Consider the following 144179-nt stretch of genomic DNA (forward strand, 5'->3'; position numbering starts at 1 on the left):
AATATGTTCATTTGCTGAAAATCAACAAAACCACAAAAAGTTCTTGTATTTGAAGATAAAATCTTTTTGCTTTGAAGAAGAAAGATCTCGCTGACTGAAATAAGTTTATTGGATGAAAACCAACAAAAATTGACAAGAACCACAAAAAGTTCTTGTATTTTAAGATAAAATCTGACGCTATTAAAGAAAAAACGTCTCGCTCGCTGAAATATGTTCACTTGCTGAAAATCAACAAAACCACGAAAAGTTCTTGTATTTGAAGATAAAATCTTTTTGCTTTGAAGAAGAAAGATCTCGCTGACTGAAATAAGTTCATTGGATGAAAACCAACAAAAATTGACAAGAACCACGAAAAGTTATTGTATTTTAAGATAAAATCTGACGCTATTAAAGAAAAAACTTCTCCCTCGCTGAAATATGTTCATTTGCTGAAAATCAACAAAATCACGAAAAGTTCTTGCATTTGAAGATAAAATCTTTTTGCTTTGAAGAAGAAAGATCGAGCTGAATGAAATGAGTTCATCAGATGAAAACCAACAAAAATTGACAAGAACCACGAAAAGTTCTTGTATTTTAAGATAAAATCTGACGCGATTAAAGAAAAAACTTCTCCCTCGCTGAAATATGTTCATTTGCTAAAATCAACAAAACCACGAAAAGTTCTTGTATTTGAAGATAAAATCTTTTTGCTTCAAAGAAGAAAGATCTAGTTGACTGAAATAAGTTCATTTGATGAAAATCAACAAAAATTGACAAGAACCACGAAAAGTTCTTGTATTTTAAGAGAAAATCTGACGCGATTCAAGAAAAAACTTCTCGCTCGCTGAAATATGTTCATTTGCTGAAAATCAACAAAACCACGAAAAGTTCTTGGATTTGAAGATAAAATCTTTTTGCTTTGAAGAAGAAAGATCTAGCTGACTGAAATAAGTTCATAAGATGAAAACCAACAAAAATTGACAAGAACCATGAAAAGTTCTTGTATTTGAAGATAAAATCTTTTTGCTTTGAAGAAGAAAGATCGAGCTGACAGAAATCAGTTCATAAGATGAAAACTAACAAAAATTGACAAGAACCACGAAAAGTTCTTGTATTTTAAGATAAAATCTTTTTGCTTTGAAGAAGAAAGATCCAGCTGACTGAAATAAGTTCATTGGATGAAAACCAACAAAAATTGACAAGAACCACGAAAAGTTCTTGTATTTTAAGATAAAATCTGACGCGATTAAAGAAAAAACTTCTCGCTCGCTGAAATATGTTCATTTGCTGAAAATCAACAAAACCACGAAAAGTTCTTGTATTTGAAGATAAAATCATTTTGCTTTGAAGAAGAAAGATCTAGCTGACTGAAATAAGTTCATTGGATGAAAACCAACAAAAATTGACAAGAACCACGAAAAGTTCTTGTATTTGAAGATAAAATCTTTTTGCTTTGAAGAAGAAAGATCGAGCTGACAGAAATCAGTTCATAAGATGAAAACTAACAAAAATTGACAAGAACCACGAAAAGTTCTTGTATTTGAAGATAAAATCTTTTTGCTTTGAAGAAGAATAATCCAGCTGACTGAAATAAGTTCATTGGATGAAAACCAACAAAAATTGACAAGAACCACGAAAAGTTCTTGTATTTTAAGATAAAATCTGACGCGATTAAAGAAAAAACTTCTCGCTAGCTGAAATATGTTCATTTGCTGAAAATCAACAAAACCACGAAAAGTTCTTGTATTTGAAGATAAAATCTTTTTGCTTTGAAGAAGAAAGATCTAGCTGACTGAAATAAGTTCATTTGATGAAAATCAACAAAAATTGACAAGAACCACGAAAAGTTCTTGTATTTTAAGTTAAAATCTGACGCTATTAAAGAAAAAACTTCTCGCTCGCTGAAATATGTTCATTTGCTGAAAATCAACAAACTCACGAAAAGTTCTTGTATTTGAAGATAAAATCTTTTTGCTTTGAAGAAGAAAGATCTTGCTGACTGAAATAAGTTCATAAGATGAAAACCAACAAAAATTGACAAGAACCACGAAAAGTTTTTGTATTTCAAGATAAAATCTGACGCTATTCAAGAAAAAACTTCTCGCTCGCTGAAATATGTTCATTTGCTGAAAATCAACAAAACCACGAAAAGTTCTTGTGTTTGAAGATAAAATCTTTTTGCTTTGAAGAAGAAAGATCCAGCTGACTGAAATAAGTTAATTGGTTGAAAACCAACAAAAATTGACAAGAACCACGAAAAGTTCCTGTATTTTAAGATAAAATCTGACGCGATTAAAGAAAAAACTTCTCACTCGCTGAAATATGTTCATTTGCTGAAAATCAACAAAACCACGAAAAGTTCTTGCATTTGAAGATAAAATCTTTTTGCTTTGAAGAAGAAAGATCTCGCTGACTGAAATAAGTTCATTGGATGAAAACCAACAAAAATTGACAAGAACCACGAAAAGTTCTTGTATTTTAAGATAAAATCTGACGCGATTAAAGAAAAAACTTCTCGCTCGCTGAAATATGTTCATTTGCTGAAAATCAACAAAACCACGAAAAGTTCTTGTATTTCAAGATAAAATCTTTTTGCTTTAAAGAAGAAAGATCCAGCTGACTGAAATAAGTTCATTTGATGAAAATCAACAAAAATTGACAAGAACCACGAAAAGTTTTTGTATTTTAAGATAAAATCTGACGCTATTAAAGAAAAAACTTCTCGCTCGCTGAAATATGTTCATTTGCTGAAAATCAACAAAACCACGAAAAGTTCTTGTATTTCAAGATAAAATCTTTTTGCTGCAAAGAAGAAAGATCTAGCTGACTGAAATAAGTTCATTTGATGAAAATCAACAAAAATTGACAAGAACCACGAAAAGTTTTTGTATTTTAAGATAAAATCTGACGCTATTAAAGAAAAAACTTCTCGCTCGCTGAAATATGTTCATTTGCTGAAAATCAACAAAACCACGAAAAGTTCTTGTATTTGAAGATAAAATCTTTTTGCTTTGAAGAAGAAAGATCTCGCTGACTGAAATAAGTTTATTGGATGAAAACCAACAAAAATTGACAAGAACCACGAAAAGTTCTTGTATTTTAAGATAAAATCTGACGCTATTAAAGAAAAAACTTCTCCCTCGCTGAAATATGTTCATTTGCTGAAAATCAACAAAACCACGAAAAGTTCTTGTATTTGAAGATAAAATCTTTTTGCTTTGAAGAAGAAAGATCAAGCTGACTGAAATAAGTTCATTTGATGAAAATCAACAAAAATTGACAAGAACCACGAAAAGTTCTTGTATTTTAAGATAAAATCTGACGCGATTAAAGAAAAAACTTCTCCCTCGCTGAAATATGTTCATTTGCTGAAAATCAACAAAACCACGAAAAGTTCTTGTATGTGAAGATAAAATCTTTTTGCTTTAAAGAAGAAAGATCTAGCTGACTGAAATAAGTTCATAAGATGAAAATCAACAAAAATTGACAAGAACCACGAAAAGTTTTTGTATTTTAAGATAAAATCTGACGCTATTAAAGAAAAAACTTCGCCCTCGCTGAAATATGTTCATTTGCTGAAAATCAACAAAACCACGAAAAGTTCTTGTATTTGAAGATAAAATCTTTTTGCTTTGAAGAAGAAAGATCTTGCTGACTGAAATAAGTTCATTTGATGAAAATCAACAAAAATTGACAAGAACCACGAAAAGATTTTGTATTTTAAGTTAAAATCTGACGCTATTAAAGAAAAAACTTCTCGCTCGCTGAAATATGTTCATTTGCTGAAAATCAACAAACTCACGAAAAGTTCTTGTATTTGAAGATAAAATCTTTTTGCTTTGAAGAAGAAAGATCGAGCTGACTGAAATAAGTTCATAAGATGAAAACCAACAAAAATTGACAAGAACCACGAAAAGTTTTTGTATTTTAAGATAAAATCTGACGCTATTAAAGAAAAAACTTCTCGCTCGCTGAAATATGTTCATTTGCTGAAAATCAACAAAACCACGAAAAGTTCTTGTATTTCAAGATAAAATCTTTTTGCTTTGAAGAAGAAAGATCCAGCTGACTGAAATAAGTTAATTGGTTGAAAAGCAACAAAAATTGACAAGAACCACGAAAAGTTCCTGTATTTTAAGATAAAATCTGACGCGATTCAAGAAAAAACTTCTCACTCGCTGAAATATGTTCATTTGCTGAAAATCAACAAAACCACGAAAAGTTCTTGCATTTGAAGATAAAATCTTTTTGCTTTGAAGAAGAAAGATCTCGCTGACTGAAATAAGTTCATTGGATGAAAACCAACGAAAATTGACAAGAACCACGAAAAGTTCTTGTATTTTAAGATAAAATCTGACGCGATTAAAGAAAAAACTTCTCGCTCGCTGAAATATGTTCATTTGCTGAAAATCAACAAAACCACGAAAAGTTCTTGTATTTGAAGATAAAATCTTTTTGCTTTGAAGAAGAAAGATCTAGCTGACTGAAATAAGTTCATTTGATGAAAATCAACAAAAATTGACAAGAACCACGAAAAGTTCTTGTATTTTAAGTTAAAATCTGACGCTATTAAAGAAAAAACTTCTCGCTCGCTGAAATATGTTCATTTGCTGAAAATCAACAAACTCACGAAAAGTTCTTGTATTTGAAGGTAAAATCTTTTTGCTTTGAAGAAGAAAGATCTTGCTGACTGAAATAAGTTCATAAGATGAAAACCAACAAAAATTGACAAGAACCACGAAAAGATTTTGTATTTTAAGATAAAATCTGACGCTATTAAAGAAAAAACTTCTCGCTCGCTGAAATATGTTCATTTGCTGAAAATCAACAAAACCACGAAAAGTTCTTGTATTTGAAGATAAAATCTTTTTGCTTTGAAGAAGAAAGATCCAGCTGACTGAAATAAGTTAATTGGTTGAAAACCAACAAAAATTGACAAGAACCACGAAAAGTTCCTGTATTTTAAGATAAAATCTGACGCGATTAAAGAAAAAACTTCTCACTCGCTGAAATATGTTCATTTGCTGAAAATCAACAAAACCACGAAAAGTTCTTGCATTTGAAGATAAAATCTTTTTGCTTTGAAGAAGAAAGATCTCGCTGACTGAAATAAGTTCATTGGATGAAAACCAACAAAAATTGACAAGAACCACGAAAAGTTCTTGTATTTTAAGATAAAATCTGACGCGATTAAAGAAAAAACTTCTCGCTCGCTGAAATATGTTCATTTGCTGAAAATCAACAAAACCACGAAAAGTTCTTGTATTTCAAGATAAAATCTTTTTGCTTTAAAGAAGAAAGATCTAGCTGACTGAAATAAGTTCATTTGATGAAAATCAACAAAAATTGACAAGAACCACGAAAAGTTTTTGTATTTTAAGATAAAATCTGACGCTATTGAAGAAAAAACTTCTCGCTCGCTGAAATATGTTCATTTGCTGAAAATCAACAAAACCACGAAAAGTTCTTGTATTTCAAGATAAAATCTTTTTGCTATAAAGAAGAAAGATCTAGCTGACTGAAATAAGTTCATTTGATGAAAATCAACAAAAATTGACAAGAACCACGAAAAGTTTTTGTATTTTAAGATAAAATCTGACGCTATTAAAGAAAAAACTTCTCGCTCGCTGAAATATGTTCATTTGCTGAAAATCAACAAAACCACGAAAAGTTCTTGTATTTGAAGATAAAATCTTTTTGCTTTGAAGAAGAAAGATCTCGCTGACTGAAATAAGTTTATTGGATGAAAACCAACAAAAATTGACAAGAACCACGAAAAGTTCTTGTATTTTAAGATAAAATCTGACGCTATTAAAGAAAAAACTTCTCCCTCGCTGAAATATGTTCATTTGCTGAAAATCAACAAAACCACGAAAAGTTCTTGTATTTGAAGATAAAATCTTTTTGCTTTGAAGAAGAAAGATCAAGCTGACTGAAATAAGTTCATTTGATGAAAATCAACAAAAATTGACAAGAACCACGAAAAGTTCTTGTATTTTAAGATAAAATCTGACGCGATTAAAGAAAAAACTTCTCCCTCGCTGAAATATGTTCATTTGCTGAAAATCAACAAAACCACGAAAAGTTCTTGCATTTGAAGATAAAATCTTTTTGCTTTGAAGAAGAAAGATCTCGCTGACTGAAATAAGTTCATTGGATGAAAACCAACAAAAATTGACAAGAACCACGAAAAGTTCTTGTATTTTAAGATAAAATCTGACGCGATTAAAGAAAAAACTTCTCGCTCGCTGAAATATGTTCATTTGCTGAAAATCAACAAAACCACGAAAAGTTCTTGTATTTGAAGATAAAATCTTTTTGCTTTGAAGAAGAAAGATCTAGCTGACTGAAATAAGTTCATTTGATGAAAATCAACAAAAATTGACAAGAACCACGAAAAGTTCTTGTATTTTAAGTTAAAATCTGACGCTATTAAAGAAAAAACTTCTCGCTCGCTGAAATATGTTCATTTGCTGAAAATCAACAAACTCACGAAAAGTTCTTGTATTTGAAGGTAAAATCTTTTTGCTTTGAAGAAGAAAGATCTTGCTGACTGAAATAAGTTCATAAGATGAAAACCAACAAAAATTGACAAGAACCACGAAAAGTTTTTGTATTTTAAGATAAAATCTGACGCTATTAAAGAAAAAACTTCTCGCTCGCTGAAATATGTTCATTTGCTGAAAATCAACAAAACCACGAAAAGTTCTTGTATTTGAAGATAAAATCTTTTTGCTTTGAAGAAGAAAGATCCAGCTGACTGAAATAAGTTAATTGGTTGAAAACCAACGAAAATTGACAAGAACCACGAAAAGTTCCTGTATTTTATGATAAAATCTGACGCGATTCAAGAAAAAACTTCTCACTCGCTGAAATATGTTCATTTGCTGAAAATCAACAAAACCACGAAAAGTTCTTGCATTTGAAGATAAAATCTTTTTGCTTTGAAGAAGAAAGATCTCGCTGACTGAAATAAGTTCATTGGATGAAAACCAACAAAAATTGACAAGAACCACGAAAAGTTCTTGTATTTTAAGATAAAATCTGACGCGATTAAAGAAAAAACTTCTCGCTCGCTGAAATATGTTCATTTGCTGAAAATCAACAAAACCACGAAAAGTTCTTGTATTTCAAGATAAAATCTTTTTGCTTTAAAGAAGAAAGATCTAGCTGACTGAAATAAGTTCATTTGATGAAAATCAACAAAAATTGACAAGAACCACGAAAAGTTTTTGTATTTTAAGATAAAATCTGACGCTATTAAAGAAAAAACTTCTCGCTCGTTGAAATATGTTCATTTGCTGAAAATCAACAAAACCACGAAAAGTTCTTGTATTTGAAGATAAAATCTTTTTGCTTTGAAGAAGAAAGATCTCGCTGACTGAAATAAGTTTATTGGATGAAAACCAACAAAAATTGACAAGAACCACGAAAAGTTCTTGTATTTTAAGATAAAATCTGACGCTATTAAAGAAAAAACTTCTCCCTCGCTGAAATATGTTCATTTGCTGAAAATCAACAAAACCACGAAAAGTTCTTGTATTTGAAGATAAAATCTTTTTGCTTTGAAGAAGAAAGATCAAGCTGACTGAAATAAGTTCATTTGATGAAAATCAACAAAAATTGACAAGAACCACGAAAAGTTCTTGTATTTTAAGATAAAATCTGACGCGATTAAAGAAAAAACTTCTCCCTCGCTGAAATATGTTCATTTGCTGAAAATCAACAAAACCACGAAAAGTTCTTGTATGTGAAGATAAAATCTTTTTGCTTTAAAGAAGAAAGATCTAGCTGACTGAAATAAGTTCATAAGATGAAAATCAACAAAAATTGACAAGAACCACGAAAAGTTTTTGTATTTTAAGATAAAATCTGACGCTATTAAAGAAAAAACTTCGCCCTCGCTGAAATATGTTCATTTGCTGAAAATCAACAAAACCACGAAAAGTTCTTGTATTTGAAGATAAAATCTTTTTGCTTTGAAGAAGAAAGATCTTGCTGACTGAAATAAGTTCATTTGATGAAAATCAACAAAAATTGACAAGAACCACGAAAAGATTTTGTATTTTAAGTTAAAATCTGACGCTATTAAAGAAAAAACTTCTCGCTCGCTGAAATATGTTCATTTGCTGAAAATCAACAAACTCACGAAAAGTTCTTGTATTTGAAGATAAAATCTTTTTGCTTTGAAGAAGAAAGATCCAGCTGACTGAAATAAGTTCATAAGATGAAAACCAACAAAAATTGACAAGAACCACGAAAAGTTTTTGTATTTTAAGATAAAATCTGACGCTATTAAAGAAAAAACTTCTCGCTCGCTGAAATATGTTCATTTGCTGAAAATCAACAAAACCACGAAAAGTTCTTGTATTTGAAGATAAAATCTTTTTGCTTTGAAGAAGAAAGATCCAGCTGACTGAAATAAGTTAATTGGTTGAAAACCAACAAAAATTGACAAGAACCACGAAAAGTTCCTGTATTTTAAGATAAAATCTGACGCGATTCAAGAAAAAACTTCTCACTCGCTGAAATATGTTCATTTGCTGAAAATCAACAAAACCACGAAAAGTTCTTGCATTTGAAGATAAAATCTTTTTGCTTTGAAGAAGAAAGATCTCGCTGACTGAAATAAGTTCATTGGATGAAAACCAACGAAAATTGACAAGAACCACGAAAAGTTCTTGTATTTTAAGATAAAATCTGACGCGATTAAAGAAAAAACTTCTCGCTCGCTGAAATATGTTCATTTGCTGAAAATCAACAAAACCACGAAAAGTTCTTGTATTTCAAGATAAAATCTTTTTGCTTTGAAGAAGAAAGATCTCGCTGACTGAAATAAGTTTATTGGATGAAAACCAACAAAAATTGACAAGAACCACGAAAAGTTTTTGTGTTTTAAGATAAAATCTGACGCTATTAAAGAAAAAACGTCTCGCTCGCTGAAATATGTTCATTTGCTGAAAATCAACAAAACCACGAAAAGTTCTTGTATTTGAAGATAAAATCTTTTTGCTTTGAAGAAGAAAGATCTCGCTGACTGAAATAAGTTCATTGGATGAAAACCAACAAAAATTGACAAGAACCACGAAAAGTTCTTGTATTTTAAGATAAAATCTGACGCTATTAAAGAAAAAACTTCTCCCTCGCTGAAATATGTTCATTTGCTGAAAATCAACAAAATCACGAAAAGTTCTTGCATTTGAAGAGAAAATCTTTTTGCTTTGAAGAAGAAAGATCGAGCTGAATGAAATAAGTTCATCAGATGAAAACCAACAAAAATTGACAAGAACCACGAAAAGTTCTTGTATTTTAAGATAAAATCTGACGCGATTAAAGAAAAAACTTCTCCCTCGCTGAAATATGTTCATTTGCTAAAATCAACAAAACCACGAAAAGTTCTTGTATTTGAAGATAAAATCTTTTTGCTTTGAAGAAGAAAGATCCAGCTGACTGAAATAAGTTCATAAGATGAAAACCAACAAAAATTGACAAGAACCATGAAAAGTTCTTGTATTTGAAGATAAAATCTTTTTGCTTTGAAGAAGAAAGTTCGAGCTGACAGAAATCAGTTCATAAGATGAAAACTAACAAAAATTGACAAGAACCACGAAAAGTTCTTGTATTTTAAGATAAAATCTTTTTGCTTTGAAGAAGAAAGATCCAGCTGACTGAAATAAGTTCATTGGATGAAAACCAACAAAAATTGACAAGAACCACGAAAAGTTCTTGTATTTTAAGATAAAATCTGACGCGATTAAAGAAAAAACTTCTCGCTAGCTGAAATATGTTCATTTGCTGAAAATCAACAAAACCACGAAAAGTTCTTGTATTTGAAGATAAAATCATTTTGCTTTGAAGAAGAAAGATCCAGCTGACTGAAATAAGTTCATTGGATGAAAACCAACAAAAATTGACAAGAACCACGAAAAGTTCTTGTATTTGAAGATAAAATCTTTTTGCTTTGAAGAAGAAAGATCTCGCTGACTGAAATAAGTTTATTGGATGAAAACCAACAAAAATTGACAAGAACCACGAAAAGTTCTTGTATTTTAAGATAAAATCTGACGCTATTAAAGAAAAAACGTCTCGCTCGCTGAAATATGTTCATTTGCTGAAAATCAACAAAACCACGAAAAGTTCTTGTATTTGAAGATAAAATCATGTTGCTTTGAAGAAGAAAGATCCAGCTGACTGAAATAAGTTCATTGGATGAAAACCAACAAAAATTGACAAGAACCACGAAAAGTTCTTGTATTTGAAGATAAAATCTTTTTGCTTTGAAGAAGAAAGATCGAGCTGACAGAAATCAGTTCATAAGATGAAAACGAACAAAAATTGACAAGAACCACGAAAAGTTCTTGTATTTGAAGATAAAATCTTTTTGCTTTGAAGAAGAAAAATCCAGCTGACTGAAATTAGTTCATTGGATGAAAACCAACAAAAATTGACAAGAACCACGAAAAGTTCTTGTATTTTAAGATAAAATCTGACGCTATTAAAGAAAAAACTTCTCCCTCGCTGAAATATGTTCATTTGCTGAAAATCAACAAAACCACGAAAAGTTCTTGTATTTGAAGATAAAATCTTTTTGCTTTGAAGAAGAAAGATCTCGCTGACTGAAATAAGTTTATTGGATGAAAACGAACAAAAATTGACAAGAACCACGAAAAGTTCTTGTATTTTAAGATAAAATCTGACGCTATTAAAGAAAAAACTTCTCCCTCGCTGAAATATGTTCATTTGCTGAAAATCAACAAAACCACGAAAAGTTCTTGTATTTGAAGATAAAATCTTTTTGCTTTGAAGAAGAAAGATCTAGCTGACTGAAATAAGTTCATAAGATGAAAACCAACAAAAATTGACAAGAACCACGAAAAGTTTTTGTATTTTAAGATAAAATCTGACGCGATTAAAGAAAAAACTTCTCGCTCGCTGAAATATGTTCATTTGCTGAAAATCAACAAAACCACGAAAAGTTCTTGTATTTGAAGATAAAATCTTTTTCTTTGAAGAAGAAAGATCCAGCTGACTGAAATAAGTTAATTGGTTGAAAACCAACAAAAATTGACAAGAACCACGAAAAGTTCCTGTATTTTAAGATAAAATCTGACGCGATTAAAGAAAAAACTTCTCACTCGCTGAAATATGTTCATTTGCTGAAAATCAACAAAACCACGAAAAGTTCTTGCATTTGAAGATAAAATCTTTTTGCTTTGAAGAAGAAAGATCTCGCTGACTGAAATAAGTTCATTGGATGAAAACCAACAAAAATTGACAAGAACCACGAAAAGTTCTTGTATTTTAAGATAAAATCTGACGCGATTAAAGAAAAAACTTCTCGCTCGCTGAAATATGTTCATTTGCTGAAAATCAACAAAACCACGAAATATTCTTGTATTTCAAGATAAAATCTTTTTGCTTTGAAGAAGAAAGATCTGGCTGACTGAAATAAGTTCATTTGATGAAAATCAACAAAAATTGACAAGAACCACGAAAAGTTTTTGTATTTTAAGATAAAATCTGACGCTATTAAAGAAAAAACTTCTCGCTCGCTGAAATATGTTCATTTGCTGAAAATCAACAAAACCACGAAAAGTTCTTGTATTTCAAGATAAAATCTTTTTGCTTTAAAGAAGAAAGATCTAGCTGACTGAAATAAGTTCATTTGATGAAAATCAACAAAAATTGACAAGAACCACGAAAAGTTTTTGTATTTTAAGATAAAATCTGACGCTATTAAAGAAAAAACTTCTCGCTCGCTGAAATATGTTCATTTGCTGAAAATCAACAAAACCACGAAAAGTTCTTGTATTTGAAGAAAGAATCTTTTTGCTTTGAAGAAGAAAGATCTCGCTGACTGAAATAAGTTTATTGGATGAAAACCAACAAAAATTGACAAGAACCACGAAAAGTTCTTGTATTTTAAGATAAAATCTGACGCTATTAAAGAAAAAACTTCTTCCTCGCTGAAATATGTTCATTTGCTGAAAATCAACAAAACCACGAAAAGTTCTTGCATTTGAAGATAAAATCTTTTTGCTTTGAAGAAGAAAGATCCAGCTGACTGAAATAAGTTAATTGGTTGAAAACCAACAAAAATTGACAAGAACCACGAAAAGTTCTTGTATTTTAAGATAAAATCTGACGCGATTAAAGAAAAAACTTCTCGCTCGCTGAAATATGTTCATTTGCTGAAAATCAACAAAACCACGAAAAGTTCTTGTATTTGAAGATAAAATCTTTTTGCTTTGAAGAAGAAAGATCTAGCTGACTGAAATAAGTTCATAAGATGAAAACCAACAAAAATTGACAAGAACCACGAAAAGTTTTTGTATTTTAAGATAAAATCTGACGCTATTAAAGAAAAAACTTCTCGCTCGCTGAAATATGTTCATTTGCTGAAAATCAACAAAACCACGAAAAGTTCTTGTATTTGAAGATAAAATCTTTTTGCTTTGAAGAAGAAAGATCCAGCTGACTGAAATAAGTTAATTGGTTGAAAACCAACAAAAATTGACAAGAACCACGAAAAGTTCCTGTATTTTAAGATAAAATCTGACGCGATTCAAGAAAAAACTTCTCACTCGCTGAAATATGTTCATTTGCTGAAAATCAACAAAACCACGAAAAGTTCTTGCATTTGAAGATAAAATCTTTTTGCTTTGAAGAAGAAAGATCTCGCTGACTGAAATAAGTTCATTGGATGAAAACCAACAAAAATTGACAAGAACCACGAAAAGTTCTTGTATTTTAAGATAAAATCTGACGCGATTAAAGAAAAAACTTCTCGCTCGCTGAAATATGTTAATTTGCTGAAAATCAACAAAACCACGAAAAGTTCTTGTATTTCAAGATAAAATCTTTTTGCTTTGAAGAAGAAAGATCTAGCTGACTGAAATAAGTTCATTTGATGAAAATCAACAAAAATTGACAAGAACCACGAAAAGTTTTTGTATTTTAAGATAAAATCTGACGCTATTAAAGAAAAAACTTCTCGCTCGCTGAAATATGTTCATTTGCTGAAAATCAACAAAATCACGAAAAGTTCTTGTATTTGAAGATAAAATCTTTTTGCTTTGAAGAAGAAAGATCTCGCTGAATGAAATAAGTTCATGAGATGAAAACCAACAAAAATTGACAAGAACCACGAAAAGTTCTTGTATTTTAAGATAAAATCTGACGCTATTAAAGAAAAAACTTCCAGCTCGCTGAAATATGTTCATTTGCTGAAAATCAACTAAACCACGAAAAGTTCTTGTATTTGAAGATAAAATCTTTTTGCTTTGAAGAAGAAAGATCTCGCTGACTGAAATAAGTTCATTGGATGAAAAGCAACAAAAATTGACAAGAACCACGAAAAGTTCTTGTATTTTAAGATAAAATCTTTTTGCTTTGAAGAAGAAAGATCCAGCTGACTGAAATAAGTTCATCAGATGAAAACCAACAAAAATTGACAAGAACCACGAAATGTTTTTGTATTTTAAGATAAAATCTTTTTGCTTTGAAGAAGAAAGATCCAGCTGACTGAAATAAGTTCATTCGATGAAAACCAACAAAAATTGAAAGGAACCACGAAAAGTTCTTGTATTTTAAGATAAAATCTGACGCTATTAAAGAAAAAACGTCTCCCTCGCTGAAATATGTTCATTTGCTGAAAATCAACAAAACCACGAAAAGTTCTTGTATTTGAAGATAAAATCTTTTTGCTTTGAAGAAGAAAGATCTAGCTGACTGAAATAAGTTTATTGGATGAAAACCAACACAAATTGACAAGAACCACGAAAAGTTCTTGTATTTTAAGTTAAAATCTGACGCTATTAAAGAAAAAACTTCTCGCTCGCTGAAATATGTTCATTTGCTGAAAATCAACAAAATCGCGAAAAGTTCTTGTATTTGAAGATAAAATCTTTTTGCTTTGAAGAAGAAAGATCTCGCTGAATGAAATAAGTTCATCAGATGAAAACCAACAAAAATTGACAAGAACCACGAAAAGTTCTTGTATTTTAAGATAAAATCTTACGCTATTAAAGAAAAAACTTCTCGCTCGCTGAAATATGTTCATTTGCTGAAAATCAACAAACTCACGAAAAGTTCTTGTATTTCAAGATAAAATCTTTTTGCTTTGAAGAAGAAAGATCTAGCTGACTGAAATAAGTTCATTTGATGAAAACCAACAAAATTTGACAAGAACCACGAAAAGTTCTTGTATTTGAAGATAAAATCTTTTTGCTTTGAAGAAGAAAGATCGAGCTGACTGAAATAAGTTCATAAGATGAAAACCAACAAAAATTGACAAGAACCACGAAAAGTTCTTGTATTTTAAGATAAAATCTGACGCTATTGAAGAAAAAACTTCGAGCACGCTGAAATATGTTCATTTGCGGAAAATCAACAAAACCACGAAAAGTTCTTGTATTTGAAGATAAAATCTTTTTGCTTTGAAGAAGAAAGATCTCGCTGACTGAAATAAGTTCATAAGATGAAAACCAACAAAAATTGACAAGAACCACGAAAAGTTCTTGTATTTTAAGATAAAATCTGACGCGATTAAAGAAAAAACTTCTCGCTCGCTGAAATATGTTCATTTGCTGAAAATCAACAAAAACACGAAAAGTTCTTGTATTTGAAGATAAAATCTTTTTGCTTTGAAGAAGAAAGATCTGGCTGACTGAAATAAGTTCATTGGAATAAAACCAACAAAAATTGACAAGAACCACGAAAAGTTCTTGTATTTTAAGATAATATCTGACGCTATTAAAGAAAAAACTTCTCCTCGCTGAAATATGTTCATTTGCTGAAAATCAACAAAACCACGAAAAGTTCTTGTATTTGAAGATAAAATCTTTTTGCTTTGAAGAAGAAAGATCTGGCTGACTGAAATAAGTTCATTGGATGAAAACCAACAAAAATTGACAAGAACCACGAAAAGTTCTTGTATTTTAAGATAAAATCTGACGCTATTAAAGAAAAAACTTCTCCCTCGCTGAAATATGTTCATTTGCTGAAAATCAACAAAACCACGAAAAGTTCTTGTATTTGAAGATAAAATCTTTTTGCTTTGAAGAAGAAAGATCTAGCTGACTGAAATAAGTTCATAAGATGAAAACTAACAAAAATTGACAAGAACCACGAAAAGTTCTTGTATTTTAAGATAAAATCTTTTTGCTTTGAAGAAGAAAGATCCAGCTGACTGAAATAAGTTCATTGGATGAAAACCAACAAAAATTGACAAGAACCACGAAAAGTTCTTGTATTTTAAGATAAAATCTGACGCTATTGAAGAAAAAACTTCTCCCTCGCTGAAATATGTTCATTTGCTGAAAATCAACAAAACCACGAAAAGTTCTTGTATTTGAAGATAAAATCTTTTTGCTTTGAAGAAGAAAGATCTAGCTGACTGAAATAAGTTCATAAGATGAAAACTAACAAAAATTTACAAGGACCACGAAAAGTTCTTGTATTTGAAGATAAAATCATACGCTATTGAAGAAAAAACTTCTAGCTCGCTGAAATATGTTCATTTGCTGAAAATCAACAAAACCACGAAAAGTTCTTGTCTTTGAAGATAAAATCTTTTTGCTTTGAAGAAGAAAGATCTAGCTGACTGAAATAAGTTCATAAGATGAAAACTAACAAAAATTGACAAGAACCACGAAAAGTTCTTGTATTTTAAGATAAAATCTTACGCTATTGAAGAAAAAACTTCTCGCTCGCTGAAATATGTTCATTTGCGGAAAATCAACAAAACCACGAAAAGTTTTTGTATTTTAAGATAAAATCTGACGCTATTAAAGAAAAAACTTCTCCCTCGCTGAAATATGTTCATTTGCTGAAAATCAACAAAACCACAAAAAGTTCTTGTATTTGAAGATAAAATCTTTTTGCTTTGAAGAAGAAAGATCCAGCTGACTGAAATAAGTTTATTGGATGAAAACCAACACAAATTGACAAGAACCACGAAAAGTTCTTGTATTTTAAGATAAAATCTGACGCTATTAAAGAAAAAACTTCTCCCTCGCTGAAATATGTTCATTTGCTGAAAATCAACAAAACCACGAAAAGTTCTTGTATTTGAAGATGAAATCTTTTTGCTTTGAAGAAGAAAGATCTAGCTGACTGAAATAAGTTCATTTGATGAAAATCAACAAAAATTGACAAGAACCACGAAAAGTTTTTGTATTTTAAGTTAAAATCTGACGATATTAAAGAAAAAACTTCTCGCTCGCTGAAATATGTTCATTTGCTGAAAATCAACAAACTCACGAAAAGTTCTTGTATTTGAAGATAAAATCTTTTTGCTTTGAAGAAAGATCCAGCTGACTGAAATAAGTTCATAAGATGAAAACCAACAAAAATTGACAAGAACCACGAAAAGTTCTTGTATTTTAAGATAAAATCTTACGCTATTAAAGAAAAAACTTCCAGCTCGCTGAAATATGTTCATTTGCTGAAAATCAACAAAACCACGAAAAGTTCTTGTATTTGAAGATAAAATCTTTTTGCTTTCAAGAAGAAAGATCTAGCTGACTGAAATAAGTTCATTGGATGAAAACCAACAAAAATTGACAAGAACCACGAAAAGTTCTTGTATTTTAAGATAAAATCTGACGCTATTAAAGAAAAAACTTCTCGCTCGCTGAAATATGTTCATTTGCTGAAAATCAACTAAACCACGAAAAGTTCTTGTATTCGAAGATAAAATCTTTTTGCTTTGAAGAAGAAAGGTCGAGCTGACTGAAATAAGTTCATTGGATGAATACCAACAAAAATTGACAAGAACCACGAAAAGTTCTTGTATTTGAAGATAAAATCTTTTTGCTTTGAAGAAGAAACATCTAGCTGACTGAAATAAGTTCATCAGATGAAAACCAACAAAAATTGACAAGAACCACGAAATGTTTTTGTATTTTAAGATAAAATCTTTTTGCTTTGAAGAAGAAAGATCCAGCTGACTGAAATAAGTTCATTGGATGAAAATCAACAAAAATTGACAAGAACCACAAAAAGTTTTTGTATTTTAAGTTAAAATCTGACGCTATTAAAGAAAAAACTTCTCGCTTGCTGAAATATGTTCATTTGCTGAAAATCAACAAACTCACGAAAAGTTCTTGTATTTCAAGATAAAATCTTTTTGCTTTGAAGAAGAAAGATCCAGCTGACTGAAATAAGTTCATTGGATGAAAACCAACAAAAATTGACAAGAACCACGAAAAGTTCTTGTATTTGAAGATAAAATCTTTTTGCTTTGAAGAAGAAAAATCGAGCTGACTGAAATAAGTTCATAAGATGAAAACCAACAAAAATTGACAAGAACCACGAAAAGTTCTTGTATTTTAAGATAAAATCTGACGCTATTAAAGAAAAAACTTCTCCCTCGCTGAAATATGTTCATTTGCTGAAAATCAACAAAACCACGAAAAGTTCTTGTATTTGAAGATAAAATCTTTTTGCTTTGAAGAAGAAAGATCCGGCTGACTGAAATAAGTTCATAAGATGAAAACTAACAAAAATTTACAAGAACCACGAAAAGTTCTTGTATTTTAAGATAAAATCTTACGCTATTGAAGAAAAAACTTCTCGCTCGCTGAAATATGTTCATTTGCTGAAAATCAACAAAACCACGAAAAGTTCTTGTATTTAAAGATAAAATCTTTTTGCTTTGAAGAAGAAAGATCTAGCTGACTAGAATAAGTTCAGAAGATGAAAACTAACAAAAATTGACAAGAACCACGAAAAGTTCTTGTATTTTAAGATAAAATCTTACGCTATTGAAGAAAAAACTTCTCGCTCGCTGAAATATGTTCATTTGCTGAAAATCAACAAAACCACGAAAAGTTCTTGTCTTTAAAGATAAAATCTTTTTGCTTTGAAGAAGAAAGATCTAGCTGACTGGAATAAGTTCAGAAGATGAAAACTAACAAAAATTGACAAGAACCACGAAAAGTTCTTGTATTTTAAGATAAAATCTTACGCTATTGAAGAAAAAACTTCTAGCTCGCTGAAATATGTTCATTTGCGGAAAATCAACAAAACCACGAAAAGTTTTTGTATTTTAAGATAAAATCTGACGCTATTAAAGAAAAAACTTCTCACTCGCTGAAATATGTTCATTTGCTGAAAATCAACAAAACCACAAAAAGTTCTTGTATTTGAAGAGAAAATCTTTTTGCTTTGAAGAAGAAAGATCTAGCTGACTGAAATAAGTTTATTGGATGAAAACCAACACAAATTGACACGAACCAAGAAAAGTTCTTGTATTTTAAGATAAAATCTGACGCTATTAAAGAAAAAACTTCTCCCTCGCTGAAATATGTTCATTTGCTGAAAATCAACAAAACCACGAAAAGTTCTTGTATTTGAAGATAAAATCTTTTTGCTTTGAAGAAGAAAGATCCAGCTGACTGAAATAAGTTCATAAGATGAAAACCAACAAAAATTGACAAGAACCACGAAAAGTTCTTGTATTTTAAGCTAAAATCTGACGCTTTTAAAGAAAAAACTTCTCGCTCGCTGAAATATGTTCATTTGCTGAAAATCAACAAAACCACGAAAAGTTCTTGTATTTGAAGATAAAATCTTTTTGCTTTGAAGAAGAAAGATCCAGCTGACTGAAATAAGTTCATAAGATGAAAACCAACAAAAATTGACAAGAACCACGAAAAGTTCTTGTATTTGAAGATAAAATCTTTTTGCTTTGAAGAAGAAAGATCGAGCTGACTGAAATCAGTTCATAAGATGAAAACCAACAAAAATTGACAAGAACCACGAAAAGTTCTTGTATTTTAAGGTAAAATCTGACGCTATTAAAGAAAAAACTTCTCCCTCGCTGAAATATGTTCATTTGCTGAAAATCAACAAAACCACGAAAAGTTCTTGTATTTGAAGATAAAATCTTTTTGCTTTGAAGAAGAAAGATCTAGCTGACTGAAATAAGTTCATAAGATGAAAACCAACAAAAATTGACAAGAACCACGAAAAGTTCTTGTATTTGAAGATAAAATCTTTTTGCTTTGAAGAAGAAAGATCGAGCTGACTGAAATAAGTTCATAAGATGAAAACCAACAAAAATTGACAAGAACCACGAAAAGTTCTTGTATTTGAAGATAAAATCTTTTTGCTTTGAAGAAGAAAGATCGAGCTGACTGAAATAAGTTCATAAGATGAAAACCAACAAAAATTGACAAGAACCACGAAAAGTTCTTGTATTTTAAGATAAAATCTGACGCTATTAAAGAAAAAACGTCTCCCTCGCTGAAATATGTTCATTTCCTGAAAATCAACAAAACCACGAAAAGTTCTTGTATTTGAAGATAAAATCTTTTTGCTTTGAAGAAGAAAGATCCGGCTGACTGAAATAAGGTCATAAGATGAAAACTAACAAAAATTTACAAGAACCACGAAAAGTTCTTGTATTTTAAGATAAAATCTTACGCTATTGAAGAAAAAACTTCTCGCTCGCTGAAATATGTTCATTTGCTGAAAATCAACAAAACCACGAAAAGTTCTTGTATTCAAAGATAAAATCTTTTTGCTTTGAAGGAGAAAGATCGAGCTGACTGGAATAAGTTCAGAAGATGAAAACTAACAAAAATTGACAAGAACCACGAAAAGTTCTTGTATTTTAAGATAAAATCTTACGCTATTGAAGAAAAAACTTCTAGCTCGCTGAAATATGTTCATTTGCGGAAAATCAACAAAACCACGAAAAGTTTTTGTATTTTAAGATAAAATCTGACGCTATTAAAGAAAAAACTTCTCCCTCACTGAAATATGTTCATTTGCTGAAAATCAACAAAACCACAAAAAGTTCTTGTATTTGAAGAGAAAATCTTTTTGCTTTGAAGAAGAAAGATCGAGCTGACTGAAATAAGTTTATTGGATGAAAACCAACACAAATTGACAAGAACCACGAAAAGTTCTTGTATTTTAAGATAAAATCTGACGCTATTAAAGAAAAAACTTCTCCCTCGCTGAAATATGTTCATTTGCTGAAAATCAACAAAACCACGAAAAGTTCTTGTATTTGAAGATAAAATCTTTTTGCTTTCAAGAAGAAAGATCTAGCTGACTGAAATAAGTTCATTGGATGAAAACCAACAAAAATTGACAAGAACCACGAAAAGTTCTTGTATTTTAAGATAAAATCTGACGCTATTAAAGAAAAAACTTCTCGCTCGCTGAAATATGTTCATTTGCTGAAAATCAACTAAACCACGAAAAGTTCTTGTATTTGAAGATAAAATCTTTTTGCTTTGAAGAAGAAAGATCTAGCTGACTGAAATAAGTTCATTGGATGAATACCAACAAAAATTGACAAGAACCACGAAAAGTTCTTGTATTTGAAGATAAAATCTTTTTGCTTTGAAGAAGAAAGATCTAGCTGACTGAAATAAGTTCATCAGATGAAAACCAACAAAAATTGACAAGAACCACGAAATGTTTTTGCATTTGAAGATAAAATCTTTTTGCTTTGAAGAAGAAAGATCCAGCTGACTGAAATAAGTTCATTGGATGAAAATCAACAAAAATTGACAAGAACCACAAAAAGTTTTTGTATTTTAAGTTAAAATCTGACGCTATTAAAGAAAAAACTTCTCGCTCGCTGAAATATGTTCATTTGCTGAAAATCAACAAACTCACGAAAAGTTCTTGTATTTCAAGATAAAATCTTTTTGCTTTGAAGAAGAAAGATCCAGCTGACTGAAATAAGTTCATTGGATGAAAACCAACAAAAATTGACAAGAACAACGAAAAGTTCTTGTATTTTAAGCTAAAATCTTTTTGCTTTGAAGAAGAAAGATCGAGCTGACTGAAATAAGTTCATAAGATGAAAACCAACAAAAATTGACAAGAACCACGAAAAGTTCTTGTATTTGAAGATAAAATCTTTTTGCTTTAAAGAAGAAAGATCTAGCTGACTGAAATAAGTTCATTGTATATTAAGATAAAATCTGACGCTATTAAAGAAAAAACTTCTCCCTCGCTGAAATATGTTCATTTGCTGAAAATCAACAAAACCACAAAAAGTTCTTGTATTTGAAGATAAAATCTTTTTGCTTTGAAGAAGAAAATCGAGCTGACTGAAATAAGTTCATCAGATGAAAACCAACAAAAATTGACAAGAACCACGAAAAGTTTTTGTATTTCAAGATAAAATCTTTTTGCTTTGAAGAAGAAAGATCCAGCTGACTGAAATAAGTTCATTGGATGAAAACCAACAAAAATTGACAAGAACCACGAAAAGTTCTTGTATTTTAAGATAAAATCTGACGCTATTAAAGAAAAAACTTCTCCCTCGCTGAAATATGTTCATTTGCTGAAAATCAACAAAACCACGAAAAGTTCTTGTATTTGAAGATAAAATCTTTTTGCTTTGAAGAAGAAAGATCCGGCTGACTGAAATAAGTTCATAAGATGAAAACTAACAAAAATTTACAAGAACCACGAAAAGTTCTTGTATTTTAAGATAAAATCTTCCGCTATTGAAGAAAAAACTTCTCGCTCGCTGAAATATGTTCATTTGCTGAAAATCAACAAAACCACGAAAAGTTCTTGTATTTCAAGATAAAATCTTTTTGCTTTGAAGAAGAAAGATCTAGCTGACTGGAATAAGTTCAGAAGATGAAAACTAACAAAAATTGACAAGAACCACGAAAAGTTCTTGTATTTTCAGATAAAATCTTACGCTATTGAAGAAAAAACTTCTCGCTCGCTGAAATATGTTCATTTGCTGAAAATCAACAAAACCACGAAAAGTTCTTGTATTTAAAGATAAAATCTTTTTGCTTTGAAGAAGAAAGATCTAGCTGACTGGAATAAGTTCAGAAGATGAAAACTAACAAAAATTGACAAGAACCACGAAAAGTTCTTGTATTTTAAGATAAAATCTTACGCTATTGAAGAAAAAACTTCTAGCTCGCTGAAATATGTTCATTTGCGGAAAATCAACAAAACCACGAAAAGTTTTTGTATTTTAAGATAAAATCTGACGCTATTAAAGAAAAAACTTCTCCCTCGCTGAAATATGTTCATTTGCTGAAAATCAACAAAACCACAAAAAGTTCTTGTATTTGAAGAGAAAATCTTTTTGCTTTGAAGAAGAAAGATCTAGCTGACTGAAATAAGTTTATTGGATGAAAACCAACACAAATTGACAAGAACCAAGAAAAGTTCTTGTATTTTAAGATAAAATCTGACGCTATTAAAGAAAAAACTTCTCCCTCGCTGAAATATGTTCATTTGCTGAAAATCAACAAAACCACGAAAAGTTCTTGTATTTGAAGATAAAATCTTTTTGCTTTGAAGAAGAAAGATCCAGCTGACTGAAATAAGTTCATAAGATGAAAACCAACAAAAATTGACAAGAACCACGAAAAGTTCTTGTATTTGAAGATAAAATCTTTTTGCTTTGAAGAAGAAAGATCGAGCTGACTGAAATAAGTTCATAAGATGAAAACCAACAAAAATTGACAAGAACCACGAAAAGTTCTTGTATTTTAAGGTAAAATCTGACGCTATTAAAGAAAAAACTTCTCCCTCGCTGAAATATGTTCATTTGCTGAAAATCAACAAAACCACGAAAAGTTCTTGTATTTGAAGATAAAATCTTTTTGCTTTGAAGAAGAAAGATCGAGCTGACTGAAATAAGTTCATAAGATGAAAACCAACAAAAATTGACAAGAACCACGAAAAGTTCTTGTATTTGAAGATAAAATCTTTTTGCTTTGAAGAAGAAAGATCGAGCTGACTGAAATAAGTTCATAAGATGAAAACCAACAAAAATTGACAAGAACCACGAAAAGTTCTTGTATTTTAAGATAAAATCTGACGCTATTAAAGAAAAAACTTCTCCCTCGCTGAAATACATTCATTTGCTGAAAATCAACAAAACCACGAAAGGTTCTTGGATTTGAAGATAAAATCTTTTTGCTTTGAAGAAGAAAGATCTAGCTGACTGAAATAAGTTCATAAGATGAAAACCAACAAAAATTGACAAGAACCACGAAAAGTTCTTGTATTTGAAGATAAAATCTTTTTGCTTTGAAGAAGAAAGATCGAGCTGACTGAAATAAGTTCATAAGATGAAAACCAACAAAAATTGACAAGAACCACGAAAAGTTCTTGTATTTTAAGATAAAATCTGACGCTATTAAAGAAAAAACTTCTCCCTCGCTGAAATATGTTCATTTCCTGAAAATCAACAAAACCACGAAAAGTTCTTGTATTTGAAGATAAAATCTTTTTGCTTTGAAGAAGAAAGATCCGGCTGACTGAAATAAGGTCATAAGATGAAAACTAACAAAAATTTACAAGAACCACGAAAAGTTCTTGTATTTTAAGATAAAATCTTACGCTATTGAAGAAAAAACTTCTCGCTCGCTGAAATATGTTCATTTGCTGAAAATCAACAAAACCACGAAAAGTTCTTGTATTTAAAGATAAAATCTTTTTGCTTTGAAGGAGAAAGATCGAGCTGACTGGAATAAGTTCAGAAGATGAAAACTAACAAAAATTGACAAGAACCACGAAAAGTTCTTGTATTTTAAGATAAAATCTTACGCTATTGAAGAAAAAACTTCTAGCTCGCTGAAATATGTTCATTTGCTGAAAATCAACAAAACCACAAAAAGTTCTTGCATTTGAAGATAAAATCTTTTTGCTTTGAAGAAGAAAGATCTTGCTGACTGAAATAAGTTCATTGGATGAAAACCAACAAAAATTGACAAGAACCACGAAAAGTTCTTGTATTTTAAGCTAAAATCTGACACGATGAAAGAAAAAACTTCTCGCTCGCAGAAATATGTTCATTTGCTGAAAATCAACAAAACCACGAAAAGTTCTTGTATTTGAAGATAAAATCTTTTTGCTTTCAAGAAGAAAGATCTGGCTGACTGAAATAAGTTCATTGGATGAAAGCCAACAAAAATTGACAAGAACCACGAAAAGTTCTTGTATTTTAAGATAAAATCGGACGCGATTAAAGAAAAAACTTCTCCCTCGCTGAAATATGTTCATTTGCTGAAAATCAACAAAACCACGAAAAGTTCTTGTATTTGAAGATAAAATCTATTTGCTTTGAACAAGAAAGATCGAGCTGACTGAAATAAGTTCATAAGATGAAAACCAACAAAAATTGAGAAGAACCACGAAAAGTTCTTGTATTTTAAGATAAAATCTGACGCTATTAAAGAAAAAACTTCTCGCTCGCTGAAATATGTTCATTTGCTGAAAATCAACAAAACCACGAAAAGTTCTTGTATTTGAAGATAAAATTTTATTGCTTTGAAGAAGAAAGATCTAGCTGACTGAAATAAGTTCATCAGATGAAAACCAACAAAAATTGACAAGAACCACGAAAAGTTCTTGTATTTTATGCTAAAATCTGACGCTTTTAAAGAAAAAACTTCTCGCTCGCTGAAATATGTTCATTTGCTGAAAATCAACAAAACCACGAAAAGTTCTTGTATTTGAAGATAAAATCTTTTTGCTTTGAAGAAGAAAGATCTAGCTGACTGAAATAAGTTCATAAGATGAAAACCAACAAAAATTGACAAGAACCACGAAAAGTTCTTGTATTTGAAGATAAAATCTTTTTGCTTTGAAGAAGAAAGATCGAGCTGACTGAAATAAGTTCATAAGATGAAAACCAACAAAAATTGACAAGAACCACGAAAAGTTCTTGTATTTGAAGATAAAATCTTTTTGCTTTGAAGAAGAAAGATCGAGCTGACTGAAATAAGTTCATAAGATGAAAACCAACAAAAATTGACAAGAACCACGAAAAGTTCTTGTATTTTAAGATAAAATCTGACGCTATTAAAGAAAAAACGTCTCCCTCGCTGAAATATGTTCATTTCCTGAAAATCAACAAAACCACGAAAAGTTCTTGTATTTGAAGATAAAATCTTTTTGCTTTGAAGAAGAAAGATCCGGCTGACTGAAATAAGGTCATAAGATGAAAACTAACAAAAATTTACAAGAACCACGAAAAGTTCTTGTATTTTAAGATAAAATCTTACGCTATTGAAGAAAAAACTTCTCGCTCGCTGAAATATGTTCATTTGCTGAAAATCAACAAAACCACGAAAAGTTCTTGTATTCAAAGATAAAATCTTTTTGCTTTGAAGGAGAAAGATCGAGCTGACTGGAATAAGTTCAGAAGATGAAAACTAACAAAAATTGACAAGAACCACGAAAAGTTCTTGTATTTTAAGATAAAATCTTACGCTATTGAAGAAAAAACTTCTAGCTCGCTGAAATATGTTCATTTGCGGAAAATCAACAAAACCACGAAAAGTTTTTGTATTTTAAGATAAAATCTGACGCTATTAAAGAAAAAACTTCTCCCTCACTGAAATATGTTCATTTGCTGAAAATCAACAAAACCACAAAAAGTTCTTGTATTTGAAGAGAAAATCTTTTTGCTTTGAAGAAGAAAGATCGAGCTGACTGAAATAAGTTTATTGGATGAAAACCAACACAAATTGACAAGAACCACGAAAAGTTCTTGTATTTTAAGATAAAATCTGACGCTATTAAAGAAAAAACTTCTCCCTCGCTGAAATATGTTCATTTGCTGAAAATCAACAAAACCACGAAAAGTTCTTGTATTTGAAGATAAAATCTTTTTGCTTTCAAGAAGAAAGATCTAGCTGACTGAAATAAGTTCATTGGATGAAAACCAACAAAAATTGACAAGAACCACGAAAAGTTCTTGTATTTTAAGATAAAATCTGACGCTATTAAAGAAAAAACTTCTCGCTCGCTGAAATATGTTCATTTGCTGAAAATCAACTAAACCACGAAAAGTTCTTGTATTTGAAGATAAAATCTTTTTGCTTTGAAGAAGAAAGATCTAGCTGACTGAAATAAGTTCATTGGATGAATACCAACAAAAATTGACAAGAACCACGAAAAGTTCTTGTATTTGAAGATAAAATCTTTTTGCTTTGAAGAAGAAAGATCTAGCTGACTGAAATAAGTTCATCAGATGAAAACCAACAAAAATTGACAAGAACCACGAAATGTTTTTGCATTTGAAGATAAAATCTTTTTGCTTTGAAGAAGAAAGATCCAGCTGACTGAAATAAGTTCATTGGATGAAAATCAACAAAAATTGACAAGAACCACAAAAAGTTTTTGTATTTTAAGTTAAAATCTGACGCTATTAAAGAAAAAACTTCTCGCTCGCTGAAATATGTTCATTTGCTGAAAATCAACAAACTCACGAAAAGTTCTTGTATTTCAAGATAAAATCTTTTTGCTTTGAAGAAGAAAGATCCAGCTGACTGAAATAAGTTCATTGGATGAAAACCAACAAAAATTGACAAGAACAACGAAAAGTTCTTGTATTTTAAGCTAAAATCTTTTTGCTTTGAAGAAGAAAGATCGAGCTGACTGAAATAAGTTCATAAGATGAAAACCAACAAAAATTGACAAGAACCACGAAAAGTTCTTGTATTTGAAGATAAAATCTTTTTGCTTTAAAGAAGAAAGATCTAGCTGACTGAAATAAGTTCATTGTATATTAAGATAAAATCTGACGCTATTAAAGAAAAAACTTCTCCCTCGCTGAAATATGTTCATTTGCTGAAAATCAACAAAACCACAAAAAGTTCTTGTATTTGAAGATAAAATCTTTTTGCTTTGAAGAAGAAAATCGAGCTGACTGAAATAAGTTCATCAGATGAAAACCAACAAAAATTGACAAGAACCACGAAAAGTTTTTGTATTTCAAGATAAAATCTTTTTGCTTTGAAGAAGAAAGATCCAGCTGACTGAAATAAGTTCATTGGATGAAAACCAACAAAAATTGACAAGAACCACGAAAAGTTCTTGTATTTTAAGATAAAATCTGACGCTATTAAAGAAAAAACTTCTCCCTCGCTGAAATATGTTCATTTGCTGAAAATCAACAAAACCACGAAAAGTTCTTGTATTTGAAGATAAAATCTTTTTGCTTTGAAGAAGAAAGATCCGGCTGACTGAAATAAGTTCATAAGATGAAAACTAACAAAAATTTACAAGAACCACGAAAAGTTCTTGTATTTTAAGATAAAATCTTCCGCTATTGAAGAAAAAACTTCTCGCTCGCTGAAATATGTTCATTTGCTGAAAATCAACAAAACCACGAAAAGTTCTTGTATTTCAAGATAAAATCTTTTTGCTTTGAAGAAGAAAGATCTAGCTGACTGGAATAAGTTCAGAAGATGAAAACTAACAAAAATTGACAAGAACCACGAAAAGTTCTTGTATTTTCAGATAAAATCTTACGCTATTGAAGAAAAAACTTCTCGCTCGCTGAAATATGTTCATTTGCTGAAAATCAACAAAACCACGAAAAGTTCTTGTATTTAAAGATAAAATCTTTTTGCTTTGAAGAAGAAAGATCTAGCTGACTGGAATAAGTTCAGAAGATGAAAACTAACAAAAATTGACAAGAACCACGAAAAGTTCTTGTATTTTAAGATAAAATCTTACGCTATTGAAGAAAAAACTTCTAGCTCGCTGAAATATGTTCATTTGCGGAAAATCAACAAAACCACGAAAAGTTTTTGTATTTTAAGATAAAATCTGACGCTATTAAAGAAAAAACTTCTCCCTCGCTGAAATATGTTCATTTGCTGAAAATCAACAAAACCACAAAAAGTTCTTGTATTTGAAGAGAAAATCTTTTTGCTTTGAAGAAGAAAGATCTAGCTGACTGAAATAAGTTTATTGGATGAAAACCAACACAAATTGACAAGAACCAAGAAAAGTTCTTGTATTTTAAGATAAAATCTGACGCTATTAAAGAAAAAACTTCTCCCTCGCTGAAATATGTTCATTTGCTGAAAATCAACAAAACCACGAAAAGTTCTTGTATTTGAAGATAAAATCTTTTTGCTTTGAAGAAGAAAGATCCAGCTGACTGAAATAAGTTCATAAGATGAAAACCAACAAAAATTGACAAGAACCACGAAAAGTTCTTGTATTTGAAGATAAAATCTTTTTGCTTTGAAGAAGAAAGATCGAGCTGACTGAAATAAGTTCATAAGATGAAAACCAACAAAAATTGACAAGAACCACGAAAAGTTCTTGTATTTTAAGGTAAAATCTGACGCTATTAAAGAAAAAACTTCTCCCTCGCTGAAATATGTTCATTTGCTGAAAATCAACAAAACCACGAAAAGTTCTTGTATTTGAAGATAAAATCTTTTTGCTTTGAAGAAGAAAGATCGAGCTGACTGAAATAAGTTCATAAGATGAAAACCAACAAAAATTGACAAGAACCACGAAAAGTTCTTGTATTTGAAGATAAAATCTTTTTGCTTTGAAGAAGAAAGATCGAGCTGACTGAAATAAGTTCATAAGATGAAAACCAACAAAAATTGACAAGAACCACGAAAAGTTCTTGTATTTTAAGATAAAATCTGACGCTATTAAAGAAAAAACTTCTCCCTCGCTGAAATACATTCATTTGCTGAAAATCAACAAAACCACGAAAGGTTCTTGGATTTGAAGATAAAATCTTTTTGCTTTGAAGAAGAAAGATCTAGCTGACTGAAATAAGTTCATAAGATGAAAACCAACAAAAATTGACAAGAACCACGAAAAGTTCTTGTATTTGAAGATAAAATCTTTTTGCTTTGAAGAAGAAAGATCGAGCTGACTGAAATAAGTTCATAAGATGAAAACCAACAAAAATTGACAAGAACCACGAAAAGTTCTTGTATTTTAAGATAAAATCTGACGCTATTAAAGAAAAAACTTCTCCCTCGCTGAAATATGTTCATTTCCTGAAAATCAACAAAACCACGAAAAGTTCTTGTATTTGAAGATAAAATCTTTTTGCTTTGAAGAAGAAAGATCCGGCTGACTGAAATAAGGTCATAAGATGAAAACTAACAAAAATTTACAAGAACCACGAAAAGTTCTTGTATTTTAAGATAAAATCTTACGCTATTGAAGAAAAAACTTCTCGCTCGCTGAAATATGTTCATTTGCTGAAAATCAACAAAACCACGAAAAGTTCTTGTATTTAAAGATAAAATCTTTTTGCTTTGAAGGAGAAAGATCGAGCTGACTGGAATAAGTTCAGAAGATGAAAACTAACAAAAATTGACAAGAACCACGAAAAGTTCTTGTATTTTAAGATAAAATCTTACGCTATTGAAGAAAAAACTTCTAGCTCGCTGAAATATGTTCATTTGCTGAAAATCAACAAAACCACAAAAAGTTCTTGCATTTGAAGATAAAATCTTTTTGCTTTGAAGAAGAAAGATCTTGCTGACTGAAATAAGTTCATTGGATGAAAACCAACAAAAATTGACAAGAACCACGAAAAGTTCTTGTATTTTAAGCTAAAATCTGACGCGATGAAAGAAAAAACTTCTCGCTCGCAGAAATATGTTCATTTGCTGAAAATCAACAAAACCACGAAAAGTTCTTGTATTTGAAGATAAAATCTTTTTGCTTTCAAGAAGAAAGATCTGGCTGACTGAAATAAGTTCATTGGATGAAAGCCAACAAAAATTGACAAGAACCACGAAAAGTTCTTGTATTTTAAGATAAAATCGGACGCGATTAAAGAAAAAACTTCTCCCTCGCTGAAATATGTTCATTTGCTGAAAATCAACAAAACCACGAAAAGTTCTTGTATTTGAAGATAAAATCTATTTGCTTTGAACAAGAAAGATCGAGCTGACTGAAATAAGTTCATAAGATGAAAACCAACAAAAATTGAGAAGAACCACGAAAAGTTCTTGTATTTTAAGATAAAATCTGACGCTATTAAAGAAAAAACTTCTCGCTCGCTGAAATATGTTCATTTGCTGAAAATCAACAAAACCACGAAAAGTTCTTGTATTTGAAGATAAAATTTTATTGCTTTGAAGAAGAAAGATCTAGCTGACTGAAATAAGTTCATCAGATGAAAACCAACAAAAATTGACAAGAACCACGAAAAGTTCTTGTATTTTATGCTAAAATCTGACGCTTTTAAAGAAAAAACTTCTCGCTCGCTGAAATATGTTCATTTGCTGAAAATCAACAAAACCACGAAAAGTTCTTGTATTTGAAGATAAAATCTTTTTGCTTTGAACTAGAAAGATCTGGCTGACTGAAATAAGTTCATTGGATGAAAACCAACAAAAATTGACAAGAACCACGAAAAGTTCTTGTATTTTAAGATAAAATCTTACGCTTTTAAAGAAAAAACTTCTCGCTCGCTGAAATATGTTCATTTGCTGAAAATCAACAAAACCACGAAAAGTTCTTGTATTTGAAGATAAAATCTTTTTGCTTTGAAGTAGAAAGATCAAGCTGACTGAAATAAGTTCATTTGATGAAAACCATCAAAAATTGACAAGAACCACGAAAAGTTCTTGTATTTTAAGATAAAATCTGACGCTATTAAAGAAAAAACTTCTCCCTCGCTGAAATATGTTCATTTGCTGAAAATCAACAAAATCACGAAAAGTTCTTGTATTTGAAGTTAAAATCTTTTTGCTTTGAAGAAGAAAGATCTAGCTGAATGAAATAAGTTCATCAGATGAAAACCAACATAAATTGACAAGAACCACGAAAAGTTCTTGTATTTTAAGATAAAATCTTACGCTATTGAAGAAAAAACTTCCACCTCGCTGAAATATGTTCATTTGCTGAAAATCAACAAAACCACGAAAAGTTCTTGTATTTGAAGATAAAATCTTTTTGCTTTGAAGAAGAAAGATCTCGCTGACTGAAATAAGTTCATTGGATGAAAATTAACAAAAATTGACAAGAACCACGAAATGTTTTTCTATTTTAAGACAAAATCTGACGCTATTAAAGAAAAAACTTCTCCCTCGCTGAAATATGTTCATTTGCTGAAAATCAACAAAACCACGAAAAGTTCTTGTATTTGAAGATGAAATCTTTTTGCTTTGAAGAAGAAAGATCTCGCTGACTGAAATAAGTTCATTGGATGAAAACCAACAAAAATTGATAAGAACCACGAAAAGTTTTTGTATTTTACGATAAAATCTGACGCTATTAAAGAAAAAACTTCTCGCTCGCTGAAATATGTTCATTTGCTGAAAATCAACAAAATCACGAAAAGTTCTTGTATTTGAAGATAAAATCTTTTTGCTTTGAAGAAGAAAGATCCAGCTGAATGAAATAAGTTCATCAGATGAAAACCAACAAAAATTGACAAGAACCACGAAAAGTTCTTGTAGTTTAAGATAAAATCTGACGCTATTAAAGAAAAAACTTCTCCCTCGCTGAAATATGTTCATTTGCTGAAAATCAACAAAATCACGAAAAGTTCTTGTATTTGAAGATAAAATCTTACGCTATTAAAGAAAAAACTTCCAGCTCGCTGAAATATGTTCATTTGCTGAAAATCAACAAAACCACGAAAAGTTCTTGTATTTGAAGATAAAATCTTTTTGCTTTGAAGAAAGATCCAGCTGACTGAAATAAGTTCATTGGATGAAAACCAACAAAAATTGACAACAACCACGAAAAGTTCTTGTATTTTAAGATAAAATCTGACGCTATTAAAGAAAAAACTTCTCCCTCGCTGAAATATGTTCATTTGCTGAAAATCAACAAAACCACGAAAAGTTCTTGTATTTGAAGATAAAATCTTTTTGCTTTGCAGAAGAAAGATCCAGCTGACTGAAATAAGTTCATTGGATGAAAACCAACAAAAATTGACAAGAACCACGAAAAGTTCTTGTATTTGAAGATAAAATCTTTTTGCTTTGAAGAAGAAAGATCTAGCTGACTGAAATAAGTTCATTTGATGAAAATCAACAAAAATTGACAAGAACCACGAAATGTTTTTGTATTTTAAGATAAAATCTGACGCTATTAAAGAAAAAACTTCCCGCTCGCTGAAATATATTCATTTGCTGAAAGTCAACAAAATCACGAAAAGTTCTTGTATTTGAAGATAAAATCTTTTTGCTTTGAAGAAGAAAGATCTAGCTGAATGAAATAAGTTCATCAGACGAAAACCAACAAAAATTGACAAGAACCACGAAAAGTTCTTGTATTTTAAGATAAAATCTGACGCTATTAAAGAAAAAACTTCTCCCTCGCTGAAATATGTTCATTTGCTGAAAATCAACAAAACCACGAAAAGTTCTTGCATTTGAAGATAAAATCTTTTTGCTTTGAAGAAGAAAGATCGAGCTGACTGAAATAAGTTCATTGGTTGAAAACCAACAAAAATTGACAAGAACCACGAAAAGTTCTTGAATTTTAAGATAAAATCTTACGCTATTGAAGAAAAAACTTCCAGCTCGCTGAAATATGTTCATTTGCTGAAAATCAACAAAACCACAAAAAGTTCTTGTATTTGAAGATAAAATCTTTTTGCTTTGAAGAAGAAAGATCCAGCTGACTGAAATAAGTTCATTGGATGAAAACCAACAAAAATTGACAAGAACCACGAAAAGTTCTTGTATTTTAAGATAAAATCTGACGCGATTAAAGAAAAAACTTCTCCCTCGCTGAAATATGTTCATTTGCTGAAAATCAACAAAACCACGAAAAGTTCTTGTATTTGAAGATAAAATCTTTTTGCTTTAAAGAAGAAAGATCCAGCTGACTGAAATAAGTTCATTTGATGAAAATCAACAAAAATTGACAAGAACCACGAAAAGTTTTTGTATTTTAAGATAAAATCTGACGCTATTAAAGAAAAAACTTCTCGCTCGCTGAAATATGTTCATTTGCTGAAAATCAACAAAATCACGAAAAGTTCTTGTATTTGAAGATAAAATCTTTTTGCTTTGAAGAAGAAAGATCTAGCTGAATGAAATAAGTTCATCAGATGAAAACCAACAAAAATTGACAAGAACCACGAAAAGTTCTTGTATTTTAAGATAAAATCTGACGCTATTAAAGAAAAAACTTCTCCCTCGCTGAAATATGTTCATTTGCTGAAAATCAACAAAACCACGAAAAGTTCTTGTATTTGAAGATAAAATCTTTTTGCTTTGCAGAAGAAAGATCTAGCTGACTGAAATAAGTTCATTGGATGAAAACCAACAAAAATTGACAAGAACCACGAAAAGTTCTTGTATTTGAAGATAAAATCTTTTTGCTTTGAAGAAGAAAGATCTAGCTGACTGAAATAAGTTCATTTGATGAAAATCAACAAAAATTGACAAGAACCACGAAATGTTCTTGTATTTGAAGATAAAATCTTACGCTATTACAGAAAAAACTTCCAGCTCGCTGAAATATGTTCATTTGCTGAAAATCAACAAAACCACGAAAAGTTCTTGTATTTGAAGATAAAATCTTTTTGCTTTGAAGAAGAAAGATCTAGCTGAATGAAATAAGTTCATCAGATGAAAACCAACAAAAATTGACAAGAACCACGAAAAGTTCTTGTATTTGAAGATAAAATCTTACGCTATTACAGAAAAAACTTCCAGCTCGCTGAAATATGTTCATTTGCTGAAAATCAACAAAACCACGAAAAGTTCTTGTATTTGAAGATAAAATCTTTTTGCTTTCAAGAAGAAAGATCTAGCTGACTGAAATAAGTTCATTGGATGAAAACCAACAAAAATTGACAAGAACCACGAAAAGTTCTTGTATTTTAAGATAAAATCTGACGCTATTAAAGAAAAAACTTCTCCCTCGCTGAAATATGTTCATTTGCTGAAAATCAACAAAACCACGAAAAGTTCTTGCATTTGAAGATAAAATCTTTTTGCTTTGAAGAAGAAAGATCGAGCTGACTGAAATAAGTTCATTGGTTGAAAACCAACAAAAATTGACAAGAACCACGAAAAGTTCTTGAATTTTAAGATAAAATCTTACGCTATTGAAGAAAAAACTTCCAGCTCGCTGAAATATGTTCATTTGCTGAAAATCAACAAAACCACAAAAAGTTCTTGTATTTGAAGATAAAATCTTTTTGCTTTGAAGAAAAAAGATCCAGCTGACTGAAATAAGTTCATTGGATGAAAACCAACAAAAATTGACAAGAACCACGAAAAGTTCTTGTATTTTAAGATAAAATCTGACGCTATTAAAGAAAAAACTTCTCGCTCGCTGAAATATGTTCATTTGCTGAAAATCAACAAAACCACGAAAAGTTCTTGTATTTGAAGATAAAATTTTATTGCTTTGAAGAAGAAAGATCTAGCTGACTGAAATAAGTTCATCAGATGAAAACCAACAAAAATTGACAAGAACCACGAAAAGTTCTTGTATTTTATGCTAAAATCTGACGCTTTTAAAGAAAAAACTTCTCGCTCGCTGAAATATGTTCATTTGCTGAAAATCAACAAAACCACGAAAAGTTCTTGTATTTGAAGATAAAATCTTTTTGCTTTGAACTAGAAAGATCTGGCTGACTGAAATAAGTTCATTGGATGAAAACCAACAAAAATTGACAAGAACCACGAAAAGTTCTTGTATTTTAAGATAAAATCTTACGCTTTTAAAGAAAAAACTTCTCGCTCGCTGAAATATGTTCATTTGCTGAAAATCAACAAAACCACGAAAAGTTCTTGTATTTGAAGATAAAATTTTATTGCTTTGAAGAAGAAAGATCGAGCTGACTGAAATAAGTTCATCAGATGAAAACCAACAAAAATTGACAAGAACCACGAAAAGTTCTTGTATTTTATACTAAAATCTGACGCTTTTAAAGAAAAAACTTCTCGCTCGCTGAAATATGTTCATTTGCTGAAAATCAACAAAACCACGAAAAGTTCTTGTATTTGAAGATAAAATCTTTTTGCTTTGAACTAGAAAGATCTGGCTGACTGAAATAAGTTCATTGGATGAAAACCAACAAAAATTGACAAGAACCACGAAAAGTTCTTGTATTTTAAGATAAAATCTTACGCTTTTAAAGAAAAAACTTCTCGCTCGCTGAAATATGTTCATTTGCTGAAAATCAACAAAACCACGAAAAGTTCTTGTATTTGAAGATAAAATCTTTTTGCTTTGAAGTAGAAAGATCAAGCTGACTGAAATAAGTTCATTTGATGAAAACCAACAAAAATTGACAAGAACCACGAAAAGTTCTTGTATTTTAAGATAAAATCTGACGCTATTAAAGAAAAAACTTCTCGCTCGCTGAAATATGTTCATTTGCTGAAAATCAACAAAATCACGAAAAGTTCTTGTATTTGAAGTTAAAATCTTTTTGCTTTGAAGAAGAAAGATCTAGCTGAATGAAATAAGTTCATCAGATGAAAACCAACATAAATTGACAAGAACCACGAAAAGTTCTTGTATTTTAAGATAAAATCTTACGCTATTGAAGAAAAAACTTCCACCTCGCTGAAATATGTTCATTTGCTGAAAATCAACAAAACCACGAAATGTTCTTGTATTTGAAGATAAAATCTTTTTGCTTTGAAGAAGAAAGATCTCGCTGACTGAAATAAGTTCATTGGATGAAAATTAACAAAAATTGACAAGAACCACGAAATGTTTTTCTATTTTAAGACAAAATCTGACGCTATTAAAGAAAAAACTTCTCCCTCGCTGAAATATGTTCATTTGCTGAAAATCAACAAAACCACGAAAAGTTCTTGTATTTGAAGATGAAATCTTTTTGCTTTGAAGAAGAAAGATCTCGCTGACTGAAATAAGTTCATTGGATGAAAACCAACAAAAATTGATAAGAACCACGAAAAGTTCTTGTATTTGAAGATAAAATCTTACGCTATTAAAGAAAAAACTTCCAGCTCGCTGAAATATGTTCATTTGCTGAAAATCAACAAAACCACGAAAAGTTCTTGTATTTGAAGATAAAATCTTTTTGCTTTGAAGAAGAAAGATCCAGCTGACTGAAATAAGTTCATTGGATGAAAACCAACAAAAATTGACAACAACCACGAAAAGTTCTTGTATTTTAAGATAAAATCTGACGCTATTAAAGAAAAAACTTCTCCCTCGCTGAAATATGTTCATTTGCTGAAAATCAACAAAACCACGAAAAGTTCTTGTATTTGAAGATAAAATCTTTTTGCTTTGCAGAAGAAAGATCTAGCTGACTGAAATAAGTTCATAAGATGAAAACTAACAAAAATTGACAAGAACCACGAAAAGTTATTGTATTTTAAGATAAAATCTGACGCTATTGAAGAAAAAACTTCTCGTTCGCTGAAATATGTTCATTTGCTGAAAATCAACAAAACCACGAAAAGTTCTTGGATTTGAAGATAAAATCTTTTTGCTTTGAAGAAGAAAGATCTCGCTGACTGAAATAAGTTCATTGGATGAAAACCAACAAAAATTGACAAGAACCTCGAAAAGGTCTTGTATTTTAAGATAAAATCTGATGCGATTAAAGAAATAACTTCTCCCTCGCTGAAATATGTTCATTTGCTGAAAATCAACAAAACCACGAAAAGTTCTTGTATTTGAAGATAAAATCTTTTTGCTTTGAAGAAGAAAGATCCAGCTGACTGAAATAAGTTTATTGGATGAAAACCAACAAAAATTGATAACAACCACGAAAAGTTCTTGTATTTTAAGATAAAATCTGACGCTATTAAAGAAAAAACTTCTCCCTCGCCGAAATATGTTCATTTGCTGAAAATCAACAAAACCACGAAAAGTTCTTGTATTTGAAGATCAAATCTTTTTGCTTTGAAGAAGAAAGATCTGGCTGACTGAAATAAGTTCATTGGATGAAAGCCAACAAAATTTGACAAGAACCACGAAAAGTTCTTGTATTTTAAGATAAAATCTGACGCGATTAAAGAAAAAACTTCTCCCTCGCTGAAATATGTTCATTTGCTGAAAATCAACAAAACCACGAAAAGTTCTTGTATTTGAAGATAAAATCTATTTGCTTTGAAGAAGAAACATCGAGCTGACTGAAATAAGTTCATCAGATGAAAACCAACAAAAATTGACAAGAACCACGAAAAGTTCTTGTATTTTAAGATAAAATCTGACGCTATTAAAGAAAAAACTTCTCGCTCGCTGAAATATGTTCATTTGCTGAAAATCAACAAAACCACGAAAAGTTCTTGTATTTGAAGATAAAATCTTATTGCTTTAAAGAAGAAAGATCTAGCTGACTGAAATAAGTTCATCAGATGAAAACCAACAAAAATTGACAAGAACCACGAAAAGTTCTTGTACTTTATGCTAAAATCTGACGCTTTTAAAGAAAAAACTTCTCGCTCGCTGAAATATGTTCATTTGCTGAAAATCAACAAAACCACGAAAAGTTCTTGTATTTGAAGATAAAATCTTTTTGCTTTGAAGAAGAAAGATCTAGCTGACTGAAATAAGTTTTTTGGATGAAAACCAACAAAAATTGACAAGAACCACGAAAAGTTCTTGTATTTTAAGATAAAATCTGACGCTATTAAAGAAAAAACTTCTCCCTCGCTGAAATATGTTCATTTGCTGAAAATCAACAAAACCACGAAAAGTTCTTGTATTTGAAGATAAAATCTTTTTGCTTTGCAGAAGAAAGATCTAGCTGACTGAAATAAGTTCATTGGATGAAAACCAACAAAAATTGACAAGAACCACGAAAAGTTCTTGTATTTGAAGATAAAATCTTTTTGCTTTGAAGAAGAAAGATCTAGCTGACTGAAATAAGTTCATTTGATGAAAATCAACAAAAATTGACAAGAACCACGAAATGTTTTTGTATTTTAAGATAAAAGAAAAAACTTCCCGCTCGCTGAAATATATTCATTTGCTGAAAGTCAACAAAATCACGAAAAGTTCTTGTATTTGAAGATAAAATCTTTTTGCTTTGAAGAAGAAAGATCTAGCTGAATGAAATAAGTTCATCAGATGAAAACCAACAAAAATTGACAAGAACCACGAAAAGTTCTTGTATTTGAAGATAAAATCTTACGCTATTACAGAAAAAACTTCCAGCTCGCTGAAATATGTTCATTTGCTGAAAATCAACAAAACCACGAAAAGTTCTTGTATTTGAAGATAAAATCTTTTTGCTTTCAAGAAGAAAGATCTAGCTGACTGAAATAAGTTCATTGGATGAAAACCAACAAAAATTGACAAGAACCACGAAAAGTTCTTGTATTTTAAGATAAAATCTGACGCTATTAAAGAAAAAACTTCTCCCTCGCTGAAATATGTTCATTTGCTGAAAATCAACAAAACCACGAAAAGTTCTTGCATTTGAAGATAAAATCTTTTTGCTTTGAAGAAGAAAGATCGAGCTGACTGAAATAAGTTCATTGGTTGAAAACCAACAAAAATTGACAAGAACCACGAAAAGTTCTTGAATTTTAAGATAAAATCTTACGCTATTGAAGAAAAAACTTCCAGCTCGCTGAAATATGTTCATTTGCTGAAAATCAACAAAACCACAAAAAGTTCTTGTATTTGAAGATAAAATCTTTTTGCTTTGAAGAAGAAAGATCCAGCTGACTGAAATAAGTTCATTGGATGAAAACCAACAAAAATTGAAAAGAACCACGAAAAGTTCTTGTATTTTAAGATAAAATCTGACGCGATTAAAGAAAAAACTTCTCCCTCGCTGAAATATGTTCATTTGCTGAAAATCAACAAAACCACGAAAAGTTCTTGTATTTGAAGATAAAATCTTTTTGCTTTAAAGAAGAAAGATCTCGCTGACTGAAATATGTTCATTGGATGAAAACCAACAAAAATTGACAAGAACCACGAAAAGTACTTGTATTTTAAGATAAAATCTGACGCGATTAAAGAAAAAACTTCTCGCTCGCTGAAATATGTTAATTTGCTGAAAATCAACAAAACCACGAAAAGTTCTTGTATTTGAAGATAAAATCTTTTTGCTTTGAAGAAGAAAGATCTTGCTGACTGAAATAAGTTTTTTGGATGAAAACCAACAAAAATTGACAAGAACCACGAAAAGTTCTTGTATTTTAAGATAAAATCTGACGCTATTAAAGAAAAAAACTTCTCCCTCGCTGAAATATGTTCATTTGCTGAAAATCAACAAAACCACGAAAAGTTCTTGTATTTGAAGATAAAATCTTTTTGCTGTGAAGAAGAAAGATCTAGCTGACTGAAATAAGTTCATTTGATGAAAATCAACAAAAATTGACTAGAACCACGAAACGTTTTTGTATTTTAAGATAAAATCTGACGCTATTAAAGAAAAAACTTCCCGCTTGCTGAAATATATTCATTTGCTGAAAATCAACAAAATCACGAAAAGTTCTTGTATTTGAAGATAAAATCTTTTTGCTTTGAAGAAGAAAGATCTAGCTGAATGAAATAAGTTCATCAGATGAAAACCAACAAAAAGTGACAAGAACCACGAAAAGTTCTTGTATTTTAAGATAAAATCTTACGCTATTAAAGAAAAAACTTCCAGCTCGCTGAAATATGTTCATTTGCTGAAAATCAACAAAACCACGAAAAGTTCTTGTATTTGAAGATAAAATCTTTTTGCTTTCAAGAAGAAAGATCTAGCTGACTGAAATAAGTTCATTGGTTGAAAACCAACAAAAATTGACAAGAACCACGAAAAGTTCTTGTATTTGAAGAAAAAATCTTTTTGCTTTGAAGAAGAAAGATCTAGCTGACTGAAATCAGTTCATAAGATGAAAACTAATAAAAATTGACAAGAACCACGAAAAGTTCTTGTATTTTAAGATAAAATCTGACGCTATTAAAGAAAAAACTTCTCGCTCGCTGAAATATGTTCATTTGCTGAAAATCAACAAAACCACGAAAAGTTCTTGTATTTGAAGATAAAATCTGACGCGATTGAAGAAAAAACTTCTCGCCAGCTGAAATATGTTCATTTGCTGAAAATCAACAAAACCACGAAAAGTTCTTGTATTTGAAGATAAAATCTTTTTGCTTTGAAGAAGAAAGATCTCGCTGACTGAAATAAGTTTATTGGATGAAAACCAACAAAAATTGACAAGAACCACGAAAAGTTTTTGTGTTTTAAGATAAAATCTGACGCTATTGAAGAAAAAACTTCTCCCTCGCTGAAATATGTTCATTTGCTGAAAATCAACAAAACCACGAAAAGTTCTTGTATTTGAAGATAAAATCTTTTTGCTTTGAAGAAGAAAGATCTAGCTGAATGAAATAAGTTCATCAGATGAAAACCAACAAAAATTGACAAGAACCACGAAAAGTTCTTGTATTTTAAGATAAAATCTTACGCTATGAAAGAAAAAACTTCCAGCTCGCTGAAATATGTTCATTTGCTGAAAATCAACAAAACCACGAAAAGTTCTTGTATTTGAAGATAAAATCTTTTTGCTTTCAAGAAGAAAGATCGAGCTGACTGAAATAAGTTCATTTGATGAAAATCAACAAAATCACGAAAAGTTCTCGTATTTGAAGATAAAATCTTTTTGCTTTGAAGAAGAAAGATCGAGCTGACTGAAATCAGTTCATAAGATGAAAACTAACAAAAATTGACAAGAACCACGAAAAGTTCTTGTATTTTAAGATAAAATCTTACGCTATTGAAGAAAAAACTTCTAGCTCGCTGAAATATGTTCATTTGCTGAAAATCAACAAAACCACGAAAAGTTCTTGTATTTCAAGATAAAATCTTTTTGCTTTAAAGAAGAAAGATCTAGCTGAATGAAATAAGTTCATTGGATGAAAACCAACAAAAATTGACAAGAACCACGAAAAGTTCTTGTATTTTAAGATAAAATCTGACGCGATGAAAGAAAAAACTTCTCGCTAGCTGAAATATGTTCATTTGCTGAAAATCAACAAAACCACGAAAAGTTCTTGTATTTGAAGATAAAATCTTTTTGCTTTGAAGAAGAAAGATCTCGCTGACTGAAATAAGTTTATTGGATGAAAACCAACAAAAATTGACAAGAACCACGAAAAGTTCTTGTATTTTAAGATAAAATCTGACGCGATTAAAGAAAAAACTTCTCCCTCGCTGAAATATGTTCATTTGCTGAAAATCAACAAAACCACGAAAAGTTCTTGTATGTGAAGATAAAATCTTTTTGCTTTAAAGAAGAAAGATCTAGCTGACTGAAATAAGTTCATAAGATGAAAATCAACAAAAATTGACAAGAACCACGAAAAGTTTTTGTATTTTAAGATAAAATCTGACGCTATTAAAGAAAAAACTTCTCCCTCGCTGAAACATGTTCATTTGCTGAAAATCAACAAAACCACGAAAAGTTCTTGTATTTGAAGATAAAATCTTTTTGCTTTGAAGAAGAAAGATCTAGCTGAATGAAATAAGTTCATCAGATGAAAACCAACAAAAATTGACAAGAACCACGAAAAGTTCTTGTATTTTAAGATAAAATCTGACGCTATTAAAGAAAAAACTTCCAGCTCGCTGAAATATGTTCATTTGCTGAAAATCAACAAAACCACGAAAAGTTCTTGTATTTGAAGATAAAATCTTTTTGCTTTCAAGAAGAAAGATCTAGCTGACTGAAATAAGTTCATTTGATGAAAATCAACAAAAATTGACAAGAACCACGAAAAGTTTTTGTATTTTAAGATAAAATCTGACGCTGTTAAAGAAAAAACTTCTCGCTCGCTGAAATATGTTCATTTGCTGAAAATCAACAAAATCACGAAAAGTTCTTGTATTTGAAGATAAAATCTTTTTGCTTTGAAGAAGAAAGATCCAGCTGAATGAAATAAGTTCATCAGATGAAAACCAACAAAAATTGACAAGAACCACGAAAAGTTCTTGTATTTTAAGATAAAATCTTACGCTATTAAAGAAAAATCTTCCAGCTCGCTGAAATATGTTCATTTGCTGAACATCAACAAAACCACGAAAAGTTCTTGTATTTGAAGATAAAATCTTTTTGCTTTGAAGAAGAAAGATCTCGCTGACTGAAATAAGTTCATTGGATGAAAACCAACAAAAATTGACAAGAACCACGAAAAGTTCTTGTATTTTAAGATAAAATCTGACGCGATTAAAGAAAAAACTTCCCGCTTGCTGAAATATATTCATTTGCTGAAAATCAACAAAATCACGAAAAGTTCTTGTATTTGAAGATAAAATCTTTTTGCTTTGAAGAAGAAAGATCTAGCTGAATGAAATAAGTTCATCAGATGAAAACCAACAAAAAGTGACAAGAACCACGAAAAGTTCTTGTATTTTAAGATAAAATCTTACGCTATTAAAGAAAAAACTTCCAGCTCGCTGAAATATGTTCATTTGCTGAAAATCAACAAAACCACGAAAAGTTCTTGTATTTGAAGATAAAATCTTTTTGCTTTGAAGAAGAAAGATCTAGCTGACTGAAATCAGTTCATAAGATGAAAACTAATAAAAATTGACAAGAACCACGAAAAGTTCTTGTATTTTAAGATAAAATCTGACGCTATTAAAGAAAAAACTTCTCGCTCGCTGAAATATGTTCATTTGCTGAAAATCAACAAAACCACGAAAAGTTCTTGTATTTGAAGATAAAATCTGACGCGATTGAAGAAAAAACTTCTCGCCAGCTGAAATATGTTCATTTGCTGAAAATCAACAAAACCACGAAAAGTTCTTGTATTTGAAGATAAAATCTTTTTGCTTTGAAGAAGAAAGATCTCGCTGACTGAAATAAGTTTATTGGATGAAAACCAACAAAAATTGACAAGAACCACGAAAAGTTTTTGTGTTTTAAGATAAAATCTGACGCTATTAAAGAAAAAACTTCTCCCTCGCTGAAATATGTTCATTTGCTGAAAATCAACAAAACCACGAAAAGTTCTTGTATTTGAAGATAAAATCTTTTTGCTTTGAAGAAGAAAGATCTAGCTGAATGAAATAAGTTCATCAGATGAAAACCAACAAAAATTGACAAGAACCACGAAAAGTTCTTGTATTTTAAGATAAAATCTTACGCTATGAAAGAAAAAACTTCCAGCTCGCTGAAATATGTTCATTTGCTGAAAATCAACAAAACCACGAAAAGTTCTTGTATTTGAAGATAAAATCTTTTTGCTTTCAAGAAGAAAGATCGAGCTGACTGAAATCAGTTCATAAGATGAAAACTAACAAAAATTGACAAGAACCACGAAAAGTTCTTGTATTTTAAGATAAAATCTTACGCTATTGAAGAAAAAACTTCTAGCTTGCTGAAATATGTTCATTTGCTGAAAATCAACAAAACCACGAAAAGTTCTTGTATGTGAAGATAAAATCTTTTTGCTTTAAAGAAGAAAGATCTAGCTGACTGAAATAAGTTCATAAGATGAAAATCAACAAAAATTGACAAGAACCACGAAAAGTTTTTGTATTTTAAGATAAAATCTGACGCTATTAAAGAAAAAACTTCTCCCTCGCTGAAACATGTTCATTTGCTGAAAATCAACAAAACCACGAAAAGTTCTTGTATTTGAAGATAAAATCTTTTTGCTTTGAAGAAGAAAGATCTAGCTGAATGAAATAAGTTCATCAGATGAAAACCAACAAAAATTGACAAGAACCACGAAAAGTTCTTGTATTTTAAGATAAAATCTGACGCTATTAAAGAAAAAACTTCCAGCTCGCTGAAATATGTTCATTTGCTGAAAATCAACAAAACCACGAAAAGTTCTTGTATTTGAAGATAAAATCTTTTTGCTTTCAAGAAGAAAGATCTAGCTGACTGAAATAAGTTCATTTGATGAAAATCAACAAAAATTGACAAGAACCACGAAAAGTTTTTGTATTTTAAGATAAAATCTGACGCTGTTAAAGAAAAAACTTCTCGCTCGCTGAAATATGTTCATTTGCTGAAAATCAACAAAATCACGAAAAGTTCTTGTATTTGAAGATAAAATCTTTTTGCTTTGAAGAAGAAAGATCTAGCTGAATGAAATAAGTTCATCAGATGAAAACCAACAAAAATTGACAAGAACCACGAAAAGTTCTTGTATTTTAAGATAAAATCTTACGCTATTAAAGAAAAATCTTCCAGCTCGCTGAAATATGTTCATTTGCTGAACATCAACAAAACCACGAAAAGTTCTTGTATTTGAAGATAAAATCTTTTTGCTTTGAAGAAGAAAGATCTCGCTGACTGAAATAAGTTCATTGGATGAAAACCAACAAAAATTGACAAGAACCACGAAAAGTTCTTGTATTTTAAGATAAAATCTGACGCGATTAAAGAAAAAACTTCCCGCTTGCTGAAATATATTCATTTGCTGAAAATCAACAAAATCACGAAAAGTTCTTGTATTTGAAGATAAAATCTTTTTGCTTTGAAGAAGAAAGATCTAGCTGAATGAAATAAGTTCATCAGATGAAAACCAACAAAAAGTGACAAGAACCACGAAAAGTTCTTGTATTTTAAGATAAAATCTTACGCTATTAAAGAAAAAACTTCCAGCTCGCTGAAATATGTTCATTTGCTGAAAATCAACAAAACCACGAAAAGTTCTTGTATTTGAAGATAAAATCTTTTTGCTTTGAAGAAGAAAGATCTAGCTGACTGAAATCAGTTCATAAGATGAAAACTAATAAAAATTGACAAGAACCACGAAAAGTTCTTGTATTTTAAGATAAAATCTGACGCTATTAAAGAAAAAACTTCTCGCTCGCTGAAATATGTTCATTTGCTGAAAATCAACAAAACCACGAAAAGTTCTTGTATTTGAAGATAAAATCTGACGCGATTGAAGAAAAAACTTCTCGCCAGCTGAAATATGTTCATTTGCTGAAAATCAACAAAACCACGAAAAGTTCTTGTATTTGAAGATAAAATCTTTTTGCTTTGAAGAAGAAAGATCTCGCTGACTGAAATAAGTTTATTGGATGAAAACCAACAAAAATTGACAAGAACCACGAAAAGTTTTTGTGTTTTAAGATAAAATCTGACGCTATTAAAGAAAAAACTTCTCCCTCGCTGAAATATGTTCATTTGCTGAAAATCAACAAAACCACGAAAAGTTCTTGTATTTGAAGATAAAATCTTTTTGCTTTGAAGAAGAAAGATCTAGCTGAATGAAATAAGTTCATCAGATGAAAACCAACAAAAATTGACAAGAACCACGAAAAGTTCTTGTATTTTAAGATAAAATCTTACGCTATGAAAGAAAAAACTTCCAGCTCGCTGAAATATGTTCATTTGCTGAAAATCAACAAAACCACGAAAAGTTCTTGTATTTGAAGATAAAATCTTTTTGCTTTCAAGAAGAAAGATCGAGCTGACTGAAATCAGTTCATAAGATGAAAACTAACAAAAATTGACAAGAACCACGAAAAGTTCTTGTATTTTAAGATAAAATCTTACGCTATTGAAGAAAAAACTTCTAGCTTGCTGAAATATGTTCATTTGCTGAAAATCAACAAAACCACGAAAAGTTCTTGTATGTGAAGATAAAATCTTTTTGCTTTAAAGAAGAAAGATCTAGCTGACTGAAATAAGTTCATAAGATGAAAATCAACAAAAATTGACAAGAACCACGAAAAGTTTTTGTATTTTAAGATAAAATCTGACGCTATTAAAGAAAAAACTTCTCCCTCGCTGAAACATGTTCATTTGCTGAAAATCAACAAAACCACGAAAAGTTCTTGTATTTGAAGATAAAATCTTTTTGCTTTGAAGAAGAAAGATCTAGCTGAATGAAATAAGTTCATCAGATGAAAACCAACAAAAATTGACAAGAACCACGAAAAGTTCTTGTATTTTAAGATAAAATCTGACGCTATTAAAGAAAAAACTTCCAGCTCGCTGAAATATGTTCATTTGCTGAAAATCAACAAAACCACGAAAAGTTCTTGTATTTGAAGATAAAATCTTTTTGCTTTCAAGAAGAAAGATCTAGCTGACTGAAATAAGTTCATTTGATGAAAATCAACAAAAATTGACAAGAACCACGAAAAGTTTTTGTATTTTAAGATAAAATCTGACGCTGTTAAAGAAAAAACTTCTCGCTCGCTGAAATATGTTCATTTGCTGAAAATCAACAAAATCACGAAAAGTTCTTGTATTTGAAGATAAAATCTTTTTGCTTTGAAGAAGAAAGATCTAGCTGAATGAAATAAGTTCATCAGATGAAAACCAACAAAAATTGACAAGAACCACGAAAAGTTCTTGTATTTTAAGATAAAATCTTACGCTATTAAAGAAAAATCTTCCAGCTCGCTGAAATATGTTCATTTGCTGAACATCAACAAAACCACGAAAAGTTCTTGTATTTGAAGATAAAATCTTTTTGCTTTGAAGAAGAAAGATCTCGCTGACTGAAATAAGTTCATTGGATGAAAACCAACAAAAATTGACAAGAACCACGAAAAGTTCTTGTATTTTAAGATAAAATCTGACGCGATTAAAGAAAAAACTTCCCGCTTGCTGAAATATATTCATTTGCTGAAAATCAACAAAATCACGAAAAGTTCTTGTATTTGAAGATAAAATCTTTTTGCTTTGAAGAAGAAAGATCTAGCTGAATGAAATAAGTTCATCAGATGAAAACCAACAAAAAGTGACAAGAACCACGAAAAGTTCTTGTATTTTAAGATAAAATCTTACGCTATTAAAGAAAAAACTTCCAGCTCGCTGAAATATGTTCATTTGCTGAAAATCAACAAAACCACGAAAAGTTCTTGTATTTGAAGATAAAATCTTTTTGCTTTCAAGAAGAAAGATCTAGCTGACTGAAATAAGTTCATTGGTTGAAAACCAACAAAAATTGACAAGAACCACGAAAAGTTCTTGTATTTGAAGATAAAATCTTTTTGCTTTGAAGAAGAAAGATCTAGCTGACTGAAATCAGTTCATAAGATGAAAACTAATAAAAATTGACAAGAACCACGAAAAGTTCTTGTATTTTAAGATAAAATCTGACGCTATTAAAGAAAAAACTTCTCGCTCGCTGAAATATGTTCATTTGCTGAAAATCAACAAAACCACGAAAAGTTCTTGTATTTGAAGATAAAATCTGACGCGATTGAAGAAAAAACTTCTCGCCAGCTGAAATATGTTCATTTGCTGAAAATCAACAAAACCACGAAAAGTTCTTGTATTTGAAGATAAAATCTTTTTGCTTTGAAGAAGAAAGATCTCGCTGACTGAAATAAGTTTATTGGATGAAAACCAACAAAAATTGACAAGAACCACGAAAAGTTTTTGTGTTTTAAGATAAAATCTGACGCTATTAAAGAAAAAACTTCTCCCTCGCTGAAATATGTTCATTTGCTGAAAATCAACAAAACCACGAAAAGTTCTTGTATTTGAAGATAAAATCTTTTTGCTTTGAAGAAGAAAGATCTAGCTGAATGAAATAAGTTCATCAGATGAAAACCAACAAAAATTGACAAGAACCACGAAAAGTTCTTGTATTTTAAGATAAAATCTTACGCTATGAAAGAAAAAACTTCCAGCTCGCTGAAATATGTTCATTTGCTGAAAATCAACAAAACCACGAAAAGTTCTTGTATTTGAAGATAAAATCTTTTTGCTTTCAAGAAGAAAGATCGAGCTGACTGAAATCAGTTCATAAGATGAAAACTAACAAAAATTGACAAGAACCACGAAAAGTTCTTGTATTTTAAGATAAAATCTTACGCTATTGAAGAAAAAACTTCTAGCTCGCTGAAATATGTTCATTTGCTGAAAATCAACAAAACCACGAAAAGTTCTTGTATTTCAAGATAAAATCTTTTTGCTTTAAAGAAGAAAGATCTCGCTGAATGAAATAAGTTCATTGGATGAAAACCAACAAAAATTGACAAGAACCACGAAAAGTTCTTGTATTTTAAGATAAAATCTGACGCGATGAAAGAAAAAACTTCTCGCTAGCTGAAATATGTTCATTTGCTGAAAATCAACAAAACCACGAAAAGTTCTTGTATTTGAAGATAAAATCTTTTTGCTTTGAAGAAGAAAGATCTCGCTGACTGAAATAAGTTTATTGGATGAAAACCAACAAAAATTGACAAGAACCACGAAAAGTTCTTGTATTTTAAGATAAAATCTGACGCGATTAAAGAAAAAACTTCTCCCTCGCTGAAATATGTTCATTTGCTGAAAATCAACAAAACCACGAAAAGTTCTTGTATGTGCAGATAAAATCTTTTTGCTTTAAAGAAGAAAGATCTAGCTGACTGAAATAAGTTCATTGGATGAAAACCAACAAAAATTGACAAGAACCACGAAAAGTTCTTGTATTTTAAGATAAAATCTGACGCTATTAAAGAAAAAACTTCCAGCTCGCTGAAATATGTTCATTTGCTGAAAATCAACAAAACCACGAAAAGTTCTTGTATTTGAAGATAAAATCTTTTTGCTTTAAAGAAGAAAGATCTAGCTGACTGAAATAAGTTCATTTGATGAAAATCAACAAAAATTGACAAGAACCACGAAAAGTTTTTGTATTTTAAGATAAAATCTGACGCTGTTAAAGAAAAAACTTCTCGCTCGCTGAAATATGTTCATTTGCTGAAAATCAACAAAATCACGAAAAGTTCTTGTATTTGAAGATAAAATCTTTTAGCTTTGAAGAAGAAAGATCTAGCTGAATGAAATAAGTTCATCAGATGAAAACCAACAAAAATTGACAAGAACCACGAAAAGTTCTTGTATTTTAAGATAAAATCTTACGCTATTAAAGAAAAATCTTCCAGCTCGCTGAAATATGTTCATTTGCTGAACATCAACAAAACCACGAAAAGTTCTTGTATTTGAAGATAAAATCTTTTTGCTTTGAAGAAGAAAGATCTCGCTGACTGAAATAAGTTCATTGGATGAAAACCAACAAAAATTGACAAGAACCACGAAAAGTTCTTGTATTTTAAGATAAAATCTGACGCGATTAAAGAAAAAACTTCCCGCTTGCTGAAATATATTCATTTGCTGAAAATCAACAAAATCACGAAAAGTTCTTGTATTTGAAGATAAAATCTTTTTGCTTTGAAGAAGAAAGATCTAGCTGAATGAAATAAGTTCATCAGATGAAAACCAACAAAAAGTGACAAGAACCACGAAAAGTTCTTGTATTTTAAGATAAAATCTTACGCTATTAAAGAAAAAACTTCCAGCTCGCTGAAATATGTTCATTTGCTGAAAATCAACAAAACCACGAAAAGTTCTTGTATTTGAAGATAAAATCTTTTTGCTTTCAAGAAGAAAGATCTAGCTGACTGAAATAAGTTCATTGGTTGAAAACCAACAAAAATTGACAAGAACCACGAAAAGTTCTTGTATTTGAAGATAAAATCTTTTTGCTTTGAAGAAGAAAGATCTCGCTGACTGAAATCAGTTCATAAGATGAAAACTAATAAAAATTGACAAGAACCACGAAAAGTTCTTGTATTTTAAGATAAAATCTGACGCGATTGAAGAAAAAACTTCTCGCCAGCTGAAATATGTTCATTTGCTGAAAATCAACAAAACCACGAAAAGTTCTTGTATTTGAAGATAAAATCTTTTTGCTTTGAAGAAGAAAGATCTCGCTGACTGAAATAAGTTTATTGGATGAAAACCAACAAAAATTGACAAGAACCACGAAAAGTTTTTGTGTTTTAAGATAAAATCTGACGCTATTAAAGAAAAAACTTCTCCCTCGCTGAAATATGTTCATTTGCTGAAAATCAACAAAACCACGAAAAGTTCTTGTATTTGAAGATAAAATCTTTTTGCTTTGAAGAAGAAAGATCTAGCTGAATGAAATAAGTTCATCAGATGAAAACCAACAAAAATTGACAAGAACCACGAAAAGTTCTTGTATTTTAAGATAAAATCTTACGCTATGAAAGAAAAAACTTCCAGCTCGCTGAAATATGTTCATTTGCTGAAAATCAACAAAACCACGAAAAGTTCTTGTATTTGAAGATAAAATCTTTTTGCTTTCAAGAAGAAAGATCGAGCTGACTGAAATAAGTTCATTTGATGAAAATCAACAAAATCACGAAAAGTTCTTGTATTTGAAGATAAAATCTTTTTGCTTTGAAGAAGAAAGATCGAGCTGACTGAAATCAGTTCATAAGATGAAAACTAACAAAAATTGACAAGAACCACGAAAAGTTCTTGTATTTTAAGATAAAATCTTACGCTATTGAAGAAAAAACTTCTAGCTCGCTGAAATATGTTCATTTGCTGAAAATCAACAAAACCACGAAAAGTTCTTGTATTTCAAGATAAAATCTTTTTGCTTTAAAGAAGAAAGATCTAGCTGACTGAAATAAGTTCATTGGATGAAAACCAACAAAAATTGACAAGAACCACGAAAAGTTCTTGTATTTTAAGATAAAATCTGACGCGATGAAAGAAAAAACTTCTCGCTAGCTGAAATATGTTCATTTGCTGAAAATCAACAAAACCACGAAAAGTTCTTGTATTTGAAGATAAAATCTTTTTGCTTTGAAGAAGAAATATCTCGCTGACTGAAATAAGTTTATTGGATGAAAACCAACAAAAATTGACAAGAACCACGAAAAGTTCTTGTATTTTAAGATAAAATCTGACGCGATTAAAGAAAAAACTTCTCCCTCGCTGAAATATGTTCATTTGCTGAAAATCAACAAAACCACGAAAAGTTCTTGTATGTGAAGATAAAATCTTTTTGCTTTAAAGAAGAAAGATCTAGCTGACTGAAATAAGTTCATAAGATGAAAATCAACAAAAATTGACAAGAACCACGAAAAGTTTTTGTATTTTAAGATAAAATCTGACGCTATTAAAGAAAAAACTTCTCCCTCGCTGAAACATGTTCATTTGCTGAAAATCAACAAAACCACGAAAAGTTCTTGTATTTGAAGATAAAATCTTTTTGCTTTGAAGAAGAAAGATCTAGCTGAATGAAATAAGTTCATCAGATGAAAACCAACAAAAATTGACAAGAACCACGAAAAGTTCTTGTATTTTAAGATAAAATCTGACGCTATTAAAGAAAAAACTTCCAGCTCGCTGAAATATGTTCATTTGCTGAAAATCAACAAAACCACGAAAAGTTCTTGTATTTGAAGATAAAATCTTTTTGCTTTCAAGAAGAAAGATCTAGCTGACTGAAATAAGTTCATTTGATGAAAATCAACAAAAATTGACAAGAACCACGAAAAGTTTTTGTATTTTAAGATAAAATCTGACGCTGTTAAAGAAAAAACTTCTCGCTCGCTGAAATATGTTCATTTGCTGAAAATCAACAAAATCACGAAAAGTTCTTGTATTTGAAGATAAAATCTTTTTGCTTTGAAGAAGAAAGATCTAGCTGAATGAAATAAGTTCATCAGATGAAAACCAACAAAAATTGACAAGAACCACGAAAAGTTCTTGTATTTTAAGATAAAATCTTACGCTATTAAAGAAAAATCTTCCAGCTCGCTGAAATATGTTCATTTGCTGAACATCAACAAAACCACGAAAAGTTCTTGTATTTGAAGATAAAATCTTTTTGCTTTGAAGAAGAAAGATCTAGCTGAATGAAATAAGTTCATCAGATGAAAACCAACAAAAATTGACAAGAACCACGAAAAGTTCTTGTATTTTAAGATAAAATCTTACGCTATGAAAGAAAAAACTTCCAGCTCGCTGAAATATGTTCATTTGATGAAAATCAACAAAATCACGAAAAGTTCTTGTATTTGAAGATAAAATCTTTTTGCTTTGAAGAAGAAAGATCGAGCTGACTGAAATCAGTTCATCAGATGAAAACTAACAAAAATTGACAAGAACCACGAAAAGTTCTTGTATTTTAAGATAAAATCTTACGCTATTGAAGAAAAAACTTCGAGCTCGCTGAAATATGTTCATTTGCTGAAAATCAACAAAACCACGAAAAGTTCTTGTATTTCAAGATAAAATCTTTTTGCTTTAAAGAAGAAAGATCTAGCTGACTGAAATAAGTTCATTGGATGAAAACCAACAAAAATTGACAAGAACCACGAAAAGTTCTTGTATTTTAAGATAAAATCTGACGCGATTAAAGAAAAAACTTCTCGCTAGCTGAAATATGTTCATTTGCTGAAAATCAACAAAACCACGAAAAGTTCTTGTATTTGAAGATAAAATCTTTTTGCTTTGAAGAAGAAAGATCTCGCTGACTGAAATAAGTTTATTGGATGAAAACCAACAAAAATTGACAAGAACCACGAAAAGTTCTTGTATTTTAAGATAAAATCTGACGCGATTAAAGAAAAAACTTCTCCCTCGCTGAAATATGTTCATTTGCTGAAAATCAACAAAACCACGAAAAGTTCTTGTATGTGAAGATAAAATCTTTTTGCTTTAAAGAAGAAAGATCTAGCTGACTGAAATAAGTTCATAAGATGAAAATCAACAAAAATTGACAAGAACCACGAAAAGTTTTTGTATTTTAAGATAAAATCTGACGCTATTAAAGAAAAAACTTCTCCCTCGCTGAAACATGTTCATTTGCTGAAAATCAACAAAACCACGAAAAGTTCTTGTATTTGAAGATAAAATCTTTTTGCTTTGAAGAAGAAAGATCCAGCTGAATGAAATAAGTTCATCAGATGAAAACCAACAAAAATTGACAAGAACCACGAAAAGTTCTTGTATTTTAAGATAAAATCTGACGCTATTAAAGAAAAAACTTCCAGCTCGCTGAAATATGTTCATTTGCTGAAAATCAACAAAACCACGAAAAGTTCTTGTATTTGAAGATAAAATCTTTTTGCTTTCAAGAAGAAAGATCTAGCTGACTGAAATAAGTTCATTTGATGAAAATCAACAAAAATTGACAAGAACCACGAAAAGTTTTTGTATTTTAAGATAAAATCTGACGCTGTTAAAGAAAAAACTTCTCGCTCGCTGAAATATGTTCATTTGCTGAAAATCAACAAAATCACGAAAAGTTCTTGCATTTGAAGATAAAATCTTTTTGCTTTGAAGAAGAAAGATCTAGCTGAATGAAATAAGTTCATCAGATGAAAACCAACAAAAATTGACAAGAACCACGAAAAGTTCTTGTATTTTAAGATAAAATCTTACGCTATTAAAGAAAAATCTTCCAGCTCGCTGAAATATGTTCATTTGCTGAACATCAACAAAACCACGAAAAGTTCTTGTATTTGAAGATAAAATCTTTTTGCTTTGAAGAAGAAAGATCTCGCTGACTGAAATAAGTTCATTGGATGAAAACCAACAAAAATTGACAAGAACCACGAAAAGTTCTTGTATTTTAAGATAAAATCTGACGCGATTAAAGAAAAAACTTCTCGCTCGCTGAAATATGTTAATTTGCTGAAAATCAACAAAACCACGAAAAGTTCTTGTATTTGAAGATAAAATCTTTTTGCTTTGAAGAAGAAAGATCTCGCTGACTGAAATAAGTTCATTGGATGAAAACCAACAAAAATTGACAAGAACCACGAAAAGTTCTTGTATTTTAAGATAAAATCTGACGCTATTAAAGAAAAAACTTCTCGCTCGCTGAAATATGTTCATTTGCTGAAAATCAACAAAACCACGAAAAGTTCTTGTATTTGAAGATAAAATCTTTTTGCTTTGAAGAAGAAAGATCTCGCTGACTGAAATAAGTTCATTGGATGAAAACCAACAAAAATTGACAAGAACCACGAAAAGTTATTGTATTTTAAGATAAAATCTGACGCTATTAAAGCAAAAACTTCTCCCTCGCTGAAATATGTTCATTTGCTGAAAATCAACAAAATCACGAAAAGTTCTTGCATTTGAAGATAAAATCTTTTTGCTTTGAAGAAGAAAGATCTAGCTGAATGAAATAAGTTAATCAGATGAAAACCAACAAAAATTGACAAGAACCACGAAAAGTTCTTGTATTTTAAGATAAAATCTGACGCTATTAAAGAAAAAACTTCCAGCTCGCTGAAATATGTTCATTTGCTGAAAATCAACAAAACCACGAAAAGTTCTTGTATTTGAAGATAAAATCTTTTTGCTTTCAAGAAGAAAGATCGAGCTGACTGAAATAAGTTCATTTGATGAAAATCAACAAAATCACGAAAAGTTCTTGTATTTGAAGATAAAATCTTTTTGCTTTGAAGAAGAAAGATCGAGCTGACTGAAATCAGTTCATAAGATGAAAACTAACAAAAATTGACAAGAACCACGAAAAGTTCTTGTATTTTAAGATAAAATCTTACGCTATTGAAGAAAAAACTTCTAGCTCGCTGAAATATGTTCATTTGCTGAAAATCAACAAAACCACGAAAAGTTCTTGTATTTCAAGATAAAATCTTTTTGCTTTAAAGAAGAAAGATCTAGCTGACTGAAATAAGTTCATTGGATGAAAACCAACAAAAATTGACAAGAACCACGAAAAGTTCTTGTATTTTAAGATAAAATCTGACGCGATGAAAGAAAAAACTTCTCGCTAGCTGAAATATGTTCATTTGCTGAAAATCAACAAAACCACGAAAAGTTCTTGTATTTGAAGATAAAATCTTTTTGCTTTGAAGAAGAAAGATCTAGCTGAATGAAATAAGTTCATCAGATGAAAACCAACAAAAATTGACAAGAACCACGAAAAGTTCTTGTATTTTAAGATAAAATCTTACGCTATGAAAGAAAAAACTTCCAGCTCGCTGAAATATGTTCATTTGCTGAAAATCAACAAAACCACGAAAAGTTCTTGTATTTGAAGATAAAATCTTTTTGCTTTGAAGAAGAAAGATCGAGCTGACTGAAATCAGTTCATAAGATGAAAACTAACAAAAATTGACAAGAACCACGAAAAGTTCTTGTATTTTAAGATAAAATCTTACGCTATTGAAGAAAAAACTTCTAGCTCGCTGAAATATGTTCATTTGCTGAAAATCAACAAAACCACGAAAAGTTCTTGTATTTGAAGATAAAATCTTTTTGCTTTAAAGAAGAAAGATCTAGCTGAATGAAATAAGTTCATTGGATGAAAACCAACAAAAATTGACAAGAACCACGAAAAGTTCTTGTATTTTAAGATAAAATCTGACGCGATGAAAGAAAAAACTTCTCGCTAGCTGAAATATGTTCATTTGCTGAAAATCAACAAAACCACGAAAAGTTCTTGTATTTGAAGATAAAATCTTTTTGCTTTGAAGAAGAAAGATCTCGCTGACTGAAATAAGTTTATTGGATGAAAACCAACAAAAATTGACAAGAACCACGAAAAGTTCTTGTATTTTAAGATAAAATCTGACGCGATTAAAGAAAAAACTTCTCCCTCGCTGAAATATGTTCATTTGCTGAAAATCAACAAAACCACGAAAAGTTCTTGTATGTGAAGATAAAATCTTTTTGCTTTAAAGAAGAAAGATCTAGCTGACTGAAATAAGTTCATAAGATGAAAATCAACAAAAATTGACAAGAACCACGAAAAGTTTTTGTATTTTAAGATAAAATCTGACGCTATTAAAGAAAAAACTTCTCCCTCGCTGAAACATGTTCATTTGCTGAAAATCAACAAAACCACGAAAAGTTCTTGTATTTGAAGATAAAATCTTTTTGCTTTGAAGAAGAAAGATCTAGCTGAATGAAATAAGTTCATCAGATGAAAACCAACAAAAATTGACAAGAACCACGAAAAGTTCTTGTATTTTAAGATAAAATCTGACGCTATTAAAGAAAAAACTTCCAGCTCGCTGAAATATGTTCATTTGCTGAAAATCAACAAAACCACGAAAAGTTCTTGTATTTGAAGATAAAATCTTTTTGCTTTCAAGAAGAAAGATCTAGCTGACTGAAATAAGTTCATTTGATGAAAATCAACAAAAATTGACAAGAACCACGAAAAGTTTTTGTATTTTAAGATAAAATCTGACGCTGTTAAAGAAAAAACTTCTCGCTCGCTGAAATATGTTCATTTGCTGAAAATCAACAAAATCACGAAAAGTTCTTGTATTTGAAGATAAAATCTTTTTGCTTTGAAGAAGAAAGATCTAGCTGAATGAAATAAGTTCATCAGATGAAAACCAACAAAAATTGACAAGAACCACGAAAAGTTCTTGTATTTTAAGATAAAATCTTACGCTATTAAAGAAAAATCTTCCAGCTCGCTGAAATATGTTCATTTGCTGAACATCAACAAAACCACGAAAAGTTCTTGTATTTGAAGATAAAATCTTTTTGCTTTGAAGAAGAAAGATCTCGCTGACTGAAATAAGTTCATTGGATGAAAACCAACAAAAATTGACAAGAACCACGAAAAGTTCTTGTATTTTAAGATAAAATCTGACGCGATTAAAGAAAAAACTTCCCGCTTGCTGAAATATATTCATTTGCTGAAAATCAACAAAATCACGAAAAGTTCTTGTATTTGAAGATAAAATCTTTTTGCTTTCAAGAAGAAAGATCTAGCTGACTGAAATAAGTTCATTGGTTGAAAACCAACAAAAATTGACAAGAACCACGAAAAGTTCTTGTATTTGAAGATAAAATCTTTTTGCTTTGAAGAAGAAAGATCTAGCTGACTGAAATCAGTTCATAAGATGAAAACTAATAAAAATTGACAAGAACCACGAAAAGTTCTTGTATTTTAAGATAAAATCTGACGCTATTAAAGAAAAAACTTCTCGCTCGCTGAAATATGTTCATTTGCTGAAAATCAACAAAACCACGAAAAGTTCTTGTATTTGAAGATAAAATCTGACGCGATTGAAGAAAAAACTTCTCGCCAGCTGAAATATGTTCATTTGCTGAAAATCAACAAAACCACGAAAAGTTCTTGTATTTGAAGATAAAATCTTTTTGCTTTGAAGAAGAAAGATCTCGCTGACTGAAATAAGTTTATTGGATGAAAACCAACAAAAATTGACAAGAACCACGAAAAGTTTTTGTGTTTTAAGATAAAATCTGACGCTATTAAAGAAAAAACTTCTCCCTCGCTGAAATATGTTCATTTGCTGAAAATCAACAAAACCACGAAAAGTTCTTGTATTTGAAGATAAAATCTTTTTGCTTTGAAGAAGAAAGATCTAGCTGAATGAAATAAGTTCATCAGATGAAAACCAACAAAAATTGACAAGAACCACGAAAAGTTCTTGTATTTTAAGATAAAATCTTACGCTATGAAAGAAAAAACTTCCAGCTCGCTGAAATATGTTCATTTGCTGAAAATCAACAAAACCACGAAAAGTTCTTGTATTTGAAGATAATATCTTTTTGCTTTCAAGAAGAAAGATCGAGCTGACTGAAATCAGTTCATAAGATGAAAACTAACAAAAATTGACAAGAACCACGAAAAGTTCTTGTATTTTAAGATAAAATCTTACGCTATTGAAGAAAAAACTTCTAGCTCGCTGAAATATGTTCATTTGCTGAAAATCAACAAAACCACGAAAAGTTCTTGTATTTCAAGATAAAATCTTTTTGCTTTAAAGAAGAAAGATCTCGCTGAATGAAATAAGTTCATTGGATGAAAACCAACAAAAATTGACAAGAACCACGAAAAGTTCTTGTATTTTAAGATAAAATCTGACGCGATGAAAGAAAAAACTTCTCGCTAGCTGAAATATGTTCATTTGCTGAAAATCAACAAAACCACGAAAAGTTCTTGTATTTGAAGATAAAATCTTTTTGCTTTGAAGAAGAAAGATCTCGCTGACTGAAATAAGTTTATTGGATGAAAACCAACAAAAATTGACAAGAACCACGAAAAGTTCTTGTATTTTAAGATAAAATCTGACGCGATTAAAGAAAAAACTTCTCCCTCGCTGAAATATGTTCATTTGCTGAAAATCAACAAAACCACGAAAAGTTCTTGTATGTGAAGATAAAATCTTTTTGCTTTGAAGAAGAAAGATCTAGCTGACTGAAATCAGTTCATAAGATGAAAACTAATAAAAATTGACAAGAACCACGAAAAGTTCTTGTATTTTAAGATAAAATCTGACGCTATTAAAGAAAAAACTTCTCGCTCGCTGAAATATGTTCATTTGCTGAAAATCAACAAAACCACGAAAAGTTCTTGTATTTGAAGATAAAATCTGACGCGATTGAAGAAAAAACTTCTCGCCAGCTGAAATATGTTCATTTGCTGAAAATCAACAAAACCACGAAAAGTTCTTGTATTTGAAGATAAAATCTTTTTGCTTTGAAGAAGAAAGATCTCGCTGACTGAAATAAGTTTATTGGATGAAAACCAACAAAAATTGACAAGAACCACGAAAAGTTTTTGTGTTTTAAGATAAAATCTGACGCTATTAAAGAAAAAACTTCTCCCTCGCTGAAATATGTTCATTTGCTGAAAATCAACAAAACCACGAAAAGTTCTTGTATTTGAAGATAAAATCTTTTTGCTTTGAAGAAGAAAGATCTAGCTGAATGAAATAAGTTCATCAGATGAAAACCAACAAAAATTGACAAGAACCACGAAAAGTTCTTGTATTTTAAGATAAAATCTTACGCTATGAAAGAAAAAACTTCCAGCTCGCTGAAATATGTTCATTTGCTGAAAATCAACAAAACCACAAAAAGTTCTTGTATTTGAAGATAAAATCTTTTTGCTTTCAAGAAGAAAGATCGAGCTGACTGAAATCAGTTCATAAGATGAAAACTAACAAAAATTGACAAGAACCACGAAAAGTTCTTGTATTTTAAGATAAAATCTTACGCTATTGAAGAAAAAACTTCTAGCTCGCTGAAATATGTTCATTTGCTGAAAATCAACAAAACCACGAAAAGTTCTTGTATTTCAAGATAAAATCTTTTTGCTTTAAAGAAGAAAGATCTCGCTGAATGAAATAAGTTCATTGGATGAAAACCAACAAAAATTGACAAGAACCACGAAAAGTTCTTGTATTTTAAGATAAAATCTGACGCGATGAAAGAAAAAACTTCTCGCTAGCTGAAATATGTTCATTTGCTGAAAATCAACAAAACCACGAAAAGTTCTTGTATTTGAAGATAAAATCTTTTTGCTTTGAAGAAGAAAGATCTCGCTGACTGAAATAAGTTTATTGGATGAAAACCAACAAAAATTGACAAGAACCACGAAAAGTTCTTGTATTTTAAGATAAAATCTGACGCGATTAAAGAAAAAACTTCTCCCTCGCTGAAATATGTTCATTTGCTGAAAATCAACAAAACCACGAAAAGTTCTTGTATGTGAAGATAAAATCTTTTTGCTTGAAAGAAGAAAGATCTAGCTGACTGAAATAAGTTCATTGGATGAAAACCAACAAAAATTGACAAGAACCACGAAAAGTTCTTGTATTTTAAGATAAAATCTGACGCTATTAAAGAAAAAACTTCCAGCTCGCTGAAATATGTTCATTTGCTGAAAATCAACAAAACCACGAAAAGTTCTTGTATTTGAAGATAAAATCTTTTTGCTTTCAAGAAGAAAGATCTAGCTGACTGAAATAAGTTCATTTGATGAAAATCAACAAAAATTGACAAGAACCACGAAAAGTTTTTGTATTTTAAGATAAAATCTGACGCTGTTAAAGAAAAAACTTCTCGCTCGCTGAAATATGTTCATTTGCTGAAAATCAACAAAATCACGAAAAGTTCTTGTATTTGAAGATAAAATCTTTTAGCTTTGAAGAAGAAAGATCTAGCTGAATGAAATAAGTTCATCAGATGAAAACCAACAAAAATTGACAAGAACCACGAAAAGTTCTTGTATTTTAAGATAAAATCTTACGCTATTAAAGAAAAATCTTCCAGCTCGCTGAAATATGTTCATTTGCTGAACATCAACAAAACCACGAAAAGTTCTTGTATTTGAAGATAAAATCTTTTTGCTTTGAAGAAGAAAGATCTCGCTGACTGAAATAAGTTCATTGGATGAAAACCAACAAAAATTGACAAGAACCACGAAAAGTTCTTGTATTTTAAGATAAAATCTGACGCGATTAAAGAAAAAACTTCCCGCTTGCTGAAATATATTCATTTGCTGAAAATCAACAAAATCACGAAAAGTTCTTGTATTTGAAGATAAAATCTTTTTGCTTTGAAGAAGAAAGATCGAGCTGACTGAAATCAGTTCATAAGATGAAAACTAACAAAAATTGACAAGAACCACGAAAAGTTCTTGTATTTTAAGATAAAATCTTACGCTATTGAAGAAAAAACTTCTAGCTCGCTGAAATATGTTCATTTGCTGAAAATCAACAAAACCACGAAAAGTTCTTGTATTTCAAGATAAAATCTTTTTGCTTTAAAGAAGAAAGATCTAGCTGACTGAAATAAGTTCATTGGATGAAAACCAACAAAAATTGACAAGAACCACGAAAAGTTCTTGTATTTTAAGATAAAATCTGACGCGATGAAAGAAAAAACTTCTCGCTAGCTGAAATATGTTCATTTGCTGAAAATCAACAAAACCACGAAAAGTTCTTGTATTTGAAGATAAAATCTTTTTGCTTTGAAGAAGAAATATCTCGCTGACTGAAATAAGTTTATTGGATGAAAACCAACAAAAATTGACAAGAACCACGAAAAGTTCTTGTATTTTAAGATAAAATCTGACGCGATTAAAGAAAAAACTTCTCCCTCGCTGAAATATGTTCATTTGCTGAAAATCAACAAAACCACGAAAAGTTCTTGTATGTGAAGATAAAATCTTTTTGCTTTAAAGAAGAAAGATCTAGCTGACTGAAATAAGTTCATAAGATGAAAATCAACAAAAATTGACAAGAACCACGAAAAGTTTTTGTATTTTAAGATAAAATCTGACGCTATTAAAGAAAAAACTTCTCCCTCGCTGAAACATGTTCATTTGCTGAAAATCAACAAAACCACGAAAAGTTCTTGTATTTGAAGATAAAATCTTTTTGCTTTGAAGAAGAAAGATCTAGCTGAATGAAATAAGTTCATCAGATGAAAACCAACAAAAATTGACAAGAACCACGAAAAGTTCTTGTATTTTAAGATAAAATCTGACGCTATTAAAGAAAAAACTTCCAGCTCGCTGAAATATGTTCATTTGCTGAAAATCAACAAAACCACGAAAAGTTCTTGTATTTGAAGATAAAATCTTTTTGCTTTCAAGAAGAAAGATCTAGCTGACTGAAATAAGTTCATTTGATGAAAATCAACAAAAATTGACAAGAACCACGAAAAGTTTTTGTATTTTAAGATAAAATCTGACGCTGTTAAAGAAAAAACTTCTCGCTCGCTGAAATATGTTCATTTGCTGAAAATCAACAAAATCACGAAAAGTTCTTGTATTTGAAGATAAAATCTTTTTGCTTTGAAGAAGAAAGATCTAGCTGAATGAAATAAGTTCATCAGATGAAAACCAACAAAAATTGACAAGAACCACGAAAAGTTCTTGTATTTTAAGATAAAATCTTACGCTATTAAAGAAAAATCTTCCAGCTCGCTGAAATATGTTCATTTGCTGAACATCAACAAAACCACGAAAAGTTCTTGTATTTGAAGATAAAATCTTTTTGCTTTGAAGAAGAAAGATCTCGCTGACTGAAATAATTTCATTGGATGAAAACCAACAAAAATTGACAAGAACCACGAAAAGTTCTTGTATTTTAAGATAAAATCTGACGCGATTAAAGAAAAAACTTCTCGCTCGCTGAAATATGTTAATTTGCTGAAAATCAACAAAACCACGAAAAGTTCTTGTATTTGAAGATAAAATCTTTTTGCTTTGAAGAAGAAAGATCTAGCTGAATGAAATAAGTTCATCAGATGAAAACCAACAAAAATTGACAAGAACCACGAAAAGTTCTTGTATTTTAAGATAAAATCTTACGCTATGAAAGAAAAAACTTCCAGCTCGCTGAAATATGTTCATTTGATGAAAATCAACAAAATCACGAAAAGTTCTTGTATTTGAAGATAAAATCTTTTTGCTTTGAAGAAGAAAGATCGAGCTGACTGAAATCAGTTCATAAGATGAAAACTAACAAAAATTGACAAGAACCACGAAAAGTTCTTGTATTTTAAGATAAAATCTTACGCTATTGAAGAAAAAACTTCGAGCTCGCTGAAATATGTTCATTTGCTGAAAATCAACAAAACCACGAAAAGTTCTTGTATTTCAAGATAAAATCTTTTTGCTTTAAAGAAGAAAGATCTAGCTGACTGAAATAAGTTCATTGGATGAAAACCAACAAAAATTGACAAGAACCACGAAAAGTTCTTGTATTTTAAGATAAAATCTGACGCGATGAAAGAAAAAACTTCTCGCTAGCTGAAATATGTTCATTTGCTGAAAATCAACAAAACCACGAAAAGTTCTTGTATTTGAAGATAAAATCTTTTTGCTTTGAAGAAGAAAGATCTCGCTGACTGAAATAAGTTTATTGGATGAAAACCAACAAAAATTGACAAGAACCACGAAAAGTTCTTGTATTTTAAGATAAAATCTGACGCGATTAAAGAAAAAACTTCTCCCTCGCTGAAATATGTTCATTTGCTGAAAATCAACAAAACCACGAAAAGTTCTTGTATGTGAAGATAAAATCTTTTTGCTTTAAAGAAGAAAGATCTAGCTGACTGAAATAAGTTCATAAGATGAAAATCAACAAAAATTGACAAGAACCACGAAAAGTTCTTGTATTTTAAGATAAAATCTTACGCTATTAAAGAAAAATCTTCCAGCTCGCTGAAATATGTTCATTTGCTGAACATCAACAAAACCACGAAAAGTTCTTGTATTTGAAGATAAAATCTTTTTGCTTTGAAGAAGAAAGATCTCGCTGACTGAAATAATTTCATTGGATGAAAACCAACAAAAATTGACAAGAACCACGAAAAGTTCTTGTATTTTAAGATAAAATCTGACGCGATTAAAGAAAAAACTTCTCGCTCGCTGAAATATGTTAATTTGCTGAAAATCAACAAAACCACGAAAAGTTCTTGTATTTGAAGATAAAATCTTTTTGCTTTGAAGAAGAAAGATCTAGCTGAATGAAATAAGTTCATCAGATGAAAACCAACAAAAATTGACAAGAACCACGAAAAGTTCTTGTATTTTAAGATAAAATCTTACGCTATGAAAGAAAAAACTTCCAGCTCGCTGAAATATGTTCATTTGATGAAAATCAACAAAATCACGAAAAGTTCTTGTATTTGAAGATAAAATCTTTTTGCTTTGAAGAAGAAAGATCGAGCTGACTGAAATCAGTTCATAAGATGAAAACTAACAAAAATTGACAAGAACCACGAAAAGTTCTTGTATTTTAAGATAAAATCTTACGCTATTGAAGAAAAAACTTCGAGCTCGCTGAAATATGTTCATTTGCTGAAAATCAACAAAACCACGAAAAGTTCTTGTATTTCAAGATAAAATCTTTTTGCTTTAAAGAAGAAAGATCTAGCTGACTGAAATAAGTTCATTGGATGAAAACCAACAAAAATTGACAAGAACCACGAAAAGTTCTTGTATTTTAAGATAAAATCTGACGCGATGAAAGAAAAAACTTCTCGCTAGCTGAAATATGTTCATTTGCTGAAAATCAACAAAACCACGAAAAGTTCTTGTATTTGAAGATAAAATCTTTTTGCTTTGAAGAAGAAAGATCTCGCTGACTGAAATAAGTTTATTGGATGAAAACCAACAAAAATTGACAAGAACCACGAAAAGTTCTTGTATTTTAAGATAAAATCTGACGCGATGAAAGAAAAAACTTCTCGCTCGCTGAAATATGTTAATTTGCTGAAAATCAACAAAACCACGAAAAGTTCTTGTATTTGAAGATAAAATCTTTTTGCTTTGAAGAAGAAAGATCTAGCTGAATGAAATAAGTTCATCAGATGAAAACCAACAAAAATTGACAAGAACCACGAAAAGTTCTTGTATTTTAAGATAAAATCTTACGCTATGAAAGAAAAAACTTCCAGCTCGCTGAAATATGTTCATTTGATGAAAATCAACAAAATCACGAAAAGTTCTTGTATTTGAAGATAAAATCTTTTTGCTTTGAAGAAGAAAGATCGAGCTGACTGAAATCAGTTCATAAGATGAAAACTAACAAAAATTGACAAGAACCACGAAAAGTTCTTGTATTTTAAGATAAAATCTTACGCTATTGAAGAAAAAACTTCGAGCTCGCTGAAATATGTTCATTTGCTGAAAATCAACAAAACCACGAAAAGTTCTTGTATTTCAAGATAAAATCTTTTTGCTTTAAAGAAGAAAGATCTAGCTGACTGAAATAAGTTCATTGGATGAAAACCAACAAAAATTGACAAGAACCACGAAAAGTTCTTGTATTTTAAGATAAAATCTGACGCGATGAAAGAAAAAACTTCTCGCTAGCTGAAATATGTTCATTTGCTGAAAATCAACAAAACCACGAAAAGTTCTTGTATTTGAAGATAAAATCTTTTTGCTTTGAAGAAGAAAGATCTCGCTGACTGAAATAAGTTTATTGGATGAAAACCAACAAAAATTGACAAGAACCACGAAAAGTTCTTGTATTTTAAGATAAAATCTGACGCGATTAAAGAAAAAACTTCTCCCTCGCTGAAATATGTTCATTTGCTGAAAATCAACAAAACCACGAAAAGTTCTTGTATGTGAAGATAAAATCTTTTTGCTTTAAAGAAGAAAGATCTAGCTGACTGAAATAAGTTCATAAGATGAAAATCAACAAAAATTGACAAGAACCACGAAAAGTTTTTGTATTTTAAGATAAAATCTGACGCTATTAAAGAAAAAACTTCTCCCTCGCTGAAACATGTTCATTTGCTGAAAATCAACAAAACCACGAAAAGTTCTTGTATTTGAAGATAAAATCTTTTTGCTTTGAAGAAGAAAGATCCAGCTGAATGAAATAAGTTCATCAGATGAAAACCAACAAAAACTGACAAGAACCACGAAAAGTTCTTGTATTTTAAGATAAAATCTGACGCTATTAAAGAAAAAACTTCCAGCTCGCTGAAATATGTTCATTTGCTGAAAATCAACAAAACCACGAAAAGTTCTTGTATTTGAAGATAAAATCTTTTTGCTTTCAAGAAGAAAGATCTAGCTGACTGAAATAAGTTCATTTGATGAAAATCAACAAAAATTGACAAGAACCACGAAAAGTTTTTGTATTTTAAGATAAAATCTGACGCTGTTAAAGAAAAAACTTCTCGCTCGCTGAAATATGTTCATTTGCTGAAAATCAACAAAATCACGAAAAGTTCTTGCATTTGAAGATAAAATCTTTTTGCTTTGAAGAAGAAAGATCTAGCTGAATGAAATAAGTTCATCAGATGAAAACCAACAAAAATTGACAAGAACCACGAAAAGTTCTTGTATTTTAAGATAAAATCTTACGCTATTAAAGAAAAATCTTCCAGCTCGCTGAAATATGTTCATTTGCTGAACATCAACAAAACCACGAAAAGTTCTTGTATTTGAAGATAAAATCTTTTTGCTTTGAAGAAGAAAGATCTCGCTGACTGAAATAAGTTCATTGGATGAAAACCAACAAAAATTGACAAGAACCACGAAAAGTTCTTGTATTTTAAGATAAAATCTGACGCGATTAAAGAAAAAACTTCTCGCTCGCTGAAATATGTTAATTTGCTGAAAATCAACAAAACCACGAAAAGTTCTTGTATTTGAAGATAAAATCTTTTTGCTTTGAAGAAGAAAGATCTCGCTGACTGAAATAAGTTCATTGGATGAAAACCAACAAAAATTGACAAGAACCACGAAAAGTTCTTGTATTTTAAGATAAAATCTGACGCTATTAAAGAAAAAACTTCTCGCTCGCTGAAATATGTTCATTTGCTGAAAATCAACAAAACCACGAAAAGTTCTTGTATTTGAAGATAAAATCTTTTTGCTTTGAAGAAGAAAGATCTCGCTGACTGAAATAAGTTCATTGGATGAAAACCAACAAAAATTGACAAGAACCACGAAAAGTTCTTGTATTTTAAGATAAAATCTGACGCTATTAAAGAAAAAACTTCTCCCTCGCTGAAATATGTTCATTTGCTGAAAATCAACAAAATCACGAAAAGTTCTTGCATTTGAAGATAAAATCTTTTTGCTTTGAAGAAGAAAGATCTAGCTGAATGAAATAAGTTAATCAGATGAAAACCAACAAAAATTGACAAGAACCACGAAAAGTTCTTGTATTTTAAGATAAAATCTGACGCTATTAAAGAAAAAACTTCCAGCTCGCTGAAATATGTTCATTTGCTGAAAATCAACAAAACCACGAAAAGTTCTTGTATTTGAAGATAAAATCTTTTACTTTCAAGAAGAAAGATCGAGCTGACTGAAATAAGTTCATTTGATGAAAATCAACAAAATCACGAAAAGTTCTTGTATTTGAAGATAAAATCTTTTTGCTTTGAAGAAGAAAGATCGAGCTGACTGAAATCAGTTCATAAGATGAAAACTAACAAAAATTGACAAGAACCACGAAAAGTTCTTGTATTTTAAGATAAAATCTTACGCTATTGAAGAAAAAACTTCTAGCTCGCTGAAAAATGTTCATTTGCTGAAAATCAACAAAACCACGAAAAGTTCTTGTATTTCAAGATAAAATCTTTTTGCTTTAAAGAAGAAAGATCTAGCTGACTGAAATAAGTTCATTGGATGAAAACCAACAAAAATTGACAAGAACCACGAAAAGTTCTTGTATTTTAAGATAAAATCTGACGCGATGAAAGAAAAAACTTCTCGCTAGCTGAAATATGTTCATTTGCTGAAAATCAACAAAACCACGAAAAGTTCTTGTATTTGAAGATAAAATCTTTTTGCTTTGAAGAAGAAAGATCTCGCTGACTGAAATAAGTTTATTGGATGAAAACCAACAAAAATTGACAAGAACCACGAAAAGTTCTTGTATTTTAAGATAAAATCTGACGCGATTAAAGAAAAAACTTCTCCCTCGCTGAAATATGTTCATTTGCTGAAAATCAACAAAACCACGAAAAGTTCTTGTATGTGAAGATAAAATCTTTTTGCTTTAAAGAAGAAAGATCTCGCTGACTGAAATAAGTTCACAAGATGAAAATCAACAAAAATTGACAAGAACCACGAAAAGTTTTTGTATTTTAAGATAAAATTTGACGCTATTAAAGAAAAAACTTCTCCCTCGCTGAAACATGTTCATTTGCTGAAAATCAACAAAACCACGAAAAGTTCTTGTATTTGAAGATAAAATCTTTTTGCTTTGAAGAAGAAAGATCTAGCTGAATGAAATAAGTTCATCAGATGAAAACCAACAAAAATTGACAAGAACCACGAAAAGTTCTTGTATTTTAAGATAAAATCTGACGCTATTAAAGATAAAACTTCCAGCTCGCTGAAATATGTTCATTTGCTGAAAATCAACAAAACCACGAAAAGTTCTTGTATTTGAAGATAAAATCTTTTTGCTTTCAAGAAGAAAGATCTAGCTGACTGAAATAAGTTCATTTGATGAAAATCAACAAAAATTGACAAGAACCATGAAAAGTTTTTGTATTTTAAGATAAAATCTGACGCTGTTAAAGAAAAAACTTCTCGCTCGCTGAAATATGTTCATTTGCTGAAAATCAACAAAATCACGAAAAGTTCTTGTATTTGAAGATAAAATCTTTTTGCTTTGAAGAAGAAAGATCTAGCTGAATGAAATAAGTTCATCAGATGAAAACCAACAAAAATTGACAAGAACCACGAAAAGTTCTTGTATTTTAAGATAAAATCTTACGCTATTAAAGAAAAATCTTCCAGCTCGCTGAAATATGTTCATTTGCTGAACATCAACAAAACCACGAAAAGTTCTTGTATTTGAAGATAAAATCTTTTTGCTTTGAAGAAGAAAGATCTCGCTGACTGAAATAAGTTCATTGGATGAAAACCAACAAAAATTGACAAGAACCACGAAAAGTTCTTGTATTTTAAGATAAAATCTGACGCGATTAAAGAAAAAACTTCCCGCTTGCTGAAATATATTCATTTGCTGAAAATCAACAAAATCACGAAAAGTTCTTGTATTTGAAGATAAAATCTTTTTGCTTTGAAGAAGAAAGATCTAGCTGAATGAAATAAGTTCATCAGATGAAAACCAACAAAAAGTGACAAGAACCACGAAAAGTTCTTGTATTTTAAGATAAAATCTTACGCTATTAAAGAAAAAACTTCCAGCTCGCTGAAATATGTTCATTTGCTGAAAATCAACAAAACCACGAAAAGTTCTTGTATTTGAAGATAAAATCTTTTTGCTTTCAAGAAGAAAGATCTTGCTGACTGAAATAAGTTCATTGGTTGAAAACCAACAAAAATTGACAAGAACCACGAAAAGTTCTTGTATTTGAAGATAAAATCTTTTTGCTTTGAAGAAGAAAGATCTAGCTGACTGAAATCAGTTCATAAGATGAAAACTAATAAAAATTGACAAGAACCACGAAAAGTTCTTGTATTTTAAGATAAAATCTGACGCTATTAAAGAAAAAACTTCTCGCTCGCTGAAATATGTTCATTTGCTGAAAATCAACAAAACCACGAAAAGTTCTTGTATTTGAAGATAAAATCTGACGCGATTGAAGAAAAAACTTCTCGCCAGCTGAAATATGTTCATTTGCTGAAAATCAACAAAACCACGAAAAGTTCTTGTATTTGAAGATAAAATCTTTTTGCTTTGAAGAAGAAAGATCTCGCTGACTGAAATAAGTTTATTGGATGAAAACCAACAAAAATTGACAAGAACCACGAAAAGTTTTTGTGTTTTAAGATAAAATCTGACGCTATTAAAGAAAAAACTTCTCCCTCGCTGAAATATGTTCATTTGCTGAAAATCAACAAAACCACGAAAAGTTCTTGTATTTGAAGATAAAATCTTTTTGCTTTGAAGAAGAAAGATCTAGCTGAATGAAATAAGTTCATCAGATGAAAACCAACAAAAATTGACAAGAACCACGAAAAGTTCTTGTATTTTAAGATAATATCATACGCTATGAAAGAAAAAACTTCCAGCTCGCTGAAATATGTTCATTTGCTGAAAATCAACAAAACCACGAAAAGTTCTTGTATTTGAAGATAAAATCTTTTTGCTTTGAAGAAGAAAGATCGAGCTGACTGAAATAAGTTCATTTGATGAAAATCAACAAAATCACGAAAAGTTCTTGTATTTGAAGATAAAATCTTTTTGCTTTGAAGAAGAAAGATCGAGCTGACTGAAATCAGTTCATAAGATGAAAACTAACAAAAATTGACAAGAACCACGAAAAGTTCTTGTATTTTAAGATAAAATCTTACGCTATTGAAGAAAAAACTTCTAGCTCGCTGAAATATGTTCATTTGCTGAAAATCAACAAAACCACGAAAAGTTCTTGTATTTCAAGATAAAATCTTTTTGCTTTAAAGAAGAAAGATCTAGCTGACTGAAATAAGTTCATTGGATGAAAACCAACAAAAATTGACAAGAACCACGAAAAGTTCTTGTATTTTAAGATAAAATCTGACGCGATGAAAGAAAAAACTTCTCGCTAGCTGAAATATGTTCATTTGCTGAAAATCAACAAAACCACGAAAAGTTCTTGTATTTGAAGATAAAATCTTTTTGCTTTGAAGAAGAAATATCTCGCTGACTGAAATAAGTTTATTGGATGAAAACCAACAAAAATTGACAAGAACCACGAAAAGTTCTTGTATTTTAAGATAAAATCTGACGCGATTAAAGAAAAAACTTCTCCCTCGCTGAAATATGTTCATTTGCTGAAAATCAACAAAACCACGAAAAGTTCTTGTATGTGAAGATAAAATCTTTTTGCTTTAAAGAAGAAAGATCTCGCTGACTGAAATAAGTTCATAAGATGAAAATCAACAAAAATTGACAAGAACCACGAAAAGTTTTTGTATTTTAAGATAAAATCTGACGCTATTAAAGAAAAAACTTCTCCCTCGCTGAAACATGTTCATTTGCTGAAAATCAACAAAACCACGAAAAGTTCTTGTATTTGAAGATAAAATCTTTTTGCTTTGAAGAAGAAAGATCTAGCTGAATGAAATAAGTTCATCAGATGAAAACCAACAAAAATTGACAAGAACCACGAAAAGTTCTTGTATTTTAAGATAAAATCTGACGCTATTAAAGAAAAAACTTCCAGCTCGCTGAAATATGTTCATTTGCTGAAAATCAACAAAACCACGAAAAGTTCTTGTATTTGAAGATAAAATCTTTTTGCTTTCAAGAAGAAAGATCTAGCTGACTGAAATAAGTTCATTTGATGAAAATCAACAAAAATTGACAAGAACCACGAAAAGTTTTTGTATTTTAAGATAAAATCTGACGCTGTTAAAGAAAAAACTTCTCGCTCGCTGAAATATGTTCATTTGCTGAAAATCAACAAAATCACGAAAAGTTCTTGTATTTGAAGATAAAATCTTTTTGCTTTGAAGAAGAAAGATCTAGCTGAATGAAATAAGTTCATCAGATGAAAACCAACAAAAATTGACAAGAACCACGAAAAGTTCTTGTATTTTAAGATAAAATCTTACGCTATTAAAGAAAAATCTTCCAGCTCGCTGAAATATGTTCATTTGCTGAACATCAACAAAACCACGAAAAGTTCTTGTATTTGAAGATAAAATCTTTTTGCTTTGAAGAAGAAAGATCTCGCTGACTGAAATAATTTCATTGGATGAAAACCAACAAAAATTGACAAGAACCACGAAAAGTTCTTGTATTTTAAGATAAAATCTGACGCGATTAAAGAAAAAACTTCTCGCTCGCTGAAATATGTTAATTTGCTGAAAATCAACAAAACCACGAAAAGTTCTTGTATTTGAAGATAAAATCTTTTTGCTTTGAAGAAGAAAGATCTAGCTGAATGAAATAAGTTCATCAGATGAAAACCAACAAAAATTGACAAGAACCACGAAAAGTTCTTGTATTTTAAGATAAAATCTTACGCTATGAAAGAAAAAACTTCCAGCTCGCTGAAATATGTTCATTTGCTGAAAATCAACAAAACCACGAAAAGTTCTTGTATTTGAAGATAAAATCTTTTTGCTTTCAAGAAGAAAGATCGAGCTGACTGAAATAAGTTCATTTGATGAAAATCAACAAAATCACGAAAAGTTCTTGTATTTGAAGATAAAATCTTTTTGCTTTGAAGAAGAAAGATCGAGCTGACTGAAATCAGTTCATAAGATGAAAACTAACAAAAATTGACAAGAACCACGAAAAGTTCTTGTATTTTAAGATAAAATCTTACGCTATTGAAGAAAAAACTTCCAGCTCGCTGAAATATGTTCATTTGCTGAAAATCAACAAAACCACGAAAAGTTCTTGTATTTCAAGATAAAATCTTTTTGCTTTAAAGAAGAAAGATCTAGCTGACTGAAATAAGTTCATTGGATGAAAACCAACAAAAATTGACAAGAACCACGAAAAGTTCTTGTATTTTAAGATAAAATCTGACGCGATGAAAGAAAAAACTTCTCGCTAGCTGAAATATGTTCATTTGCTGAAAATCAACAATACCACGAAAAGTTCTTGTATTTGAAGATAAAATCTGACGCGATTAAAGAAAAAAGTTCTCCCTCGCTGAAATATGTTCATTTGCTGAAAATCAACAAAACCACGAAAAGTTCTTGTATGTGAAGATAAAATCTTTTTGCTTTAAAGAAGAAAGATCTAGCTGACTGAAATAAGTTCATAAGATGAAAATCAACAAAAATTGACAAGAACCACGAAAAGTTTTTGTATTTTAAGATAAAATCTGACGCTATTAAAGAAAAAACTTCTCCCTCGCTGAAACATGTTCATTTGCTGAAAATCAACAAAACCACGAAAAGTTCTTGTATTTGAAGATAAAATCTTTTTGCTTTGAAGAAGAAAGATCTAGCTGAATGAAATAAGTTCATCAGATGAAAACCAACAAAAATTGACAAGAACCACGAAAAGTTCTTGTATTTTAAGATAAAATCTGACGCTATTAAAGAAAAAACTTCCAGCTCGCTGAAATATGTTCATTTGCTGAAAATCAACAAAACCACGAAAAGTTCTTGTATTTGAAGATAAAATCTTTTTGCTTTCAAGAAGAAAGATCTAGCTGACTGAAATAAGTTCATTTGATGAAAATCAACAAAAATTGACAAGAACCACGAAAAGTGTTTGTATTTTAAGATAAAATCTGACGCTATTAAAGAAAAAACTTCTCGCTCGCTGAAATATGTTCATTTGCTGAAAATCAACAAAATCACGAAAAGTTCTTGCATTTGAAGATAAAATCTTTTTGCTTTGAAGAAGAAAGATCTAGCTGAATGAAATAAGTTCATCAGATGAAAACCAACAAAAATTGACAAGAACCACGAAAAGTTCTTGTATTTTAAGATAAAATCTTACGCTATTCAAGAAAAATCTTCCAGCTCGCTGAAGTATGTTCATTTGCTGAACATCAACAAAACCACGAAAAGTTCTTGTATTTGAAGATAAAATCTTTTTGCTTTGAAGAAGAAAGATCTCGCTGACTGAAATAAGTTCATTGGATGAAAACCAACAAAAATTGACAAGAACCACGAAAAGTTCTTGTATTTTAAGATAAAATCTGACGCGATTAAAGAAAAAACTTCTCGCTCGCTGAAATATGTTAATTTGCTGAAAATCAACAAAACCACGAAAAGTTCTTGTATTTGAAGATAAAATCTTTTTGCTTTGAAGAAGAAAGATCTCGCTGACTGAAATAAGTTCATTGGATGAAAACCAACAAAAATTGACAAGAACCACGAAAAGTTCTTGTATTTTAAGATAAAATCTGACGCTATTAAAGGAAAAACTTCTCGCTCGCTGAAATATGTTCATTTGCTGAAAATCAACAAAACCACGAAAAGTTCTTGTATTTGAAGATAAAATCTTTTTGCTTTGAAGAAGAAAGATCTCGCTGACTGAAATAAGTTCATTGGATGAAAACCAACAAAAATTGACAAGAACCACGAAAAGTTATTGTATTTTAAGATAAAATCTGACGCTATTAAAGAAAAAACTTCTCCCTCGCTGAAATATGTTCATTTGCTGAAAATCAACAAAATCACAAAAAGTTCTTGCATTTGAAGATAAAATCTTTTTGCTTTGAAGAAGAAAGATCTAGCTGAATGAAATAAGTTAATCAGATGAAAACCAACAAAAATTGACAAGAACCACGAAAAGTTCTTGTATTTTAAGATAAAATCTTACGCTATTAAAGAAAAAACTTCCAGCTCGCTGAAATATGTTCATTTGCTGAAAATCAACAAAACCACGAAAAGTTCTTGTATTTGAAGATAAAATCTTTTTGCTTTGAAGAAGAAAGATCTAGCTGACGGAAATCAGTTCATTAGATGAAAACTAACAAAAATTGACAAGAACCACGAAAAGTTCTTGTATTTTAAGATAAAATCTTACGCTATTGAAGAAAAAACTTCCAGCTCGCTGAAATATGTTCATTTGCTGAAAATCAAGAAAACCATGAAAAGTTCTTGTATTTGAAGATAAAATCTTTTTGCTTTGAAGAAGAAAGATCCAGCTGACTGAAATAAGTTCATTGGATGAAAACCAACAAAAATTGACAAGAACCACGAAAAGTTCTTGTATTTTAAGATAAAATCTGACGCGATTAAAGAAAAAACTTCTCGCTAGCTGAAATATGTTCATTTGCTGAAAATCAACAAAACCACGAAAAGTTCTTGTATTTGAAGATAAAATCATTTTGCTTTGAAGAAGAAAGATCTAGCTGACTGAAATAAGTTCATTGGATGAAAACCAACAAAAATTGACAAGAACCACGAAAAGTTCTTGTATTTGAAGATAAAATCTTTTTGCTTTGAAGAAGAAAGATCGAGCTGACAGAAATCAGTTCAGAAGATGAAAACGAACAAAAATTGACAAGAACCACGAAAAGTTCTTGTATTTGAAGATAAAATCTTTTTGCTTTGAAGAAGAAAAATCCAGCTGACTGAAATAAGTTCATTGGATGAAAACCAACAAAAATTGACAAGAACCACGAAAAGTTCTTGTATTTTAAGATAAAATCTGACGCGATTAAAGAAAAAACTTCTCGCTAGCTGAAATATGTTCATTTGCTGAAAATCAACAAAACCACGAAAAGTTCTTGTATTTCAAGATAAAATCTTTTTGCTTTAAAGAAGAAAGATCTAGCTGACTGAAATAAGTTCATTGGATGAAAACCAACAAAAATTGACAAGAACCACGAAAAGTTCTTGTATTTTAAGATAAAATCTGACGCGATGAAAGAAAAAACTTCTCGCTAGCTGAAATATGTTCATTTGCTGAAAATCAACAAAACCACGAAAAGTTCTTGTATTTGAAGATAAAATCTGACGCGATTAAAGAAAAAACTTCTCCCTCGCTGAAATATGTTCATTTGCTGAAAATCAACAAAACCACGAAAAGTTCTTGTATGTGAAGATAAAATCTTTTTGCTTTAAAGAAGAAAGATCTAGCTGACTGAAATAAGTTCATAAGATGAAAATCAACAAAAATTGACAAGAACCACGAAAAGTTTTTGTATTTTAAGATAAAATCTGACGCTATTAAAGAAAAAACTTCTCCCTCGCTGAAACATGTTCATTTGCTGAAAATCAACAAAACCACGAAAAGTTCTTGTATTTGAAGATAAAATCTTTTTGCTTTGAAGAAGAAAGATCTAGCTGAATGAAATAAGTTCATCAGATGAAAACCAACAAAAATTGACAAGAACCACGAAAAGTTCTTGTATTTTAAGATAAAATCTGACGCTATTAAAGAAAAAACTTCCAGCTCGCTGAAATATGTTCATTTGCTGAAAATCAACAAAACCACGAAAAGTTCTTGTATTTGAAGATAAAATCTTTTTGCTTTGAAGAAGAAAGATCTCGCTGACTGAAATAAGTTCATTTGATGAAAATCAACAAAAATTGACAAGAACCACGAAAAGTTTTTGTATTTTAAGATAAAATCTGACGCTATTAAAGAAAAAACTTCTCGCTCGCTGAAATATGTTCATTTGCTGAAAATCAACAAAATCACGAAAAGTTCTTGCATTTGAAGATAAAATCTTTTTGCTTTGAAGAAGAAAGATCTAGCTGAATGAAATAAGTTCATCAGATGAAAACCAACAAAAATTGACAAGAACCACGAAAAGTTCTTGTATTTTAAGATAAAATCTTACGCTATTCAAGAAAAATCTTCCAGCTCGCTGAAATATGTTCATTTGCTGAACATCAACAAAACCACGAAAAGTTCTTGTATTTGAAGATAAAATCTTTTTGCTTTGAAGAAGAAAGATCTCGCTGACTGAAATAAGTTCATTGGATGAAAACCAACAAAAATTGACAAGAACCACGAAAAGTTCTTGTATTTTAAGATAAAATCTGACGCGATTAAAGAAAAAACTTCTCGCTCGCTGAAATATGTTAATTTGCTGAAAATCAACAAAACCACGAAAAGTTCTTGTATTTGAAGATAAAATCTTTTTGCTTTGAAGAAGAAAGATCTCGCTGACTGAAATAAGTTCATTGGATGAAAACCAACAAAAATTGACAAGAACCACGAAAAGTTCTTGTATTTTAAGATAAAATCTGACGCTATTAAAGGAAAAACTTCTCGCTCGCTGAAATATGTTCATTTGCTGAAAATCAACAAAACCACGAAAAGTTCTTGTATTTGAAGATAAAATCTTTTTGCTTTGAAGAAGAAAGATCTCGCTGACTGAAATAAGTTCATTGGATGAAAACCAACAAAAATTGACAAGAACCACGAAAAGTTATTGTATTTTAAGATAAAATCTGACGCTATTAAAGAAAAAACTTCTCCCTCGCTGAAATATGTTCATTTGCTGAAAATCAACAAAATCACAAAAAGTTCTTGCATTTGAAGATAAAATCTTTTTGCTTTGAAGAAGAAAGATCTAGCTGAATGAAATAAGTTAATCAGATGAAAACCAACAAAAATTGACAAGAACCACGAAAAGTTCTTGTATTTTAAGATAAAATCTTACGCTATTAAAGAAAAAACTTCCAGCTCGCTGAAATATGTTCATTTGCTGAAAATCAACAAAACCACGAAAAGTTCTTGTATTTGAAGATAAAATCTTTTTGCTTTGAAGAAGAAAGATCTAGCTGACGGAAATCAGTTCATAAGATGAAAACTAACAAAAATTGACAAGAACCACGAAAAGTTCTTGTATTTTAAGATAAAATCTTACGCTATTGAAGAAAAAACTTCCAGCTCGCTGAAATATGTTCATTTGCTGAAAATCAAGAAAACCATGAAAAGTTCTTGTATTTGAAGATAAAATCTTTTTGCTTTGAAGAAGAAAGATCCAGCTGACTGAAATAAGTTCATTGGATGAAAACCAACAAAAATTGACAAGAACCACGAAAAGTTCTTGTATTTTAAGATAAAATCTGACGCGATTAAAGAAAAAACTTCTCGCTAGCTGAAATATGTTCATTTGCTGAAAATCAACAAAACCACGAAAAGTTCTTGTATTTGAAGATAAAATCATTTTGCTTTGAAGAAGAAAGATCTAGCTGACTGAAATAAGTTCATTGGATGAAAACCAACAAAAATTGACAAGAACCATGAAAAGTTCTTGTATTTGAAGATAAAATCTTTTTGCTTTGAAGAAGAAAGATCGAGCTGACAGAAATCAGTTCATAAGATGAAAACGAACAAAAATTGACAAGAACCACGAAAAGTTCTTGTATTTGAAGATAAAATCTTTTTGCTTTGAAGAAGAAAAATCCAGCTGACTGAAATAAGTTCATTGGATGAAAACCAACAAAAATTGACAAGAACCACGAAAAGTTCTTGTATTTTAAGATAAAATCTGACGCGATTAAAGAAAAAACTTCTCGCTAGCTGAAATATGTTCATTTGCTGAAAATCAACAAAACCACGAAAAGTTCTTGTATTTGAAGATAAAATCTTTTTGCTTTGAAGAAGAAAGATCTCGCTGACTGAAATAAGTTTATTGGATGAAAACCAACAAAAATTGACAAGAACCACGAAAAGTTCTTGTATTTTAAGATAAAATCTGACGCTATTAAAGAAAAAACTTCTCCCTCGCTGAAATATGTTCATTTGCTGAAAATCAACAAAACCACGAAAAGTTCTTGTATTTGAAGATAAAATCTTTTTGCTTTGAAGAAGAAAGATCTAGCTGACTGAAATAAGTTCATTTGATGAAAATCAACAAAAATTGACAAGAACCACGAAAAGTTTTTGTATTTTAAGATAAAATCTGACGCTATTAAAGAAAAAACTTCTCGCTCGCTGAAATACGTTCATTTGCTGAAAATCAACAAAACCACGAAAAGTTCTTGTATTTGAAGATAAAATCTTTTTGCTTTGAAGAAGAAAGATCCAGCTGACTGAAATAAGTTAATTGGTTGAAAACCAACAAAAATTGACAAGAACCACGAAAAGTTCCTGTATTTTAAGATAAAATCTGACGCGATTAAAGAAAAAACTTCTCACTCGCTGAAATATGTTCATTTGCTGAAAATCAACAAAACCACGAAAAGTTCTTGCATTTGAAGATAAAATCTTTTTGCTTTGAAGAAGAAAGATCTCGCTGACTGAAATAAGTTCATTGGATGAAAACCAACAAAAATTGACAAGAACCACGAAAAGTTCTTGTATTTTAAGATAAAATCTGACGCGATTAAAGAAAAAACTTCTCGCTCGCTGAAATATGTTCATTTGCTGAAAATCAACAAAACCACGAAAAGTTCTTGTATTTCAAGATAAAATCTTTTTGCTTTAAAGAAGAAAGACCTAGCTGACTGAAATAAGTTCATTTGATGAAAATCAACAAAAATTGACAAGAACCACGAAAAGTTTTTGTATTTTAAGATAAAATCTGACGCTATTAAAGAAAAAACTTCTCGCTCGCTGAAATATGTTCATTTGCTGAAAATCAACAAAACCACGAAAAGTTCTTGTATTTCAAGATAAATTCTTTTTGCTTTCAAGAAGAAAGATCCAGCTGACTGAAATAAGTTCATTTGATGAAAATCAACAAAAATTGACAAGAACCACGAAAAGTTTTTGTATTTTAAGATAAAATCTGACGCTATTAAAGAAAAAACTTCTCGCTCGCTGAAATATGTTCATTTGCTGAAAATCAACAAAACCACGAAAACTTCTTGTTTGTGAAGATAAAATCTTTTTGCTTTAAAGAAGAAAGATCTAGCTGACTGAAATAAGTTCATAAGATGAAAATCAAAAAAAATTGACAAGAACCACGAAAAGTTTTTGTATTTTAAGATAAAATCTGACGCTATTAAAGAAAAAACTTCTCGCTCGCTGAAATATGTTCATTTGCTGAAAATCAACAAAACCACGAAAAGTTCTTGTATTTCAAGATAAAATCTTTTTGCTTTAAAGAAGAAAGATCCAGCTGACTGAAATAAGTTCATTTGATGAAAATCAACAAAAATTGACAAGAACCACGAAAAGTTTTTGTATTTTAAGATAAAATCTGACGCTATTAAAGAAAAAACTTCTCGCTCGCTGAAATATGTTCATTTGCTGAAAATCAACAAAACCACGAAAAGTTCTTGTATTTGAAGTTAAAATCTTTTTGCTTTGAAGAAGAAAGATCTCGCTGACTGAAATAAGTTTATTGGATGAAAACCAACAAAAATTGACAAGAACCACGAAAAGTTCTTGTATTTTAAGATAAAATCTGACGCTATTAAAGAAAAAACTTCTCCCTCGCTGAAATATGTTCATTTGCTGAAAATCAACAAAACCACGAAAAGTTCTTGTTTGTGAAGATAAAATCTTTTTGCTTCAAAGAAGAAAGATCTAGCTGACTGAAATAAGTTCATAAGATGAAAATCAAAAAAAATTGACAAGAACCACGAAAAGTTTTTGTATTTTAAGATAAAATCTGACGCTCTTAAAGAAAAAACTTCGCCCTCGCTGAAATATGTTCATTTGCTGAAAATCAACAAAACCACGAAAAGTTCTTGTATTTGAAGATAAAATCTTTTTGCTTTGAAGAAGAAAGATCTTGCTGACTGAAATAAGTTCATTTGATGAAAATCAACAAAAATTGACAAGAACCACGAAAAGATTTTGTATTTTAAGTTAAAATCTGACGCTATTAAAGAAAAAACTTCTCGCTCGCTGAAATATGTTCATTTGCAGAAAATCAACAAACTCACGAAAAGTTCTTGTATTTGAAGATAAAATCTTTTTGCTTTGAAGAAGAAAGATCTAGCTGACTGAAATAAGTTCATAAGATGAAAACCAACAAAAATTGACAAGAACCACGAAAAGTTTTTGTATTTTAAGATAAAATCTGACGCTATTAAAGAAAAAACTTCTCGCTCGCTGAAATATGTTCATTTGCTGAAAATCAACAAAACCACGAAAAGTTCTTGTATTTGAAGATAAAATCTTTTTGCTTTGAAGAAGAAAGATCCAGCTGACTGAAATAAGTTAATTGGTTGAAAACCAACAAAAATTGACAAGAACCACGAAAAGTTCCTGTATTTTAAGATAAAATCTGACGCGATTCAAGAAAAAACTTCTCACTCGCTGAAATATGTTCATTTGCTGAAAATCAACAAAACCACGAAAAGTTCTTGCATTTGAAGATAAAATCTTTTTGCTTTGAAGAAGAAAGATCTCGCTGACTGAAATAAGTTCATTGGATGAAAACCAACGAAAATTGACAAGAACCACGAAAAGTTCTTGTATTTTAAGATAAAATCTGACGCGATTAAAGAAAAAACTTCTCGCTCGCTGAAATATGTTCATTTGCTGAAAATCAACAAAACCACGAAAAGTTCTTGTATTTCAAGATAAAATCTTTTTGCTTTGAAGAAGAAAGATCTCGCTGACTGAAATAAGTTTATTGGATGAAAACCAACAAAAATTGACAAGAACCACGAAAAGTTTTTGTGTTTTAAGATAAAATCTGACGCTATTAAAGAAAAAACTTCTCCCTCGCTGAAATATGTTCATTTGCTGAAAATCAACAAAACCACGAAAAGTTCTTGTATTTGAAGATAAAATCTTTTTGCTTTGAAGAAGAAAGATCTAGCTGAATGAAATAAGTTCATCAGATGAAAACCAACAAAAATTGACAAGAACCACGAAAAGTTCGTGTATTTTAAGATAAAATCTTACGCGATGAAAGAAAAAACTTCCAGCTCGCTGAAATATGTTCATTTGCTGAAAATCAACAAAACCACGAAAAGTTCTTGTGTTTGAAGAAAAAATCTTTTTGCTTTCAAGAAGAAAGATCTCGCTGACTGAAATAAGTTCATTTGATGAAAATCAACAAAACCACGAAAAGTTCTTGTATTTGAAGATAAAATCTTTTTGCTTTGAAGAAGAAAGATCCAGCTGACTGAAATAAGTTCAGTGGATGAAAACCAACAAAAATTGACAAGAACCACGAAAAGTTCTTGTATTTTAAGATAAAATCTGACGCTATTAAAGAAAAAACTTCTCCCTCGCTGAAATATGTTCATTTGCTGAAAATCAACAAAACCACGAAAAGTTCTTGTATGTGAAGATAAAATCTTTTTGCTTTAAAGAAGAAAGATCTAGCTGACTGAAATAAGTTCATAAGATGAAAATCAACAAAAATTGACAAGAACCACAAAAAGTTTTTGTATTTTAAGATAAAATCTGACGCTATTAAAGAAAAAACTTCTCCCTCGCTGAAATATGTTCATTTGCTGAAAATCAACAAAACCACGAAAAGTTCTTGTATTTGAAGATAAAATCTTTTTGCTTTGAAGAAGAAAGATCTAGCTGAATGAAATAAGTTCATCAGATGAAAACCAACAAAAATTGACAAGAACCACGAAAAGTTCTTGTATTTTAAGATAAAATCTGACGCTATCAAAGAAAAAACTTCCAGCTCGCTGAAATATGTTCATTTGCTGAAAATCAACAAAACCACGAAAAGTTCTTGTATTTGAAGATGAAATCTTTTTGCTTTGAAGAAGAAAGATCTCGCTGACTGAAATAAGTTCATTTGATGAAAATCAACAAAAATTGACAAGAACCACGAAAAGTTATTGTATTTTAAGATAAAATCTGACGCTATTAAAGAAAAAACTTCTCGCTCGCTGAAATATGTTCATTTGCTGAAAATCAACAAAATCACGAAAAGTTCTTGTATTTGAAGATAAAATCTTTTTGCTTTGAAGAAGAAAGATCGAGCTGAATGAAATAAGTTCATCAGATGAAAACCAACAAAAATTGACAAGAACCATGAAAAGTTCTTGTATTTTAATATAAAATCTTACGCTATTAAAGAAAAATCTTCCAGCTCGCTGAAATATGTTCATTTGCTGAAAATCAACAAAACCACGAAAAGTTCTTGTGTTTGAAGAAAAAATCTTTTTGCTTTCAAGAAGAAAGATCTCGCTGACTGAAATAAGTTCATTTGATGAAAATCAACAAAACCACGAAAAGTTCTTGTATTTGAAGATAAAATCTTTTTGCTTTGAAGAAGAAAGATCCAGCTGACTGAAATAAGTTCAGTGGATGAAAACCAACAAAAATTGACAAGAACCACGAAAAGTTCTTGTATTTTAAGATAAAATCTGACGCTATTAAAGAAAAAACTTCTCCCTCGCTGAAATATGTTCATTTGCTGAAAATCAACAAAACCACGAAAAGTTCTTGTATGTGAAGATAAAATCTTTTTGCTTTAAAGAAGAAAGATCTAGCTGACTGAAATAAGTTCATAAGATGAAAATCAACAAAAATTGACAAGAACCACAAAAAGTTTTTGTATTTTAAGATAAAATCTGACGCTATTAAAGAAAAAACTTCTCCCTCGCTGAAATATGTTCATTTGCTGAAAATCAACAAAACCACGAAAAGTTCTTGTATTTGAAGATAAAATCTTTTTGCTTTGAAGAAGAAAGATCTAGCTGAATGAAATAAGTTCATCAGATGAAAACCAACAAAAATTGACAAGAACCACGAAAAGTTCTTGTATTTTAAGATAAAATCTGACGCTATCAAAGAAAAAACTTCCAGCTCGCTGAAATATGTTCATTTGCTGAAAATCAACAAAACCACGAAAAGTTCTTGTATTTGAAGATGAAATCTTTTTGCTTTGAAGAAGAAAGATCTCGCTGACTGAAATAAGTTCATTTGATGAAAATCAACAAAAATTGACAAGAACCACGAAAAGTTTTTGTATTTTAAGATAAAATCTGACGCTATTAAAGAAAAAACTTCTCGCTCGCTGAAATATGTTCATTTGCTGAAAATCAACAAAATCACGAAAAGTTCTTGTATTTGAAGATAAAATCTTTTTGCTTTGAAGAAGAAAGATCGAGCTGAATGAAATAAGTTCATCAGATGAAAACCAACAAAAATTGACAAGAACCACGAAAAGTTCTTGTATTTTAATATAAAATCTTACGCTATTAAAGAAAAATCTTCCAGCTCGCTGAAATATGCTCATTTGCTGAACATCAACAAAACCACGAAAAGTTCTTGTATTTGAAGATAAAATCTTTTTGCTTTGAAGAAGTAAGATCTCGCTGACTGAAATAAGTTCATTGGATGAAAACCAACAAAAATTGACAAGAACCACGAAAAGTTCTTGTATTTTAAGATAAAATCTGACGCGATGAAAGAAAAAACTTCTCGCTCGCTGAAATATGTTAATTTGCTGAAAATCAACAAAACCACGAAAAGTTCTTGTATTTGAAGATAAAATCTTTTTGCTTTGAAGAAGAAAGATCTCGCTGACTGAAATAAGTTCATTGGATGAAAACCAACAAAAATTGACAAGAACCACGAAAAGTTCTTGTATTTTAAGATAAAATCTGACGCTATTAAAGAAAAAACTTCTCGCTCGCTGAAATATGTTCATTTGCTGAACATCAACAAAACCACGAAAAGTTCTTGTATTTCAAGATAAAATCTTTTTGCTTTGAAGAAGAAAGATCTAGCTGACTGAAATAAGTTCATTGGATGAAAACCAACAAAAATTGACAAGAACCACGAAAAGTTATTGTATTTTAAGATAAAATCTGACGCTATTAAAGAAAAAACTTCTCCCTCGCTGAAATATGTTCATTTGCTGAAAATCAACAAAATCACGAAAAGTTCTTGCATTTGAAGATAAAATCTTTTCTTTTTAAGAAGAAAGATCTAGCTGAATGAAATAAGTTCATCAGATGAAAACCAACAAAAATTGACAAGAACCACGAAAAGTTCTTGTATTTTAAGATAAAATCTGACGCTATTAAAGAAAAAACTTCCAGCTCGCTGAAATATGTTCATTTGCTGAAAATCAACAAAACCACGAAAAGTTCTTGGATTTGAAGATAAAATCTTTTTGCTTTGAAGAAGAAAGATCTCGCTGACTGAAATAAGTTCATTGGATGAAAACCAACAAAAATTGACAAGAACCACGAAAAGTTCTTGTATTTTAAGATAAAATCTGACGCTATTAAAGAAAAAACTTTTCCCTCGCTGAAATATGTTCATTTGCTGAAAATCAACAAAATCACGAAAAGTTCTTGCATTTGAAGATAAAATCTTTTTGCTTTGAAGAAGAAAGATCTAGCTGACTGAAATAAGTTCATTGGTTGAAAACCAACAAAAATTGACAAGAACCACGAAAAGTTCTTGTATTTGAAGATAAAATCTTTTTGCTTTGAAGAAGAAAGATCTAGCTGACGGAAATCAGTTCATAAGATGAAAACTAACAAAAATTGACAAGAACCACGAAAAGTTCTTGTATTTTAAGATAAAATCTTACGCTATTGAAGAAAAAACTTCCAGCTAGCTGAAATATGTTCATTTGCTGAAAATCAACAAAACCACGAAAAGTTCTTGTATTTGAAGATAAAATCATTTTGCTTTGAAGAAGAAAGATCGAGCTGACTGAAATAAGTTCATTGGATGAAAACCAACAAAAATTGACAAGAACCACGAAAAGTTCTTGTATTTGAAGATAAAATCTTTTTGCTTTGAAGAAGAAAGATCGAGCTGACTGAAATAAGTTCATTGGATGAAAACCAACAAAAATTGACAAGAACCACGAAAAGTTCTTGTATTTTAAGATAAAATCTGACGCGATGAAAGAAAAAACTTCTCGCTCGCTGAAATATGTTAATTTGCTGAAAATCAACAAAACCACGAAAAGTTCTTGTATTTGAAGATAAAATCTTTTTGCTTTGAAGAAGAAAGATCTCGCTGACTGAAATAAGTTCATTGGATGAAAACCAACAAAAATTGACAAGAACCACGAAAAGTTCTTGTATTTTAAGATAAAATCTGACGCTATTAAAGAAAAAACTTCTCGCTCGCTGAAATATGTTCATTTGCTGAACATCAACAAAACCACGAAAAGTTCTTGTATTTCAAGATAAAATCTTTTTGCTTTGAAGAAGAAAGATCTAGCTGACTGAAATAAGTTCATTGGATGAAAACCAACAAAAATTGACAAGAACCACGAAAAGTTATTGTATTTTAAGATAAAATCTGACGCTATTAAAGAAAAAACTTCTCCCTCGCTGAAATATGTTCATTTGCTGAAAATCAACAAAATCACGAAAAGTTCTTGCATTTGAAGATAAAATCTTTTCTTTTTAAGAAGAAAGATCTAGCTGAATGAAATAAGTTCATCAGATGAAAACCAACAAAAATTGACAAGAACCACGAAAAGTTCTTGTATTTTAAGATAAAATCTGACGCTATTAAAGAAAAAACTTCCAGCTCGCTGAAATATGTTCATTTGCTGAAAATCAACAAAACCACGAAAAGTTCTTGGATTTGAAGATAAAATCTTTTTGCTTTGAAGAAGAAAGATCTCGCTGACTGAAATAAGTTCATTGGATGAAAACCAACAAAAATTGACAAGAACCACGAAAAGTTCTTGTATTTTAAGATAAAATCTGACGCTATTAAAGAAAAAACTTCTCCCTCGCTGAAATATGTTCATTTGCTGAAAATCAACAAAATCACGAAAAGTTCTTGCATTTGAAGATAAAATCTTTTTGCTTTGAAGAAGAAAGATCTAGCTGACTGAAATAAGTTCATTGGTTGAAAACCAACAAAAATTGACAAGAACCACGAAAAGTTCTTGTATTTGAAGATAAAATCTTTTTGCTTTGAAGAAGAAAGATCTAGCTGACGGAAATCAGTTCATAAGATGAAAACTAACAAAAATTGACAAGAACCACGAAAAGTTCTTGTATTTTAAGATAAAATCTTACGCTATTGAAGAAAAAACTTCCAGCTAGCTGAAATATGTTCATTTGCTGAAAATCAACAAAACCACGAAAAGTTCTTGTATTTGAAGATAAAATCATTTTGCTTTGAAGAAGAAAGATCGAGCTGACTGAAATAAGTTCATTGGATGAAAACCAACAAAAATTGACAAGAACCACGAAAAGTTCTTGTATTTGAAGATAAAATCTTTTTGCTTTGAAGAAGAAAGATCGAGCTGACAGAAATCAGTTCATAAGATGAAAACTAACAAAAATTGACAAGAACCACGAAAAGTTCTTGTATTTGAAGATAAAATCTTTTTGCTTTGAAGAAGAAAAATCCAGCTGACTGAAATTAGTTCATTGGATGAAAACCAACAAAAATTGACAAGAACCACGAAAAGTTCTTGTATTTTAAGATAAAATCTGACGCTATTAAAGAAAAAACTTCTCGCTCGCTGAAATATGTTCATTTGCTGAAAATCAACAAAACCACGAAAAGTTCTTGTATTTGAAGATAAAATCTTTTTGCTTTGAAGAAGAAAGATCTCGCTGACTGAAATAAGTTTATTGGATGAAAACGAACAAAAATTGACAAGAACCACGAAAAGTTCTTGTATTTTAAGATAAAATCTGACGCTATTAAAGAAAAAACTTCTCCCTCGCTGAAATATGTTCATTTGCTGAAAATCAACAAAACCACGAAAAGTTCTTGTATTTGAAGATAAAATCTTTTTGCTTTGAAGAAGAAAGATCTAGCTGACTGAAATAAGTTCATTTGATGAAAATCAACAAAAATTGACAAGAACCACGAAAAGTTCTTGTATTTTAAGTTAAAATCTGACGCTATTAAAGAAAAAACTTCTCGCTCGCTGAAATATGTTCATTTCATGAAAATCAACAAACTCACGAAAAGTTCTTGTATTTGAAGATAAAATCTTTTTGCTTTGAAGAAGAAAGATCTTGCTGACTGAAATAAGTTCATAAGATGAAAACCAACAAAAATTGACAAGAACCACGAAAAGTTTTTGTATTTTAAGATAAAATCTGACGCTATTAAAGAAAAAACTTCTCGCTCGCTGAAATATGTTCATTTGCTGAAAATCAACAAAACCACGAAAAGTTCTTGTATTTGAAGATAAAATCTTTTTGCTTTGAAGAAGAAAGATCCAGCTGACTGAAATAAGTTAATTGGTTGAAAACCAACAAAAATTGACAAGAACCACGAAAAGTTCCTGTATTTTAAGATAAAATCTGACGCGATTAAAGAAAAAACTTCTCACTCGCTGAAATATGTTCATTTGCTGAAAATCAACAAAACCACGAAAAGTTCTTGCATTTGAAGATAAAATCTTTTTGCTTTGAAGAAGAAAGATGTCGCTGACTGAAATAAGTTCATTGGATGAAAACCAACAAAAATTGACAAGAACCACGAAAAGTTCTTGTATTTTAAGATAAAATCTGACGCGATTAAAGAAAAAACTTCTCCCTCGCTGAAATATGTTCATTTGCTAAAATCAACAAAACCACGAAAAGTTCTTGTATTTGAAGATAAAATCTTTTTGCTTTAAAGAAGAAAGATCTAGCTGACTGAAATAAGTTCATTTGATGAAAATCAACAAAAATTGACAAGAACCACGAAAAGTTCTTGTATTTTAAGATAAAATCTGACGCGATTAAAGAAAAAACTTCTCGCTCGCTGAAATATGTTCATTTGCTGAAAATCAACAAAACCACGAAAAGTTCTTGTATTTGAAGATAAAATCTTTTTGCTTTGAAGAAGAAAGATCTAGCTGACTGAAATAAGTTCATAAGATGAAAACCAACAAAAATTGACAAGAACCATGAAAAGTTCTTGTATTTGAAGATAAAATCTTTTTGCTTTGAAGAAGAAAGATCGAGCTGACAGAAATCAGTTCATAAGATGAAAACTAACAAAAATTTACAAGAACCACGAAAAGTTCTTGTATTTTAAGATAAAATCTTTTTGCTTTGAAGAAGAAAGATCCAGCTGACTGAAATAAGTTCATTGGATGAAAACCAACAAAAATTGACAAGAACCACGAAAAGTTCTTGTATTTTAAGATAAAATCTGACGCGATTAAAGAAAAAACTTCTCGCTAGCTGAAATATGTTCATTTGCTGAAAATCAACAAAACCACGAAAAGTTCTTGTATTTGAAGATAAAATCATTTTGCTTTGAAGAAGAAAGATCGAGCTGACTGAAATAAGTTCATTGGATGAAAACCAACAAAAATTGACAACAACCACGAAAAGTTCTTGTATTTGAAGATAAAATCTTTTTGCTTTGAAGAAGAAAGATCGAGCTGACAGAAATCAGTTCATAAGATGAAAACTAACAAAAATTGACAAGAACCACGAAAAGTTCTTGTATTTGAAGATAAAATCTTTTTGCTTTGAAGAAGAAAAATCCAGCTGACTGAAATTAGTTTATTGGATGAAAACCAACAAAAATTGACAAGAACCACGAAAAGTTCTTGTATTTTAAGATAAAATCTGACGCTATCAAAGAAAAAACTTCTCCCTCGCTGAAATATGTTCATTTGCTGAAAATCAACAAAACCACGAAAAGTTCTTGTATTTGAAGATAAAATCTTTTTGCTTTGAAGAAGAAAGATCTCGCTGACTGAAATAAGTTTATTGGATGAAAACGAACAAAAATTGACAAGAACCACGAAAAGTTCTTGTATTTTAAGATAAAATCTGACGCTATTAAAGAAAAAACTTCTCGCTCGCTGAAATATGTTCATTTCATGAAAATCAACAAACTCACGAAAAGTTCTTGTATTTGAAGATAAAATCTTTTTGCTTTGAAGAAGAAAGATCTCGCTGACTGAAATAAGTTCATTTGATGAAAATCAACAAAAATTGACAAGAACCACGAAAAGTTTTTGGATTTTAAGATAAAATCTGACGCTATTAAAGAAAAAACTTCTCGCTCGCTGAAATATGTTCATTTGCTGAAAATCAACAAAATCACGAAAAGTTCTTGTATTTGAAGATAAAATCTTTTTGCTTTGAAGAAGAAAGATCTAGCTGAATGAAATAAGTTCATCAGATGAAAACCAACAAAAATTGACAAGAACCACGAAAAGTTCTTGTATTTTAAGATAAAATCTTACGCTATTAAAGAAAAATCTTCCAGCTCGCTGAAATATGTTCATTTGCTGAACATCAACAAAACCACGAAAAGTTCTTGTATTTGAAGATAAAATCTTTTTGCTTTGAAGAAGAAAGATCTCGCTGACTGAAATAAGTTCATTGGATGAAAACCAACAAAAATTGACAAGAACCACGAAAAGTTCTTGTATTTTAAGATAAAATCAGACGCTATAAAAGAAAAAACTTCTTGCTCGCTGAAATATGTTCAATTGCTGAAAATCAACAAAACCACGAAAAGTTCTTGTATTTCAAGATAAAATCTTTTTGCTTTGAAGAAGAAAGATCTAGCTGACTGAAATAAGTTCATTGGATGAAAACCAACAAAAATTGACAAGAACCACGAAAAGTTATTGTATTTTAAGATAAAATCTGACGCTATTAAAGAAAAAACTTCTCCCTCGCTGAAATATGTTCATTTGCTGAAAATCAACAAAATCACGAAAAGTTCTTGCATTTGAAGATAAAATCTTTTTGCTTTGAAGAAGAAAGATCTAGCTGAATGAAATAAGTTCATCAGATGAAAACCAACAAAAATTGACAAGAACCACGAAAAGTTCTTGTATTTTAAGATAAAATCTGACGCTATTAAAGAAAAAACTTCCAGCTCGCTGAAATATGTTCATTTGCTGAAAATCAACAAAACCACGAAAAGTTCTTGGATTTGAAGATAAAATCTTTTTGCTTTGAAGAAGAAAGATCGAGCTGACTGAAATAAGTTCATTGGATGAAAACCAACAAAAATTGACAAGAACCACGAAAAGTTCTTGTATTTTAAGATAAAATCTGACGCTATTAAAGAAAAAACTTCTCCCTCGCTGAAATATGTTCATTTGCTGAAAATCAACAAAATCACGAAAAGTTCTTGCATTTGAAGATAAAATCTTTTTGCTTTGAAGAAGAAAGATCTAGCTGACTGAAATAAGTTCTTTGGTTGAAAACCAACAAAAATTGACAAGAACCACGAAAAGTTCTTGTATTTGAAGATAAAATCTTTTTGCTTTGAAGAAGAAAGATCTAGCTGACGGAAATCAGTTCATAAGATGAAAACTAACAAAAATTGACAAGAACCACGAAAAGTTCTTGTATTTTAAGATAAAATCTTACGCTATTGAAGAAAAAACTTCCAGCTAGCTGAAATATGTTCATTTGCTGAAAATCAACAAAACCACGAAAAGTTCTTGTATTTGAAGATAAAATCATTTTGCTTTGAAGAAGAAAGATCGAGCTGACTGAAATAAGTTCATTGGATGAAAACCAACAAAAATTGACAAGAACCACGAAAAGTTCTTGTATTTGAAGATAAAATCTTTTTGCTTTGAAGAAGAAAGATCGAGCTGACAGAAATCAGTTCATAAGATGAAAACGAACAAAAATTGACAAGAACCACGAAAAGTTCTTGTATTTGAAGATAAAATCTTTTTGCTTTGAAGAAGAAAAATCCAGCTGACTGAAATTAGTTCATTGGATGAAAACCAACAAAAATTGACAAGAACCACGAAAAGTTCTTGTATTTTAAGATAAAATCTGACGCTATTAAAGAAAAAACTTCTCGCTCGCTGAAATATGTTCATTTCATGAAAATCAACAAACTCACGAAAAGTTCTTGTATTTGAAGATAAAATCTTTTTGCTTTGAAGAAGAAAGATCTCGCTGACTGAAATAAGTTCATTTGATGAAAATCAACAAAAATTGACAAGAACCACGAAAAGTTTTTGGATTTTAAGATAAAATCTGACGTTATTAAAGAAAAAACTTCTCGCTCGCTGAAATATGTTCATTTGCTGAAAATCAACAAAATCACGAAAAGTTCTTGTATTTGAAGATAAAATCTTTTTGCTTTGAAGAAGAAAGATCTAGCTGAATGAAATAAGTTCATCAGATGAAAACCAACAAAAATTGACAAGAACCACGAAAAGTTCTTGTATTTTAAGATAAAATCTTACGCTATTAAAGAAAAATCTTCCAGCTCGCTGAAATATGTTCATTTGCTGAACATCAACAAAACCACGAAAAGTTCTTGTATTTGAAGATAAAATCTTTTTGCTTTGAAGAAGAAAGATCTCGCTGACTGAAATAAGTTCATTGGATGAAAACCAACAAAAATTGACAAGAACCACGAAAAGTTCTTGTATTTTAAGATAAAACCTAACGCGATGAAAGAAAAAACTTCTCGCTCGCTGAAATATGTTAATTTGCTGAAAATCAACAAAACCACGAAAAGTTCTTGTATTTGAAGATAAAATCTTTTTGCTTTGAAGAAGAAAGATCTCGCTGACTGAAATAAGTTCATTGGATGAAAACCAACAAAAATTGACAAGAACCACGAAAAGTTATTGTATTTTAAGATAAAATCTGACGCTATTAAAGAAAAAACTTCTCCCTCGCTGAAATATGTTCATTTGCTGAAAATCAACAAAATCACGAAAAGTTCTTGCATTTGAAGATAAAATCTTTTTGCTTTGAAGAAGAAAGATCGAGCTGAATGAAATAAGTTCATCAGATGAAAACCAACAAAAATTGACAAGAACCACGAAAAGTTCTTGTATTTTAAGATAAAATCTGACGCTATTAAAGAAAAAACTTCCAGCTCGCTGAAATATGTTCATTTGCTGAAAATCAACAAAACCACGAAAAGTTCTTGGATTTGAAGATAAAATCTTTTTGCTTTGAAGAAGAAAGATCGAGCTGACTGAAATAAGTTCATTGGATGAAAACCAACAAAAATTGACAAGAACCACGAAAAGTTCTTGTATTTTAAGATAAAATCTGACGCTATTAAAGAAAAAACTTCTCCCTCGCTGAAATATGTTCATTTGCTGAAAATCAACAAAATCACGAAAAGTTCTTGCATTTGAAGATAAAATCTTTTTGCTTTGAAGAAGAAAGATCTAGCTGACTGAAATAAGTTCATTGGTTGAAAACCAACAAAAATTGACAAGAACCACGAAAAGTTCTTGTATTTGAAGATAAAATCTTTTTGCTTTGAAGAAGAAAGATCTAGCTGACGGAAATCAGTTCATAAGATGAAAACTAACAAAAATTGACAAGAACCACGAAAAGTTCTTGTATTTTAAGATAAAATCTTACGCTATTGAAGAAAAAACTTCCAGCTAGCTGAAATATGTTCATTTGCTGAAAATCAACAAAACCACGAAAAGTTCTTGTATTTGAAGATAAAATCATTTTGCTTTGAAGAAGAAAGATCGAGCTGACTGAAATAAGTTCATTGGATGAAAACCAACAAAAATTGACAAGAACCACGAAAAGTTCTTGTATTTGAAGATAAAATCTTTTTGCTTTGAAGAAGAAAGATCGAGCTGACAGAAATCAGTTCATAAGATGAAAACGAACAAAAATTGACAAGAACCACGAAAAGTTCTTGTATTTGAAGATAAAATCTTTTTGCTTTGAAGAAGAAAAATCCAGCTGACTGAAATTAGTTCATTGGATGAAAACCAACAAAAATTGACAAGAACCACGAAAAGTTCTTGTATTTTAAGATAAAATCTGACGCTATTAAAGAAAAAACTTCTCCCTCGCTGAAATATGTTCATTTGCTGAAAATCAACAAAACCACGAAAAGTTCTTGTATTTGAAGATAAAATCTTTTTGCTTTGAAGAAGAAAGATCTCGCTGACTGAAATAAGTTTATTGGATGAAAACGAACAAAAATTGACAAGAACCACGAAAAGTTCTTGTATTTTAAGATAAAATCTGACGCTATTAAAGAAAAAACTTCTCCCTCGCTGAAATATGTTCATTTGCTGAAAATCAACAAAACCACGAAAAGTTCTTGTATTTGAAGATAAAATCTTTTTGCTTTGAAGAAGAAAGATCTAGCTGACTGAAATAAGTTCATTTGATGAAAATCAACAAAAATTGACAAGAACCACGAAAAGTTCTTGTATTTTAAGTTAAAATCTGACGCTATTAAAGAAAAATCTTCTCGCTCGCTGAAATATGTTCATTTCATGAAAATCAACAAACTCACGAAAAGTTCTTGTATTTGAAGATAAAATCTTTTTGCTTTGAAGAAGAAAGATCTTGCTGACTGAAATAAGTTCATAAGATGAAAACCAACAAAAATTGACAAGAACCACGAAAAGTTCTTGTATTTGAAGATAAAATCTTTTTGCTTTGAAGAAGAAAGATCTTGCTGACTGAAATAAGTTCATAAGATGAAAACCAACAAAAATTGACAAGAACCACGAAAAGTTTTTGTATTTTAAGATAAAATCTGACGCTATTAAAGAAAAAACTTCTCGCTCGCTGAAATATGTTCATTTGCTGAAAATCAACAAAACCACGAAAAGTTCTTGTATTTTAAGATAAAATCTTTTTGCTTTGAAGAAGAAAGATCCAGCTGACTGAAATAAGTTAATTGGTTGAAAATCAACAAAAATTGACAAGAACCACGAAAAGTTCCTGTATTTTAAGATAAAATCTGACGCGATTAAAGAAAAAACTTCTCACTCGCTGAAATATGTTCATTTGCTGAAAATCAACAAAACCACGAAAAGTTCTTGCATTTGAAGATAAAATCTTTTTGCTTTGAAGAAGAAAGATGTCGCTGACTGAAATAAGTTCATTGGATGAAAACCAACAAAAATTGACAAGAACCACGAAAAGTTCTTGTATTTTAAGATAAAATCTGACGCGATTAAAGAAAAAACTTCTCCCTCGCTGAAATATGTTCATTTGCTAAAATCAACAAAACCACGAAAAGTTCTTGTATTTGAAGATAAAATCTTTTTGCTTTAAAGAAGAAAGATCTAGCTGACTGAAATAAGTTCATTTGATGAAAATCAACAAAAATTGACAAGAACCACGAAAAGTTCTTGTATTTTAAGATAAAATCTGACGCGATTAAAGAAAAAACTTCTCGCTCGCTGAAATATGTTCATTTGCTGAAAATCAACAAAACCACGAAAAGTTCTTGTATTTGAAGATAAAATCTTTTTGCTTTGAAGAAGAAAGATCTAGCTGACTGAAATAAGTTCATAAGATGAAAACCAACAAAAATTGACAAGAACCATGAAAAGTTCTTGTATTTGAAGATAAAATCTTTTTGCTTTGAAGAAGAAAGATCGAGCTGACAGAAATCAGTTCATAAGATGAAAACTAACAAAAATTGACAAGAACCACGAAAAGTTCTTGTATTTGAAGATAAAATCTTTTTGCTTTGAAGAAGAAAGATCCAGCTGACTGAAATAAGTTCATTGGATGAAAACCAACAAAAATTGACAAGAACCACGAAAAGTTCTTGTATTTTAAGATAAAATCTGACGCGATTAAAGAAAAAACTTCTCGCTAGCTGAAATATGTTCATTTGCTGAAAATCAACAAAACCACGAAAAGTTCTTGTATTTGAAGATAAAATCATTTTGCTTTGAAGAAGAAAGATCGAGCTGACTGAAATAAGTTCATTGGATGAAAACCAACAAAAATTGACAAGAACCACGAAAAGTTCTTGTATTTGAAGATAAAATCTTTTTGCTTTGAAGAAGAAAGATCGAGCTGACAGAAATCAGTTCATAAGATGAAAACTAACAAAAATTGACAAGAACCACGAAAAGTTCTTGTATTTGAAGATAAAATCTTTTTGCTTTGAAGAAGAAAAATCCAGCTGACTGAAATTAGTTCATTGGATGAAAACCAACAAAAATTGACAAGAACCACGAAAAGTTCTTGTATTTTAAGATAAAATCTGACGCTATTAAAGAAAAAACTTCTCCCTCGCTGAAATATGTTCATTTGCTGAAAATCAACAAAACCACGAAAAGTTCTTGTATTTGAAGATAAAATCTTTTTGCTTTGAAGAAGAAAGATCTCGCTGACTGAAATAAGTTTATTGGATGAAAACGAACAAAAATTGACAAGAACCACGAAAAGTTCTTGTATTTTAAGATAAAATCTGACGCTATTAAAGAAAAAACTTCTCCCTCGCTGAAATATGTTCATTTGCTGAAAATCAACAAAACCACGAAAAGTTCTTGTATTTGAAGATAAAATCTTTTTGCTTTGAAGAAGAAAGATCTAGCTGACTGAAATAAGTTCATTTGATGAAAATCAACAAAAATTGACAAGAACGACGAAAAGTTCTTGTATTTTAAGTTAAAATCTGACGCTATTAAAGAAAAAACTTCTCGCTCGCTGAAATATGTTCATTTCATGAAAATCAACAAACTCACGAAAAGTTCTTGTCTTTGAAGATAAAATCTTTTTGCTTTGAAGAAGAAAGATCTTGCTGACTGAAATAAGTTCATAAGATGAAAACCAACAAAAATTGACAAGAACCACGAAAAGTTTTTGTATTTTAAGATAAAATCTGACGCTATTAAAGAAAAAACTTCTCCCTCGCTGAAATATGTTCATTTGCTGAAAATCAACAAAACCACGAAAAGTTCTTGTATTTGAAGATAAAATCTTTTTGCTTTGAAGAAGAAAGATCCAGCTGACTGAAATAAGTTTATTGGTTGAAAACCAACAAAAATTGACAAGAACCACGAAAAGTTCCTGTATTTTAAGATAAAATCTGACGCGATGAAAGAAAAAACTTCTCACTCGCTGAAATATGTTCATTTGCTGAAAATCAACAAAACCACGAAAAGTTCTTGCATTTGAAGATAAAATCTTTTTGCTTTGAAGAAGAAAGATGTCGCTGACTGAAATAAGTTCATTGGATGAAAACCAACAAAAATTGACAAGAACCACGAAAAGTTCTTGTATTTTAAGATAAAATCTGACGCGATTAAAGAAAAAACTTCTCCCTCGCTGAAATATGTTCATTTGCTAAAATCAACAAAACCACGAAAAGTTCTTGTATTTGAAGATAAAATCTTTTTGCTTTAAAGAAGAAAGATCTAGCTGACTGAAATAAGTTCATTTGATGAAAATCAACAAAAATTGACAAGAACCACGAAAAGTTCTTGTATTTTAAGATAAAATCTGACGCGATTAAAGAAAAAACTTCTCGCTCGCTGAAATATGTTCATTTGCTGAAAATCAACAAAACCACGAAAAGTTCTTGTATTTGAAGATAAAATCTTTTTGCTTTGAAGAAGAAAGATCTAGCTGACTGAAATAAGTTCATAAGATGAAAACCAACAAAAATTGACAAGAACCACGAAAAGTTCTTGTATTTGAAGATAAAATCTTTTTGCTTTGAAGAAGAAAGATCGAGCTGACAGAAATCAGTTCATAAGATGAAAACTAACAAAAATTTACAAGAACCACGAAAAGTTCTTGTATTTTAAGATAAAATCTTTTTGCTTTGAAGAAGAAAGATCCAGCTGACTGAAATAAGTTCATTGGATGAAAACCAACAAAAATTGACAAGAACCACGAAAAGTTCTTGTATTTTAAGATAAAATCTGACGCGATTAAAGAAAAAACTTCTCGCTAGCTGAAATATGTTCATTTGCTGAAAATCAACAAAACCACGAAAAGTTCTTGTATTTGAAGATAAAATCATTTTGCTTTGAAGAAGAAAGATCGAGCTGACTGAAATAAGTTCATTGGATGAAAACCAACAAAAATTGACAAGAACCACGAAAAGTTCTTGTATTTGAAGATAAAATCTTTTTGCTTTGAAGAAGAAAGATCGAGCTGACAGAAATCAGTTCATAAGATGAAAACTAACAAAAATTGACAAGAACCACGAAAAGTTCTTGTATTTGAAGATAAAATCTTTTTGCTTTGAAGAAGAAAAATCCAGCTGACTGAAATTAGTTCATTGGATGAAAACCAACAAAAATTGACAAGAACCACGAAAAGTTCTTGTATTTTAAGATAAAATCTGACGCTATTAAAGAAAAAACTTCTCCCTCGCTGAAATATGTTCATTTGCTGAAAATCAACAAAACCACGAAAAGTTCTTGTATTTGAAGATAAAATCTTTTTGCTTTGAAGAAGAAAGATCGAGCTGACTGAAATAAGTTCATTGGATGAAAACCAACAAAAATTGACAAGAACCACGAAAAGTTATTGTATTTTAAGATAAAATCTGACGCTATTAAAGAAAAAACTTCTCCCTCGCTGAAATATGTTCATTTGCTGAAAATCAACAAAATCACGAAAAGTTCTTGCATTTGAAGATAAAATCTTTTTGCTTTGAAGAAGAAAGATCGAGCTGAATGCAATAAGTTCATCAGATGAAAACTAACAAAAATTGACAAGAACCACGAAAAGTTCTTGTATTTTAAGATAAAATCTGACGCGATTAAAGAAAAAACTTCTCCCTCGCTGAAATATGTTCATTTGCTAAAATCAACAAAACCACGAAAAGTTCTTGTATTTTAAGATAAAATCTTTTTGCTTTAAAGAAGAAAGATCTTGCTGACTGAAATAAGTTCATTTGATGAAAATCAACAAAAATTGACAAGAACCACGATAAATTCTTGTATTTTAAGATAAAATCTGACGCGATTAAAGAAAAAACTTCTCGCTCGCTGAAATATGTTCATTTGCTGAAAATCAACAAAACCACGAAAAGTTCTTGTATTTGAAGATAAAATCTTTTTGCTTTGAAGAAGAACGATCTAGCTGACTGAAGTAAGTTCATAAGATGAAAACCAACAAAAATTGACAAGAACCACGAAAAGTTCTTGTATTTGAAGATAAAATCTTTTTGCTTTGAAGAAGAAAGATCGAGCTGACAGAAATCAGTTCATAAGATGAAAACTAACAAAAATTGACAAGAACCACGAAAAGTTCTTGTATTTGAAGATAAAATCTTTTTGCTTTGAAGAAGAAAAATCCAGCTGACTGAAATTAGTTCATTGGATGAAAACGAACAAAAATTGACAAGAACCACGAAAAGTTCTTGCATTTTAAGATAAAATCTGACGCTATTAAAGAAAAAACTTCTCGCTCGCTGAAATATGTTCATTTGCTGAAAATCAACAAAACCACGAAAAATTCTTGTATTTCAAGATAAAATCTTTTTGCTTTAAAGAAGAAAGATGTAGCTGACTGAAATAAGTTCATTTGATGAAAATCAACAAAAATTGACAAGAACCACGAAAAGTTTTTGTATTTTAAGATAAAATCTGACGCTATTAAAGAAAAAACTTCTCGCTCGCTGAAATATGTTCATTTGCTGAAAATCAACAAAACCCCGAAAAGTTCTTGTATTTCAAGATAAAATCTTTTTGCTTTAAAGAAGAAAGATCTAGCTGACTGAAATAAGTTCATTTGATGAAAATCAACAAAAATTGACAAGAACCACGAAAAGTTCTTGTATTTTAAGATAAAATCTGACGCTATTAAAGAAAAAACTTCTCCCTCGCTGAAATATGTTCATTTGCTGAAAATCAACAAAACCACGAAAAGTTCTTGTATTTGAAGATAAAATCTTTTTGCTTTGAAGAAGAAAGATCTAGCTGACTGAAATAAGTTCATTTGATGAAAATCAACAAAAATTGACAAGAACCACGAAAAGTTCTTGTATTTTAAGTTAAAATCTGACGCTATTAAAGAAAAAACTTCTCGCTCGCTGAAATATGTTCATTTCCTGAAAATCAACAAACTCACGAAAAGTTCTTGTATTTGAAGATAAAATCTTTTTGCTTTGAAGAAGAAAGATCTTGCTGACTGAAATAAGTTCATAAGATGAAAACCAACAAAAATTGACAAGAACCACGAAAAGTTTTTATATTTTAAGATAAAATCTGACGCTATTAAAGAAAAAACTTCTCGCTCGCTGAAATATGTTCATTTGCTGAAAATCAACAAAACCACGAAAAGTTCTTGTATTTGAAGATAAAATCTTTTTGCTTTGAAGAAGAAAGTTCCAGCTCACTGAAATAAGTTAATTGGTTGAAAACCAACAAAAATTGACAAGAACCACGAAAAGTTCCTGTATTTTAAGATAAAATCTGACGCGATTAAAGAAAAAACTTCTCACTCGCTGAAATATATTCATTTGCTGAAAATCAACAAAACCACGAAAAGTTCTTGCATTTGAAGATAAAATCTTTTTGCTTTGAAGAAGAAAGATCTCGCTGACTGAAATAAGTTCATTGGATGAAAACCAACAAAAATTGACAAGAACCACGAAAAGTTCTTGTATTTTAAGATAAAATCTGACGTGATTAAAGAAAAAACTTCTCGCTCGCTGAAATATGTTCATTTGCTGAAAATCAACAAATCCACGAAAAATTCTTGTATTTCAAGATAAAATCTTTTTGCTTTAAAGAAGAAAGATCTAGCTGACTGAAATAAGTTCATTTGATGAAAATCAACAAAAATTGACAAGAACCACGAAAAGTTTTTGTATTTTAAGATAAAATCTGACGCGATTGAAGAAAAAACTTCTCGCTCGCTGAAATATGTTCATTTGCTGAAAATCAACAAAACCACGAAAAGTTCTTGTATTTCAAGATAAAATCTTTTTGCTTTAAAGAAGAAAGATCTAGCTGACTGAAATAAGTTCATTTGATGAAAATCAACAAAAATTGACAAGAACCACGAAAAGTTTTTGTATTTTAAGATAAAATCTGACGCTATTAAAGAAAAAACTTCTCGCTCGCTGAAATATGTTCATTTGCTGAAAATCAACAAAACCACGAAAAGTTCTTGTATTTGAAGATAAAATCTTTTTGCTTTGAAGAAGAAAGATCTCGCTGACTGAAATAAGTTTATTGGATGAAAACCAACAAAAATTGACAAGAACCACGAAAAGTTCTTGTATTTTAAGATAAAATCTGACGCTATTAAAGAAAAAACTTCTCCCTCGCTGAAATATGTTCATTTGCTGAAAATCAACAAAACCACGAAAAGTTCTTGTATTTGAAGATAAAATCTTCTTGCTTTGAAGAAGAAAGATCTAGCTGACTGAAATAAGTTCATTTGATGAAAATCAACAAAAATTGACAAGAACCACGAAAAGTTCTTGTATTTTAAGATAAAATCTGACGCGATTAAAGAAAAAACTTCTCCCTCGCAGAAATATGTTCATTTGCTGAAAATCAACAAAACCACGAAAAGTTCTTGTATGTGAAGATAAAATCTTTTTGCTTTAAAGAAGAAAGATCTAGCTGACTGAAATAAGTTCATAAGATGAAAACCAACAAAAATTGACAAGAACCACGAAAAGCTTTTGTATTTTAAGATAAAATCTGACGCTATTAAAGAAAAAACTTCTCGCTCGCTGAAATATGTTCATTTGCTGAAAATCAACAAAACCACAAAAGTTCTTGTATTTGAAGATAAAATCTTTTTGCTTGGAAGAAGAAAGATCCAGCTGACTGAAATAAGTTAATTGGTTGAAAACCAACAAAAATTGACAAGAACCACGAAAAGTTCCTGTATTTTAAGATAAAATCTGACGTGATTCAAGAAAAAACTTCTCACTCGCTGAAATATGTTCATTTGCTGAAAATCAACAAAACCACGAAAAGTTCTTGCATTTGAAGATAAAATCTTTTTGCTTTGAAGAAGAAAGATCTCGCTGACTGAAATAAGTTCATTGGATGAAAACCAACAAAAATTGACAAGAACCACGAAAAGTTCTTGTATTTTAAGATAAAATCTGACGCGTTTAAAGAAAAAACTTCTCGCTCGCTGAAATATGTTCATTTGCTGAAAATCAACAAAACCACGAAAAGTTCTTGTATTTCAAGATAAAATCTTTTTGCTTTGAAGAAGAAAGATCGAGCTGACTGAAATAAGTTCATTTGATGAAAACCAACAAAAATTGACAAGAACCACGAAAAGTTCTTGTATTTTAAGATAAAATCTTTTTGCTTTGAAGAAGAAAGATCTAGCTGACTGAAATAAGTTCATCAGATGAAAACCAACAAAAATTGACAAGAACCACGAAATGTTTTTGTATTTTAAGATAAAATCTTTTTGCTTTGAAGAAGAAAGATCCAGCTGACTGAAATAAGTTCATTCGATGAAAACCAACAAAAATTGACAAGAACCACGAAAAGTTCTTGTATTTTAAGATAAAATCTGAAGCTATTAAAGAAAAAACTTCTCCCTCGCTGAAATATGTTCATATGCTGAAAATCAACAAAACCACGAAAAGTTCTTGTATTTGAAGATAAAATCTTTTTGCTTTGAAGAAGAAAGATCTAGCTGGATGAAATAAGTTCATTGGATGAAAACCAACAAAAATTGACAAGAACCACGAAAAGTTCTTGTATTTTAAGATAAAATCTGACGCGATTAAAGAAAAAACTTCTCGCTCGCTGAAATATGTTCATTTGCTGAAAATCAACAAAACCACGAAAAGTTCTTGTATTTGAAGATAAAATCTTTTTGCTTTGAAGAAGAAAGATCTCGCTGACTGAAATAAGTTTATTGGATGAAAACCAACAAAAATTGACAAGAACCACGAAAAGTTCTTGTATTTTAAGATAAAATCTGACGCTATTAAAGAAAAAACTTCTCCCTCGCTGAAATATGTTCATTTGCTGAAAATCAACAAAACCACGAAAAGTTCTTGTATTTGAAGATAAAATCTTCTTGCTTTGAAGAAGAAAGATCTAGCTGACTGAAATAAGTTCATTTGATGAAAATCAACAAAAATTGACAAGAACCACGAAAAGTTCTTGTATTTTAAGATAAAATCTGACGCGATTAAAGAAAAAACTTCTCCCTCGCTGAAATATGTTCATTTGCTGAAAATCAACAAAACCACGAAAAGTTCTTGTATGTGAAGATAAAATCTTTTTGCTTTAAAGAAGAAAGATCTAGCTGACTGAAATAAGTTCATAAGATGAAAATCAACAAAAATTGACAAGAACCACGAAAAGTTTTTGTATTTTAAGATAAAATCTGACGCTATTGAAGAAAAAACTTCGCCCTCGCTGAAATATGTTCATTTGCTGAAAATCAACAAAACCACGAAAAGTTCTTGTATTTGAAGATAAAATCTTTTTGCTTTGAAGAAGAAAGATCTTGCTGACTGAAATAAGTTCATTTGATGAAAATCAACAAAAATTGACAAGAACCACGAAAAGATTTTGTATTTTAAGTTAAAATCTGACGCTATTAAAGAAAAAACTTCTTGCTCGCTGAAATATGTTCATTTGCTGAAAATCAACAAACTCACGAAAAGTTCTTGTATTTCAAGATAAAATCTTTTTGCTTTGAAGAAGAAAGATCTAGCTGACTGAAATAAGTTCATTTGATGAAAACCAACAAAAATTGACAAGAACCACGAAAAGTTCTTGTATTTTAAGATAAAATCTTTTTGCTTTGAAGAAGAAAGATCTAGCTGACTGAAATAAGTTCATCAGATGAAAACCAACAAAAATTGACAAGAACCACGAAAAGTTCTTGTATTTTAAGATAAAATCTGACGCTATTAAAGAAAAAACTTCTCCCTCGCTGAAATATGTTCATTTGCTGAAAATCAACAAAACCACGAAAAGTTCTTGTATTTGAAGATAAAATCTTTTTGCTTTGAAGAAGAAAGATCTAGCTGACTGAAATAAGTTCATTTGATGAAAATCAACAAAAATTGACAAGAACCACAAAAAGTTTTTGTATTTTAAGTTAAAATCTGACGCTATTAAAGAAAAAACTTCTCGCTCGCTGAAATATGTTCATTTGCTGAAAATCAACAAAATCACGAAAAGTTCTTGTATTTGAAGATAAAATCTTTTTGCTTTGAAGAAGAAAGATCTCGCTGAATGAAATAAGTTCATCAGATGAAAACCAACAAAAATTGAAAAGAACCACGAAAAGTTCTTGTATTTGAAGATAAAATCTTTTTGCTTTGAAGAAGAAAGATCGAGCTGACTGAAATAAGTTCATAAGATGAAAACCAACAAAAATTGACAAGAACCACGAAAAGTTCTTGTATTTTAAGATAAAATCTGACGCTATTGAAGAAAAAACTTCGAGCACGCTGAAATATGTTCATTTGCGGAAAATCAACAAAACCACGAAAAGTTCTTGTATTTGAAGATAAAATCTTTTTGCTTTGAAGAAGAAAGATCTGGCTGACAGAAATAAGTTCATTGGAATAAAACCAACAAAAATTGACAAGAACCACGAAAAGTTCTTGTATTTTAAGATAATATCTGACGCTATTAAAGAAAAAACTTCTCCCTCGCTGAAATATGTTCATTTGCTGAAAATCAACAAAACCACGAAAAGTTCTTGTATTTGAAGATAAAATCTTTTTGCTTTGAAGAAGAAAGATCTGGCTGACTGAAATAAGTTCATTGGATGAAAACCAACAAAAATTGACAAGAACCACGAAAAGTTCTTGTATTTTAAGATAAAATCTGACGCTATTAAAGAAAAAACTTCTCCCTCGCCGAAATATGTTCATTTGCTGAAAATCAACAAAACCACAAAAAGTTCTTGTCTTTGAAGATAAAATCTTTTTGCTTTGAAGAAGAAAATCGAGCTGACTGAAATAAGTTCATCAGATGAAAACCAACAAAAATTGACAAGAACCACGAAAGGTTTTTGTATTTTAAGATAAAATCTTTTTGCTTTGAAGAAGAAAGATCCAGCTGACTGAAATAAGTTCATTGGATGAAAACCAACAAAAATTGACAAGAACCACGAAAAGTTCTTGTATTTTAAGATAAAATCTGACGCTATTAAAGAAAAAACTTCTCCCTCGCTGAAATATGTTCATTTGCTGAAAATCAACAAAACCACGAAAAGTTCTTGTATTTGAAGATAAAATCTTTTTGCTTTGAAGAAGAAAGATCTAGCTGACTGAAATAAGTTCATAAGATGAAAACTAACAAAAATTGACAAGAACCACGAAAAGTTCTTGTATTTTAAGATAAAATCTGACGCTATCAAAGAAAAAACTTCTCCCTCGCTGAAATATGTTCATTTGCTGAAAATCAACAAAACCACGAAAAGTTCTTGTATTTGAAGATAAAATCTTTTTGCTTTGAAGAAGAAAGATCTGGCTGACTGAAATAAGTTCATAAGATGAAAACTAACAAAAATTTACAAGGACCACGAAAAGTTCTTGTATTTTAAGATAAAATCATACGCTATTGAAGAAAAAACTTCCAGCTCGCTGAAATATGTTCATTTGCTGAAAATCAACAAAACCACGAAAAGTTCTTGTCTTTGAAGATAAAATCTTTTTGCTTTGAAGAAGAAAGATCTAGCTGACTGAAATAAGTTCATAAGATGAAAACTAACAAAAATTGACAAGAACCACGAAAAGTTCTTGTATTTTGAGATAAAATCTCACGCTGTTGAAGAAAAAACTTCTCGCTCGCTGAAATATGTTCATTTGCGGAAAATCAACAAAACCACGAAAAGTTTTTGTATTTTAAGATAAAATCTGACGCTATTAAAGAAAAAACTTCTCCCTCGCTGAAATATGTTCATTTGCTGAAAATCAACAAAACCACAAAAAGTTCTTGTATTTGAAGATAAAATCTTTTTGCTTTGAAGAAGAAAGATCCAGCTGACTGAAATAAGTTTATTGGATGAAAACCAACACAAATTGACAAGAAACACGCAAAGTTCTTGTATTTGAAGATAAAATCTTTTTGCTTTGAAGAAAGATCCAGCTGACAGAAATAAGTTCATAAGATGAAAACCAACAAAAATTGACAAGAACCACGAAAAGTTCTTGTATTTTAAGATAAAATCTTACGCTATTAAAGAAAAAACTTCCAGCTCGCTGAAATACGTTCATTTGCTGAAAATCAACAAAACCACGAAAAGTTCTTGTATTTGAAGATAAAATCTTTTTGCTTTCAAGAAGAAAGATCTAGCTGACTGAAATAAGTTCATTGGATGAAAACCAACAAAAATTGACAAGAACCACGAAAAGTTCTTGTATTTTAAGATAAAATCTGACGCTATTAAAGAAAAAACTTCTCGCTCGCTGAAATATGTTCATTTGCTGAAAATCAACAAACTCACGAAAAGTTCTTGTATTTCAAGATAAAATCTTTTTGCTTTGAAGAAGAAAGATCCAGCTGACTGAAATAAGTTCATTGGATGAAAACCAACAAAAATTGACAAGAACCACGAAAAGTTCTTGTATTTGAAGATAAAATCTTTTTGCTTTGAAGAAGAAAGATCGAGCTGACTGAAATAAGTTCATAAGATGAAAACCAACAAAAATTGACAAGAACCACGAAAAGTTCTTGTATTTTAAGATAAAATCTGACGCTATTAAAGAAAAAACTTCTCCCTCGCTGAAATATGTTCATTTGCTGAAAATCAACAAAACCACGAAAAGTTCTTGTATTTGAAGATAAAATCTTTTTGCTTTGAAGAAGAAAGATGCGGCTGACTGAAACAAGTTCATAAGATGAAAACTAACAAAAATTTACAAGAACCACGAAAAGTTCTTGTATTTTAAGATAAAATCTTACGCTATTGAAGAAAAAACTTCTAGCTCGCTGAAATATGTTCATTTGCTGAAAATCAACAAAACCACGAAAAGTTCTTGAATTTAAAGATAAAATCTTTTTGCTTTGAAGAAGAAAGATCCAGCTGACTGGTATAAGTTCAGAAGATGAAAACTAACAAAAATTGACAAGAACCACGAAAAGTTCTTGTATTTTAAGATAAAATCTTACGCGATTGAAGAAAAAACTTCTAGCTCGCTGAAATATGTTCATTTGCGGAAAATCAACAAAACCACGAAAAGTTTTTGTATTTTAAGATAAAATCTGACGCTATTAAAGAAAAAACTTCTCCCTCGCTGAAATATGTTCATTTGCTGAAAATCAACAAAACCACAAAAAGTTCTTGTATTTGAAGAGAAAATCTTTTTGCTTTGAAGAAGAAAGATCTAGCTGACTGAAATAAGTTCATAAGATGAAAACCAACAAAAATTGACAAGAACCACGAAAAGTTCTTGTATTTGAAGATAAAATCTTTTTGCTTTGAAGAAGAAAGATCGAGCTGACTGAAATAAGTTCATAAGATGAAAACCAACAAAAATTGACAAGAACCACGAAAAGTTCTTGTATTTTAAGATAAAATCTGACGCTATTAAAGAAAAAACTTCTCCCTCGCTGAAATATGTTCATTTGCTGAAAATCAACAAAACCACGAAAAGTTCTTGTATTTGAAGATAAAATCTTTTTGCTTTGAAGAAGAAAGATCTAGCTGACTGAAATAAGTTCATAAGATGAAAACCAACAAAAATTGACAAGAACCACGAAAAGTTCTTGTATTTGAAGATAAAATCTTTTTGCTTTGAAGAAGAAAGATCTCGCTGACTGAAATAAGTTTATTGGATGAAAACCAACAAAAATTGACAAGAACCACGAAAAGTTTTTGGATTTTAAGATAAAATCTGACGCTATAAAAGAAAAAACTTCTCGTTCGCTGAAATATGTTCATTTGCTGAAAATCAACAAAACCACGAAAAGTTCTTGTATTTCAAGATAAAATCTTTTTGCTTTGAAGAAGAAAGATCGAGCTGACTGAAATAAGTTCATAAGATGAAAACCAACAAAAATTGACAAGAACCACGAAAAGTTCTTATATTTTCAGATAAAATCTGACGCGATTAAAGAAAAAACTTCTCGCTCGCTGCAATATGTTCATTTGCTGAAAATCAACAAAACCACGAAAAGTTCTTGTATTTGAAGATAAAATCTTTTTGCTTTGAAGAAGAAAGATCTAGCTGGATGAAATAAGTTCATCAGATGAAAACCAACAAAAATTGACAAGAGCCACGAAAAGTTCTTGTATTTTAAGATAAAATCTTACGCTATTAAAGAAAAAACTTCCAGCTCGCTGAAATATGTTCATTTGCTGAAAATCAACAAAACCACGAAAAGTTCTTGTATTTGAAGATAAAATCTTTTTGCTTTCAAGACGAAAGATCTAGCTGACTGAAATAAGTTCATTGGATGAAAACCAACAAAAATTGACAAGAACCACGAAAAGTTCTTGTATTTTAAGATAAAATCTGACGCGATTAAAGAAAATACTTCTCGCTCGCTGAAATATGTTCATTTGCTGAAAATCAACAAAACCACAAAAAGTTCTTGTATTTCAAGATAAAATCTTTTTGCTTTGAAGAAGAAAGATCTCGCTGACTGAAATAAGTTTATTGGATGAAAACCAACAAAAATTGACAAGAACCACGAAAAGTTTTTGTATTTTAAGATAAAATCTGACGCTATTAAAGAAAAAACTTCTCGCTCGCTGAAATATGTTCATTTGCTGAAAATCAACAAAACCACGAAAAGTTCTTGTATTTCAAGATAAAATCTTTTTGCTTTGAAGAAGAAAGATCGAGCTGACTGAAATAAGTTCATTGGATGAAAACCAACAAAAATTGACAAGAACCACGAAAAGTTCTTATATTTTAAGATAAAATCTGACGCTATTAAAGAAAAAACTTCTCGCTCGCTGAAATATGTTCATTTGCTGAAAATCAACAAAACCACGAAAAGTTCTTGTATTTGAAGATAAAATCTTTTTGCTTTGAAGAAGAAAGATCTAGCTGACTGAAATAAGTTCATAAGATGAAAACCAACAAAAATTGACAAGAACCACGAAAAGTTCTTATATTTTAAGATAAAATCTGACGCTATAAAGAAAAAACTTCTCGCTCGCTGAAATATGTTCATTTGCTGAAAATCAACAAAACCACGAAAAGTTCTTGTATTTGAAGATAAAATCTTTTTGCTTTGAAGAAGAAAGATCTAGCTGACTGAAATAAGTTCATTTGATGAAAATCAACAAAAATTGACAAGAACCACGAAAAGTTTTTGTATTTTAAGTTAAAATCTGACGATATTAAAGAAAAAACTTCTCGCTCGCTGAAATATGTTCATTTGCTGAAAATCAACAAACTCACGAAAAGTTCTTGTATTTGAAGATAAAATCTTTTTGCTTTGAAGAAGAAAGATCTGGCTGACTGAAATAAGTTCATTGGATGAAAATCAACAAAAATTGACAAGAACCACGAAAAGTTCTTGTATTTTAAGATAAAATCATACGCTATTGAAGAAAAAACTTCCAGCTCGCTGAAATATGTTCATTTGCTGAAAATCAACAAAACCACGAAAAGTTCTTGTCTTTGAAGATAAAATCTTTTTGCTTTGAAGAAGAAAGATCTAGCTGACTGAAATAAGTTCATAAGATGAAAACTAACAAAAATTGACAAGAACCACGAAAAGTTCTTGTATTTTGAGATAAAATCTCACGCTGTTGAAGAAAAAACTTCTCGCTCGCTGAAATATGTTCATTTGCGGAAAATCAACAAAACCACGAAAAGTTTTTGTATTTTAAGATAAAATCTGACGCTATTAAAGAAAAAACTTCTCCCTCGCTGAAATATGTTCATTTGCTGAAAATCAACAAAACCACAAAAAGTTCTTGTATTTGAAGATAAAATCTTTTTGCTTTGAAGAAGAAAGATCCAGCTGACTGAAATAAGTTTATTGGATGAAAACCAACACAAATTGACAAGAAACACGCAAAGTTCTTGTATTTGAAGATAAAATCTTTTTGCTTTGAAGAAAGATCCAGCTGACAGAAATAAGTTCATAAGATGAAAACCAACAAAAATTGACAAGAACCACGAAAAGTTCTTGTATTTTAAGATAAAATCTTACGCTATTAAAGAAAAAACTTCCAGCTCGCTGAAATACGTTCATTTGCTGAAAATCAACAAAACCACGAAAAGTTCTTGTATTTGAAGATAAAATCTTTTTGCTTTCAAGAAGAAAGATCTAGCTGACTGAAATAAGTTCATTGGATGAAAACCAACAAAAATTGACAAGAACCACGAAAAGTTCTTGTATTTTAAGATAAAATCTGACGCTATTAAAGAAAAAACTTCTCGCTCGCTGAAATATGTTCATTTGCTGAAAATCAACAAACTCACGAAAAGTTCTTGTATTTCAAGATAAAATCTTTTTGCTTTGAAGAAGAAAGATCCAGCTGACTGAAATAAGTTCATTGGATGAAAACCAACAAAAATTGACAAGAACCACGAAAAGTTCTTGTATTTGAAGATAAAATCTTTTTGCTTTGAAGAAGAAAGATCGAGCTGACTGAAATAAGTTCATAAGATGAAAACCAACAAAAATTGACAAGAACCACGAAAAGTTCTTGTATTTTAAGATAAAATCTGACGCTATTAAAGAAAAAACTTCTCCCTCGCTGAAATATGTTCATTTGCTGAAAATCAACAAAACCACGAAAAGTTCTTGTATTTGAAGATAAAATCTTTTTGCTTTGAAGAAGAAAGATCCGGCTGACTGAAACAAGTTCATAAGATGAAAACTAACAAAAATTTACAAGAACCACGAAAAGTTCTTGTATTTTAAGATAAAATCTTACGCTATTGAAGAAAAAACTTCTAGCTCGCTGAAATATGTTCATTTGCTGAAAATCAACAAAACCACGAAAAGTTCTTGAATTTAAAGATAAAATCTTTTTGCTTTGAAGAAGAAAGATCCAGCTGACTGGTATAAGTTCAGAAGATGAAAACTAACAAAAATTGACAAGAACCACGAAAAGTTCTTGTATTTTAAGATAAAATCTTACGCGATTGAAGAAAAAACTTCTCCCTCGCTGAAATATGTTCATTTGCTGAAAATCAACAAAACCACAAAAAGTTCTTGTATTTGAAGAGAAAATCTTTTTGCTTTGAAGAAGAAAGATCTAGCTGACTGAAATAAGTTCATAAGATGAAAACCAACAAAAATTGACAAGAACCACGAAAAGTTCTTGTATTTGAAGATAAAATCTTTTTGCTTTGAAGAAGAAAGATCGAGCTGACTGAAATAAGTTCATAAGATGAAAACCAACAAAAATTGACAAGAACCACGAAAAGTTCTTGTATTTTAAGATAAAATCTGACGCTATTAAAGAAAAAACTTCTCCCTCGCTGAAATATGTTCATTTGCTGAAAATCAACAAAACCACGAAAAGTTCTTGTATTTGAAGATAAAATCTTTTTGCTTTGAAGAAGAAAGATCTAGCTGACTGAAATAAGTTCATAAGATGAAAACCAACAAAAATTGACAAGAACCACGAAAAGTTCTTGTATTTGAAGATAAAATCTTTTTGCTTTGAAGAAGAAAGATCTCGCTGACTGAAATAAGTTTATTGGATGAAAACCAACAAAAATTGACAAGAACCACGAAAAGTTTTTGGATTTTAAGATAAAATCTGACGCTATAAAAGAAAAAACTTCTCGTTCGCTGAAATATGTTCATTTGCTGAAAATCAACAAAACCACGAAAAGTTCTTGTATTTCAAGATAAAATCTTTTTGCTTTGAAGAAGAAAGATCGAGCTGACTGAAATAAGTTCATAAGATGAAAACCAACAAAAATTGACAAGAACCACGAAAAGTTCTTATATTTTCAGATAAAATCTGACGCGATTAAAGAAAAAACTTCTCGCTCGCTGCAATATGTTCATTTGCTGAAAATCAACAAAACCACGAAAAGTTCTTGTATTTGAAGATAAAATCTTTTTGCTTTGAAGAAGAAAGATCTAGCTGGATGAAATAAGTTCATCAGATGAAAACCAACAAAAATTGACAAGAGCCACGAAAAGTTCTTGTATTTTAAGATAAAATCTTACGCTATTAAAGAAAAAACTTCCAGCTCGCTGAAATATGTTCATTTGCTGAAAATCAACAAAACCACGAAAAGTTCTTGTATTTGAAGATAAAATCTTTTTGCTTTCAAGAAGAAAGATCTAGCTGACTGAAATAAGTTCATTGGATGAAAACCAACAAAAATTGACAAGAACCACGAAAAGTTCTTGTATTTTAAGATAAAATCTGACGCGATTAAAGAAAATACTTCTCGCTCGCTGAAATATGTTCATTTGCTGAAAATCAACAAAACCACAAAAAGTTCTTGTATTTCAAGATAAAATCTTTTTGCTTTGAAGAAGAAAGATCTCGCTGACTGAAATAAGTTTATTGGATGAAAACCAACAAAAATTGACAAGAACCACGAAAAGTTTTTGTATTTTAAGATAAAATCTGACGCTATTAAAGAAAAAACTTCTCGCTCGCTGAAATATGTTCATTTGCTGAAAATCAACAAAACCACGAAAAGTTCTTGTATTTCAAGATAAAATCTTTTTGCTTTGAAGAAGAAAGATCGAGCTGACTGAAATAAGTTCATTGGATGAAAACCAACAAAAATTGACAAGAACCACGAAAAGTTCTTATATTTTAAGATAAAATCTGACGCTATTAAAGAAAAAACTTCTCGCTCGCTGAAATATGTTCATTTGCTGAAAATCAACAAAACCACGAAAAGTTCTTGTATTTGAAGATAAAATCTTTTTGCTTTGAAGAAGAAAGATCTAGCTGACTGAAATAAGTTCATAAGATGAAAACCAACAAAAATTGACAAGAACCACGAAAAGTTCTTATATTTTAAGATAAAATCTGACGCTATAAAGAAAAAACTTCTCGCTCGCTGAAATATGTTCATTTGCTGAAAATCAACAAAACCACGAAAAGTTCTTGTATTTGAAGATAAAATCTTTTTGCTTTGAAGAAGAAAGATCTAGCTGACTGAAATAAGTTCATTTGATGAAAATCAACAAAAATTGACAAGAACCACGAAAAGTTTTTGTATTTTAAGTTAAAATCTGACGATATTAAAGAAAAAACTTCTCGCTCGCTGAAATATGTTCATTTGCTGAAAATCAACAAACTCACGAAAAGTTCTTGTATTTCATGATAAAATCTTTTTGCTTTGAAGAAGAAAGATCTCGCTGACTGAAATAAGTTCATTGGATGAAAACCAACAAAAATTGACAAGAAACACGAAAAGTTCTTGTATTTGAAGATAAAATCTTTTTGCTTTGAAGAAAGATCCAGCTGACTGAAATAAGTTCATAAGATGAAAACCAACAAAAATTGACAAGAACCACGAAAAGTTCTTGTATTTTAAGATAAAATCTTACGCTATTAAAGAAAAAACTTCCAGCTCGCTGAAATATGTTCATTTGCTGAAAATCAACAAAACCACGAAAAGTTCTTGTATTTGAAGATAAAATCTTTTTGCTTTCAAGAAGAAAGATCTAGCTGACTGAAATAAGTTCATTGGATGAAAACCAACAAAAATTGACAAGAACCACGAAAAGTTCTTGTATTTTAAGATAAAATCTGACGCTATTAAAGAAAAAACTTCTCGCTCGCTGAAATATGTTCATTTGCTGAAAATCAACTAAACCACGAAAAGTTCTTGTATTTGAAGATAAAATCTTTTTGCTTTGAAGAAGAAAGGTCGAGCTGACTGAAATAAGTTCATCAGAGGAAAACCAACAAAAATTGACAAGAACCACGAAAAGTTTTTGTATTTTAAGATAAAATCTTTTTGCTTTGAAGAAGAAAGATCCAGCTGACTGAAATAAGTTCATTGGATGAAAACCAACAAAAATTGACAAGAACCACGAAAAGTTCTTGTATTTTAAGATAAAATCTGACGCTATTAAAGAAAAAACTTCTCCCTCGCTGAAATATGTTCATTTGCTGAAAATCAACAAAACCACGAAAAGTTCTTGTATTTGAAGATAAAATCTTTTTGCTTTGAAGAAGAAAGATCTAGCTGACTGAAATAAGTTCATAAGATGAAAACTAACAAAAATTGACAAGAACCACGAAAAGTTCTTGTATTTTAAGATAAAATCTGACGCTATTAAAGAAAAAACTTCTCCCTCGCTGAAATATGTTCATTTGCTGAAAATCAACAAAACCACGAAAAGTTCTTGTATTTGAAGATAAAATCTTTTTGCTTTGAAGAAGAAAGATCTGGCTGACTGAAATAAGTTCATAAGATGAAAACTAACAAAAATTTACAAGAACCACGAAAAGTTCTTGTATTTTAAGATAAAATCTTACGCTATTGAAGAAAAAACTTCTAGCTCGCTGAAATATGTTCATTTGCTGAAAATCAACAAAACCACGAAAAGTTCTTGGATTTGAAGATAAAATCTTTTTGCTTTGAAGAAGAAAGATCCGGCTGACTGAAATAAGTTCATAAGATGAAAACTAACAAAAATTGACAAGAACCATGAAAAGTTCTTGTATTTTAAGATAAAATCTTACGCTATTAAAGAAAAAACTTCTCCCTCGCTGAAATATGTTCATTTGCTGAAAATCAACAAAACCACAAAAAGTTCTTGTATTTGAAGATAAAATCTTTTTGCTTTGAAGAAGAAAGATCAAGCTGACTGAAATAAGTTTATTGGATGAAAACCAACACAAATTGACAAGAACCACGAAAAGTTCTTGTATTTAAAGATAAAATCTGACGCTATTAAAGAAATAACTTCTCCCTCGCTGAAATATGTTCATTTGCTGAAAATCAACAAAACCACGAAAAGTTCTTGTATTTGAAGATAAAATCTTTTTGCTTTGAAGAAGAAAGATCTAGCTGACTGAAATAAGTTCATTTGATGAAAATCAACAAAAATTGACAAGAACCACGAAAAGTTTTTGTATTTTAAGTTAAAATCTGACGATATTAAAGAAACAACTTCTCGCTCGCTGAAATATGTTCATTTGCTGAAAATCAACAAACTCACGAAAAGTTCTTGTATTTGAAGATAAAATCTTTTTGCTTTGAAGAAAGATCCAGCTGACTGAAATAAGTTCATAAGATGAAAACCAACAAAAATTGACAAGAACCACGAAAAGTTCTTGTATTTGAAGATAAAATCTTTTTGCTTTGAAGAAGAAAGATCTCGCTGACTGAAATAAGTTCATTGGATGAAAACCATCAAAAATTGACAAGAACCACGAAAAGTTCTTGTATTTTAAGATAAAATCTGACGCGATGAAAGAAAAAAAATCTCGCTCGCTGAAATATGTTCATTTGCTGAAAATCAACAAAACCACGAAAAGTTCTTGTATTTCAAGATAAAATCTTTTTGCTTTGAAGAAGAAAGATCTAGCTGACTGAAATAAGTTTATTGGATGAAAACCAACAAATATTGACAAGAACCACGAAAAGTTCTTGTATTTTAAGATAAAATCTGACGCTATTAAAGAAAAAACTTCTCCCTCGCTGAAATATGTTCATTTGCTGAAAATCAACAAAACCACGAAAAGTTCTTGTATTTGAAGATAAAATCTTTTTCCTTTAAAGAAGAAAGATCTAGCTGACTGAAACAAGTTCATTGTATTTTAAGATAAAATCTGACGCTATTAAAGAAAAAACTTCTCCTCCGCTGAAATGTGTTCATTTGCTGAAAATCAACAAAACCATGAAGAGTTCTTGTATTTGAAGATAAAATCTTTTTGCTTTGAAGAAGAAAGATCTGGCTGACTGAAATAAGTTCATTGGATGAAAACCAACAAAAATTGACAAGAACCACGAAAAGTTCTTGTATTTTAAGATAAAATCTGACGCTATTAAAGAAAAAACTTCTCGCTCGCTGAAATATGTTCATTTGCTGAAAATCAACAAAACCACGAAAAGTTCTTGTATTTGAAGATAAAATCTTTTTGCTTTGAAGAAGAAAGATCTGGCTGACTGAAATAAGTTCATTGGATGAAAACCAACAAAAATTGACAAGAACCACGAAAAGTTCTTGTATTTTAAGATAAAATCTGACGCTATTAAAGAAAAAACTTCTCCCTCGCTGAAAAATGTTCAGTTGCTGAAAATCAGCAAAACCACAAAAAGTTCTTGTATTTGAAGATAAAATCTTTTTGCTTTGAAGAAGAAAATCGAGCTGACTGCAATAAGTTCATAAGATGAAAACTAACAAAAATTGACAAGAACCACGAAAAGTTCTTGTATTTTAAGATAAAATCTTACGCTATTGAAGAAAAAACTTCTAGCTCGCTGAAATATGTTCATTTGCTGAAAATCAACAAAATCACGAAAAGTTCTTGTATTTGAAGATAAAATCTTTTTGCTTTGAAGAAGAAAGATCTAGCTGAATGAAATAAGTTCATCAGATGAAAACCAACAAAAATTGACAAGAACCACGAAAAGTTCTTGTATTTTAAGATAAAATCTTACGCTATTAAAGAAAAAACTTCCAGCTCGCTGAAATATGTTCATTTGCTGAAAATCAACAAAACCACGAAAAGTTCTTGTATTTGAAGATAAAATCTTTTTGCTTTCAAGAAGAAAGATCTAGCTGACTGAAATAAGTTCATTGGATGAAAACCAACAAAAATTGACAAGAACCACGAAAAGTTCTTGTATTTTAAGATAAAATCTGACGCTATTAAAGAAAAAACTTCTCGCTCGCTGAAATATGTTCATTTGCTGAAAATCAACAAAACCACGAAAAGTTCTTGCATTTGAAGATAAAATCTTTTTGCTTTGAAGAAGAAAGATCTGGCTGACTGAAATAAGTTCATTGGTTGAAAACCAACAAAAATTGACAAGAACCACGAAAAGTTCTAGTATTTGAAGATAAAATCTTTTTGCTTTGAAGAAGAAAGATCGAGCTGACTGAAATCAGTTCATAAGATGAAAACTAACAAAAATTGACAAGAACCACGAAAAGTTCTTGTATTTTAAGATAAAATCTTACGCTATTGAAGAAAAAACTTCCAGCTCGCTGAAATATGTTCATTTGCTGAAAATCAACAAAACCACGAAAAGTTCTTGTATTTGAAGATGAAATCTTTTTGCTTTGAAGAAGAAAGATCTGGCTGACTGAAATAAGTTCATTGGATGAAAACCAACAAAAATTGACAAGAACCACGAAAAGTTCTTGTATTTTAAGATAAAATCTGACGCTATTAAAGAAAAAACTTCTCGCTAGCTGAAATATGTTCATTTGCTGAAAATCAACAAAACCACGAAAAGTTCTTGTATTTGAAGATAAAATCTTTTTGCTTTGAAGAAGAAAGATCTGGCTGACTGAAATAAGTTAATTGGATTAAAACCAACAAAAATTGACAAGAACCACGAAAAGTTCTTGTATTTTAAGATAAAATCTGACGCTATTAAAGAAAAAACTTCTCCCTCGCTGAAATATGATCATTTGCTGAAAATCAACAAAACCACAAAAAGTTCTTGTATTTCAAGATAAAATCTTTTTGCTTTGAAGAAGAAAATCGAGCTGACTGAAATAAGTTCATCAGATGAAAACCAACAAAAATTGACAAGAACCACGAAAAGTTCTTGTATTTTAAGATAAAATCTGACGCTATTAAAGAAAAAACTTCTCCCTCGCTGAAATATGTTCATTTGCTGAAAATCAACAAAACCACGAAAAGTTCTTGTATTTGAAGATAAAATCTTTTTGCTTTGAAGAAGAAAGATCTAGGTGACTGAAATAAGTTCATAAGATGAAAACTAACAAAAATTGACAAGAACCACGAAAAGTTCTTGTATTTTAAGATAAAATCTTACGCTATTGAAGAAAAAACTTCTCGCTCGCTGAAATATGTTCATTTGCTGAAAATCAACAAAATCACGAAAAGCTCTTGTATTTGAAGATAAAATCTTTTTGCTTTGAAGAAGAAAGATCTCGCTGACTGAAATAAGTTCATTGGTTGAAAACCAACAAAAATTGACAAGAACCACGAAAAGTTCTTGTATTTTAAGATAAAATCTTACGCTATTGAAGAAAAAATTCCTGCTCGCTGAAATATGTTCATTTGCTGAAAATCAACAAAACCACGAAAAGTTCTTGTATTTGAAGATAAAATCTTTTTGCTTTGAAGAAGAAAGATCCAGCTGACTGAAATAAGTTCATTGGATGAAAACCAACAAAAATTGACAAGAACCACGAAAAGTTCTTGTATTTTCAGATAAAATCTGACGCGATTGAAGAAAAAACTTCTCGCTAGCTGAAATATGTTCATTTGCTGAAAATCAACAAAACCACAAAAAGTTCTTGTATTTGAAGATAAAATCTTTTTGCTTTCAAGAAGAAAGATCTCGCTGACTGAAATAAGTTTATTTAATGAAAACCAACAAAAATTGACAAGAACCACGAAAAGTTTTTGTATTTTAAGATAAAATCTGACGCTATAAAAGAAAAAACTTCTCGTTCGCTGAAATATGTTCATTTGCTGAAAATCAACAAAACCACGAAAAGTTCTTGTATTTCAAGATAAAATCTTTTTGCTTTGAAGAAGAAAGATCGAGCTGACTGAAATAAGTTCATAAGATGAAAACCAACAAAAATTGACAAGAACCACGAAAAGTTCTTATATTTTCAGATAAAATCTGACGCTATTAAAGAAAAAACTTCTCGCTCGCTGCAATATGTTCATTTGCTGAAAATCAACAAAACCACGAAAAGTTCTTGTATTTGAAGATAAAATCTTTTTGCTTTGAAGAAGAAAGATCTAGCTGGATGAAATAAGTTCATCAGATGAAAACCAACAAAAATTGACAAGAACCACGAAAAGTTCTTGTATTTTAAGATAAAATCTTACGCTATTAAAGAAAAAACTTCCAGCTCGCTGAAATATGTTCATTTGCTGAAAATCAACAAAACCACGAAAAGTTCTTGTATTTGAAGATAAAATCTTTTTGCTTTCAAGAAGAAAGATCTAGCTGACTGAAATAAGTTCATTGGATGAAAACCAACAAAAATTGACAAGAACCACGAAAAGTTCTTGTATTTTAAGATAAAATCTGACGCGATTAAAGAAAATACTTCTCGCTCGCTGAAATATGTTCATTTGCTGAAAATCAACAAAACCACAAAAAGTTCTTGTTTTTCAAGATAAAATCTTTTTGCTTTGAAGAAGAAAGATCTCGCTGACTGAAATAAGTTTATTGGATGAAAACCAACAAAAATTGACAAGAACCACGAAAAGTTTTTGTATTTTAAGATAAAATCTGACGCTATTAAAGAAAAAACTTCTCGCTCGCTGAAATATGTTCATTTGCTGAAAATCAACAAAACCACGAAAAGTTCTTGTATTTCAAGATAAAATCTTTTTGCTTTGAAGAAGAAAGATCTAGCTGACTGAAATAAGTTCATAAGATGAAAACCAACAAAAATTGACAAGAACCACGAAAAGTTCTTCTATTTTAAGATAAAATCTGACGCTATTAAAGAAAAAACTTCTCGCTCGCTGAAATATGTTCATTTGCTGAAAATCAACAAAACCACGAAAAGTTCTTGTATTTGAAGATAAAATCTTTTTGCTTTGAAGAAGAAAGATCTAGCTGAATGAAATAAGTTCATAAGATGAAAACCAACAAAAATTGACAAGAACCACGAAAAGTTCTTGTATTTTAAGATAAAATCTGACGCTATAAAAGAAAAAAACTTCTCGTTCGCTGAAATATGTTCATTTGCTGAAAATCAACAAAACCACGAAAAGTTCTTGTATTTCAAGATAAAATCTTTTTGCTTTGAAGAAGAAAGATCGAGCTGACTGAAATAAGTTCATAAGATGAAAACCAACAAAAATTGACAAGAACCACGAAAAGTTCTTATATTTTCAGATAAAATCTTACGCTATTAAAGAAAAAACTTCCAGCTCGCTGAAATATGTTCATTTGCTGAAAATCAACAAAACCACGAAAAGTTCTTGTATTTGAAGATAAAATCTTTTTGCTTTCAAGAAGAAAGATCTAGCTGACTGAAATAAGTTCATTGGATGAAAACCAACAAAAATTGACAAGAACCACGAAGAGTTCTTGTATTTTAAGATAAAATCTTTTTGCTTTGAAGAAGAAAGATCTGGCTGACTGAAATCAGTTCATAAGATGAAAACTAACAAAAATTGACAAGAACCACGAAAAGTTCTTGTATTTTAAGATAAAATCTTACGCTATTGAAGAAAAAACTTCCAGCTCGCTGAAATTTGCTGAAAATCAACAAAACCACGAAAAGTTCTTGTATTTGAAGATAAAATCTTTTTGCTTTGAAGAAGAAAATCGAGCTGACTGAAATAAGTTCATCAGATGAAAACCAACAAAAATTGACAAGAACCACGAAAAGTTCTTGCATTTTAAGATAAAATCTGACGCTATTAAAGAAAAAACTTCTCCCTCGCTGAAATATGTTCATTTGCTGAAAATCAACAAAACCACGAAAAGTTCTTGTATTTGAAGATAAAATCTTTTTGCTTTGAAGAAGAAAGATCGAGGTGACTGAAATAAGTTCATAAGATGAAAACTAACAAAAATTGACAAGAACCACGAAAAGTTCTTGTATTTTAAGATAAAATCTTACGCGATTGAAGAAAAAACTTCTAGCTCGCTGAAATATGTTCATTTGCTGAAAATCAACAAAATCACGAAAAGTTCTTGTATTTGAAGATAAAATCTTTTTGCTTTGAAGAAGAAAGATCTCGCTGACTGAAATAAGTTTATTGGATGAAAACCAACAAAAATTGACAAGAACCATGAAAAGTTCTTGTATTTTAAGATAAAATCTGACGCTATTAAAGAAAAAACTTCTCGCTCACTGAAATATGTTCATTTGCTGAAAATCAACAAAACCACAAAAAGTTCTTGTGTTTGAAGATAAAATCTTTTTGCTTTGAAGAAGTAAGATCCAGCTGAATGAAATAAGTTCATCAGATGAAAACCAACAAAAATTGACAAGAACCACGAAAAGTTCTTGTATTTTAAGATAAAATCTTACGCTATTGAAGAAAAAACTTCCTGCTCGCTGAAATATGTTCATTTGCTGAAAATCAACAAACCACGAAAAGTTCTTGTATTTGAAGATAAAATCTTTTTGCTTTGAAGAAGAAAGATCCAGCTGACTGAAATAAGTTCATTGGATGAAAACGAACAAAAATTGACAAGAACCACGAAAAGTTCTTGTATTTTAAGATAAAATCTGACGCGATTAAAGAAAAAACTTCTCGCTCGCTGAAATATGTTCATTTGCTGAAAATCAACAAAACGACAAAAAGTTCTTGTATTTGAAGATAAAATCTTTTTGCTTTGAAGAAGAAAGATCTCGCTGACTGAAATAAGTTTATTGGATGAAAACCAACAAAAATTGACAAGAACCACGAAAAGTTTTTGTATTTTAAGATAAAATCTGACGCTATTAAAGAAAAAACTTCTCGCTCACTGAAATATGTTCATTTGCTGAAAATCAACAAAACCACGAAAAGTTCTTGTATTTCAAGATAAAATCTTTTTGCTTTGAAGAAGAAAGATCGAGCTGACTGAAATAAGTTCATAAGATGAAAACCAACAAAAATTGACAAGAACCACGAAAAGTTCTTATATTTTAAGATAAAATCTGACGCTATTAAAGAAAAAACTTCTCGCTCGCTGAAATATGTTCATTTGCTGAAAATCAACAAAACCACGAAAAGTTCTTGTATTTGAAGATAAAATCTTTTTGCTTTGAAGAAGAAAGATCTAGCTGAATGAAATAAGTTCATCAGATGAAAACCAACAAAAATTGACAAGAACCACGAAAAGTTCTTGTATTTTAAGATAAAATCTTACGCTATTAAAGAAAAAACTTCCAGCTCGCTGAAATATGTTCATTTGCTGAAAATCAACAAAACCACGAAAAGTTCTTGTATTTGAAGATAAAATCTTTTTGCTTTCAAGAAGAAAGATCGAGCTGACTGAAATAAGTTCATTGGATGAAAACCAACAAAAATTGACAAGAACCACGAAAAGTTCTTGTATTTTAAGATAAAATCTGACGCGATTAAAGAAAAAACTTCTCGCTAGCTGAAATATGTTCATTTGCTGAAAATCAACAAAACCACAAAAAGTTCTTGTATTTGAAGATAAAATCTTTTTGCTTTGAAGAAGAAAGATCTCGCTGACTGAAATAAGTTTATTGGATGAAAACCAACAAAAATTGACAAGAACCACGAAAAGTTTTTGTATTTTAAGATAAAATCTGACGCTATTAAAGAAAAAACTTCTCGCTCGCTGAAATATGTTCATTTGCTGAAAATCAACAAAACCACGAAAAGTTCTTGTATTTCAAGATAAAATCTTTTTGCTTTGAAGAAGAAAGATCTAGCTGACTGAAATAAGTTCATAAGATGAAAACCAACAAAAATTGACAAGAACCACGAAAAGTTCTTGTATTTTAAGATAAAATCTGACGCTATTAAAGAAAAAACTTCTCGCTCGCTGAAATATGTTCATTTGCTGAAAATCAACAAAACCACGAAAAGTTCTTGTATTTGAAGATAAAATCTTTTTGCTTTGAAGAAGAAAGATCTCGCTGAATGAAATAAGTTCATCAGATGAAAACCAACAAAAATTGACAAGAACCACGAAAAGTTCTTGTATTTTAAGATAAAGTCTTACGCTATTGAAGAAAAAACTTCCTGCTCGCTGAAATATGTTCATTTGCTGAAAATCAACAAAACCACGAAAAGTTCTTGTATTTAAAGATAAAATCTTATTGCTTTGAAGAAGAAAGATCTAGCTGACTGAAATAAGTTCATCAGATGAAAACCAACAAAAATTGACAAGAACCACGAAAAGTTCTTGTATTTTAAGATAAAGTCTTACGCTATTGAAGAAAAAACTTCCTGCTCGCTGAAATATGTTCATTTGCTGAAAATCAACAAAACCACAAAAAGTTCTTGTATTTGAAGATAAAATCTTTTTGCTTTGAAGAAGAAAGATCTCGCTGACTGAAATAAGTTTATTGGATGAAAACCAACAAAAATTGACAAGAACCATGAAAAGTTTTTGTATTTTAAGATAAAATCTGACGCTATTAAAGAAAAAAATTCTCGCTCGCTGAAATATGTTCATTTGCTGAAAATCAACAAAACCACGAAAAGTTCTTGTGTTTGAAGATAAAATCTTTTTGCTTTGAAGAAGTAAGATCTCGCTGAATGAAATAAGTTCATCAGATGAAAACCAACAAAAATTGACAAGAACCACGAAAAGTTCTTGTATTTTAAGATAAAATCTTACGCTTTTGAAGAAAAAACTTCCTGCTCGCTGAAATATGTACATTTGCTGAAAATCAACAAAACCACGAAAAGTTCTTGTATTTGAAGATAAAATCTTTTTGCTTTGAAGAAGAAAGATCCAGCTGACTGAAATAAGTTCATTGGATGAAAACCAACAAAAATTGACAAGAACCACGAAAAGTTCTTGTATTTTAAGATAAAATCTGACGCGATTAAAGAAAAAACTTCTCGCTCGCTGAAATATGTTCATTTGCTGAAAATCAACAAAACCACAAAAAGTTCTTGTATTTGAAGATAAAATCTTTTTGCTTTGAAGAAGAAAGATCTCGCTGACTGAAATAAGTTTATTGGATGAAAACCAACAAAAATTGACAAGAACCACGAAAAGTTTTTGTATTTTAAGATAAAATCTGACGCTATTAAAGAAAAAACTTCTCGCTCGCTGAAATATGTTCATTTGCTGAAAATCAACAAAACCACGAAAAGTTCTTGTATTTCAAGATAAAATCTTTTTGCTTTGAAGAAGAAAGATCGAGCTGACTGAAATATGTTCATAAGATGAAAACCAACAAAAATTGACAAGAACCACGAAAAGTTCTTATATTTTAAGATAAAATCTGACGCTATTAAAGAAAAAACTTCTCGCTTGCTGAAATATGTTCATTTGCTGAAAATCAACAAAACCACGAAAAGTTCTTGTATTTGAAGATAAAATCTTTTTGCTTTGAAGAAGAAAGATCTAGCTGAATGAAATAAGTTCATCAGATGAAAACCAACAAAAATTGACAAGAACCACGAAAAGTTCTTGTATTTTAAGATAAAATCTTACGCTATTAAAGAAAAAACTTCCAGCTCGCTGAAATATGTTCATTTGCTGAAAATCAACAAAACCACGAAAAGTTCTTGTATTTGAAGATAAAATCTTTTTGCTTTGAAGAAGAAAGATCTAGCTGACTGAAATAAGTTCATAAGATGAAAACCAACAAAAATTGACAAGAACCACGAAAAGTTCTTATATTTTAAGATAAAATCTGACGCTATTAAAGAAAAAACTTCTCGCTCGCTGAAATATGTTCATTTGCTGAAAATCAACAAAACCACGAAAAGTTCTTGTATTTGAAGATAAAATCTTTTTGCTTTGAAGAAGAAAGATCTCGCTGAATGAAATAAGTTCATCAGATGAAAACCAACAAAAATTGACAAGAACCACGAAAAGTTCTTGTATTTTAAGATAAAGTCTTACGCTATTGAAGAAAAAACTTCCTGCTCGCTGAAATATGTTCATTTGCTGAAAATCAACAAAACCACGAAAAGTTCTTGTATTTGAAGATAAAATATTTTTGCTTTGAAGAAGAAAGATCCAGCTGACTGAAATAAGTTCATTGGATGAAAACCAACAAAAATTGACAAGAACCATGAAAAGTTCTTGTATTTTAAGATAAAATCTGACGCGATTAAAGAAAAAACTTCTCGCTAGCTGAAATATGTTCATTTGCTGAAAATCAACAAAACCACAAAAAGTTCTTGTATTTGAAGATAAAATCTTTTTGCTTTGAAGAAGAAAGATCTCGCTGACTGAAATAAGTTTATTGGATGAAAACCAACAAAAATTGACAAGAACCACGAAAAGTTTTTGTATTTTAAGATAAAATCTGACGCTATTAAAGAAAAAACTTCTCGCTCGCTGAAATATGTTCATTTGCTGAAAATCAACAAAACCACGAAAAGTTCTTGTATTTCAAGATAAAATCTTTTTGCTTTGAAGAAGAAAGATCTAGCTGACTGAAATAAGTTCATAAGATGAAAACCAACAAAAATTGACAAGAACCACGAAAAGTTCTTATATTTTAAGATAAAATCTGACGCTATTAAAGAAAAAACTTCTCGCTCGCTGAAATATGTTCATTTGCTGAAAATCAACAAAACCACGAAAAGTTCTTGTATTTGAAGATAAAATCTTTTTGCTTTGAAGAAGAAAGATCTAGCTGAATGAAATAAGTTCATCAGATGAAAACCAACAAAAATTGACAAGAACCACGAAAAGTTCTTGTATTTTAAGATAAAGTCTTACGCTATTGAAGAAAAAACTTCCTGCTCGCTGAAATATGTTCATTTGCTGAAAATCAACAAAACCACGAAAAGTTCTTGTATTTGAAGATCAAATCTTTTTGCTTTGAAGAAGAAAGATCCAGCTGACTGAAATAAGTTCATTGGATGAAAACCAACAAAAATTGACAAGAACCACGAAAAGTTCTTGTATTTTAAGATAAAATCTGACGCGATTAAAGAAAAAACTTCTCGCTAGCTGAAATATGTTCATTTGCTGAAAATCAACAAAACCAGAAAAAGTTCTTGTATTTGAAGATAAAATCTTTTTGCTTTGAAGAAGAAAGATCTCGCTGACTGAAATAAGTTTATTGGATGAAAACCAACAAAAATTGACAAGAACCACGAAAAGTTTTTGTATTTTAAGATAAAATCTTACGCTATTAAAGAAAAAACTTCCAGCTCGCTGAAATATGTTCATTTGCTGAAAATCAACAAAACCACGAAAAGTTCTTGTATTTCAAGATAAAATCTATTTGCTTTGAAGAAGAAAGATCCAGCTGACTGAAATAAGTTCATAAGATGAAAACCAAGAAAAATTGACAAGAACCACGAAAAGTTCTTATATTTTAAGATAAAATCTGACGCTATTAAAGAAAAAACTTCTCGCTCGCTGAAATATGTTCATTTGCTGAAAATCAACAAAACCACGAAAAGTTCTTGTATTTGAAGATAAAATCTTTTTGCTTTGAAGAAGAAAGATCTAGCTGAATGAAATAAGTTCATCAGATGAAAACCAACAAAAATTGACAAGAACCACGAAAAGTTCTTGTATTTTAAGATAAAATCTTACGCTATTAAAGAAAAAACTTCCAGCTCGCTGAAATATGTTCATTTGCTGAAAATCAACAAAACCACGAAAAGTTCTTGTATTTGAAGTTAAAATCTTTTTGCTTTCAAGAAGAAAGATCTAGCTGACTGAAATAAGTTCATTGGATGAAAACCAACAAAAATTGACAAGAACCACGAAAAGTTCTTGTATTTTAGGATAAAATCTGACGCTATTAAAGAAAAAACTTCTCCCTCGCTGAAATATGTTCATTTGCTGAAAATCAACAAAACCACGAAAAGTTCTTGCATTTGAAGATAAAATCTTTTTGCTTTGAAGAAGAAAGATCTAGCTGACTGAAATAAGTTCATTGGTTGAAAACCAACAAAAATTGACAAGAACCACGAAAAGTTCTAGCATTTGAAGATAAAATCTTTTTGCTTTGAAGAAGAAAGATCCAGCTGACTGAAATAAGTTCATTGGATGAAAACCAACAAAAATTGACAAGATACACGAAAAGTTCTTGTGTTTTAAGATACAATCTGACGCTATTAAAGAAAAAACTTCCAGCTCGCTGAAATATGTTCATTTGCTGAAAATCAACAAAACCACAAAAAGTTCTTGTATTTGAAGATAAAATCTTTTTGCTTTGAAGAAGAAAGATCTCGCTGACTGAAATAAGTTTATTGGATGAAAACCAACAATAATTGATAAGAACCACGAAAAGTTTTTGTATTTTAAGATAAAATCTGACGCTATTAAAGAAAAAACTTCTCGCTCGCTGAAATATGTTCATTTGCTGAAAATCAACAAAACCACGAAAAGTTCTTGTATTTCAAGATAAAATCTTTTTGCTTTGAAGAAGAAAGATCTAGCTGACTGAAATAAGTTCATTGGATGAAAACCAACAAAAATTGACAAGAACCACGAAAAGTTCTTGTATTTTAAGATAAAATCTGACGCTATTAAAGAAAAAACTTCTCGCTCGCTGAAATATGTTCATTTGCTGAAAATCAACAAAACCACGAAAAGTTCTTGTATTTGAAGATAAAATAATTTTGCTTTGAAGAAGAAAGATCCAGCTGAATGAAATAAGTTCATCAGATGAAAACCAACAAAAATTGACAAGAACCACGAAAAGTTCTTGTATTTTAAGATAAAGTCTTACGCTATTGAAGAAAAAACTTCCTGCTCGCTGAAATATGTTCATTTGCTGAAAATCAACAAAACCACAAAAAGTTCTTGTATTTGAAGATAAAATCTTTTTGCTTTGAAGAAGAAAGATCTCGCTGACTGAAATAAGTTTATTGGATGAAAACCAACAAAAATTGACAAGAACCACGAAAAGTTTTTGTATTTTAAGATAAAATCTGACGCTATTAAAGAAAAAACTTCTCGCTCGCTGAAATACGTTCATTTGCTGAAAATCAACAAAACCACGAAAAGTTCTTGTATTTCAAGATAAAATCTTTTTGCTTTGAAGAAGAAAGATCTAGCTGACTGAAATAAGTTCATAAGATGAAAACCAACAAAAATTGACAAGAACCACGAAAAGTTCTTGTATTTTAAGATAAAATCTGACGCTATTAAAGAAAAAACTTCTCACTCGCTGAAATATGTTCATTTGCTGAAAATCAACAAAACCACGAAAAGTTCTTGTATTTGAAGATAAAATCTTTTTGCTTTGAAGAAGAAAGATCGAGCTGAATGAAATAAGTTCATCAGATGAAAACCAACAAAAATTGACAAGAACCACGAAAAGTTCTTGTATTTTAAGATAAAATCTTACGCTATTAAAGAAAAAACTTCCAGCTCGCTGAAATATGTTCATTTGCTGAAAATCAACAAAACCACGAAAAGTTCTTGTATTTGAAGATAAAATCTTTTTGCTTTGAAGAAGAAAGATCTAGCTGACTGAAATAAGTTCATTGGATGAAAACCAACAAAAATTGACAAGAACCACGAAAAGTTCTTGTATTTTAAGATAAAATCTGACGCGATTAAAGAAAAAACTTCTCCCTCGCTGAAATATGTTCATTTGCTGAAAATCAACAAAACCACGAAAAGTTCTTGCATTTGAAGATAAAATCTTTTTGCTTTGAAGAAGAAAGATCGAGCTGACTGAAATAAGTTCATTGGTTGAAAACCAACAAAAATTGACAAGAACCACGAAAAGTTCCAGCATTTGAAGATAAAATCTTTTTGCTTTGAAGAAGAAAGATCTAGCTGACTGAAATCAGTTCATTGGATGAAAACCAACAAAAATTGACAAGAACCACGAAAAGTTCTTGTATTTGAAGATAAAATCTTCTTGCTTTGAAGAAGACAGATCGAGCTGACTGAAATCAGTTCATAAGATGAAATCTGACAAAAATTGACAAGAACCACGAAAAGTTCTTGTATTTTAAGATAAAATCTTACGCTATTGAAGAAAAAACTTCGAGCTCGCTGAAATATGTTCATTTGCTGAAAATCAACAAAACCACGAAAAGTTCTTGTATTTGAAGATAAAATCTTTTTGCTTTGAAGAAGAAAGATCCAGTTGACTGAAATAAGTTCATTGGATGAAAACCAACAAAAATTGACAAGAACCACGAAAAGTTCTTGTATTTTAAGATAAAATCTGACGCGATTAAAGAAAAAACTTCTCGCTCGCTGAAATATGTTCATTTGCTGAAAATCAACAAAACCACGAAAAGTTCTTGTATTTGAAGATAAAATCTTTTTGCTTTGAAGAAGAAAGATCGAGCTGACTGAAATCAGTTCATCAGATGAAAACTAACAAAAATTGACAAGAACCACGAAAAGTTCTTGTATTTTAAGATAAAATCTTACGCTATTGAAGAAAAAACTTCGAGCTCGCTGAAATATGTTCATTTGCTGAAAATCAACAAAACCACGAAAAGTTCTTGTATTTGAAGATAAAATCTTTTTGCTTTGAAGAAGAAAGATCGAGCTGACTGAAATAAGTTTATTGGATGAAAACCAACAAAAATTGACAAGAACCACGAAAAGTTCTTGTATTTTAAGATAAAATCTGACGCTATTAAAGAAAAAACTTCTCCCTCGCTGAAATATGTTCATTTGCTGAAAATCAACAAACTCACGAAAAGTTCTTCTATTTGAAGATAAAATCTTTTTGCTTTGAAGAAGAAAGATCTCGCTGACTGAAATAAGTTTATTGGATGAAAACCAACAAAAATTGACAAGAACCACGAAAAGTTCTTGTATTTTAAGATAAAATCTGACGCGATTAAAGAAAAAACTTCTCGCTCGCTGAAATATGTTCATTTGATGAAAATCAACAAAACCACGAAAAGTTCTTGTATTTCAAGATAAAATCTTTTTGCTTTAAAGAAGAAAGATCTAGCTGACTGAAATAAGTTCATTTGATGAAAATCAACAAAAATTGACAAGAACCACGAAAAGTTTTTGTATTTTAAGATAAAATCTGACGCTATTAAAGAAAAAACTTCTCGCTCGCTGAAATATGTTCATTTGCTGAAAATCAACAAAATCACGAAAAGTTCTTGTATTTGAAGATAAAATCTTTTTGCTTTGAAGAAGAAAGATCTTGCTGAATGAAATAAGTTCATCAGATGAAAACCAACAAAAATTGACAAGAACCACGAAAAGTTCTTGTATTTTAAGATAAAATCTTACGCTATTAAAGAAAAAACTTCCAGCTCACTGAAATATGTTAATTTGCGGAAAATCAACAAAACCACGAAAAGTTCTTGTATTTGAAGATAAAATCTTTTTGCTTTCAAGAAGAAAGATCTAGCTGACTGAAATAAGTTCATTGGATGAAAACCAACAAAAATTGACAAGAACCACGAAAAGTTCTTGTATTTTAAGATAAAATCTGACGCTATTAAAGAAAAAACTTCTCGCTCGCTGAAATATGTTCATTTGCTGAAAATCAACTCAACCACGAAAAGTTCTTGTATTTGAAGATAAAATCTTTTTGCTTTGAAGAAGAAAGATCTAGCTGACTGAAATCAGTTCATAAGATGAAAACTAACAAAAATTGACAAGAACCACGAAAAGTTCTTGTATTTTAAGATAAAATCTTACGCTATTGAAGAAAAAACTTCCAGCTCGCTGAAATATGTTCATTTGCTGAAAATCAACAAAACCACGAAAAGTTCTTGTATTTGAAGATAAAATCTTTTTGCTTTGAAGACGAAAGATCCAGCTGACTGAAATAAGTTCATTGGATGAAAACCAACAAAAATTGACAAGAACCACGAAAAGTTCTTGTATTTCAAGATAAAATCTGACGCTATTAAAGAAAAAACTTCTCGCTCGCTGAAATATGTTCATTTGCTGAAAATCAACAAAACCACGAAAAGTTCTTGTATTTGAAGATAAAATCTTTTTGCTTTAAAGAAGAAAGATCCAGCTGACTGAAATAAGTTCATTGGATGAAAACCAACAAAAATTGACAAGAACCACGAAAAGTTCTTGTATTTTAAGATAAAATCTGACGCTATTAAAGAAAAAACTTCTCGCTCGCTGAAATATGTTCATTTGCTGAAAATCAACTAAACCACGAAAAGTTCTTGCATTTGAAGATAAAATCTTTTTGCTTTGAAGAAGAAAGATCTGGCTGACTGAAATAAGTTCATTGGATGAAAACCAACAAAAATTGACAAGAACCACGAAAAGTTCTTGTATTTGAAGATAAAATCTTTTTGCTTTGAAGAAGAAAATCGAGCTGACTGAAATCAGTTCATAAGATGAAAACGAACAAAAATTGACAAGAACCACGAAAAGTTCTTGTATTTTAAGATAAAATCTTACGCTATTGAAGAAAAAACTTCCAGCTCGCTGAAATATGTTCATTTGCTGAAAATCAACAAAACCACGAAAAGTTCTTGTATTTGAAGATAAAATCTTTTTGCTTTGAAGAAGAAAGATCCAGCTGACTGAAATAAGTTAATTGGATGAAAACCAACAAAAATTGACAAGAACCACGAAAAGTTCTTGTATTTCAAGATAAAATCTGACGCTATTAAAGAAAAAACTTCTCCCTCGCTGAAATATGTTCATTTGCTGAAAATCAACAAAACCACGAAAAGTTCTTGTATTTGAAGATAAAATATTTTTGCTTTGAAGAAGAAAGATCTAGCTGACTGAAATAAGTTCATAAGATGAAAACCAACAAAAATTGACAAGAACCACGAAAAGTTCTTGTATTTTAAGATAAAATCTGACGCTATTAAAGAAAAAACTTCTCCCTCGCTGAAATATGTTCATTTGCTGAAAATCAACTAAACCACGAAAAGTTCTTGTATTTGAAGATAAAATCTTTTTGCTTTGAAGAAGAAAGATCTGGCTGACTGAAATAAGTTCATTGGATGAAAACCAACAAAAATTGACAAGAACCACGAAAAGTTCTTGTATTTGAAGATAAAATCTTTTTGCTTTGAAGAAGAAAGATCTCGCTGACTGAAATCAGTTCATAAGATGAAAACTAACAAAAATTGACAAGAACCACGAAAAGTTCTTGTACTTAAAGATAAAATCTTACGCTATTGAAGAAAAAACTTCCAGCTCGCTGAAATATGTTCATTTGCTGAAAATCAACAAAACCACGAAAAGTTCTTGTATTTGAAGATAAAATCTTTTTGCTTTGAAGAAGAAAGATCCAGCTGACTGAAATAAGTTAATTGGATGAAAACCAACAAAAATTGACAAGAACCACGAAAAGTTCTTGTATTTCAAGATAAAATCTGACGCTATTAAAGAAAAAACTTCTCCCTCGCTGAAATATGTTCATTTGCTGAAAATCAACAAAACCACGAAAAGTTCTTGTATTTGAAGATAAAATATTTTTGCTTTGAAGAAGAAAGATCTAGCTGACTGAAATAAGTTCATAAGATGAAAACCAACAAAAATTGACAAGAACCACGAAAAGTTCTTGTATTTTAAGATAAAATCTGACGCTATTAAAGAAAAAACTTCTCCCTCGCTGAAATATGTTCATTTGCTGAAAATCAACAAAACCACGAAAAGTTCTTGTATTTGAAGATAAAATCTTTTTGCTTTGAAGAAGAAAGATCTAGCTGACTGAAATAAGTTCATAAGATGAAAACCAACAAAAATTGACAAGAACCACGAAAAGTTCTTGTATTTTAAGATAAAATCTGACGCTATTAAAGAAAAAACTTCTCCCTCGCTGAAATATGTTCATTTGCTGAAAATCAACAAAACCACGAAAAGTTCTTGTATTTGAAGATAAAATCTTTTTGCTTTGAAGAAGAAAGATCGAGCTGACTGAAATAAGTTTATTGGATGAAAACCAACACAAATTGACAAGAACCACGAAAAGTTCTTGTATTTTAAGATAAAATCTGACGCTATTAAAGAAAAAACTTCTCCCTCGCTGAAATATGTTCATTTGCTGAAAATCAACAAAACCACGAAAAGTTCTTGTATTTGAAGATAAAATCTTTTTGCTTTGAAGAAGAAAGATCCAGCTGACTGAAATAAGTTAATTGGATGAAAACCAACAAAAATTGACAAGAACCACGAAAAGTTCTTGTATTTCAAGATAAAATCTGACGCTATTAAAGAAAAAACTTCTCCCTCGCTGAAATATGTTCATTTGCTGAAAATCAACAAAACCACGAAAAGTTCTTGTATTTGAAGATAAAATATTTTTGCTTTGAAGAAGAAAGATCTAGCTGACTGAAATAAGTTCATAAGATGAAAACCAACAAAAATTGACAAGAACCACGAAAAGTTCTTGTATTTTAAGATAAAATCTGACGCTATTAAAGAAAAAACTTCTCCCTCGCTGAAATATGTTCATTTGCTGAAAATCAACTAAACCACGAAAAGTTCTTGTATTTGAAGATAAAATCTTTTTGCTTTGAAGAAGAAAGATCTGGCTGACTGAAATAAGTTCATTGGATGAAAACCAACAAAAATTGACAAGAACCACGAAAAGTTCTTGTATTTGAAGATAAAATCTTTTTGCTTTGAAGAAGAAAGATCTCGCTGACTGAAATCAGTTCATAAGATGAAAACTAACAAAAATTGACAAGAACCACGAAAAGTTCTTGTACTTAAAGATAAAATCTTACGCTATTGAAGAAAAAACTTCCAGCTCGCTGAAATATGTTCATTTGCTGAAAATCAACAAAACCACGAAAAGTTCTTGTATTTGAAGATAAAATCTTTTTGCTTTGAAGAAGAAAGATCCAGCTGACTGAAATAAGTTAATTGGATGAAAACCAACAAAAATTGACAAGAACCACGAAAAGTTCTTGTATTTCAAGATAAAATCTGACGCTATTAAAGAAAAAACTTCTCCCTCGCTGAAATATGTTCATTTGCTGAAAATCAACAAAACCACGAAAAGTTCTTGTATTTGAAGATAAAATATTTTTGCTTTGAAGAAGAAAGATCTAGCTGACTGAAATAAGTTCATAAGATGAAAACCAACAAAAATTGACAAGAACCACGAAAAGTTCTTGTATTTTAAGATAAAATCTGACGCTATTAAAGAAAAAACTTCTCCCTCGCTGAAATATGTTCATTTGCTGAAAATCAACAAAACCACGAAAAGTTCTTGTATTTGAAGATAAAATCTTTTTGCTTTGAAGAAGAAAGATCTAGCTGACTGAAATAAGTTCATAAGATGAAAACCAACAAAAATTGACAAGAACCACGAAAAGTTCTTGTATTTTAAGATAAAATCTGACGCTATTAAAGAAAAAACTTCTCCCTCGCTGAAATATGTTCATTTGCTGAAAATCAACAAAACCACGAAAAGTTCTTGTATTTGAAGATAAAATCTTTTTGCTTTGAAGAAGAAAGATCGAGCTGACTGAAATAAGTTTATTGGATGAAAACCAACACAAATTGACAAGAACCACGAAAAGTTCTTGTATTTTAAGATAAAATCTGACGCTATTAAAGAAAAAACTTCTCCCTCGCTGAAATATGTTCATTTGCTGAAAATCAACAAAACCACGAAAAGTTCTTGTATTTGAAGATAAAATCTTTTTGCTTTGAAGAAGAAAGATCTCGCTGACTGAAATAAGTTCATTGGATGAAAACCAACAAAAATTGACAAGAACCACGAAAAGTTCTTGTATTTTAAGATAAAATCTTACGCTATTAAAGAAAAAACTTCCAGCTCACTGAAATATGTTAATTTGCGGAAAATCAACAAAACCACGAAAAGTTCTTGTATTTGAAGATAAAATCTTTTTGCTTTCAAGAAGAAAGATCTCGCTGACTGAAATAAGTTCATTGGATGAAAACCAACAAAAATTGACAAGAACCACGAAAAGTTCTTGTATTTCAAGATAAAATCTGACGCTATTAAAGAAAAAACTTCTCCCTCGCTGAAATATGTTCATTTGCTGAAAATCAACAAAATCACGAAAAGTTCTTGTGTTTGAAGATAAAATCTTTTTGCTTTAAAGAAGAAAGATCTAGCTGACTGAAATAAGTTCATTGGATGAAAACCAACAAAAATTGACAAGAACCACGAAAAGTTCTTGTATTTTAAGATAAAATCTGACGCTATTAAAGAAAAAACTTCTCGCTCGCTGAAATATGTTCATTTGCTGAAAATCAACTAAACCACGAAAAGTTCTTGTATTTGAAGATAAAATCTTTTTGCTTTGAAGAAGAAAGATCTGGCTGACTGAAATAAGTTCATTGGATGAAAACCAACAAAAATTGACAAGAACCACGAAAAGGTCTTGTATTTGAAGATAAAATCTTTTTGCTTTGAAGAAGAAAGATCTAGCTGACTGAAATCAGTTCATAAGATGAAAACTAACAAAAATTGACAAGAACCATGAAAAGTTCTTGTATTTTAAGATAAAATCTTACGCTATTGAAGAAAAAACTTCCAGCTCGCTGAAATATGTTCATTTGCTGAAAATCAACAAAACACGAAAAGTTCTTGTATTTGAAGATAAAATCTTTTTGCTTTGAAGAAGAAAGATCCAGCTGACTGAAATAAGTTCATTGGATGAAAACCAACAAAAATTGACAAGAACCACGAAAAGTTCTTGTATTTCAAGATAAAATCTGACGCTATTAAAGAAAAAACTTCTCCCTCGCTGAAATATGTTCATTTGCTGAAAATCAACAAAACCACGAAAAGTTCTTGTATTTGAAGATAAAATCTTTTTGCTTTAAAGAAGAAAGATCTTGCTGACTGAAATCAGTTCATAAGATGAAAATCAACAAAAATTGACAAGAACCACGAAAAGTTCTTGTATTTTAAGATAAAATCTGACGCTATTAAAGAAAAAACTTCTCGCTCGCTGAAATATGTTCATTTGCTGAAAATCAACAAAACCACGAAAAGTTCTTGTATTTGAAGATAAAATCTTTTTGCTTTGAAGAAGAAAGATCTAGCTGACTGAAATAAGTTCATAAGATGAAAACCAACAAAAATTGACAAGAACCACGAAACGTTCTTGTATTTTAAGATAAAATCTTACGCTATTAAAGAAAAAACTTCCAGCTCGCTGAAATATGTTAATTTGCTGAAAATCAACAAAACCACGAAAAGTTCTTGTATTTGAAGATAAAATCTTTTTGCTTTCAAGAAGAAAGATCCAGCTGACTGAAATAAGTTCATTGGAATAAAACGAACAAAAATTGACAAGAACCACGAAAAGTTCTTGTATTTTAAGATAAAATCTGACGCTATTAAAGAAAAAACTTCTCGCTCGCTGAAATATGTTCATTTGCTGAAAATCAACTAAACCACGAAAAGTTCTTGTATTTGAAGATAAAATCTTTTTGCTTTGAAGAAGAAAGATCGAGCTGACTGAAATAAGTTTATTGGATGAAAACCAAAACAAATTGACAAGAACCACGAAAAGTTCTTGTATTTTAAGATAAAATCTGACGCTATTAAAGAAAAAACTTCTCCCTCGCTGAAATATGTTCATTTGCTGAAAATCAACAAAACCACAAAAAGTTCTTGTATTTGAAGATAAAATCTTTTTGCTTTGAAGAAGAAAGATCTCGCTGACTGAAATAAGTTCATTGGATGAAAACCAACAAAAATTGACAAGAACCACGAAAAGTTCTTGTATTTTAAGATAAAATCTGACGCGATTAAAGAAAAAACTTCTCGCTCGCTGAAATATGTTCATTTGATGAAAATCAACAAAACCACGAAAAGTTCTTGTATATCAAGATAAAATCTTTTTGCTTTAAAGAAGAAAGATCTAGCTGACTGAAATAAGTTCATATGATGAAAATCAACAAAAATTGACAAGAACCACGAAAAGTTTTTGTATTTTAAGATAAAATCTGACGCTATTAAAGAAAAAACTTCTCGCTCGCTGAAATATGTTCATTTGCTGAAAATCAACAAAATCACGAAAAGTTCTTGTATTTGAAGATAAAGTCTTTTTGCTTTGAAGAAGAAAGATCTTGCTGACTGAAATCAGTTCATAAGATGAAAACTAACAAAAATTGACAAGAACCACGAAAAGTTCTTGTATTTTAAGATAAAATTTTACGCTATTGAAGAAAAAACTTCCAGCTCGCTGAAATATGTTCATTTGCTGAAAATCAACAAAACCACGAAAAGTTCTTGTATTTGAAGATAAAATCTTTTTGCTTTGAAGAAGAAAGATCCAGCTGACTGAAATAAGTTCATTGGATGAAAACCAACAAAAATTGACAAGAACCACGAAAAGTTCTTGTATTTCAAGATAAAATCTGACGCTATTAAAGAAAAAACTTCTCCCTCGCTGAAATATGTTCATTTGCTGAAAATCAACAAAACCACGAAAAGTTCTTGTATTTGAAGATAAAATCTTTTTGCTTTCAAGAAGAAAGATCTTGCTGACTGAAATAAGTTCATTGGATGAAAACCAACAAAAATTGACAAGAACCACGAAAAGTTCTTGTATTTTAAGATAAAATCTGACGCTATTAAAGAAAAAACTTCTCGCTCGCTGAAATATGTTCATTTGCTGAAAATCAACTAAACCACGAAAAGTTCTTGTATTTGAAGATAAAATCTTTTTGCTTTGAAGAAGAAAGATCTAGCTGAATGAAATAAGTTCATTGGATGAAAACCAACAAAAATTGACAAGAACCACGAAAAGTTCTTGTATTTCAAGATAAAATCTGACGCTATGAAAGAAAAAACTTCTCCCTCGCTGAAATATGTTCATTTGCTGAAAATCAACAAAACCACGAAAAGTTCTTGTATTTGAAGATGAAATCTTTTTGCTTTAAAGAAGAAAGATCTAGCTGACTGAAATAAGTTCATAAGATGACAATCAACAAAAATTGACAAGAACCACGAAAAGTTTTTGTATTTTAAGATAAAATCTGACGCTATTAAAGAAAAAACTTCTCGCTCGCTGAAATATGTTCATTTGCTGAAAATCAACAAAACCACGAAAAGTTCTTGTATTTGAAGATAAAATCTTTTTGCTTTGAAGAAGAAAGATCTAGCTGACTGAAATAAGTTCATAAGATGAAAACCAACAAAAATTGACAAGAACCACGAAAAGTTCTTGTATTTTAAGATAAAATCTGACGCTATTAAAGAAAAAACTTCTCCCTCGCTGAAATATGTTCATTTGCTGAAAATCAACAAAACCACGAAAAGTTCTTGTATTTGAAGATAAAATCTTTTTGCTTTGAAGAAGAAAGATCTCGCTGACTGAAATAAGTTCATTGGATGAAAACCAACAAAAATTGACAAGAACCACGAAAAGTTCTTGTATTTTAAGATAAAATCTGACGCGATTAAAGAAAAAACTTCTCGCTCGCTGAAATATGTTCATTTGATGAAAATCAACAAAACCACGAAAAGTTCTTGTATTTCAAGATAAAATCTTTTTGCTTTGAAGAAGAAAGATCTCGCTGACTGAAATAAGTTCATTTGATGAAAACCAACAAAAATTGACAAGAACCACGAAAAGTTCTTGTATTTCAAGATAAAATCTGACGCTATTAAAGAAAAAACTTCTCCCTCGCTGAAATATGTTCATTTGCTGAAAATCAACAAAACCACGAAAAGTTCTTGTATTTGAAGATAAAATCTTTTTGCTTTAAAGAAGAAAGATCTAGCTGACTGAAATAAGTTCATAAGATGAAAATCAACAAAAATTGACAAGAACCACGAAAAGTTTTTGTATTTTAAGATAAAATCTGACGCTATTAAAGAAAAAACTTCTCCCTCGCTGAAATATGTTCATTTGCTGAAAATCAACAAAACCACGAAAAGTTCTTGTATTTGAAGATAAAATCTTTTTGCTTTGAAGAAGAAAGATCTCGCTGACTGAAATAAGTTTATTGGATGAAAACCAACAAAAATTGACAAGAACCACGAAAAGTTCTTGTATTTTAAGATAAAATCTGACGCTATTCAAGAAAAAACTTCTCCCTCGCTGAAATATGTTCATTTGCTGAAAATCAACAAAACCACAAAAAGTTCTTGTATTTGAAGGTAAAATCTTTTTGCTTTGAAGAAGAAAGATCTCGCTCACTGAAATAAGTTCATTGGATGAAAACCAACAAAAATTGACAAGAACCACGAAAAGTTCTTGTATTTTAAGATAAAATCTGACGCGATTAAAGAAAAAACTTCTCGCTCGCTGAAATATGTTCATTTGATGAAAATCAACAAAACCACGAAAAGTTCTTGTATTTCAAGATAAAATCTTTTTGCTTTAAAGAAGAAAGATCTCGCTGACTGAAATAAGTTCATTTGATGAAAATCAACAAAAATTGACAAGAACCACGAAAAGTTTTTGTATTTTAAGATAAAATCTGACGCTATTAAAGAAAAAACTTCTCGCTCGCTGAAATATGTTCATTTGCTGAAAATCAACAAAATCACGAAAAGTTCTTGTATTTGAAGATAAAATCTTTTTGCTTTGAAGAAGAAAGATCTAGCTGACTGAAATCAGTTCATAAGATGAAAACTAACAAAAATTGACAAGAACCACGAAAAGTTCTTGTATTTTAAGATAAAATCTTACGCAATTGAAGAAAAAACTTCCAGCTCGCTGAAATATGTTCATATGCTGAAAATCAACAAAACCACGAAAAGTTCTTGTGTTTGAAGATAAAATCTTTTTGCTTTGAAGAAGAAAGATCCAGCTGACTGAAATAAGTTCATTGGATGAAAACCAACAAAAATTGACAAGAACCACGAAAAGTTCTTGTATTTCAAGATAAAATCTGACGCTATTAAAGAAAAAACTTCTCCCTCGCTGAAATATGTTCATTTGCTGAAAATCAACAAAACCACGAAAAGTTCTTGTATTTGAAGATAAAATCTTTTTGCTTTAAAGAAGAAAGATCTAGCTGACTGAAATAAGTTCATAAGATGAAAATCAACAAAAATTGACAAGAACCACGAAAAGTTTTTGTATTTTAAGATAAAATCTGACGCTATTAAAGAAAAAACTTCTCGCTCGCTGAAATATGTTCATTTGCTGAAAATCAACAAAACCACGAAAAGTTCTTGTATTTGAAGATAAAATCTTTTTGCTTTGAAGAAGAAAGATCTAGCTGACTGAAATAAGTTCATAAGATGAAAATCAACAGAAATTGACAAGAACCACGAAAAGTTTTTGTATTTTAAGATAAAATCTGACGCTATTAAAGAAAAAACTTCTCGCTCGCTGAAATATGTTCATTTGCTGAAAATCAACAAAACCACGAAAAGTTCTTGTATTTGAAGATAAAATCTTTTTGCTTTGAAGAAGAAAGATCTAGCTGACTGAAATAAGTTCATAAGATGAAAACCAACAAAAATTGACAAGAACCACGAAAAGTTCTTGTATTTTAAGATAAAATCTGACGCTATTAAAGAAAAAACTTCTCCCTCACTGAAATATGTTCCTTTGCTGAAAATCAACAAAACCACGAAAAGTTCTTGTATTTGAAGATAAAATCTTTTTGCTTTGAAGAAGAAAGATCTCGCTGACTGAAATAAGTTCATTGGATGAAAACCAACAAAAATTGACAAGAACCACGAAAAGTTCTTGTATTTTAAGATAAAATCTGACGCGATTAAAGAAAAAACTTCTCGCTCGCTGAAATATGTTCATTTGATGAAAATCAACAAAACCACGAAAAGTTCTTGTATTTCAAGATAAAATCTTTTTGCTTTGAAGAAGAAAGATCTAGCTGACTGAAATAAGTTCATTTGATGAAAACCAACAAAAATTGACAAGAACCACGAAAAGTTCTTGTATTTCAAGATAAAATCTGACGCTATTAAAGAAAAAACTTCTCCCTCGCTGAAATATGTTCATTTGCTGAAAATCAACAAAACCACGAAAAGTTCTTGGATTTGAAGATAAAATCTTTTTGCTTTAAAGAAGAAAGATCTAGCTGACTGAAATAAGTTCATAAGATGAAAATCAACAAAAATTGACAAGAACCACGAAAAGTTTTTGTATTTTAAGATAAAATCTGACGCTATTAAAGAAAAAACTTCTCCCTCGCTGAAATATGTTCATTTGCTGAAAATCAACAAAACCACGAAAAGTTCTTGTATTTGAAGATAAAATCTTTTTGCTTTGAAGAAGAAAGATCTCGCTGACTGAAATAAGTTTATTGGATGAAAACCAACAAAAATTGACAAGAACCACGAAAAGTTCTTGTATTTTAAGATAAAATCTGACGCTATTCAAGAAAAAACTTCTCCCTCGCTGAAATAAGTTCATTTGCTGAAAATCAACAAAACCACGAAAAGTTCTTGTATTTGAAGATAAAATCTTTTTGCTTTGAAGAAGAAAGATCGAGCTGACTGAAATAAGTTTATTGGATGAAAACCAAAACAAATTGACAAGAACCACGAAAAGTTCTTGTATTTTAATATAAAATCTGACGCTATTAAAGAAAAAACTTCTCCCTCGCTGAAATATGTTCATTTGCTGAAAATCAACAAAACCACAAAAAGTTCTTGTATTTGAAGGTAAAATCTTTTTGCTTTGAAGAAGAAAGATCTCGCTCACTGAAATAAGTTCATTGGATGAAAACCAACAAAAATTGACAAGAACCACGAAAAGTTCTTGTATTTTAAGATAAAATCTGACGCGATTAAAGAAAAAACTTCTCGCTCGCTGAAATATGTTCATTTGCTGAAAATCAACAAAATCACGAAAAGTTCTTGTATTTGAAGATAAAATCTTTTTGCTTTGAAGAAGAAAGATCTAGCTGACTGAAATCAGTTCATAAGATGAAAACTAACAAAAATTGACAAGAACCACGAAAAGTTCTTGTATTTTAAGATAAAATCTTACGCAATTGAAGAAAAAACTTCCAGCTCGCTGAAATATGTTCATATGCTGAAAATCAACAAAACCACGAAAAGTTCTTGTGTTTGAAGATAAAATCTTTTTGCTTTGAAGAAGAAAGATCCAGCTGACTGAAATAAGTTCATTGGATGAAAACCAACAAAAATTGACAAGAACCACGAAAAGTTCTTGTATTTCAAGATAAAATCTGACGCTATTAAAGAAAAAACTTCTCCCTCGCTGAAATATGTTCATTTGCTGAAAATCAACAAAACCACGAAAAGTTCTTGTATTTGAAGATAAAATCTTTTTGCTTTAAAGAAGAAAGATCTAGCTGACTGAAATAAGTTCATAAGATGAAAATCAACAAAAATTGACAAGAACCACGAAAAGTTTTTGTATTTTAAGATAAAATCTGACGCTATTAAAGAAAAAACTTCTCGCTCGCTGAAATATGTTCATTTGCTGAAAATCAACAAAACCACGAAAAGTTCTTGTATTTGAAGATAAAATCTTTTTGCTTTGAAGAAGAAAGATCTAGCTGACTGAAATAAGTTCATAAGATGAAAATCAACAGAAATTGACAAGAACCACGAAAAGTTTTTGTATTTTAAGATAAAATCTGACGCTATTAAAGAAAAAACTTCTCGCTCGCTGAAATATGTTCATTTGCTGAAAATCAACAAACTCACGAAAAGTTCTTGTATTTGAAGATAAAATCTTTTTGCTTTGAAGAAGAAAGATCTAGCTGACTGAAATAAGTTCATTTGATGAAAACCAACAAAAATTGACAAGAACCACGAAAAGTTTTTGTATTTTAAGATAAAATCTGACGCTATTAAAGAAAAAACTTCTCGCTCGCTGAAATATGTTCATTTGCTGAAAATCAACAAAACCACGAAAAGTTCTTGTATTTGAAGATAAAATCTTTTCGCATTGAAGAAGAAAGATCCAGCTGACTGAAATAAGTTCATAAGATGAAAACTAACAAAAATTGACAAGAACCACGAAAAGTTCTTGTATTTTAAGATAAAATCTTACACTATTGAAGAAAAAACTTCTAGCTCGCTGAAATATGTTCATTTGCGGAAAATCAACAAAACCACGAAAAGTTCTTGTATTTGAAGATAAAATCTTTTTGCTTTGAAGAAGAAAGATCTCGCTGACTGAAATAAGTTCATTGGATGAAAACCAACAAAAATTGACAAGAACCACGAAAAGTTTTTGTATTTTAAGATAAAATCTGACGCTATTAAAGAAAAAACTTCTCCCTCGCTGAAATATGTTCATTTGCTGAAAATCAACAAAACCACGAAAAGTTCTTGTATTTGAAGATAAAATCTTTTTGCTTTAAAGAAGAAAGATCTCGCTGACTGAAATAAGTTTATTGTATTTTAAGATAAAATCTGACGCTATTAAAGAAAAAACTTCTCGCTCGCTGAAATATGTTCATTTGCTGAAAATCAACAAAACCGCGAAAAGTTCTTGTATTTGAAGATAAAATCTTTTTGCTTTGAAGAAGAAAGATCTGGCTGACTGAAATAAGTTCATTGGATGAAAACCAACAAAAATTGACAAGAACCACGAAAAGTGCTTGTATTTTAAGTTAAAATCTGACGCTATTGAAGAAAAAACTTCTCCCTCGCTGAAATATGTTCGTTTGCTGAAAATCAACAAAACCACAAAAAGTTCTTGTATTTGAAGATAAAATCTTTTTGCTTTGAAGAAGAAAATCGAGCTGACTGAAATAAGTTCATGAGATGAAAACCAACAAAAATTGACAAGAACCACGAAAAGTTCTTGTATTTTAAGATAAAATCTGACGCGATTAAAGAAAAAACTTCTCGCTCGCTGAAATATGTTCATTTGATGAAAATCAACAAAACCACGAAAAGTTCTTGTATTTCAAGATAAAATCTTTTTGCTTTAAAGAAGAAAGATCTAGCTGACTGAAATAAGTTCATTTCATGAAAATCAACAAAAATTGACAAGAACCACGAAAAGTTTTTGTATTTTAAGATAAAATCTGACGCTATTAAAGAAAAAACCTCTCGCTCGCTGAAATATGTTCATTTGCTGAAAATCAACAAAACCACGAAAAGTTCTTGTATTTGAAGATAAAATCTTTTCGCATTGAAGAAGAAAGATCCAGCTGACTGAAATAAGTTCATAAGATGAAAACTAACAAAAATTGACAAGAACCACGAAAAGTTCTTGTATTTTAAGATAAAATCTTACACTATTGAAGAAAAAACTTCTCGCTCGCTGAAATATGTTCATTTGCGGAAAATCAACAAAACCACGAAAAGTTCTTGTATTTGAAGATAAAATCTTTTTGCTTTAAAGAAGAAAGATCTAGCTGACTGAAATAAGTTCATAAGATGAAAATCAACAAAAATTGACAAGAACCACGAAAAGTTTTTGTATTTTAAGATAAAATCTGACGCTATTAAAGAAAAAACTTCTCGCTCGCTGAAATATGTTCATTTGCTGAAAATCAACAAAACCACGAAAAGTTCTTGTATTTGAAGATAAAATCTTTTTGCTTTGAAGAAGAAAGATCTAGCTGACTGAAATAAGTTCATAAGATGAAAATCAACAGAAATTGACAAGAACCACGAAAAGTTTTTGTATTTTAAGATAAAATCTGACGCTATTAAAGAAAAAACTTCTCGCTCGCTGAAATATGTTCATTTGCTGAAAATCAACAAACTCACGAAAAGTTCTTGTATTTGAAGATAAAATATTTTTGCTTTGAAGAAGAAAGATCTAGCTGACTGAAATAAGTTCATAAGATGAAAACCAACAAAAATTGACAAGAACCACGAAAAGTTTTTGTATTTTAAGATAAAATCTGACGCTATTAAAGAAAAAACTTCTCGCTCGCTGAAATATGTTCATTTGCTGAAAATCAACAAAACCACGAAAAGTTCTTGTATTTGAAGATAAAATCTTTTTGCTTTGAAGAAGAAAGATCTAGCTGACTGAAATAAGTTCATAAGATGAAAATCAACAGAAATTGACAAGAACCACGAAAAGTTTTTGTATTTTAAGATAAAATCTGACGCTATTAAAGAAAAAACTTCTCGCTCGCTGAAATATGTTCATTTGCTGAAAATCAACAAACTCACGAAAAGTTCTTGTATTTGAAGATAAAATCTTTTTGCTTTGAAGAAGAAAGATCTAGCTGAATGAAATAAGTTCATTTGATGAAAACCAACAAAAATTGACAAGAACCACGAAAAGTTTTTGTATTTTAAGATAAAATCTGACGCTATTAAAGAAAAAACTTCTCGCTCGCTGAAATATGTTCATTTGCTGAAAATCAACAAAACCACGAAAAGTTCTTGTATTTGAAGATAAAATCTTTTCGCATTGAAGAAGAAAGATCCAGCTGACTGAAATAAGTTCATAAGATGAAAACTAACAAAAATTGACAAGAACCACGAAAAGTTCTTGTATTTTAAGATAAAATCTTACACTATTGAAGAAAAAACTTCTAGCTCGCTGAAATATGTTCATTTGCGGAAAATCAACAAAACCACGAAAAGTTCTTGTATTTGAAGATAAAATCTTTTTGCTTTGAAGAAGAAAGATCTCGCTGACTGAAATAAGTTCATTGGATGAAAACCAACAAAAATTGACAAGAACCACGAAAAGTTTTTGTATTTTAAGATAAAATCTGACGCTATTAAAGAAAAAACTTCTCCCTCGCTGAAATATGTTCATTTGCTGAAAATCAACAAAACCACGAAAAGTTCTTGTATTTGAAGATAAAATCTTTTTGCTTTAAAGAAGAAAGATCTCGCTGACTGAAATAAGTTTATTGTATTTTAAGATAAAATCTGACGCTATTAAAGAAAAAACTTCTCGCTCGCTGAAATATGTTCATTTGCTGAAAATCAACAAAACCGCGAAAAGTTCTTGTATTTGAAGATAAAATCTTTTTGCTTTGAAGAAGAAAGATCTGGCTGACTGAAATAAGTTCATTGGATGAAAACCAACAAAAATTGACAAGAACCACGAAAAGTGCTTGTATTTTAAGTTAAAATCTGACGCTATTGAAGAAAAAACTTCTCCCTCGCTGAAATATGTTCATTTGCTGAAAATCAACAAAACCACAAAAAGTTCTTGTATTTGAAGATAAAATCTTTTTGCTTTGAAGAAGAAAATCGAGCTGACTGAAATAAGTTCATGAGATGAAAACCAACAAAAATTGACAAGAACCACGAAAAGTTCTTGTATTTTAAGATAAAATCTGACGCGATTAAAGAAAAAACTTCTCGCTCGCTGAAATATGTTCATTTGATGAAAATCAACAAAACCACGAAAAGTTCTTGTATTTCAAGATAAAATCTTTTTGCTTTAAAGAAGAAAGATCTAGCTGACTGAAATAAGTTCATTTCATGAAAATCAACAAAAATTGACAAGAACCACGAAAAGTTTTTGTATTTTAAGATAAAATCTGACGCTATTAAAGAAAAAACCTCTCGCTCGCTGAAATATGTTCATTTGCTGAAAATCAACAAAACCACGAAAAGTTCTTGTATTTGAAGATAAAATCTTTTCGCATTGAAGAAGAAAGATCCAGCTGACTGAAATAAGTTCATAAGATGAAAACTAACAAAAATTGACAAGAACCACGAAAAGTTCTTGTATTTTAAGATAAAATCTTACACTATTGAAGAAAAAACTTCTCGCTCGCTGAAATATGTTCATTTGCGGAAAATCAACAAAACCACGAAAAGTTCTTGTATTTGAAGATAAAATCTTTTTGCTTTAAAGAAGAAAGATCTAGCTGACTGAAATAAGTTCATAAGATGAAAATCAACAAAAATTGACAAGAACCACGAAAAGTTTTTGTATTTTAAGATAAAATCTGACGCTATTAAAGAAAAAACTTCTCGCTCGCTGAAATATGTTCATTTGCTGAAAATCAACAAAACCACGAAAAGTTCTTGTATTTGAAGATAAAATCTTTTTGCTTTGAAGAAGAAAGATCTAGCTGACTGAAATAAGTTCATAAGATGAAAATCAACAGAAATTGACAAGAACCACGAAAAGTTTTTGTATTTTAAGATAAAATCTGACGCTATTAAAGAAAAAACTTCTCGCTCGCTGAAATATGTTCATTTGCTGAAAATCAACAAACTCACGAAAAGTTCTTGTATTTGAAGATAAAATCTTTTTGCTTTGAAGAAGAAAGATCTAGCTGA

This window comes from Heptranchias perlo, chromosome 29, assembly GCF_035084215.1.
Source record: "Heptranchias perlo isolate sHepPer1 chromosome 29, sHepPer1.hap1, whole genome shotgun sequence".
Classification (NCBI taxonomy): domain Eukaryota; kingdom Metazoa; phylum Chordata; class Chondrichthyes; order Hexanchiformes; family Hexanchidae; genus Heptranchias; species Heptranchias perlo.